The 144,179-nt window shown below is 36.9% G+C and overlaps 2 protein-coding genes across 4 annotated transcripts; one reads left to right on the top strand and one right to left on the bottom strand.

Annotated features, from left to right (window-relative positions):
• Positions 1-34,832: 34,832 nt before the first annotated feature.
• On the top strand, positions 34,833-84,598 carry LOC129253123 (phosphate-regulating neutral endopeptidase PHEX). Its single transcript, XM_054891383.1, has 9 exons — positions 34,833-34,911; positions 64,214-64,343; positions 65,494-65,588; positions 65,659-66,229; positions 66,292-66,568; positions 70,499-71,327; positions 71,413-71,461; positions 83,987-84,185; positions 84,251-84,598. The coding sequence occupies exons 1-9, from the start codon at positions 34,833-34,835 to the stop codon at positions 84,593-84,595; spliced, it is 2,574 nt and encodes an 857-aa protein (XP_054747358.1). The 3' UTR covers positions 84,596-84,598.
• A 17,180-nt stretch (positions 84,599-101,778) lies between these two features.
• Positions 101,779-118,439, bottom strand: LOC129235392 (RYamide receptor-like). Of its 3 annotated transcripts, none has more exons than XM_054869207.1 (4): positions 118,375-118,439; positions 117,988-118,222; positions 112,798-112,889; positions 102,216-102,349 (listed from the first exon to the last, which is right to left on the bottom strand). In XM_054869207.1, the coding sequence occupies exons 1-4, from the start codon at positions 118,432-118,434 to the stop codon at positions 102,311-102,313; spliced, it is 426 nt and encodes a 141-aa protein (XP_054725182.1). In that variant the 5' UTR covers positions 118,435-118,439; the 3' UTR covers positions 102,216-102,310. The 3 variants fall into 3 exon arrangements, with proteins under 3 accessions (XP_054725180.1, XP_054725182.1, XP_054725181.1); XM_054869206.1 differs by having other exon boundaries at positions 117,918-118,222; XM_054869205.1 differs by lacking the exon at positions 112,798-112,889 and having other exon boundaries at positions 101,779-102,349; positions 117,918-118,222.
• Between the last annotated feature and the right edge of the window lie 25,740 nt (positions 118,440-144,179).

Genomic DNA, 144,179 nt, shown 5'->3' on the forward strand with positions numbered 1-144,179 from the left:
TCTCAGTGGGGCAAAAAAACTTTTTTTATATACTTTTTCTCAGATGTTTACGTGTAGTAGAAAAAACTGCTAACTCAGAATTTTGACTCTGACTCGCCGGGTAATCAATTTTTCATAGGTTGAAGGAATGCACCTACAAGTAACGTTATATTTTTGATTTGCTGGAAAAGTTTTAAATGCCATTAAAATGAGGCCTCTTACAGTGGTATATAAAATATTAATTTACCCCTAAAATTATTACACAGGACCACATATTGAAAAGCTGTAAGAATTTATTTATTAATTTTTAATTTTAATTATCTTTTTATAAAAATTGGTTCATTCTACTTATATAACCAAGTTTGAAATTTTGTAGAAGATTTATGAATTAGTGTCGCCTGTTGTCAAAAATTCGACCAATAACAATTCTCACTGCAAGTAGTGGGTTTTATCTAAGGATGATAGATTTACCAGGTTTGAGCAATAACTATAGTGTAAACAAAAAATGTGAGAGGAACTTCGGCTGCCACGTCACAGGGGATTCGCTACTTAAATTCTGCACGATCCTCTCACACGTTCGACCACTCAACCGTTGTGCAGACGGCAACGAAGTGTGATATATTTTTCATATATCACCAACACAATCTTAGTGTTTTACAAACGTAAACAAACCATTCGCAGCCCCGGTTATGAGAGTGCCTCAGCTGTTTCTGTCGAATTCGCTGAGAAACGGATAACGGCCAACAATGATAGAAACAAGATTGCGCCCATCAGAGAGTGCGTGATGTCACGTGTGCCGAGCTGTGCAGTGTTGCCAACCATTTGCTCTTCGCAATAAATTTAGTGCTTTTTTATACCCAAAATGAGAAAATTTAAGTTTGGTGATTGTTTCTTTTTTTTAATTTAAAGCTACCGAAACTGTAAGTTAAAAAAAACTGTATTATTAAACAAAAGAAGGTTAAAAAAGGTCACTCTGAGAAGATTTTAGTGTTAATGAAAATTTGTTGATTCTTATAAAGTGTGAATTTAATTTTCTGCTCCTTTTAAGTAAATGCAAGAGTATTAAATATTCTTCTCTCAACTCTTCTTAAGATTGAAAACCTTTATACACATTTTAAAAGGCGTTAGAATTTACTGAATGTGGATTAATCGTTTGTTCGTTTCTTCCGGCCATCAATTCTTAGTGGGACATAGGGCATCAAGAGGTGTATTCATTGTAAAATAAGCCACAAAATAACAGAAAATACTAAAGAAACCATAATGACATTTTTACAAAAAGAGTACTTTATGTAGTTATATAACCTCAAATATAATAAATAAGTCGCTCCCTTAACAAAATAGCTTCGCTTAACAAAAAACAACTCAAAATTAAATTATACATATTAGGCCAGGTCGATTTGTGGGGAATGAAAAAAATCGCCCATTGCTCTGTGAAAATCATATTCTAGGGATCAAGATAAGAAACTTTGCCGAAGGAACCATATCTCTAACGCGAATTCTGATGCCCCCCAATTTGGGTCGAACTTTTAGTGTCTTTTGTGGGCAGGCAAAAAATCGGCCATTGCTCTGTGAAAATCATATTCTAGGGATCAAAATAAGAAACTTTGCCGAAGGAACCATACCTTTAAAACGAATTCTGATGTCCCCCAATTTGGGTCGAACTTTTTAGTTTCTTTTCTAGAACTCTCTTAAATTAATTTTTTCATTTACATATGTTCTGACTAAATAAATTTCTTAAGAGAAAAAATAGATATTATTATAAATAAATAAAAAATATTATTATAAATAAATAAAAATAAAGAAAAAACATAGCCATTTAGCTGATTTTTTCATGTAAAGGCCAAAAATGGTGATATTTTTAAATTGGGGGCATCAGAACTCGTTTTAGAGGTATGGTTCCTTTGGCAAAGTTTCTTATTTTGATCCCTAGAATACGATTTTCACAGAGCAATGAGCGATTTTTAAATCGACCCGCCCTAATACATATCCATAACACATTTATTAAAAAAAAACGCACATTCTAAAAACAATTTGTTACGTATCAAAGTTCTTTAAGTAATTCAATAAAAAATTGGAGTTTATTTTCTTCAAATGGTCATTTTAGCGCGTTTTTATATCCAAAGCTAGGCAACACTGCAGTAGCGAGAGAGAGATTTGACTGCTGAAAGCAGAAGAACACCAACAACAACTGCAATCGTGGACAATGCGACCAGATGTTAAAAAAAAGTATTATTTAGCTTTACTTAACTGAGTGAATTATTGAACTAATTTTTAAAAAATGTATATTTTACAATATTATAAACATTACTTTTAATTAGAACAGGCTAGAAAAATGTGATGAAAGAAGAACTAAAACTTCGAGACTAAATAACAAAAGAAAATGCTAAATCAAGTTACGAAAATGGTAATCTTGCCATACTGGTGCTAAAACGACGTAACTCATTTTTAAATTCGCTGAGCGCAAAGTAACGGTACCACCATAGGGGCCATCTCATTATTTTTTCGATCATGGATAACGACCTATTATTGGCCACACCTTTTCAATTATTTTCATCATAAGTTTTATCCAATTCCAATTCCAATTGCACGTTGCATAATTTTAAGCGCATTTTACTTATTTACAAATGATGTTGTGTTTGTTGCTTGTACTGTGAACTTGTTTTTCTTAAAACGTTTATACAAACAGTGCATGTTGAAATATTTTCTCTAAAATACAGTGAAAAATATAAATAAAATTATTGTGCGCTTGTAATTATGCAACAGGGTGTATATAATATCTTCTGCTCAAATATGAACGAGTCGTTATCAATAAAACGGTCCGCGGATGACATATGACAAAAATAAATTTTTTGTTTTTTGGTAGGACTGTTATAAGCTTACATGGCAAATTTCAGCGTGATATGTCACATAGTTTGTTTTCTGTGCTCCTGTAAACAAGTCAAGCTCGGGTGTGTTCTTCGAATTTAACGATGGAAATTCAAGTTGAACAAAGAATTTGTTTGAAATTTTGTTTAATCCAACAAAATTTCGGCTTCAGACGCCTTAAAAATGTTGCAGACAACCTATGGGGACTCTGCTCTATCGCGTGCACGTGTTTTCCAGTGGTACAAATCGTTCAAAGAGGGCCGTACATCAACCCGAAAAACCACGCCAAAGTCGCTCAAAAATTAAGGTTATGCTGACTGCTTTTTTTCGATTACGAAGGTGTGGTGCACTCGGAGTTCCTTCCGCAAGGCCGATCGGTTAGCGCTGAATATTATTTAGACGTTTAAAGCGTTTGCGCGAGAACATTCGTCTTAAAAGGAAAGAATTGTGGGACAACAAGTCATGGTTCTTGCATCACGATAATGCACCAGCTCACTCATCACGTCTTGTTCGCGATTATTTGAACAAAAATAATGTTAATATCGTTCCGCAAACACCGTATTCGCCTGATATGGCTCCATGTGACTTTTTCCTGTTTCCCAAGCTCAAGTTGCCGCTCCGTGGAAAACATTTTGAGACAATTGAAGTCATAAAAGAGAATTCGAAGAACACACTCGAGCTTGACTTGTTTACAGTAGCACAGAAAACAAACTATGTGACATATCACGCTGAAAATTGCCATGCAAGCTTATAACAGTCCTACCAAAAAACAAAAAATTTATTTTTGCCATATGTCATCCGCGGACCGTTTTATTGATAACGTCTCGTTCATATTTGAGTATAAGGTATGTAATATTTAAATCAACGAACAATAAAATTGAGGGGTTAGGGTAGTCAGAGGTCCGAAAAAATGATAATTTTCAATAATTTTTATTTTGGTTTGCTAGTCAATTTCTTTACTTTACAAAAATAAAAGCATGGCATAAATATATCATGTTTAGACTTGTCTTTAGTAAAATTTCAAAAAAAAAATTAATAATTATAAAAGTTATCGCTGCTTGTGTCTCTTGCCGTGATCATTACAAGCCCTTGGAAATTCATCTAAAATCAATCGGACAAGAGAAATTAGTTCTATTAATAGACAATCTTGTGCTTGATCGAAGCTTTTTTTCAAAATTAACAACATGGCGGCCTAAGAATATTTTTTCAGATTTTCGAGACAATTAATTGTTAAAAAAAAATCGAAATTTTTGAAAAAAATCCTCCGATCAGGCACGAGTGTTTTATGTTCTTCAAAAGCAGTATAAATTTTATTGAAATCTACTGAGCGGTTTTTCCATTGCCTGTCGAGGGGCGAGCGCTAGCAAACTTTTTCCTAATTTTGGTCTTTCACCGAGATTCGAACCTACGTTCTCTTTGAATTCCGAATGGTATTGTAGTTACGCACCAACCCATTCGGCTACGGCGGCCGAATGCAATACATTAATATTTATTTATATCATCACTTGTGCGAACATAACACCGGCACACAAAAAAAAAAAAATGTGTCTGTACACCGCCGCCACCTATCTAAGGGCATGTTTTTCAATCCGCTGAATACGAATTTCAAGTCAGTTTGGGCCATCCAGCCTTCAATTTCGAGTAAATTGCAAAAAATCACAAAAAATAGCGAAAATTCGATGTTTTGGCAAAAAAAAAAAAAAAAAATTGAGATCTAAGGAAAGCATAATTTTTATGTATTTTGATCCGTTACATACTAATTTCGATCGTACTTTAATCATAAACTTTTATAATTCTAAAAAAATTGTAAAATATCGTTAAAAATTGCAAAAATCGAAGAAAATTGGGTTTATTTTGGTATACAAAATTTTGTGGATCCGGATTGACGAAGATGTTCCTGTAATTTAATCTGCTCGATCTGATTCTGCAATGAATTTGGCCCATAGTCCCCTCAAACATTCATAAAACTGCAAAAAACCGCCCAGGGTTAACGTCGTGTGTTGTGTGCCGTCATGGCAGGTACAAGTGATGAGTAGTTGACGATGCAGGGATTCGGAAACTAAGTATCGGCGTCTGGTCAGGGTGAGAAAGCAGGCCCACAGGCGTCGTCATCCAGCGACTGCAGCTCTTCAGTAGTGGAAAACTTGGCTACTGGAGAGTATACTATTACAAGAAGCAATTCCCATCTATGCAATAAGAGTCCTGATCTATTTTGTTACGTTTGTGGGGAGTTTAAGCCGGTAAAAAACCACAGAACGTTTTCAGATAGATTGAAACGAAATTATGAAGGATGCTTTTGCATTCAAATTACAAATTTGGATTCAGCGTGGGTCCCACACTTTGTTTGTGGTCGATGTAATATTATGTTGACACGATGGGGGAAAACCAAAAACCGAGAAAACTTGAAATTTACAATTCCCATGAGCTGGACCTCACCAACTAGTTCACATAACTGTTACCTCTGTATGACTGAAATTGCCGGTTTTACTTCATCGAATAGAAGTAAAATACAGTACGCAAATGTTTCATCAGCTGTTAAGCCACAGCAAACAGTTATTGTTGATGAATCCGAAGCTCTTGAAGAGATAGAAGTAGAAAAAGAAGAAGTGCCAATGGACGAAGAAGAGGAAGAAGACATTTCTGAAGATGAAAATCGCAAAGACGAAGATTTCATGCCAGATGGGAAAATGAAAGACCCTGAAACATTTACTCGAGAAGAACTAAATGATCTCATACGAGATTTAAATTTGCCTAAGGATGGAGCTGAATTACTGGCATCAAGACCAAAAAATAAAAATATGTTAGCTAAAAAGGTAATGGCATTTGAAAATAAAAGAGTTCGATACCACCGGACAACAGCTTGAAAGTTAGGAAAATCATTCTTCTAATTCTTTTTATACGTAATTTTCATAGATTTTACCATTTTATTGCATTTTCAGATTTTAATTTTGTATTTTGTTAATAAACAATACAATAAATTTATTTAATTGTGTTTAAAAGATTTTTTCCATTTTTTCAGAAGCAATTTTCTGCTATTTTGTCCATTTTTTGGTATGTTTGCTATTTTATTCAAATTTTCACTATATTTTTTTCACTCGAAATTGAAGGCTGGACGGCCCAAGCTGACTTAAAATTCGTATTCAGCGGGTCGAAAAATATGTCCGTAGATACAGACAACTTTTGTATTTTTTTGTGTGCCAGTGTAATTAAGTCACTTCAGGGGGGAGCCTGGTTTATGAGGTCTAAAAATTGCATCTCTTTGCGATTTTTTTTTAAGGAAAAAATTAATTTAACACTGCAAAGTTTTTTCTATCTTTTAATGAACATTTAAAAAGTATAAAAAAATATTTTTGTGCTGGTTAAAATAAGTTGAAAAAAAATGATTAACATAGAAATTAGTAGAGCGCTGCAACGCTGGAGTTTCCAACTGGCGTACAAGATACAGCTCGTAATTATTAATATATATAAAGCAAAAAATTCAAATGGATTTCTAATTATCATGATTTTTTATTCTAGATGAACTAAGAAAACTGAGAGAAATTCCAAAATTTCAACTTTTTGGAGGTTTTAAAGAAAAAAATGCCTTTCTATAAAAGAAAAATTCACTTCAACTTGGTATAAAATTCTTGAAAATTTTTTTTTTATTTATGTTGTTAGTTCAAATAGAAGAGAATTTAATACTGAATGGAACAAGCTATGATTCATTTCAAAAGGTTCATTAGTTTTTTTTTCATTCATGTACGCCAATTCAAAGAAATCATAAAAATGAAAAGTCGAGAAAAGAAGATGAAGTTTGTACTATAGCTGTCCGGTCACAGCGTAACTAAGGCGTTTTTCAATAGGTGCGCTTCAACTTCCGATGGGGAGGGCGAACGACGCAATATTTTTTATTTTTCGCTTGTCATTTTTAAACTTCATTAGTATACATTTCATCATGGAACGCTACACACTTGAGCAACGATTGCAAATCGTGCAAATTTTTTATGAAAATAATCGTTCTGTTGCTGCTACTTTAAGAGCATTTTTTCCAAAAAATCATCTTCAGTGATGAAGCTCACTTTTGGCTCAATGGCTTTGTCAACAAACAAAATATGCGTTACTGGGCAGAAAGCAATCCACACGTGATTCATGTGGCACCGTTGCATCCCGAAAAAATCACTGTTTGGTGCGGTTTACATGCCGGCGGCGTAATTGGCACATATTTTTTCGTTGACGAGAACGATCGCCACGTTACTGTGAATGGAAATCGATACCGCGACATGATAAACGATTATTTTTGACCGCAATTGAATGGTATGGAATTAGACGACATGTGGTTTTAACAGGACGGGGCCACAAGCCACACAGCACACGCTACAATTGATTTGTTGAAGAGTAAGTTCGATGAGCGCATTATTTCGAGAAATGGACCGGTCGAATGGCCGCCGCGCTCGTGTGATTTGACGCCTCTAGACTATTTTCTTTGTGGTTATGTGAAGTCATTGGTCTACAGTAACAAGCTGGAGACGATTTGTGAGCTCAGAGCCAATATTGAACGCGAAATTGCTGGAATTTCGGCCGATTTATGCAAAAGAGTGGTCGAAAATTGGGTTCAACGATTGGACTTCGTAAAACGTGCACGCGGTGGTCATGCAAAAGAAATCGAATTTCATACTTAAATGTATATGTTCAAACTCGATAATAAAAAAAAAATTAGTTAAAAAAGTCAAACTGTTTGTGTTTTATAAAAAAAAAGTTGAAGCGCTCTTGCTAAAAAACGCTTTACCTAACGCTCGCCTACCTTTGGCTTTGTATCTACGGAAATATTGAGAATTAGGCTCTGTAACTTTGTGTGAATATTCTGAAATATATTAGGAAGCGCTTAAAACGAAAAACAAAAAAATTATTTTTTTGACCTTATAAACCAGGCTCCTCCCTTCATCTTTTCACAAAATTCGCAATATTTTTCATACCAAATTTTTTTTGTTAACTTTTCAGAAAGTTAGGGACTATAAATTAAATACATTTTATATTTCAGCAACCGCGAGCTTAGCTTGAAGGTTAACTCCGGCTCCTTAATATCTACTGAAATCCCGCAATTGGAAGAACTCAATGATAAAAACATAAGAACAGACTAATTATATAACTCAAATAATTTTATAAATTTTGTTTATGAAAACAACTGATAATTTTATCTTTCCAGGCAAATGCATCACGCGCATTCGCTGACCCCAACAACACAGAGGCGTCCAACTTTTCTGAAAGTAAAGACATTCTGAACAATTTCTATATATATAAATATTCTAATATAAAAATGTATTTTCTTTCTACAATCAGCTGACATCATCTGTCCGGGTAAAACATTTTGCACAGAGGTTCCAAACTATTTAGAGCGCACGCAGTTACACAAAGTTAGCGGGGAAAAATTTGCACAATTCCAAATGTACTTCAGAGATGATTACACAGAGTTATCCGCAGTGAGTTTAGCTCATTACACGCAGCTTGAGGAAGAAGACTACTGCGATTCTCAAACACAGTTGGAATATCCCAAAAGCGCGCAAACGAAGGACTCGAAGTGGGTACTGGTGGTGCAATATGGCGACAAGAAGCAGGGAATTTCGATGGAGCAGTGCGTGTAAGGAAAACAGAAGCGTGGAAAACACGCAGAGTAGTTTAAAATAATTATTTATTAGGGTGTGTGTTTGTATAGGCAAAGTGGCGCAAAATTAAGCACCCATCGGAAGATTTATAATTTTTACAAATGGTGTCGTACGTTAAACGTATTTGAGGCTTATGAATAAGATAGCTGAAGTATGCAAAAAGACAAGCGATGGAGCGCGTAAAGCTGAAAATAAATATTTCTATCAGTTGAAGTCATTTTTTATTTATTTAGTAAAAAATTTGTTCAAAAATAAAATTGATGATTAATCTGCGCCACCTTGTCTATATATGCACGAACGTATGTAGTTATTATATATGTTAATATATGTTATATATGTTAATAGTGTGGCGGAGTTTCTCCTTCATGTTGTTATAATTGGTGGTGTGCGTTCTGATGCTGCCCTACACACGGCGGGGCTTACTTTTTTAAGACGCCTCGAAAGAGTTCTTAAGAAAAGTTTTTTCATATCAGAAATGTATTCTATTAGGTTAGGTTGACCTGGCTGGCTGAAAGCCATCACATAGGCCAGTGGTTCTTAGTGGTATCAGATGAAGCTTCACCCTTACGTTTCCTTGTAGTAGGCTTTTTGTAATAAGCCTGCGTATTTTGCGAATTTAAGTGAGCTCTGGAGCTCTAACCCCGAGAGACATGCTAACCTCTCATATTGTAGAGCTCCTAAGCAATTCATTGGGGTTTTATGGTAGCTAATGCAGGGCAAGAACAAGGAAGGTTTTCAAGAGTTTCCCTCTCTTCTAGTTCATTGCAAAATCTGCAGCTATAATTTCTTGTAAGTCCCAACTTGTATGCGTGCGCCGCTAACAAATTGTGGCCTCTTAGTATACCTACGATAGTTCTGCTTTCCTTTCTAGACCAGGCTACTACGAATCGGGCGTATTCATCTGCATTCTGAGTACACATAATTTTCGTGGTTTTGCAAGTGGCTAGATTATTCTACCTCCCGTCTATTTGTGTTTTCATGTCCGCAGCGATGTCATTGTATACCGTATTTAAAGGTTCCAGTAAGTCGATTTGTTGCTCGAATTGTATGTAAACATCTCTTTTGGTAATCTCATCTACAATTTCGTTTCCTGCCAACAGATGTGGAACCGTCTGTCTGCGGCTAGTCTCTCAATGGCTTCTCTGGTCCTAAGAACGTTTTTAGAGGAAATTGCATATGAGTTTGCGGTGGGTGCCAATTGGGGATCTTGCAACTTCTAGTAAAACGCCGTTTCATCGGCGTTAAATGTACTCTATTGCTAAGCATTACTTCCTGATTGGAGACTGTTTCCATCAATTTTGTCGAACCTGATACCAAAAGGACCCCAATAAGCTACGACGACCGCTCTAACTGCAACATTTTGTGTAAAATTCATTATGAAATATTCAAAACTCCACTACAATATCGCATTTTGTTTATGCAAAAAACCAAAAAAAAAAAAACAAAAGTCGCTGGGCATAGTCATCTTATTGTTCTGACGCTATAAGGCAAATGGTTAGTGTATTATAGACTGCTTCCATAGGCTAGACTTCCAATGGGCTCACTTGGATGAAAAATTAAATCCTTGACTGTGATTTCATTGTTAGGATAAAGAAGAAGGAAGTAAAGAGGAAAAGGTGGGAGCTGAAACATCGAATATTGTCTACTTATAGTTTTATAAACTGCTTCGGGGTACTGTTGAAATTCAGCAGGCAGTTAATATTTAAACCCGCCATTTCCACAGGCGTAACAGTCAAAGCCAAAATTCTTAAATCTTAGTCTTGTAAAAGCAGAGAAAAAAAGTGCAAATAAAGTTTCCATAGTCTTCATCGTCCAGACAGCTTCTGCAACAAGAGCTCGAAGAAATTTCATGTATTTTCGCATGGTTGCGTAATGAACAATACCCATATAGAACGGCCGCAGGGGCTTCGTTAGTCTAGTATTTTCTCAGCATTCGCTAAGTTAACACGATGCTCTCATTTCCAGAATCACGACACAGGCTGTCAAGGTAACAGCAAATTGCTCTTGTGCAGGAAGACCAGCTCATGGATCCCCTGTTTAGTAGCTCATCAGATCAACAGTTTCTGGTAATGTTTCTGTGGTCTGGTGCTCATATGAGCTTAATTTCTAAGCATTTGGATGTGATTGAAAGGATAGTTAGGTATTTCCTGTTTAGTTAGTCTCATATGCGCAGTATTCTCTTAAGTTTGAAGCTTCTGACTTGGGTGCTATTTGCCAATCAGTCTCAGACTCAAGAAACAGAAACAGATTATAATAATATACCCACGTTTAATACTATATAGTTTGGTACGGAGAATATTCCAGGCAACTAAAAGTAATTTCACTTTTATATTGTAATATTTTCAAAAGGATGGGCTACAAATGTGAGCTCAGAGATTAGCCGATAATTAGAGATATGGTTTTAGAAAATCCGTGTTATAGAAGCATTTTTTCACCCATCAAAAAATTCACCAAGTGAAAGCGACTTACGAAAAAGTGGTTTTATAAGGCGACTACATTTCGTAAGCTTCATTCACAATCCTAAGTGCGAGCGATAGCGTTGAAATAGGAAAGCAGGGCTTGATGGCGCTTAAGCAGCTTGAATGTAGGTTAGGTGTAGAGAAAAGTAAAAAAAAATAAAACACCCAGCAAATAATTTTGAGTTTACAGTGAAGATACAAGCGATAATCTCAGCTGAATGGTTTGTTGAGTGACTACCATTCGGTAGGGCCCAGCTTCAAAACCTACAACGGGCTCGAAACACCAAACTGATAGAAAATGTTAATGTTTTTTTTTCAAGCGGTCGCCACTCAGCAGGCAATGGAAAACTTCTAAGAGTATTTTTTTTTTCATAAAAACGCTCCTTATAAAAAAATCATTCTCCACGTCTTTGGAGTCAGCTTAAAACTGTAGATTCCTCCATTTGTGAAACAACATCAAGACGCACGCTACAAACAGGAGGAGGACCTCTTCTAAGGTTAGGTTAGGTAGGGCTTCCTGATTTGTAAAAATATCCGCCTTAGACCTCTAGGATCCAGTGCTATGTGTCTGGAGTCGAAGAGGTTTAGGAAGAGATTTTATATAACTCATAATGCACACCTTCGCGAGATTTAATAAGCCATTATTAGGCTTTTTGCCAGCAATATCCTTCAAGGATGTTGATCCTAGGCACCTTTTTCGAGTCCTACAAAAGGTAGTGGCAAAGTAGGAGTTTCAAAGTACCCTAGCACTCGCCTCGCTGCATGTGTTACACGCATGGCTCTGGACTAATCCCGTTTTGGGTGCGTGATTTAGGGCGAGACAGTATTCCAACCAATATTTTGCAGTCTTTCCTAGACAGTAATAAAATAAACTTTACAGTTTTGGTATTCGAAGTCTTTAGCATTATTTTGGCAGTTTTGTACGAGGTTCAGTGCTCCCATATTGACTGCGTTTCCAGATTTAGTTCCTCATTCAGTCCCCTTTTTGGGAAAGGAGTGAACGAGCTCATCAGCTCTCTCATTTTCTTAAATTCCTTTGTGTCTTGGCATCTAGTGAATAGTTACCTGCTCATTGCCGTAGAGTTCGTCCATTTGGAATCTGACATGTTGAACACATTCCGAGTTAGTGCAAAGAGCCGAAGCAGCTTGACTGTCGTTGATGATGTTTGTCCGAGTATTAAGAGAAGTTAATTCCAGACCCAATTCAGCTGTTTTTGTTACGGCATAGATTTCAGCTTGAAATATACTACATATAGTAATTAGGGAGTATGAACGACTTTTGGAGATCAAATTCCGAACAAAAGGCTATCGCTTCTTCTGCTTCCGCTATTTTGGAAGCATCTGTAAAGAAATTGCATGAATGGTATTTGGATTCTAGAGCTTCCTGCCATCCATTTTGCTCTCTAATAACGCTAGGCTTTTTGCCAAATTTAACTTGTGGAATCACGCACTCTGACCTTCCGTTTGAACCCAGAATTTTGCTGTGACTAGAAGGCCACTGTGAGAGTTGTCTCGAAATCTTCAGTCTAAGACCGGATCTTTTGGCTTACTTCTCATTTGATTGGATGCCAGTTCAGAATTCATTCTATTGCCGCTATTGGAGTTGCGATGGAGCTCGGCCAAATAAATGTATTTTTAAGGCGTCTGTTCTTTGAGAATTTTCGATGTTGGGATACGCGATTATGATTTTAGGTGTGCTAAAATATGTGAAATGCCAGATTAATGAAATATTTAATTATTATAATCTATGTAGTACAAATTTTGAGTTTGTTTTAATAAGAAAAAGGTAATTTAAAATTCCTACGACCAAATATATTATTTTTGGTGCATTGTATATTTACTATGCCGCACAAATCGAACCACTTTAGTTTATATACTATACACAGCTTTTTTCCAACTTCCAATTTATTCTTCCTTTTTTCTTGCAGTGGAGCTAATCGCAGCTGTAGATTCGAAGATGGCTTACCTCTACGTTTAACATCGAGATGCAAGCAAAGCTACACTTTTCGTACGATGGTCGTAGTTATGAATGGTGAATTGAGGGAGGAATTAGTGAAAGTACCCACTTATTGCAAATGTGTGATAAAACACAACGACAAAATATGATTGAAGCAAGAATTGAACTACTTCAATTTCTATAATCGAACTTGGACGAACAATTTTTCTAAATACTCTAAAATTTTATCATATATTTTTTGAAGGCTACTAATACTAAAGAATATACAATTTTCTATGGGACATATCTTAGAGGCGATAGTTATAAAGTTTTTGAAAAAATAAATAAAAAAAATTTTGTTATGGGAAAGCTAATGTTAGCAACCTTTCTTTTTATTATGAATGAACTCCAACCACTTGAAGTAAGTTTCTAATTAGTGCTCAGTGGAATTCAGATGATTTTTGTGTAAATTGTTGATAGCACATGGGCTAAAAAGTCCCGTGTCTAACAATGAGATGGCACTACTTTTATTGCATTCACCTCTGCTGCAGCTTTTACTACCCCTAAAGGAACAGATGTTCAAATTTCATGACAACTTATCCATTACTTCGTGAGCTCTTGTGCTAAGAGTGACGCTACTTTTGTTATTTTTGTTTTAACTTTAAACTGCGTCCTGATGGAAAAAGTACCGTTCAAGCAATGCAATGACTTGAAAAGTGTTATGAGTACTCCGCTACATCAAAAACAACTATAAAACGAGGGTTTGCTGACTTCAAACCTGGTCGTAGAGACACCAATGATGAACAACGCAGTGAACTTCCAAATGAGGCGATAACTTCAGAAAACATAAAAAAAAAAATCCACAAAATCGTTTTGAATGATCGCAAAGTGAAGTTGTGTGAGTTAGCTGACATCGTAGAGATATTAAAAGGACGCGAAGCCTTTATATTGCTTGAGCATTTAACTATAAGAAAACTCTATTCGAAATGGGTGCCGCCTTTGTTCACTGTTTTGTTCCTTCAAGAAAAGTCACCGTGCCACAAGTCAATCAAAATCATGGCAAAACTTCATGAGTTCAACTTCGACTATCGACCATATTCGCCAGATTTGGCTACTGGTGAATACTGAATGTTCGCAGAATTAAAAGCAAATGATCGTCGGTAAGAATTTCCCTCGAATGAAGAGGTTATCGCTGAAACTGAGGCCTATTGTGAGGCAAAACATCAATCATTCATAAATCAAAAGTGGTATTGAAATTTGAGAGCTGCACTGGAATGATTGCGTTGTTCTTGATGCAAATTACGTTGATGATTAAAGCTAATTTTAAATAAAAAAACGTGTTTTCTTTATAAGCCCAGGCCTTTTCAGTCCATGTGTTAACTACTGATAGAAAGGGTGATCAGACCGGAGGTACTTTTTCCAATAAGGTTTTTTGACAGATCGCGCAAACGCACTGTCAAACTAAATACTTCATTTTCTTCAGTATTCATAGACATTTCATCATGGAAAGACATATTCCTCAACAATGTTTACAAATCGTCTAATTTTATTACGAAAATCGACGCTCTGTGAAAAATGTTCGTCGCGCGCTCAGGGCAACTTATGGGAACCGCATTTTGTTCAGCTACGAGGCCCATTTGTGACTTAGTGGCTACGTCAATAAGCAAAATTGACATATTTATGCTGAAAAACAACCCGAAGTCATTCAAAACCCCGAATTTACATCCATTCAAAACAACCGTTTGTTCTGCCTATGGGCTGAGGGGAATCATTGGCCCATATTTCTTCAAGGACGAGGCTGGCACCAATATAACAGTGAATGGCGAATGCTATCGCGCCTTGATAAAGGACTTTTTGATGTCGGAAATTTAAGCCCATGATTTCTACGATTTTTGGTTCCAACAAGACGCTGCGTCGTCGTTTCGGCGAGCAATCTATATCTCGTCTCGGACCAGCGGATTGGCCACCAAGCTCGTGTAATATCACATCCTTGGACTTTTATTTATGGGGTATGTAAAGCCTAAATACTTTGTGGATAAAACAGCTTCGATTGAGAGATTGGAAGCCCACATTATTAAAGTTATGCACAAAGCTAGTGTTTGCGGGTGACCGAATTACGGCGTATTAAAAAATAAGTCCCACGAATGGTTCAATACAAAAATAATAAAGATTTTTTAATCAATTTGCATTTTCTTCGTTTTATTTCAGTTTAAAATACGATTCCTCTAAATTGATCACGCTTTTTCCTACTAAGACTAAGGCTAAACGTCTTAACTTCCCAAAAAGGCATTTAACTGACGTCGAACTTTCTTGAGCAATGTTGTGTTCAGTCACGAAAGCAAATTCCAGACATTTGGCACAAAATCGTAGTAAGATCTGGAGAACACCAAATAGCTAGTGGCTGCTACACAATCTTGTTTCCTTGTTAAGCAGGGTGGAGGCTCTGTAATGTTTTGGGTATGCACGCCTGCTGCTGGCACAGGAATCTAGCCGACCCTAAATAGTAGAGATTATTTTCAAATATTGGAGGTCCACTTAAAATAAAGTACACAAAATTTGATTCTAACGGCGCCTAAGGGCTTTCAGTAAGATAACGAGAGGAGATATAGAGCTGCAGATTTCAAACAATGGCTGTTATATGCCATAACACTCCAAAACAGTTGAATTCACCTCATCAATACCCGGATCTAAATCCTATTGAAAATTTTTGGAATATTCTAGATAGAAATACAATAGACTCGGAAGAAACCCCGGAGTGAGAGAACTACTCGATCGAGGGGAGCACAAAAGTTATTTTATTGAGTACTCTGTAGAGGGGACCTTCAATCCGATAAGTACTGAGTAGAGGGAATTTCGTAATTTGCGAGTTTGCTGAGAGGAAAACTCAGCTATACGAGGTGTGTTCAAAAAGTATCACGAGTTTTGAATTTTCGCAGGATGCGTATATTCGAATTTCGATTTTTTGTGGCGATATATTGGTAGTCATGTCTCTCACTCATGCCGACGAGTTCGGACATTTTGAATGTTCAGTTAATTGTTGACAGCTGCTTTACTTGCACGTGTTTCGGCTCGCCTTCGATTTTTATCTGTTCAAAAAGATGGATCAAAGAACCTGTATCGAATTTTGTGTGAAAAACGAAATTAAGAGCGCGAATGCATTCCAAATGTTGACTGTGTCATACGGAGAAGCTACGAGTACTTTGGACCAAAGCAACGTTTATCGGTGGTACAAAATGTTCTCAGAAGGCCGAGAAGATGTGAACGACGAAAAGCGTGCCGGACGCCCGAGCACTTCAACAGACGAGAAAATTGATGAAGTGAAGAAAATGGTATTGGCCAATCGTCGAATAACCGTTGGAGAAGTTACTGAGGACCTAGAATATCAATTCGCTCCGTGCCATTCGATTTTTTTCAATGATTTGGGCATGAGACGGGTCGCCGCAAATTCGTACCAAAATTGCTCAATTTCTACCAAAAGCGGCATCACATGAACATTGCTAATGAGATGTTGGACTCTGTCCGCGACGACCCACATCTGCTACAGAGGGTCATAACTGGTGACGAATCGTGGATTTATGGTTATGACGTGGAAACCAAAGCTCAATCATCTCAATGGAAGCTGGCGCACGAAACAAGACCAAAAAAGCGCGCCAAGTTTGGTCGGTAAGCAACGTTTTCTGCGATTGCAGGGGCGTTGTGCATCATGAGTTCTTGGGTAAAACGGTCAATAAGGAATATTACCTGCAAGTTATGCGAAATTTGCGCGAAGCAATCCGCCTGAAAAGCCCGGATTTGTGGAAGAACAAAAATTGGCTCTTGCATCACCATAACACCCCTGCTCATACATCGTTGCTTGTGCGCGACTTTTTGGCCAAAAACAACACACTAATGACGCTACAGCCACCGTACTCCCCAGATCTGACCCCCTGTGTCTTTTTCTTGTTCCCGAAACTGAAGAGGCCCTTGATAAGGCTACGCTACGATTGGTGAGATAAAGATGGCATCGAAGGAGGGACTCACAAGTTAAAAAAAAATGATTTTTTGGAGTGCTTCGAAGATTGGAAAAAACGTTGGCACAAAAGGATAATATCTCATGGGGATTACTTTGAAGGGGAAAAAATAGATATTAATGAATAAATAAATAATTTTTGAAAAAACACAAAATTCAGGATACTTTTTGAACACACCTCGTATAAATAATTCATCACTCAATGAAGCCAATGCAATATCTGGTAATCTTATGAAAGAAAAAGCTAAACAACTGGATGAAAAATTTATGGAATTGGAAGTGGGTTTCATACAAGTTCTGGTTGGTTGAAAAACTTTCTTCTCATCAAGAAGCACTGCCAGCATTCAATGCAAAGATTCGATGACTAAAAAACAATTTACAGCTCGCTGAAAATCAAATTTGCAATGCCCACGAAACTGGCTTATTTTGGAAATGACTGTCAGTTAAAACTTAGATGACCTCAAAAGAAAAAAGTGCTAGCGGAAGAAAACGTTAAAAGTCACGTGTCACAGTTTCATCATGCACTAATGCTCATGGCGGCCGCCGTAGCGGAATGGGTTGGTGCGTGACTACCATTCGCAATCCAGAGAGAACGTAGGTTTGAATCTCGGTGAAAGACCAAAACGAAGAAAAAGTTTTTTTCTAATAGTGGTTGCCCCTCGGCAGGCAATGGCAGACCTCCGGGTGTATTTCTGCCATGAAAAAGCTCCTCATAAAAAATATCTGACGGTCGGAGACGGCGTGAAAGTGTAGGACCCTCCAACAACATCAAGACGCACACCACAAATAGGAGGAGAAGTTCGGCCAAACACCCAGAAAGGGTATACACGCCAATAAAAAAAAAATGCTCAAAAATAACATGGATGGCTGGCAATATTTTTCGAGAATGGTTCCACAAATCATTTCTACCACAGGCGATTTAATTTTATAAAATTATATATAAATTTATTAAATAAGAATCTAATAAATTCAACTAAATTTAATTTTATTGGTGCTCCTTAGGTTTAAATATTCCTACAACAGCGGGGTCTACCAGTGAAAGCTGTTCTGATCTCATCTAATACGCCTTGTCGTCCAAAATATTTAGTTATTAAAAAAAGAATGCGGTCAAATTTTCGTTTTAAATTTGCCACCAAATGTAGCACCGCTTCTGCAGCCGATGTACCATAATGTAATAAATTAACCAAGTTGCGAATATAATAAATTTATTAAAAACAGCTATAGCTATAGTTTTTGAAAGAACTTACTTTTAAAGATGCGATATGTCTTCTGGCGCAAGCATGTCAAAAAGTCGACACCATCGTTATACAAAAATGCTGGTATCCTTACTAAATTATGCACAGCCTGAAGAGAATAATAGGAGTTTCGATGATGATGTTATTTTCAGTAGCTTGAGACAACAAATGGTTTCACAACAACATTCTGAATTAGAAGAATTGTACAAGTAAATATGCCTACTCCCACATATAGCCTCTTTAATTAAATGTTATTATTTTTCTTTTTAAAGGGTCCAGAATTTAAAAAAAAAATTTTTTGTACAGATTATTATTCTTTATAATTTTAGTCGTTTGCCTGTGGGAATCGATTGTAAAAATTACCCATAGATACAAAGTTATGGTAGAAAATGTAACTGCCCGACGAGAGTTTAATGCGCACAGGTAGGTGTCCTTCGTTTGCGGCAGCTGGTAGTTACTTTCGGAGCCTTTCAGCCTGTCGGTTCTTTTGTTATTCTGAAGTATGTATAGGAACATCTACTATATAAAACATTATTAGAGTAATATACTATCATAAAAACATAGCTTTAATACACCTTAGGGTCGATATGCTAAGGTTTATGAAACTAAAGGTTAATTGTTTCTGATTATTTGAAGCGAAGTGTGTCTTATTTGTGATTTTCGAAAATGTTAAAACGTTGCTGTATATATCGTAAAGGCAGTAAAAGGGAGCGACATCTCTTCGACTGAAAAAAAAATAAACAACAAAAATTGCTTACTGATCAGGAAGGCGTACCATATGAGACTGGAATGGGAGATTAGACTTAACTTAACAAAATAAGTTAAAAAATTCTTAAGTTTAAACTCGATTTTCTGGAAACTACTTTTTCCGGCACGATCTGCTTGATAACTCATACAATTTTTTAAATTTTTTGAAGCTTTTTTTTGAAATGTTTAAGAGTGCTTTCGCTATAGATATTATTTTTGATTTTTTTTAATTTATTAACATAAGTAAAGTGTGACATTTATGACGTAAAACGCATACTTTTTTTCAAATGCCGTAAATTACAAAATTTTTCGAAATTCAAAAGTCCGGCTCGGTAGACTATATACTATATATAACTGCAACTTTATTTTACAAGAATTTACTTTTTACAGATCAATCAACATTTCAAGGAGACATGATGCAGACTGTGGAGCAACTTGCATTGCATTGCACTTTGGGTGACGTGATTTTTTATATACAAATTTTGGTAAAGAAAAATTAAAAACATTTTTTTTAAGTTTAAGTACTAATAAGCAATTTACAAAATTTTTATATATTAATTTTTATTGTTATGCCTTCTAAAATAAGTTTTTCTTTTAGCGCATTTTTGGCGCTGCTGGTCGTATGTTACCCCTTACGACAAGCCTTAGTGTCGATGAGCTAAAAATATGGACAGAAATAGATGAAATTTGTGCTAATGATACTGAGGAAGCTACTTTTGACGTTGTTCAGGTTATTGTAGATTCTGATAACGAATATGATGAAAAATGCACAATTAAGGTAGCTGAAACTACTATAATTTTTGATAAAGTAATCAATTGGACCTAAAGCAATACCAACTCGCTCGAATGATGTCATTGTTTTCAAAAATATTATGGCTATAGCAGTGCAAAAATCACTGAAAGCTAAAAAAGGTAATATTTTGAACTTCTAGAAACATGTACTTCTTATTTAAGGGGTTAGAGGTAATAAGGGGCCCGAAAAATGATGATTTTCACAAATTTCTTTTTTGCTGGTCAATTGCTTTATTTTACAAAAATAAAAACATAGCTTTAATATATCATGCTTTGACTTGACCTTAAAAATTTTAAATTCCGAAAAAAAGTATTAATTGTAAAAGGTATCGTTGTTTGTGTGGAGCCCGTTTCTCCAGAAGTCCCTTGCGGTGATCATCATAAGTTCTTGGAGATTCATCTAAAATCATCAGACGAGAGAAATTTGTTTTATTCAGAGATAATTTTGTACCAGGTAGAAGACTTTTTTTTTTCAAAATGAAAAATGAAAATTTTGAAAAAAGAGGTTGTCTGTAAAGTCGGTTTACTGACGATAGTTTAACGTGACAACGTCATAAGAAAATACTGAAGGAATGGTTGCATTTTTCAAAAGAAAATTTAATTTTATTTGTTTGTTAGATATTTTGTGTGGATATAGAGAAGGAGGTAAATGGAATCGCAATGGAATTGATCAAATACATTTACACAAACGTGTACTTTACTTTTACTTTACCTATCATCGTCCTATTCTCTTCTATGTATATATTTTTATTGTATATTCTACAGGGTGGGCCATATAGCTTTTGCTTTTTGAACCACCTATTTTTTTGAGAATGGTAACACAAATGACATGTCAAATGTGTTCATAATTTACTTAAAGGTTTGACATTTACGAAATGGGACGCTATACGCTTGAACAAAATTGGGAAATATTGAAAACCAATTTCCAAAGTGGTGAGTCTTCTTCTTCTTCTGCTCAACGAGTTGTTTCCAAAAATTGAAGAGGTTGGTTTTTTTTTGTTTTTTTAAGTTGATTATTTATTTGGTATTAATAATGTTATGTACTAAAATAAACAATAGTTTTAAGTATATGATATGATTATACAATGACTCTAGACGAGTTCTCAAGTACATGACGAGCTTCTTATAGATATATATAGTAACATTTTATTAATTGATGGTATTTCGGATTCACTTCAAATTTTCATACAATATTTTTAAGATATTATGCTTTAAGTAAAGGCAAAAAAGGAAAACATTTAATTTTTTGAAAATACTGACTACCCCTTAAATTAAATACGCTAATGGTATAAATTACTTTTACGTTACATACTGCGGTACTAGTAAAACTTTTTTTATTGTTAATAGAAATAAATAAATACAATGAAAGCGAAATATTTGTATCATTATTTTATATTTTAAAGGGCAGTATTAGAGAGTATCTAGTGATTGAAAAAAATGAAATGAAATGGTAACTTTTATTGTATTAGCTTTTTACTTTATTTCAGTAAAACATAAACTTCCGATATCCGAATCGAATCATTGAATAATATTTATGCGAATACTTTTTGTCTCTTTCCTCTAACATTTCTACAACGACTTCGAGGTTCATTGACTCTCATTAGTTAATGAAAATATATCTTTGATATTAGCAATTCCCAGTGCTAATGTCTTTTTTAAATATATCAATGTACAATACATGGACGTCGAAGAGTCCTTCCAAATTGGTGGTCTCAGACTCAAGTTTTTTGGCTAATAATCTTACAAATAGAATAAACAAACATAGAAAAAAACATGGGCTAGTATGCACACGTGTATGTGTATGTACGCACTTTTATATCATAGAAATGGCAGCACGTACTGGTAAGTATAGGTCACTTTGAATATACAATATGTATGTCCACTCCTTGCCTTTCCATTGTAAATAAGTATTACTCGAAGATAGTAACCCCTGATCACATGTTGTGAAGGTGCTTTTGAATTACTTACAACACTTCAAGTTCATAGGCATATGTCTCATATACATACAGTGCGTTTCATAGCTATAGTACAGTGGTTTATTGAGAAGTGTTGATAATTCGTATTGCTTCCTATTTAACTTTAATAATTTTTATATGAAAATATTGTTGTTGTTCCACTACAAAAGCTCTATGAATCGAAATTTCATCTTTTAAAAAATTAAAACCGAAATTTCCTTTGAAATTGTAAGCTTTTTAATCTGTGTGTTTTAGAAAAATTTTGATATATGTAGCTTAATATTTACGTTGATTTTTGAAACGTTTTTTGAGGCGATTTTTCTCGATTGTTTTCATATGGAAGGAATCACTCAGCAACGCCAAACAAATTTTTGAAAATCAGAGCAATTTTTGAGCCACTAACATTTTATTACACCAAAATATAATGGGCTTTACTTATTTATACAAAATATAATTAAAAATAATTATATTACTGTAGCAACTAGCAGCTGGGGCTATAGGCCTCTTGGACTTTAAAACAGCTTACTCCATATTTTCCTATTTTCTGGTTCTAATTAAAAAGTTTGAAGTTTTGATGAAAATTTTAAAGCTTTTTTTTAATTTGCACTAGGATTCAAACTTGGGTTTAGAATCACGCAGGAACCTGTACGTACCAAAAATCAAAATCAAGGTTTGGCAAACTGTTTACATTTAAACTGTTTTTTTTTTTTAACAAGCGAAAATTGTTCCGCTGGTTTCGCGTAGCATTGGTTCTTAAGGGTAGTATTTACTTCATAGCTGTGAAATTTCGCCAGCAACATTGATTATCAACTGAGTAATTGACAAAATTGACAGAACTAATTGACAAATTGGCTACCAGTAGGCAGCACCCGCCACAAGTAATGATTTGGGCCGCTGTAACCACAAATGGGCGCTCTCCAATCGTTTTCATCGAGTCTGGTGTCAAGGTAAATGCGAAATATTATCGGAAAAGTATCCTCGGGGTTGCTTTGAAGCCGTGGGCAGACAAACATTTCAGTGGCAGACCACGGACGTTTCAACAGCACCGTCTCACAAAGCTTGAGTGAACCACGAATGGCTAAAAAACAATGTTCCGAACTTCATAACGTCCACACAATGGCTCTCAAATTCAGCAAATGCGCAATCCGATGGATTATTCTCTTGGGACCATTTTGGAGAGCAAAGTCCGAGTTAAAAGATTCACCAGTCTCGAGGCGCTGAAAAAAACCATTGTCCGCGAGTGGGCCACAATACCTGCAAGTCACTTTCGGTTAGCTTGCGATTCGTTTCTGGATCGTTCCAAGGCCATACTAAAGGCAAAAGGTGGTCATATCGAGAAAGAGGAAATTGATTCTTAATTTTGTATTATTTTCACAAATTTTTTACTTTTAATTGAATAAAAGTAATTTTCCAAACTAAATGTATGGCTTTTTTAATTGGTCACACTTCGGGTGCCGGGCCCTGTATAAAATATAATTCAGTCAACATTGAAAAAGACAGAAAAAAATACCAAAAACGGTTACATTTTATTGTAAGACTAAATGTGCGGTAGATATGACAGATAAAATGGCCACAAAATACACACAGGCCTCAGGATCTCGAAGATGGCCTCTTCAAGTATTTTTTAACATTTTCAACTTAGCTTGAATACATGCATTTGTATAACGAAACAACCGACACAAATTTTTCTTTCAATCAGCAGTAGAACTCTCCACAGAGTATTAAGGGCCATCTGAACAAGAAAACTTGAAACTGTTGGTAGTTCTAGTGTTAAAAATGCCATATTTTCGGAGTATTTGAACTCTGGCACTTTACTTGCAAACGAACTGTCAGTTTTAGCTCAATTTTAAACGCAATGCGCATTTTAAATGTTAGTGGAAAAATGTTGCTAGCATCATATTGCGGGCATGTTGCTGACTTGTTGCGAGGTGTTTTTACGAACAGAACTGAGTACTAACTTGCCGAGGGATAAATAAGAAATTCCAAGCAGATTTCACGGCTATGCAATTTGTATGGACTTTAACAGCTATTTCGCGTACGAGCGCTACTATGCGTATGACGCCGATGGCGAAGCGGAATTCTTATTTGAAATTTTGCTTGTTATTCAAAAAAATTTATAGGAGACTGCTTCACCAACTTCGATTGATAAGGTTTGCGTTTATCTAAAATGCATTATTAGTGAAAATGAGTCCAAAAACGATAGAAAGTGGAGAAATTCTTTAAATTTCATAGCTAAAACTGTTGGTCGAGCTAAGACAACAGTGTAAACAATATTAAAAAAAAAATTTTTTTTTCAGACAAAGTCATTAGCGAGCAAACGTGCGAAAGGTATTATCCGCCTAAAATTTCTCAAAGAGCTAAACCATACATTAAAAGTGTTGTGGACAAAAATCCGAAAACAAAAGCCGTAGTAACTTCAAATACATTGGAAATTGACCACAATATTTCTGATCACGCCGAAGCGGTACGAAGGGTTTTGAGAAAAAACGGATACAATAGCCAAATGCCGAGAGAAAAACTATGCGCGAATTGCGCGTTACATTATGCCGACAAATCGACTGATTGATGACTGATGAGCGAATGTTTTGTTTAGTATTAAACTAAATTTATTCGGTGTATGGCAAACAGAAATTATGGCGCAAAGCGAATGAAGAGCTGTAACTGAAAATCCTTATCCCAACTGTGAAAGCATGGCGGAGGTTCGGTGATGGCATGGGGCTGTATGTCAGCGAATGGAGTCAATAAATCGCAGTTTAAGGAAACAACTATGGCTCGGTTTGTTTATATAGACATTCTAAAAAGAAAGAATCTGCAAGCAAATTGGCCGACTACCAATTACCCGAATTACATATCGTCTGTAATGAAGGAATAGCTGCTTTATAACGTGCCAAAACAACTCTATTCCCCACTACAATCGTCGGACATCAACTCTATTAAACAATTATAGGACCAATTAGAATGTCAGATACGAAGAATGACTTATAGCAACTTATAGCAACAAACAGCGCCTGATGGGTGGTCTGGAGCGCACCGAAATAACTTCCAGAACAACAACAAAAAAAGTTTTTCCATAAAAATTCGGTTATTGATAGTAGCAGATACAAAGGAGGGCACAACTGGTTCCTACACGGTCCGGCACTCGAAGTGTAACCAATTAAAAAATGTGTAAAAATAATACAAAGCTTAGAATCAATTCATTTTTGCTCGATATGACCAACTTTTGTTTTGACAATGGCCTTGAGACGGTCCAGAAATTATTCGCAAACTGCTCGAATGTGACCTGCCTCGAAACTGGTGAATCTTTTAGTTCGGACTTTGCTCTCCATTTTTGATTCATTCGAGCCTTGTGAGATGCTGCCGAGTCCTCTTGAAACGTCCATGGTCTGCCACCGAAATGTTTGTCTGCTCACGGCTTTAAAGCAACATTCTGAATACTTTACCGATAATATTTCCCATTTATCTAGACGCCATGCTGGATGAAAACGATTAGAGAGCGCTCATCTGCGGTTACAGCGGCCCAAACCATTATCTGTGGCGGGCGCTGCTTCCTGGTGACCAATCCATGACTCAAATTCTTGTGTGAACGGTCGGTCAAATAAACCCTAACATTTTGGGAGATTATGAATTGCTCAATTTGAAAAAGTTTTTCGTCAGAAACACAATGTTCGGAAATTCACCGCTTGCGGCCAAGCCAAGCAACTCCTTCGCTCTCTCAAGTCTGACTTCTTGCTGCTTTGGTGTGAGATCATGCGCCTTTTTGATCTTGTAAAGCTTGATCTTGACATCATTTTTGAGTATGCGGCGGATGCTACGTTCAGATATTTTCAGTTCTTTCGCCATTTTATTGGCACTTCGTCGGGGATTCCGACCATTCCTTTTTAACCATTTCACGTGACATTGCAGTATTTTGATGACCACCTCCATGACGCTGCGCGATGCTACCAGTATCATTGTAACGCTGCTTGTGATTTTCGAGCCAAATATAATGCAATCCCACTGTTAGGTTTGAAATCCATTACTGATTTTCTTTCTTCACGTTTACTCTCGGCCAAATGCATTCGCGCGCTTGTAAACAATACTCTGGACTGTCATTTAGCCAACTAACAGGTAGCTGCTGCCCGTGCATTTATATTAGTTAAGTTGGTTAAACTTCGAGGGCCGCACCCTGTAAAGAGTACGTACACTTTTCTGTGCTGTGAGTTAATTTTTTATATAATTCCAATATTTTGAATTTTATTATCAGAATAGATATTTGTGCTCTTTAGTATTTGATATCGGTGTATTTCGTTTTCTTTTCTTCAGAACGTATTATTTGTGAAGGGTATGTAAAGTTCTCTGGATGACTGTACAACTGTAGTTGAATGAACTATATTTTCATAAGAAAATGATTTAAATAATTAAGAAACAAACAAGTTGTAAAGACTTGTCAAAAAGACCCTGCGCTATATCTATGAAATGCACTGTATGTATATAAAATAAAGAATGTACGTCCTAAAATAAAATCATATATGCTTTACCACCTTCATGGGATTTGAGGGGTTGCAGGGAAATCAATAAAGAAAATACATTTGTTATATTTATTTCGATGGAGAAGTAAGTACACGTGCACATACAAACACACACACACATTCTTATACTCTGAAACAAATTCATTTTTTTTATTCTTTCCTCAGTGAGTAAGTGGTAAACAAACTGACGTATACCTACATATAGAGAAAATTTCCGTAAGTACAAATGTATGCACACACAAGTGAGTGGTGCACTTAAATTAAGTAAAAAAGAAATATAAATACTTATGAGACAACTTAAAGAAAATGTCCATAATGAAGCGATATGCGAAAAAATGTATTTCTTACGCTATGTAAATTATAGTTTTCATGTTCTTTGATAATTGGCTTCGTATAATGGTCATTTATTTATGAAGTTAATCCTTATTTATTATTTATTAACAATTTTTGTTTTGCTTTCCTATGGAGTTTCAAACCCATTCTAAGCAGTTTTTTACCTGCGCGTGTTCGATGTGCTTGTTGATGTTGCAATGTGCCTGATGGGATTTCAAACTCACTCGGGTTTGACTTTGCATTCAAAGTAGTCCTCTACTACTCCATTTAATTTCGAACACTGACTAGTTCAAGCTGTTTTGTTATTTATGAACATTAGGCCGGGTCGATTTGTGGGGAGGCAAAAACGTCGCCCATTGCTCTGTGAAAATCATATTCTAGGGACCAAAATAAGAAACTTTGCCGAAGGAACCATACCTCTAAAACGAATTCTGATGTCCCCCAATTTGGGTCGAACATTTTAGTTTCTTTTCTATAACTTACTTAAATTAATTTTTTCATTTACATACATATGTTCTGACTAAATAAATTTCTTAAGAGAAAAAATAGATACAATATTATTATAAATAAATAATAAATAGTATTATAAATAAATAAAAATAAAGAAAAAACATAGCCATTTAGCTGATTTTTTCATGTAAAGGCCAAAAATGGTGATATTTTGAAATTGGGGGACATCAGAGTTCGTTTTAGAGGTATGGTTCCTTCGGCAAAGTTTCTTATTTTGATCCCTAGAATACGATTTTTACAGAGCAATGAGCGATTTTTAAATCGACCCGCCCTAATATAAATATGTATGTATATAGGAAACAGGTTGATTTTACTAGGCAATAGCCTCCGCAGCGTCAATTACACAGGTCTAAAAAATTCACTATTTTGTTTTTTTTTTTTTGCTTTTCTATTTCGATATGCGATTAGTTTCAAATGTATTTTTGTGTGCTAAACGCGATTATGGAGTGCAAAAGTGCCCATCACGTCACGGTTTTGAGAAAAATTTACAAACTGTTGCGTATTTTTACTCTCCAAATTAAAGCTTGAATCTTACACTAAAACACCCATAAATGTTTTATGTGTCTTACAATCCTTTTCTCTTCTTCGAGTTGTCGTCGTCTAGATGTTCCTTCTGTTTCTGACAATTTTTTTATCTACTCCACCTAAGCGTCCCGGGCGACCTGGTTCTCTCTGTTTCACTGAAAATAGTTTACCTTCCTCTATTTTCATTCTCTCAAGAGTATAAACCTGTGCAATATTAAATTAATTATGAAGATCAATTTTGAAATAGTTCTCACGGCTCTTGAACATAACATAAATTTGCTTAAAACTTTTTTGTAACTCTCTTCGAACACGATATAAATCAATAAACCACTTCCCAACCTAACCACAGTTAGGAAATGCTGGTTTTGGAATTCTTACTCTTTCCCAATATATAATGCATTTCTTAATCACATGATTTGTATTCTCACTAACAGTCAGTTTAACCTGACGAATATTGTAAAATAGGACTGATAGAGCTTGTCGATTAGATGATGATTTTGCGCTATTTATTTGATAGCTAGGCAATCCGATAAAAAAAATATTTTGCTTGTCATTGAAACCCAAACAGATACAACTGCAACGAAACGAGGAATGAACAATGTTGAGATGGCAATTTTCCGATCTATCACAGGACATACTCGTAGGGATCTTACGTGAAATGACAAGACTAGAGTGATACGCGAGACACAAGACAAGTTTAGGTGGAGTCGAAGACGAGACGGGAATGGAAAAATCATGTGCTACACATATCGGACAATGGGATGGCTAAGGTGTAATGACCGAAAGCCGATGCCTACGAGGTCATCCGGACGCCCTCCGAATCGCTGGAAAGAGTGCTGAGCATCCAGCTCTATCAATAACTAAAATTTTTTCACATACATACATACATATAATCCAAACAAGCTGTATCTCTTGTACAAAAATTGTCGAAGATAGGATTTAATCCTATAATAAAGAAGAAGAAGTAGAAGGATTTTGGGGTCTCTGGTTATATGCAAAATGGCAGTGAAGCCAGCTTACGAAAAAACAAGAACCACAACATCCAACTGCTATAGAAAATCGTTCGTTAGGTCCTAAAATATTTTTTTTGACATGTAGTTTTCGATATATCGCGAATAATAATAATAATAGTAATTAAGGAAGATAGTGATTAAAGAAGAAAAGGTATCCTATACAAATTTCTAATATCTACAGAATCCGTTTGCCGCTGAAAACAAGTGATTTATCAAATTCAAGGTAATGCAATTTGCTATCTTTATCAAACAACAAATTTATATGATAGAACGAAGCCAATAGTACCGTAACTCAAAATAGATAAATGCTTCATGCGATCTAAAATCGCCCTCAGCTTTGGAAATTGAAGCATCTAGTTGACGACGTTTTATAACAAAATGATTGCTTATCTCGAAGGAAAATTATTAAAAAATAATTTTTTGAGATCATTGATAAGTCAGAAATAACGGATCAGATAAAATTACAACCATTAATGCAAGGTAGCCCCCAATTTTTCAGATCACAGGCGAAATTCCTGATACCACCCAAGATGAAATAGCCAATATGTTTCCCTTGCAATCCAATATCGCGCTGCAAGACTTCGAATAACACAATTTTTTTTTTTTTGTTTTCAATTTATTAAATCTGTCAACTTTTGACACTTAGTAATTTTTATAACAATTATGGAAATATAAGCGTAACATTAACTCATTATTTAGGGTACATATCTTTTTACAACATTCTCCAATGGCGTCTTCCATAAATTTAATTTTGAGATTCCTGTGTATATCGTCATTGGTTATATACCAAGCTGCGTTTGTGATAGTCCTTAGGATTTTTGATTGTAGTCGTTGCATTATTTTAATGTTTGATTTGCTTGCTGTTCCCCATAGTTCGATGCCATATTTCCAGATCGGAGTTATAAGAGTTTTGTAGATTAACAATTTATTACCAAGGGAAACTCGCGAGCCGTTTCGTAGTAGCCAGTAGAGTTGTCTGAATCTGTTTCTAAATTCGTTTCTCTTTTGAAGTATATGCTCCTTCCAGGTCAGTTTTGCATCAATTATTATACCTAAATATTTGGCTTTTGTATCATTTTTAATGACTTTATTATTTATAGTCAATATTTGTGGATCATACTTTCTGTTTGTGGATAGTTTTATCTGTGTTAATTTCGATTCCCCATGTATTGAACCAGGCCAGCGTTGTGTTAAGTAGCTGTTGTAGTTTTTACTTGTGGTAACATTTATGTATTTGTAAGATGTCATTAAAACGGTATCATCAGTAAAAGTTGCAATCATGCTATCGTCACTTGGGCAGGGTATATCATGTGTATAGATAATGTATAAGAGTGGCTTCAAAATGCTTCCTTGTGGAACACCTGCTTCCATACGTAGTACATTAGAGCATTCGTCCTGATATTTAACATAAAATAACGAAATGTGAATAACAAAATATGAGTTTAAGTTTTATGAAATGTAAAGAAAATAAAGTGAAAAAAATTATTGTTCGATTCTCATTTATATGTGGTGGGCATTTACATCAAGCATGGTTAGTCAACTGTGAACATAAATTACACTTCAATAATTTCTTACTAACTTCATTGTTCACTAAAAATAATCATTAGAGTACGTATTTGTTTAATTTCTAGAAAAAATTCATAAGTTCGAGTAAAATGCAAAATTTCACTTATCAAACCTTCACATTGGCGTTGCCTATATTTTCATCTTCTCTCATATAATCTGTCACTATTCTTGTAGAGTAGATGATTTATCTAGTAATAAATTACTTGGGGAAAAGAAAAATGTTGATGAAAAATACTTAATTTTTGTGTATACCTGTGCAATAGTCGCATGATGCCAAATCAAGCGAGTACAGTGAATAGTACGACTAAATATTTGTTTTTTTGTTGGACATTTTTACACAACTATTTCATTCTTGGTTATATATCAGCTTATGTGGGATAAAGCTTGAAGCGAATTTCGAAGACTTTAGGGTTTGAGAAGCGAAATAGTTCCAAACTCACTGACCCTTACACTCTTAAATTATTATATATGCCGTTTGTTCGATTGAATTTGGAATAGGCCTCCTACTTTCATTTGGAGGCCAAGGCATAAAATTTACATAAATAGAATTGAACGGTTCCAACAAATTTTTCTTAAATACGCTCTACGTTCATAGATCTGTTGAGCCAATTCCTGCATATCAGTCTCATTTGCTTTTGCTTGACCTAAAGCCTTTGGAAGTAAGAATATCCGGCCTCTCAGTTTAATATCTTTATAATATCATCAATGACAGTATTGACTGCTCATTTCTTTGGTAAATAATCAATTTGAATATGAAGGGTCTTCCAATAACAGGTGTTAGGTGTTAGTCAGGAGAGCTGATTAACGATTTTTTATGACCGGAATTGAATGGTATTGATTTGGACAACGCTTATTTTCAACAAGTAGGCGCTACGTGTCACACAAACAACGAAACCATTGATCTTTTATGGGAAAAGTTTCCGGACCGTCTTATCTCTCGAAGGGGTGATCTCAATTGTGATTTAACACCTTGTGAAAAAAAGGTTTACGCCAACAGCCCAGGGTCAATTCAAAACCTCAAAGATGGGATTCGTGAGGCTATCGAGGACATAGAGTAGCCACTTTTCATTTCGGTTATGGAAAATTTCATGAAAGTGATATTGTCCTGTAAGCGTGATCGTGGTGGTAATTTGCCTGATGTTATTTTCCACTATTCCTCTTTATAATGAAATAAACATCCTATCATTTATATTAAAAAATAGCATTTTTCTTTGAATGTCAAAATAACACCTCTTATTGGAAAACCCTTACTACATTGCATTAAAGCGGAGTATTCGCGTAAGGCGTTCGAGCCTTAAGTGAATTTTATTTAATCTCGAGTTCTCTCAAACTAGATTTTTCATATTCGAAAACTGCATTTTCAATTACTTTATATTCTACTTTTCTGGTATTTAATCCTAGTCGAGAGTTACTCTACTTTCCGTGGAAAATAATCTGTAAGAAACTTGTGTTCATTGACAGAATAAATAAATAAATCAATAAACATAGTCCAAATTTGATACACAAATGGCTATTAATGATTTTCATAGATTTGCTTTATTTTTAATGAAATCATTCACCGCTTTTTCGACCTTTTCGCTGCGAATAGTCCATTCTGTGATGATCTGTTCTTTTGACGTCTTTACGTTTTTTCGAACCGATTGAATTCGTTTGGTCCACTAGAACTTTGCATATCGACAAAAGTCAATCGTGGCTCTCTGTTTGTGAACCATTTTCCAATGTTACGCTTGTTTCACAAAAAAAGCTTTTTTTTGTTTATGAAAAGCAGGCTTACTTTTTTGACAAACAAAAATTATACCCAGCTCGCGCTGTTGTTGCTGTCGTAGTGTTGGAATATACTTCTAGAAGCTCTAAGGCGCGAAATTTACATTTATATATGTATTTTTATGATTTACAGAAAAATTTCTTGAGTTTATTTGGTCAGCAAAGGTTCGTTAACTATTTGCCAGCAGCGCTCAGGCTGGTTCAAATCCAGGACGAAAAGTGATAATTATTTTTTAAATTTTAATCGAAAAAATCAATATGTGCAAGCGTCGTAAAACATTTTTAATATCTATAATTATTTTTATTTTCCGTATTTTAGCTGAAAGAATAATAATTATATTTCAATTATTAATTTTATGTTTTTGTCAAAAAAACACTTATTACTACTTGATTTCATGTATCTGTTCATTTATAATGATTTCTTTCTGATTGTAATGTGTTGTTGATCAAGAATTGTGGCTATGATTCGGTTTTTAATTTTTTAACTTATTTATCAAAGTCTTTAAACCTTTTGAATACTAAAATTAAATTTTAAAAATTTTCGTTTAAATAACTGACTCGAGGGCTGCTATCAGCATCATTATAGCGAACACCAGCTCGGGGCGAGCCAGTGTTTCCTTCACAATGACGCTCCATACAACTTCTATATATTCATCGCGTCGCTTTTCCTAGAATTTGTAGAGCGTAAGTCTGCATCAATATCGTCTGCTTATCTTCTTGGAGCGCTATTACACTACCAGAGATGGTTTTTTTTTCAATTTCCAACGTTTATTAACAAAAAATGGTTACAAATTTAATCTTCAAAATAATAGCCATCGTTAGCGACACATTTTTCCCATCTCCCAGACAATTTGTGGATGCCGCGCCAAAAAAATTGGCCGTCTTTGGCCGCAAACCAATCATCGAGCCATTTTTTGGCTTCTTCGTGAGAATTGAAGCGCTGCTCGGAAAGTGCGTGGCCCATCGATGCAAACAAATGATAATCGGAAGGCGCCAAGTCTGGTGAGTAACCCGCAGGCACCAGCGGTTCCCAATCGTACGTCTCCATCAATTCCCGGGTCGCTCTTGTTCGATGTGGCGGTGCATTGTCATCAAGAAAAATTACTTTGTGACAATTGTCGTTGGTGGCGTGCACCGTCAACTGTTTCACCTGGTCTTAATAGCTCGTACCAAATCATACCACCCTGATCCCAGAAAATACACAGCATTGCCTTGCGGCCGAAGCGATTTGGTTTGGCCGTTGTTTTTGGCTTGTGGCCGGGCGGACCATACGATCGTTTACACTTGGGGTTGGAGAAATACACCCATTTTTCATCACCCGTAATGATTCGATGCAAAAAAGACTTCCATTTGAACCGGCAGAACAGCATTTCACAAGTGGGTTTTCGATGTCCGCAAATCGTAGCTTGAAGGCACGAAATTCGACATTTTTAAGAGCGACAAAAATGCATTGTTGTATGAAACGTAACAAACAATGAACTGAATATTGTTGACAGATGACAGACGAAAAAAAGAACACATTTGGGAAGTTTTAAAAATACTCCTAGCGATATCTATGGACTTATAGCTAAAAGTCTCATTTCATAGGAATATACCTGGTATACCAGGTTAGACCACTTTTCCTTTGTTTATTTAGTTTTCATATTTTTTTTATTTTATTCTAAAGCAATTCTGAGATAAATCCAAGTTTCAAACTTGATTCGAGTTTTATAAAAATTCGATAAATTCTCTTCAAAATTCCAAATTTTTAATAAGAATTTTCCAAACGTTTCTGCGTATACAGTTTTATAGCCCATTAAAATCTCGTATAATAGAGTGTAAGTTTGAAGTGGTTCAAAATTCTCATTAATTTTGATAATTTTTTCCCTGGCAGTGGCAAAAAAATTGTCGTGCAATCGTTACCTTTACATTCTACAAAGTATAGGTGAATGTTTGAATTTGGTAAGTGCAGTAGTATGCGGTTGACTGTATGTGTTTATGTTTGCTTGTAATTATCATTATTACCGGTCACATTTGCATGCCAACGCTCAGATAGGAAATAATGAATGAATGAACTGATTTGTTGCCTTACCCTTCCCCTTCCCCCTTCTAGAATAAATATTATCTAGTGTGGTGGGTGGAACCAAATACAAATGGGCATATAGACAGGTCTACAACCCCGCTCCCACATACACGCACACACCATTAGTGGCAGGTGTTGAACGCGTGGCACGGCCACCATGCCTTACCTTTACCAGCGGTACCACCCCTCGCTGCCGTGACGTTTGATGTTCATAAATACGGCATGCCGACAGGCACTCCGATTAAACTCGCGCCGGCACTCGTAGGGCTCGGCGCGTCGCCAGGACTCTCGGTGAATCTGTTCAATTGCAGACTGTCTAGCCAAGCGTATTTGAGTATTTTAGTACGTTGCTGTTTGTCAGCAAGGTTGTCTATAAGTTCTAGTGTTTTAGTGCTGCATTTACAAGCGACTAAGTTGGTAGAAGTAAACAAAGTGAATTTGCCCCACAATAAATGGCAAAATCAATAAATATATTATTTTATTGCTGTTTTGCCACTTTTGACTAGGTCAACCGTAATAGCAGCAATAAAAATGATTTTATGAAAAACGAAAATTTTATGAATACTCAAATGTAATATAGAATAAAAAAATTAGTGGATTTTTCGACTGCTTCTTAATGTTGTTGTTTGGTCGCGTCTACGCCGGCTGTAAGTCAGCACTTTTCCTTAAGGCGACTATCAAGTGCTTAGGCGTTTTAGCCTTGTGATTTTTAGTGGCTTGAAAATTTAGCTCGTTTTCCAGCTAATGTATTAGTGCATGTTGAATTACCTGTCGTGGTGCGTGCTATTGGTGCATAACCGTTATCTGGCGCTTGAGTAAAAAAAGTCTGCTACAAGCGAAGGAGCCTGAGCGATGGAATTTGTTGAGTGTTTGTTAATGTGAGTTTCTTCGCACCTGCGGCATTTTGATTTGGATATGCTTTCTTCATCTTCGCTATGGACGAAACCTATGAGAATCAACGTATTTGGACAACAAATAATGGATTCGTGCGAAATCATGCACGACCAGCAACAGGTAATGTCGAAAAGTTTGCACGAAATTAAAACCAAAGAAATCAAATAAGGAATAATACCTAAGACGCGCAGGCGATCATTCACTTAAAATTTTAAGAATTATATTTAGTTATGGATGTTTGAAGTATAGTATATCTCGAAAAAAAATATATATAAATATATATTTAAGTAAGTAAATTAGTAAATTATTTACGAAATTTTAATGCCTTTGTTCTCATTTGCACGAGTAATGAATCTCGAACGAAAACGATATCAGGCTTGGTTTTGGGTGTTCATTGCTCTTCTATAAAGGACCTTAGACTTAGGACAATACATATACCCTGTCAGAAATCATAACAGATTAACGAAACCAATGCAAGTCTGAGTCTTGTCGATGCCCTATGACTCCGAGAGGAGTGAACAAGGAACACAAAAAGAAAGGGACCTTTCAAAAGTGACGTCTAGATGTCAGTAGTGAATAGTTCCTAGGCGACACCTTTCCTTGTCTCATCTTTGACATTGGTCAAGTAGACAGATATACAATTTTCATGATAGAAAAACTCGACAACAATTTTTTAGGGGGAATAACCCGACAACTCAAAGGTTGGTGAAAAAATTTTAAGAAACTGGTTCTGTCAAGGATAGAAAAGGACTGACAGCCCAAAAAATCGAGTTGTTCTGCTGTAGCACAAAATGTTGCTGAAAAACCTTCAACACCGATATCTTGACGTCCTCAACAATTAGGCATTCATTAGAAGTGCTCAGGTTGAACATTTCAATGATGTAATTTTTCACACATAATTGTTGAGTGCCATATTTTGAATAAAAATAGTGAAAACTGAAAGAATATAAATCTTTAAATGTTTTATTTTGCAACAAAATCTCTTGAAAGACCATTTACTTAATTTAATTTCATTCATTAGGTGTGTGAATACAAAGCCCTACAGCCCAGTGGCACAAACTGATTAAAAAATACTTAAAAATAAAAGTTAAAAGCAATTTGTTTCCAATTTTGATAAAAATAGAGATGTGGAAGGGTGAAATCAAGATCGAGAGATTGGATTAGAAATTTCGTTAATTTCTTTAAGAGACCTAGTGATGGGTGAAATACGCAATACGCAATACGGGAGCATTGATGCTTATCTTCACGAAATGAAGAAACAGTTTTTTCTTATCGCGGTCGCCTCTCGGCAGGCAATGGAAAACCTCCGAGTATATTTCTGCCATGGAAAAGCTCCTCATAAAAAATATCTGCCGTTCGAATTCGGCTTGAAACTGTATGTCACTCCATTTGTGGAACAAAATCAAGACGCACGCCACAAATAGGAGGAGGAGCTCGGCCAAACACCTAACAATTATATAAATATATAAATATTATATAAGGAGGAAGAGGTTCGTTAAAATGAAAAAATTGAAGAGCAAACTGAACGAAAAGCTACTTTGAAAACTATTTTGATTAATTAAATTTTTAAAATTATATTAATTTGATGTTATATAAATTTTTTGGGAATAAACTATATTTACTGATGGATACTCAAAATTTGACCCAATTCTCTAGTAATGAGAATTAGAAATCCTTTTCCTAGTATAAGAACGTCAAATTCTCGCGCAATGCACTGTGCGCCTTCCTCGAAGGCCAAGTTGAAATCTACATTAGGGATAGTGCCATGTTCTGACTGACGTAAACTACCTATTGTTGACACTTAAAGCTTGTTACCAAAAATCAATAGACTATAAAATTGTATTTTCTAAAATATCCAATTAAAAAGTTGAAAATTCAAATGAAAATTGGTTATTGTACATTTTCGTAAAAGTTGAGTTTTGGTTTTGGTTAATATTACAAATAGATAATATTAAAAAAAAATTATCTCAAAAGGCATTGTGAATATTAAAAACAAAAAACATCATGCATTCAGTTGTGCTCGCAATCAATTTTATGGTTTGAAATACATTGTATTATTGAGTTTAGGCTCCCTTGTTCCAATGAGATTCCAAGTTATGAACTCCATCCCTGAACTGAGAATCGGTAAGGGTTGCAAAATACGCTTCCATAGCTGTTATGACCGCATCATTTGATGAAAAGCGCTTTCCTAGCATGCATTTTCTTAAGTCTGCAAAGACATGGACGACGCCAGGGGCCAAATCTGGTGAACCGTTGGAACTTGGTGAAAAATAATTATTTTCTTTTCCAAACTGTGACTTTTTCCACAAATTTTTTCCTTCAGCTGGTCTCAAAGTTACAATAATATTCAGAATTTAGTGTTTAACCAATTTTCAAATAGTCCAAAATCAAAATTCCTTTCGCTTGCCAAAAAACTGATGCTTATAGTTTCTTGGCCGATTTCTGGACATGAACTCGTTTCGGAGCCTTTTTAGCCTCTTGTTTTGAGTTAAGATCATGGTGATAGACCCAAATCTCATCTATATGTAGTGATGAATCGATGCTTAAAAACCACTTTATCCTTTCGAAGACGCTCTAAATGTTGCTGAGGGAGTCGAATTCGAATGTGTTTTTGTTCCATTGTTAGCGAATGCGGCATCCAGCTTTCTGAAAGCCAATATTTCAGTCAAAATATTGCTTACACTACCCAAAGAGATGCCTAAAGCTTCTACTGAAACTCTTTCAGTCTCTCGACGATTTCCCAATACAATAACCTGTATTTTTTCTATTATTTCTGGTGTTGTTGCTGTTTTTGAACTCCTTGACGTAGATCATCTTCAAGGCTTGTACGACCATGTTTAAATTCTGCGACCCATCTTTCTACAGTACTAATTGACGACGAAAAGTCCTTATACACTTTCAACATTCGTTCGTAAATTTCCTTTGCTTTTAAACCTTTCAAAAATGAAAATTCAATCACTGTACGATAATTGATTTTTCCATTGTAGAAAATACTATGACACTTCGATATTAAATGGTTTGTAAACAAAGCATAAATTCAGGGATTCGAATGAAACTTCCCATACTTAACTTTCATATGAAGAGTCTACGTACATAACAAACAAAATTTGGCTAGTAGAAACGCCCGCTCTTATCGAACCGCAAAACTTATTGAATAACCTAGTACATTGTTATTTTATGGACACTTTTTCAGTCAGTTTAATTTTTAATGTGCAATTAAGTGTTGGTGCCATTAATTATGAAATTCGTATCTAAAGGGTGATTAAGTTTTAAAAGCCGGTGTTGATTTTGAATAAAGTACAATTTGTTTAGGAAATTATTGTCATTCCTCTTTATTATGATAATATTGGTATGGCTCAATTATGTGTAAAACAAAATATCGGCCAAATGGCCGCCGCGGTCTCGGCGGCACACCTCCATCCGATGGTCCAAATTTTCGATGACGCTGAGGTATAATAGAGGTTTTATGCCGTTAATGTGCTGAATTATCTCATCCTTTAGCTCTTGATTTGTTGCTGGCTTATCGACGTACACCTTTTCTTTCAAATAATCCCAAAGCGAGAAGTCCAACGGTGTCAAATCACATGATCTTGGCGGCCAATTGACATCACCGCGACGTGAGATTATTCGGCCATCAAATTTTCGCGCAAAAGAGCCATTGTTTCGTTAGCTGTGTGACAAGTGGCACCGTCCTGTTGAAACCACATATCGACCACATCCATATCTTGCAATTCAGGCTATAAAAAGTTCGTTATCATTTCACGATAGCGAACACTATTCACAGTAACTGCCTGACCGGCTTCATTTTGGAAAAAATACGGCCCAATGATGCCGCCGGCCTATAAACCGCACCAAACAGTCACTCTTTGTGGGTGCATTGGTTTTTCGGCAATCACTCTTGGATTATCATTCGCCCAAATGCGCCAATTCTGCTTATTGACGAATCCACTGAGGTGAAAATGTGCCTCATCACTGAAGATGATTTTCTTCGATGTGCATTTTGATTTGAACGTCCGTTTTCATAATGAGCCTGAATAACTTTAACGCGTTGCTTGATTGTGTATCTTTCCATGGTTCTAATTGAGTTAGTCTGAGATTGAAAAATGTCAAATAAAATCAAAAAAAAACTTGACGTTTAAGTGTGGTTAACATTCAGCATCGGGCCTTGAAAATTAACCACCTTTTACATAAGTGCACGGTGTTAAATAGCTATGGCACTAGGACTTATTGACAATTTTTGACAAATCATTTGTTTAGAGTGTCTACAAGACGGTTTTCGTTTTTGGCATTTTTTTTAAATGGCGCTATTTTACATTTTCTCTACTTACCGACTGCTCGACCTTTTTTATGGAGGAGAACATCCAGGACCGCAAAAACAAAAATTACTTAAAACCTGCACTTTGTTATGCTAAAATTCAAAGGGCTATAAAATTATATGCTTGAATATTTTCTGAAACTCTAATTAAAAAGTTGGAAGTTGTAATGAGTTTTTGAATTTTTTTATATTTGTTTGGAAACTTAGATTGGCATAGGTTTTCCCAGAGAATGAACTACATTAAATAAGAAGCAACTAGCATTAAAAAGCACTGGGACGCTATAGTTATTCAACGGTGTGCAGTTTAATTCGTTAAGAATAATAAATTTCTATATAAATTTAAAATTTATAAAACGGTAATAACTAACTGGTGATAAAATGCTGGAAAACAGAGAAAAATTTCATTTCGATTTTCTTTTCTTTGTCTTCGAAAATATTTAGTAATGTATTCTGAGTGCTTCAAAATCGAAGTTATTCATGAAGCAATAATCAAAGGTGACGTAAGAAACCTACTTTTCACGCTGTGTTGGCCATATTAAGCTGCTTGATCTGAATCTGTAATATACTCATGGAAAAGCTACTTTTTTATTTCAGAGCAAATTCTAAAGAAAAAGCTCTCAACTTGGAATTGAAGTTTGGCCACAAACGTTAGCTGGCAATACGCTTTTTTTTGTGCTACAAAATGTGTAAAAAAGAGGGCTTTAGTTAGTTTGAGCCCCGGAAGGCAAAATAAAAAGGAAAGAATTGTTAAAATCTTGCGGTACTTTATGGAAACAAGACGAAAAAGTGTATGTGCATCACTGTTTGACAAGGGATTTCATGATTCGCCCAGATCGGAAGAAGGCGAAGTTATTTAGTGATACTCTTTCGATGCTTACCGAAATTTTACATTGCTGGAATAAACCTGAGACGGCGTACACTTTGGTTGACGCTTCCACACAGTGATAAATCCTTTCTTATTTTAAAGGTGTAGTTTTATTTGAAACAAATTTTGGGTTGTGCGTTTCTCTTGGTAAAAGAATTGCCCCCTTTTAAGGAAAGACTTGCAAAAGTGGATAAATTCAAAGATAAATTCAGTCAAATACTTTCTGAGGGGTAGTTTAAAAAGTTTGAAGACCCAACTAAAAGAATTCATTTGGCTTCGGATGACATGACACAGGCCGTATTGAAACATGCGTACATGGATTAACTGTAGAAGATATAGGTTGGCAAAAATTTTGTAGAACGTACCTAAAATTGCGGAATTGCTAAAATCCAACAATCAAGCTGAAAATACTAAGTTAACCTGAATAAAATTCTAGCGTATTCGGGAAATACAAGGTTAAGTCCAAAATAAACAAGACTGGCATCTTAAAAATGTTTTTTATGGCGCCATCCTTTTAATGAGTTAGTGCATTAGAAGTTACATCCCTGGCTGATTTCCAGTGAAAGCTTGGTGTCATTCAGTTCAGTGGAAGTGAAGTTATTGCGTCTAAAAAAGGCAGTATGTTTGTGTCATCGGTAAAAAATGAGTTTCGAACAAAGAGATAATATCAAATTTGGTTTCAAAATCGGAAAAACGTTTACCGAAACATTTGAATTGATGAAAAAAGGATATGGCGATGATTGTCTATCTCGTGCCAAAGCTCATGAGTGGCTTACACGGTTCAGAGATGGTTGCGAGGACAAAAATGACAATGAACATTTCGGCGGCCCGCAAAATAATTGAAAACTCCACCGAAATCGTTCGTAAATTTTTCAAAAATGAACCCAAATCATCATTGAAATTTATGGAACCGGAGTTGAATATCTCCAAAACATCGATTTATCGCATTTTAACTGATTATTTGGGCTTACGAGAGGTTTGTGCACGTTTCATTCCGTTAACTGCGGACCAAAAATTGCTCAGAATTAAACACTCGAAAGACCTCATTAAAAAGGCGAGAAAGGACGACAACTTCCTTTACAACATTGTAACAGGTGACGAAACGTGGTGTTTTCAACATGAACATGAAACTAGCGTCAAAGTGCCGAATGGAAGGCCCCAGACGAGCCACCACACAAAAAATCGCGTTTGGAGAAGTCAAAAATCAAGTGGGTGCTCATTTGTTTTTGCGATTCTAAGGGAATTTTCCACATGGAGCTCGTGCCAACGGACCAAACCGTCAATGCAATTTTCTATCTGGGGCGTTTTCAAGGGTTTGTTGCATCGCATTCGTCAAATTCGCTTTGAATACCGCGAAGCAGGAAGCTGGCGATTATTGCACGAGAATGCACCATTTCACCTATCTACTCTTGTGACTGATTTTTTGACTAGAAAAATTGCATTTTAAAGATCAATCCCTCGTCGCGTTCGCCTGATGTGGCTCCCTGTGACTTCTACCTATTCAGAAACTTTCATTTGGCTATGAAAGGCAAACGTTTTGCGTCCGTAGAGGCTTGTACCGACATCTTGAAGGACATTCTGGATTCCGGTCAATGACCTGAAACACTCTTTGGAAAACCTTTTAGATCGCGCAAAACAGTGTACCGAGGCCAGAGGGGGCTATTTGGAATGAATAAACTCAAAGTTATCAGAACAAAGATACCGTCATTTCTATTTTAGCTCAGTCTGGTTTATTTTGGAGGTCACCTTGTATTACTAAATAAAAGCTTTGCAAACAAAAATACTTTTGAAATATATAAGCAGATATAAAGAACTCAATCACTATAAGTGACAAATCCACGGGAATGGTTAAGTTAAAAATTAATAATAATTAAAGTGATTAATTAAATTAATTATTGTATGGTTTACATCGACCTTTTTTTAAGTTTTTTACTACCTTTTCAGAAAGGCGATAGATTTATACCCCTTTTTCTCTTACCATTCTCCGAAATCATTTGTCAAACTCACTCAAACCTACTTAGTAGTCTGTGCTCAATACTTTCATAGAACTCCTTCGGAAATATTTTGAGCTGCCATAGGAAACTAAACACATTTGCACAATTAAATATAAGCAACAATATTGACACGAGGTTGTCAATAATTTCCGGTGAAGTAATTACACCAACATGTTTGCATATGTGTATGTAATTAATTCTATTTAAGGTTTTATATGTATTTGGATATTTCACTGATAGTTACTGTTAATGAGATTCATAAATAGAAAGATTTCAAATTGAAACCGTTGTCATTAGTTCATAGATAAAAAGTTGTTAGATAAAAATAAAATCGGATGTGGACTTAATATTATCTGTGGGCGAACAAGAAATGACAATCAAAATTATAGTGCTAAGGCATTTATGAATGCTAAACACGCCAATCGTTAGCCAAGAGCAATGAACTTAAAAAATATAATATACAAAAATTGTAACGCACATTAGCGAGCAATAAAAATGCAACCGCGCAATAATGGATGTGGTAGATAAAGATTATTGAAGTTTTTGATTGTAGTTTCCTTTTAAATAGAGTTAACCGTTTTTTTATTTTTATTAATTACACTTTTTTAAATAAAGTAGGCGACTAACTCATAAAAGCAATGGAAATGGTGAATGCTCACATAGACGCAATAGATTATATGAAGGAGTCGTGCACAAGAGAATAAAAGGAATTTTTTATTGAAAAGGGATAGGTATCTTGCAACACCTAAAACGCCTACAAGAAAAAATATTTTTAAGCAACTATTTTTTTTCAATTATTCATCGCTGAAGATGATCCTTAAAAGAGTTAGCCTAGCTGGCACGTGGGGCTTAACTTCTTCACCTCTCTGGAAAAAAATAAAATTAATATATTTATCTACTATATAAAAGTAGGTATTGCCGGAACCAAAACAAAAAAAATTATCATGGTTATGTTTACTGGATCCCTTATAAACAAAATTTCAGACTAACAGTAAGTTTTTGAATCTTAATCTAGCTTATCTGCTTTTAAGGTCCATTGGGTGGGCTTGTTTTGGGGTACGTACCTCTACCTCTAACGTGACACGCCGACTGTATGTGAGACTAGTAGTCACTAATTGTTTGTTCGTTACCCAGCAGCGGTGTTTTAAGGCCTCTGTGTATGTTCGCGTCTTTGACGTACCATGGTGCAGCTGATATTTTTCTTTATACCTTGAATTTATACCCTTTATGAATGCTAGTAGTAGAAGTTGTGACCCAAATCTGTGCACCATACATCCATATTGGTGGCACGAAAAATTAATCACCCTATCGGAAGATGTTATAATTTTTGCAAATGGCGTCGTACGTCAAGCATATTTGCATCTGTGAACTACTCTGCTGCAGTATACCAACAGATGGAGAAACAATGGAGCCCTATACACCATATGAGCGAGGAATAATTATGTTAATTGACCAATAATCGGTGTGTGGTGTGGGCGCAGCGTAGATATCAATGTCGATTTCCTAATCCTGGCGCACCAACTGGGCAAACATTCCGGCGCTCAGTTGCTCAACGCGAACAGGCTCGAACCACACGAGATCTTGCAGAGCCACCACCGGACTGGTCGAGATTATCGAGGCTGTGACAGCCATTTAGAAGGAAGAAACATCTACCAAACGACGGGCTACACAATTGGGCTCCAACTGATGTACCCTACAGCTAATTTTAGTGAAACACTTACACCTGTGCCGGTACCAACCACAAAACATCAGTTAATGCCTATTGCCACGTTTGAGTCACGACTGAGTTACTGTCAAGTCATTCTAAGCCTCATCAACAAAGAAGGTGATTTTGTATCGAAAATCATTATGAACAATGAGGCTCATTACCACTTAAACGATTACGTCAATAAGCAAAATTTGTGAGCATTCAAAATCTGGGTGTGTTGCAGGAAGAGCCATTACATCCTCTCAAAGCCACTGTATGGAACGGCCTTCACGCGGAAGAAGGCAATGGACGGCGACGTCAGCAGCAATGCGGCCGCTCTTAATTCTTACTGCCGGAATTGGCTAAGCGGGGCTGGGAGAATATGTGGTTTCAACATAGGCATAGGCTGTTTGAAGAAAGCGTTTGCTGGTCGCGTTATCTCTCGTTTTGGCGATTTGACATGTCCAGCAAGATCGTCCGATTTAATCATCCCAGATTTCTTTCTTTGGCGCTACTTGAAGTTATGGGTTTATGCTAATAAGCCACAGACAATCAAATCCCTTAAGGAGTATATTGCCAGATATCATATTTTTTACTTAACAATAAAAAGTGGGTCTAAATAAAGATTTCCATTGGTTGGCTGGTTAGAGTGGTGATTCATCCAGAATCCAACTAGCATGACTATATCCAGTCTGTGCGGTTCAGGAACCTTATCCGGTTGTTGACATCTAAGCCAGTTAGTTGTTCAACATTCAATAACAGCGGTTTGCTCAGGGTTAACATTCTGTCCTTCCTTCCATATTTCGAAGTTTTAAAATCTAGCTTTTTAGGCAAGAATGTGACTGCTTCAAGTAAGATGTCTATGCAAGTGAATATCAAGAAATAAAATGTTGTCATCGTGGGAAAGACTACTTGTCTCAAGCCCGTCAAGCGATATCGGAAATTCTTCTCTGATAAAATCGTTTACTCTTATCATGAATAGCTTTTCAGAGAGGCACGATTTGAAGATGATATGGAAGTTTGAAAGTGGTAAATTGCTATTTTTATGTAAAAGGCCTTTGTGCCAAATGTGCTTGGGCAATGAGGAGAAAAATTATAGATAATTACTCTTTTTACTCAATTATTTTTCTGCTTTCATTAGTAATGCGATTAACCTGTTCAATAGTTCCTTCTATCTCGCGAAATCCAAATTGAGCTGCTGGTTAAGGAAAGGCTAGACTGAAGATAATAGAATTTAGATAAAAGAATTTAAAAGTAAAGTAAATTCTGAACTTGAGCTAAACTTTTTGAAAATATAATAATTTAAATGTGATAAAAGAAAACAAAAAAATAGAAAATAGGTATTTAAAACAAAATCAAAAAATAGTTGGTGGTGTTGGTCATATCCACTGAGGAGCCACCAAAAATATTAAAAGTTTAGTTGACTTAGATAAATTGATTAATTTCCTTCACTCTGGGTAAGACAAAAACAAAAGTATTATTTATTTATTTATTTACAAGCGTGAAATAATAATACAATTATACTTACACGTAAAAAAAGGAGCTCTGGCTGCCAGGACCTTTGGCTTGCTAATGTAAAAATAACAGATAGGTCACTTAAAGGTCTTACATGTGAAAGTGATACTAGAAAACTTAATTAATTAGGACTGTGGTAAAAATGTAGGAACTATGTAAGAGAAAAACATATTAAATCAATGTTTTTAATCCTGACGGAATGAGAATTTCGGACTTTTTTCATATATTTTCTGCGAAAGTTTTTCTTAACAGCGAAGAAATTATTAGTTTGTGGAGGACACTTTTTCTGATTTGTGCTAAATGTTGGTAGTCGTTAAGTGGGTGGCAGACCGTTAAAAGCGATGAGTGACAGTGTTGGCAGCATGGAGTACTGGAACCGTTGAAAATGTATGAATGGGTGACGACTGTGTGCTCTAGTCGTAGGCGGACAAATGCTTTGAACATTTCTGTAGTCAGTCTTCATTTAGTTTAAAAACAAAAGTAATTTCGAGATAAATGAGCTTAATGTTTTAATTATGTACATTTCTGCATCCCTTTCTACATGTACAAAAGACTGTAAAACCAAAAATTTCGACATATCATTAAGGAAAAAAAAATTACTGCTTTATTCTCAAAATATCATGTTTTCGGAATATTAAAAAAAACTCTTGCTTAGTAGATACTAGAGTGCTTTCTCGCACTGCATTCCATCCAGGGCCAGTTAAAGTCGAGGGAAGATGGCTTCTTTAATCTCGCCCTTTATTTTTATTTCTTTAATCTTGTCTGGATAGAAAATATGTCTGGAAGCTTTTTTTGAAGTTAAGACTGGCTAAAGTACAGTCAGTACTTGTTTTTTTAAAGGAACATATGCTATTGATGATAGACTCATGACCAAAAGCACGCGCTTTCAACAGTCATGACATTCTAAGTGCTGAAAACACTGCAATTTTTCTAGTATAAGTCAAGGGGAGTGCGGTTGAGGATAACGTTTAGTGCCTCAGATGAGCATGATATTAAAAAAAACCGAAATTTTTGAAAAAAAATCCTTCGATCGGGCACGAGTTTTTTATGTTTATCAGAAGCAGTTTAAATTTTATTGAAATCTACCAAGCGGTTTTTAAGTTACAGTGATCACCAGTTCAAGTTTTGCTATCGATTTATGTACAGTTATACGAATTACTTAATTACTTACACTGTGTCATCTATTCCTGGACCATATAATAGGTCTTCAGCCGTCATAGCAGCTTTCAAAATATCGATTTGCTGTTGCCTACGTAGCATTCTACCTTCTCGAGTGTTATCGTTAGTGCGCTTATCTGCCACTTTCATGCGTACAGCATCCATTTTTTTAGCTTACGAACGCTCCGGAAGCGCCCGAGCGCCCTCTGTTAATTGTTGAATAACTCAAAAATTATTTATCGGATTCACTTCAAATTTTCACACAATATTTTTAAGATATTATACTTTAAGAAAATGCAAAACAAAAGACATTCCAATTTTTTGAAAATTCTGACTACCCCTAACCCCTTAATGTACCTGTTATACCCGACTCTGCTGGTATTTGTATAATACAGGGTGGGCCATGTAAAATTTGCTTTTTGAATCGGCTATAAAAAAACAATAATCAATATTTTTTCAAACTTTTTTTTATTTTGAAGATTGAACATTGTCATTTATGAATGAAAAATAATATCGTTCAAATGACTGCCACGACTGGCTTTAAAGTAGGCTATTCGATCAACTCAATTTTTAAGCACACTTTCGATTGTTTGGGCTCCAATTTCATAAATGGCAACTTCGATTTCGTGTTTTAAAGCATAAATCGTCTCTGGATGGTTCGCATAGCATTTGTCCTTAACGGCTCCCCACAAAAAAAAGTCCAACGGTCTTAAATCACAGCTCCGAGGCGGCCAATTGAAATCGGTTTTCAAAAACGGTAGCCAAAAGTTCGAGTGTAACTTTGGCAGTGTGACAAGTTGCACCGTCCTGTTGAAACCAAATGTCGTCCATGTCATCCTCTTCAATTTTTGGAAACAACTTGAGCATGTCACGGTAACGCTCACCGTTTACTGTAAACGCGGCTCCTCGCTCATTTTCGAAAAAAAAATGGCCTGATGATGCCTCCAGACAAAAACCGCACCAAACAGTGACTCGTTGTGGATGCATTTGCTTCTCTACAGTAACGTGTGGATTTTCTGAGCCCCAAATCCGACAATTCTGCATATTGACTTAGCCACCGATGTGAAAATCAGAAAAGAAGAAGAAGACTCACCACTTTGGAAATAGGTTTTCAATATTTCCCAATTTTGTTCAAGCGCATAACTTCTCATTTCGTAAATGTTAGACCTTTAAGTAAATTATGAACACATTTGACATGTCATTTGTGTTACCATTCTCAAAAAAAATGGGTGGTTCAAAAAGCAAACTCTATATGGCCCACCCTGTACTTCGTTTGTTGATATTATACTGGTTCGTTAAAGCGGACGAACTCTAGTGTAGAACTCCTTAGGCTCCAGTGAGCTTATAGTGCCGGCATAAAGCCACATCACAAGTTTGGGCTTCAGTGCGCAGTGACTACAGAATATCATCTTGCAGGTATCGGGAATTTTTTAAGAGATTGAGAACTTAAAATGATAATAAAAATAAGTAATTTTGTTGGAATGATTTTTTTTTTTTTCATTATACTCGGTAGTTAATTTCATGGCATCTATTTTTTTGGATATGATATCCGGCATATGGCCGCCGCGGTTATATGGTTCATTCGATCAGTGCAACTATTGACTACTTTTTCCAATAAATATGGCGTTATACTCGTAGCAACAATGATGACTGGAATATACAAGCAATAAATCGACTGCTAAGCCGACTGCCGTATGGCGAGTTGCGCCGCCTTGTTGGAAGCAGACTTCGTCGATGTTTAGCTGGTAAATTTTTGGCAACGCCATTCGCCGTAACAGCAGCTTCTTCCTCATTTCTAAAGAAATAAGGACCGATGATGCCGGCAGTGCTCTATGAACTTCGCGAACATATTCTTTTTTTAAGTAAATATCCACAATTTGGAAGTGTTAGGCTTTTTTTTTAGCAAAAATTTACAACAAAAAAAAAAGACAAAAGGTGCGTTGTGTGTAAAATTTCAAAAAATTTAGTGCATATATTTTAGGAGCTTCACCTCTCAAAACTGCTTTTTTAGTGCTCGCTACTGTTGCAGTCAAAGCAGCAGGACAATGCCCATACGTATAACAATCATGCATATTTATGTGTTGTACGTATGTATGTATGTGCATGCATACGTACATTAATCATGTGCCATATCTATACACATTTGAAAGGATGTGGCGTAATTGAAGGCTATTCGCTATTAAAATCGCTATTCGGTACTTTAACGAGTTACATGCGACCAGAATTAAAAAAAAAATCGTTTTTTTTTACAAATTATTGATCTCATTAGTTTTAGATGTATTTTTGTGGAAGTCGATTGTAGAAATTCCCCATAGATACAAAGTTATGGTAGAAAATGTGACCGGCCGACGAGAGTTTGATGCGCATAGGTGGCTGTCCTTCGTTTGCACTTGAAAGTTTAAACTCGTTTTTCTCGAAACTACTTTTTCCGGCATGATCTGCATGATAACTCATATGGTTTTTGATATTTTTTGATGCGTTTTTGTTTTAAATATTCGAAAGTGTTTTCTCTATAGTTGTCGGGCAGTATATTTTTGTTAAAAAATGTTATAAACATAATTAAAGTGTGACATTTATGACTTAAAACGCATACTTTTTTTTTTTTAAATGTCGTAAGTTGCAAAATTTTTCGAAATTCAAAAATTCGGTTCGACAGACTATAACTGCAACTTTATTTTACAAGAATTTTTTTACTTTTTACAGATCTACCAACCTTTCAAGGAGAAATGATACAGACTGCGGAGCAACTTTTTTTTTATTGTCACGTGATTTTTTATATACTAATTTGTATAAAGAAAAATTAAAATAAATTTTTTTATGAAGTTTAAAAACCCATAAATAATGTATACAATTTGTTTATATTTATTTCTACTCCTTCTAAAGGGTCCGCCATATAACTTTATGGAATTAAAAATGCTATAAAAAGGAAAGTACTCAATATTTTTCCAAACTGTTTTTTTTATTTTGAAGTACAATCCTTCCGGTTAATGATGGAATACAACTTCATTCATATGGCTGCCTCGGCTAGCCATGCACCATCCCATACGATCGGTCCAATTTTTCAACACATTTTCGATTGTATGCGGCTGTATTTCAGCTATGACATCGCGTATGTTGGTCTTCAGCTCATCAATTGTTTCTGGTTTGTTGGCATAACACTGGTCTTTGACGGCACCCCAAAGATAATAATCCAACGGCGTCAAATCGAAGCTCCGAGGCGGCCAAACGATATCAGAATTTCGGCTGATAATGCGATCTTCGCAGACAGTGCGCAAACGATTGATCGTAGCATTCGCTGTGTGGCAAGTAGCGCCATCTTGTTGGAACCAAATGCCACCAATATCCTCCTCTTCAATTTCTCGGAACAAAAATTCGTTCAACATGGCCCGGTAACGCTCTCCATTGACGGTTACGACTACTCCATGCTCATTTTCGAAGAAAAATGGACCAATGATGCCTCTCGACCAAAATCCACACCAAACAGTGACTCTTTGTGAATGCATCGGCTTTTCTTCGAGTGCGTGCGGGCTTTCTGAGCCCTAAATGTGGCAATTTTGCTTGTTAACAGACCCGCCGAGATAGAAATGAGCTTCCTCCAAAAAGATGATTTTTCGGTCAAAGTTTTCATATTATTCAAGTGGATCCCAAGCCCATGAAGCGAAGCGAAAACGCATTGGGTGGTGGGTCCTTTGAGCGTATACACAACCATTTTCGTTCAGCGGAAGAATAAAACTAATTTTCTGTCAAATCAGGTGACAGCTAAGTGTTACCATTCTTCAAATAATACCTAGATCAAATCCGTAACGGAAGATGGCGGGCCTTGTACATACAGTTTTTCTTTTAGCGCATTTTTGGCGTATGTAACCACTTCAGTTTTGACCGGAACTGAAACTTATTATTTCGGGTACTTACTCACTGCGTGTGCCATCCCACTTTGCTATTAAATATGGAATAGAATTCTATTCAAATGATTTCCACAGCTGCGTTCAGAGCCATTCTTTCAACTCGGTCGTTTTTGCTTTCACTTAACTAACAAATGGAAACTTTGATTGCAGATTTGAACTCTTAAATTGTCTCCAGATCATTGGCATAACTAGTTTTAACTTTCCTTTTCATATCAAGACGATCAGTACGAATTATGCAAGAAATGACCAATCTGAAGGTGTCTAATCTCAGCTTCTATGCAGCAAATTGACATTACTCATTCGGCTGATTATCCGATTCTCGATTTTTGGAATTTAATTTTAGTTTTTAAATGAAAAGTGGTCAATTTTTATAAACAAAATTTCTGACTGGTAATTTGATGTTATTTTAGCTGTCGAATTGGAAGATAGGCCAGGAAATATATGAAATACATAAAATATTTCGTTCAACGTAAATATAAATAATTCCTCAACAAAATAGTTCAAAGAATTCGAAAAAAATTTAAGTTGAAGTTGTTGCGTGATGATCACCTACAATTAGAGAAGATCACCTACAAATAATTTCATGTCCTCTTGGTTGATTATTATACGAAGCTCTTTCACGACACTCGGATTTTTGTTATAGCCTGCCTAAGGGCGACCGCTATTAGAATCAATTCATGTCGAAACCGAATTATATAACCGAAGTTATTAGCGACAGACACTACTCGCAAAATCAACTAATTGCATTTTTAGCGTTGACAGTGTCCCAGTGCAATAAACGCAATATGGAACACTTACCTGCCAAACCCAAGCATAATCGTCCCTGCATTACTATTCATATAAATACATACATACATATATGTATAGAGTTGTATGTACAGCGGTATATGCGAAAGCATTAAAACAGCCATTGACGTAGTGACAATCGCGCGAATCATGTAGACAGCGCAATTATTTAATGACAGAAAATGTTGTGCTTCGATTTTATCAAGATGCGAACAGTCATTTCCGGACTATGCATTGTATTTGTAAACATTTCTATGTGTGTATATACTATATAGATACACAAAGCCGCGAAAGAATGTTTGCTCAAAAATTTGTGTTTGTTTGTAAGCCTTAGCTTGGCCAGGACTACGCTTTTAGGAGACAATTTACATTCGTATGACGTGTCCTGCGCAAGTGGCAGCCATTCCTTGTGGACAGTGCACACATGTGCATACGTACATATGCACGTTGGGTATTTCGAATGTTGTGTAGACTCAGACGGATGTACATATATACTTATTGGTTTACGTGGTGTGATTTAGATATACGAGGTGTGCTCAAAAAGTTGGGTTGGCATTTTGTTTTCTCGAAAAATATTTATTTATTCATAAATTTTTCCTTTCACCCTCAAAGCAAATGAGGATGTTTCTATGTTACAAACGGAAATTAACGCGCTCGTTCTCTGGTGCAGTAACTCTGGCATCTCTCTAAATATTGAGAAATGTTTTCATGTCACTTTCGCCAAAACTGAAAATATTTTCCAGTCATCTTACAGCATTGATAATACCTTACTTCAATTTATTCTAGGGGTGATCTTTGACTCACATTTTTCATTCCACAGTCACATTAACTTTATTGTGTCCACTTCTTACTCAATCTTAGGCTTTATACGGCGTAATAGCCCGATGTTCTCGGACCCTTACACTCACAAACTACTTTTCACTTCTTTCGTTCGCTCTAGATTAGAATATGCAACTTTTATCTGGAGGCATTGCCACCAATTTGCTATTGAGAGAATTGAACGTGTACAGAAGGTGTTCCTTAAATATGCTTTCAAGTCGTTAAAATTCCCAAATCCTATCCCTTCCTATCATTATCGTTTGGTTTTAATTAACTTACTCTCTAGAGAGTAGAAGGTCTATACTCTCACTGTCTTTTGTTTTTAGTGTAATCACGGAATCCCTATTACGTTGCATTCACTTTCATATTCCTAGTAGATCTCTACGCAATACTGACCCATTTCATCTTAAATTTCTTAAGGGGTTACATCGGTTTCGTCGGGTAAAAAAAGGCCTTTTTTCAATTTTTTTTTTTTCTATGTCAAAAATTTTTTATTTAATTCAAACTTTTTTCTGTCTTATATATTAATTTCTGATATTTTCAATAAAAAAAAAAATTAAAACTCCTCCATTGTGACGTCATTGCAGTTGACCCTTCGAAAAAAAGGTGCGTCCGCGTTGTCAGCATAACTCCTGACAGGATTATCAGAAATGAAAAAACAAAAATAAGTGTTTTAGTTAAGACCATAAACTCGTGCTTGAACGAAGGAAGGAAAAAAAGTAAAAATGGGAATTTTGGCAGACATTTTTGCAAAAAAATTAAAATTTCGGTCAAATTTGCTTGACATTTTGTTTTTTTTAAATAGTTGTAATTGAAAAAAAAAAAAAAAACAAAATCCTTCGTTCAAGCAGGAGCAAATTGCATTTCGAACACCTGTGTAAAATTTCATTAATATCGGTTAAGTAGTTTTCGGGAACATTTGACAACCGACTTTGAAAACAGGGTTCCGAGAAAAACGCGTTTAAAGTTTTGAGTAACAATAAAAGTGGCTTGGAGCGCACACTTTCCTAAGGATGTATCTCCGAATTTATTATTCGTATTGACTTGAAGATTTAGGATAATATTTCTGAGATGTTGTAGAAATTAATAAGCAAAAAAATAAAATAAATCGATTTTTTGAACCAACGAATCCCATGTAACCCCTTAACACGAATCATGCGCGTAATACTCCTATTGCCCGCGCTTTAAGAGAATTCAACGAGATCTCGAGTTCTATTCCGCTTGACTTCTCGGTTTCAAAGAAAGAATTTTATAAATTTCTTAACTATTTTTTTTAAATTTATTCAATAATTATCAGTAGTAATTTAAGCTCATATTAGATCTAAGTGGTCTGTAAAAATAAAAATTACGTTTTAGACTTGAAATAAATGAAAAATAGTCCTCTCAGATGTAACACATTCAGATGTGCCAAAGTTTTCCCAAGCCTCGAATCATCCCTGATCGAAAAGTGCTTTGCTCAGGTCATAGAGCTCTGTATTTTATTTCTGGACTCTGATTTAATATCTTCAATTGTGGTAAATCTCCGTTCTTTCATGAGGATTTTTTGCTTTGGGTACAAGAAAAAAGTAGCAAGGCGCCAAATCCGTAGAGCCAGTGGTTGAGGTAAGGGAACAGTGTTATTTATTGCGAACAAATTTAGATTTTTTTATTATTTATTTAATTGTTTTTTTTTTTTTTTTTTTTTTTTTTTTTTTTTTTTTTTTTTTTTTTTTTTTTTTTTTTTATAACAGACCACCGCATAATTTCTTGATGTTTCCGGTGCAAATAATCGTCCGAATGAGTTGACAACTCAGAAGTTGGTAAGTTGCGATACAAGTTTCCTAGTCGATTTATTTCGCGTAATGGTGACATTAACTGGCCATCTAAATCATGCGATCTAACCACTAGACAGCTTTTTGTGGGGTTTTTTGAAAAGCAAAGTCTATGCGAATAAGCCAACAACGCTTCCAAAGCTAAAAAACAACATACGGATCAAGATTGTTGAACTCAACGCGAAAATATTTGAGCGAGTCCTTGTAAACTTCAATTCTCGTATGACAGCCTGTAGACCTGTGGATAGTGATAGTGGACAATTAACTGATTTCATGTTTCATATATAATTTTTAAGCGTCGTATTTTCCGCATGTTGAATAAAAATATTCAAACCTGAAGTAATTAATAAGCAAATTTTTACACGTTTTATTTTAAAACAACATCCAGGCGCGTTTTTGAAAGACCCTTTTCGGGCATCGATGGCTCGGTAGCATCATGCTCTATGGTAAAAAAAACTGCTTCTTCTTCTTTATTTGCTATTCGTAATCGAATGTAAGCGATTATACAATTGAAAAGTAATAAAGTTTTCTTTTTTTTACTAATTATTATTTTTTATTTATTTAAATTTTGAAATATTTGTAAATAATTCGCAGTCTCTAGCTGCTTCCATGAGCGGACCCACACATTGTATACCGCTCCACTGCCTTATGCTCCTCAACCAAGAAAACTGCTTCCGTACGATACCTCTTCTCCCTCAATCTTGCCCAGCAATATGAGTTGCCACAGTAGTTCATATTTATGAATAAGACAACAACGATTCCAGGGCTTAAACACAACATTCTCGTGTAGACGTGCGCTTGGTTCACATTTAAATGATGCTATTTTTCATATAATTGTTGAGAGTCGTATTTTGAATAAAAATAGTGAAACTTGGAAGAATTAAAATTTTTCGGTGTTTTATTTTAAATCAACATCTCTATAATAAGAAAAATTTAAAGTGAACAAATTTCGTAAAAAATTTAAAAATTTTGATCGTTTAATAATATAATATATAATAGTATAGAATTTGTTGAAGTGAAATATTTTCTTTCCATTGTATAATATAAATTTTATTTTTAGAGTTATAAGAAAAAGATATTCGTCGAAAAGAAATATTTCGTAGAAAAATCACAATTTTTTTGTGGGACTTGGGTAATTTTTTAAGAGCTATAGGAAAGTTTTTCAAAAAAACACACGTAAAATTCAGAAAAATGCATGAAATTTTTATTTAAATCGATAGTACAATCGATATAATTTAATGTTTGAAGATTATTTCATGCAAATGTTAACCGCGACTGCGCTTCAAATGGTCCATCCGCTTAGTCCAATTGTGGCATACTCTTTCCAATGTTTCGGCCGGTATCTCACATATGCTATAAAAGCTTTAATGTTGTCTTCCAATGCGTTAATTGAAGCAGGCGTGTCTGAATAGACATGAGCTTTAACATAGCCCCACAAAAAATAATCTAAAGGCGTTATATCGTTATGGGTGGCCAATTGACAGGTCCCGAACGTGAAATAAAATGTTCACTGAACTCGCCTCTCAACAAGTCCATTGTTACGCGCGATGTGTGGCATGTGTCACCGTCTTGCTGAAACCACATGTCATGCAAGTCCAGCTCTTGCATTTTGGGCAAAAAAATACCAGTCTAACGGTTAGACGCGATAGAAGTGAAACCTTCCGTAAAACAAACTGAGAGAGAGCATACGCACAAACATTCGTAGGACGCTTGGTCTAAGCAAGTATTAGGTAGTGTAGTATAGGTATACATAATGCCTTCTCGCTCACCGTGGCCCCGTAATACGCAGGCGCGCACATATACGTGCTAGCATACATACAAGCATACATACGTATGACGCTTGAACTAAACACCAAAGCAAGTAATAGGCAGTGTAGTATACATACTACAATACTCACTATACTAGCGTGGCTCAGCAGTACGCAGCCACACATATATACGTATATCAACATATTATATTATATAACGCTTCGTAGCCAAGAGTGGGGAGGCTACGAAGCACCTCATAAAGAGGAGACGGAGAATAGGGAACGCTGTATGACTGTGTTCTATCTCATTCATGTATGTCTCTTTTTAGTGTCGCTTTTTCGTTTCATCGAGTCTCAAATCACTCCTAACGATTCTAAAGAAGTTTTCACTTCATAAACTTGGATATCATTTCACGGTAGCGCTCACCATTCACAGTTACGTTACAATTCCCAGCATCTTTGAAGAAGTACGGTCCAATGATACCCCCAGCCCATAAACCGCACCAAACTGTGACCTTTTCTGGATACATTGGTAGCTCTTGCAATTCTTCTGGCTGATCTTCACTCCAAAATCGACAATTCTGCTTATTTACGTACCCATTGATCCAAAAATGAGCTTCGTCGTTGAACACAATTTTTCCTTAAAAAGTGGATCTTAAACTTTCTTAACAGAACACGCATTTTTATAATAAAATTCAATGATTTGCAAGCGTTGTTCGTTTGTAAGACCATTCATGGTTAAATTATAGACCAAACTGAAGATGTTTGACAGTGAAACAAAACACGAAACGTGCGTCAGCTGTTTAAAGTAACTGTTTAAAAAGATAACATAATAGCTAAAAAATCACCCGTTATTTTTTATATTTTGTAAAAACTTCCCATTTCAGATTTTGTATTACATTTTCTGAATAATTACTTAGTCTATGCTCAGTAGGCATTGCCATAATTCCCATAATTTTTCAAGTATCTACAAATAACACTGTGCGACAGTGAAATTATACTTATATGGAGACCTAGTACAACTTGTAGGTATAGTAAAACTAAGAAACATGGTATAGGAGAAATTTCCAATACACCCCCAAAATCTCATTTTATGGCCATAAAACCGTTTTTCAGTAGGTTGATGTGAACAATCACTCCTAACTTCGCCAATTTCCATCCGATTTCGAATTTGTTTTTTTAGTTCGAAAGAGGAAAAACAAGCCTTTTTGACAGTGTGTTGACAATTTTTCTGAAATGACAACTGACGAGACTGTAGACGGAAGTATTCGGAATTTTTTTATTTTTTCTCTATTTTTTCAACTTTGACATCATTTTTGCGATATTATCCGATATTGAGGATGTTTTTTAGTAGACTACTGTTATAGTGAATTTAATTCTGCGTCGAATGAGCTATATTTGACTGTAATTGAATTAAAATTCATAGAGTTGTGCGAGTTGTGCGAGTTTTAAGATTTTATTTTTTTTACTAATTTTATAGCAAGTGTCAGTATAAACACATCATCAGTACGAAACAGTACAGGTTTAAAATTTTAAAAGATGTCGGGAAAAACTAATCTTCATTTCAAAAATGTTTGCTAGACCTGCTCCGTTAATAAGAGTCATCACTTGTTTTACGTTTCAAGGACCAGCAGTAATCAGCAAGCATGTTGATGGAGTTCTTCCCTTGAAAACGTTTTTCGATGACTCCTATCTCCTGGTGAAATCTTTCACCCTGTTCATCGCTCATCTGGCCCAGGTTTTCTGGGAAAAAATTCAAATGTGAGTGCAGAAAGTGTATCTTGATGGACATATTGCATTCCATTTTTTCGTACGCACTCAAAAACTCTTTGACGACTTCAACATAATCAGAGCTCTTTTTATTTCCAAGGAACTTCTCACACAATGATTTAAAACTTTCCCATGCCCGTCTTTCCACTGCACTGAGCTTACTCGTAAATTTCTCATCTCGCATGAGTTTTCGAATCTGAGGCCCGACAAGGATCCCTAAAATTGTGATGACTCTTATAAACGGAGCAGGTCTAGCAAACATTTTTGAAATGAAGATTAGTTTTTCCCGACATCTTTTAAAATTTTAAACCTGTACTGTTTCGTACTGATGATGTGTTTATACTGACACTTGCTATAAAATTAGTAAAAAAAATAAAATCTTAAAACTCGCACAACTCGCACAACTCTATGAATTTTAATCCAATTACAGTCAAATATAGCTCATTCGACGCAGAATTAAATTCAGTATAACAGTAGTCTACTAAAAAACATCCTCAACATCGGATAATATCGCAAAAATGATGTCAAAGTTGAAAAAATAGAGAAAAAATTAAAAAATTCCGAATACTTCCGTCTACAGTCTAGTCAGTTGTCATTTCAGAAAAATTGTCAACACACTGTCAAAAAGGCTTGTTTTTCCTCTTTCGAACTAAAAAAAACAAATTCGAAATCGGATGGAAATTGGCGAAGTTAGGAGTGATTGTTCACATCAACCTACTGAAAAACGGTTTTATGGCCATAAAATGAGATTTTGGGGGTGTATTGGAAATTTCTCCTATACCATTTTTTTTAGTTTTTCTATAGCCACAAATCGTGCTAGGTCTCCATAAAAGTATATTTAATTTTTTTTTTTTTGTCACACCGTGTAATCAGTGGAAATACCACTTCTGCGACAGGCTATCATACGCAATCGTATATTACGTTTGCTTGCGAATCTGAAAACTTTTATAGGAATGGGGACAAGCCCACAATACTTGGATCTTTTAACTTGCATTCACTCATAGTCGAAATTGTAAACACGAGGACAGAGCATCTGTACGAATCCAACAAAATAAAGGAACCGAAAATCGAATGTAAATTATCCGCGAAATTCGAAAAGTCATCCTACTTTTTAGGCACCCTCGAATGTGTGCATGTATGTAATGTAAAGTGTGTACAAATATACGTTGGACGCAGACTGGGCGCTAACACGTTTCAAATCATGTCAACGTCAATCAGTGACTAGCATGTCAATGGGTTTATTTATATACGTATTTGTGTATATAGTACTTAGATACGAGTATATATGTACATATCCAAAGCACAAATGAAATAACAAGTTATGCAACCGATTTCTACAAAAAAAAAAGTTCATAAGTAAGAAGTATTTAAATAACATTTGTTAGTCTTTTCGTTGGGGGGGATTTTTAAGTGGCGGGTCCCAAACCCAGCGCACAACCAGCTATCCTGGAATGCTTCGCCTTCTCATGTAAGCTCACTCCCGAACGGGAGTACGGAAGCTACCCAGAGGATATGTAGGCTAATCCCCGCCGTTGTAAGCTGCTTCAACTATATGCAGAAGAATCGTACTGGTCACTCTCAAGTGAATAGCGGTCAGTAACTTTCGCCACTTGCGTGGACTTCTACACATGGAACCATCCTCCTTCCTGCAAGAGTAAACACGGCGAACTGGTGACCGATATCCAGAGCAATCTTAAATTATGGAGGAAACACTTCTCGAACGTATTAAATAGTGACAGCTGCGCATGTCACAGAGAATGTGAAGATCCCGATACCACAATCGTCGACGCCGGCATTGACGTTCCGCTACCGGACCATGAGAATAGCGATAATGCGACTAATGAACAACAAAGCCGCGGCCGCCGACGGACTGCCGGGTGAGCTATTCAAACATGGCGGCGAGGAGCTGGTAAGGTGCATGCATCAGCTTCTATGCAAAATATGGTCGGATGAAAGCATGCCTGCCGTGCACAAGCGCAAGAACATCTTCTTCCTTTCATATGTACATATACATGTACGCATGCCCAAATAACCTTGACTTATTTATTCACATGTCACAGCACATCACATTCCTACAAGAAATCAGATACACATACGCACTAGTGAACGAGTCTCTTGCTAACAAGTGCAAAAACAATTCTGCTCTAAAGTCTATGCAGGTGTGTATGTATATATACCCACTTTAAGTCCTACCATACATACATACATATACTTAACCTCATCATGCTTTCTTTCTACTCACGTTTTTAGATCGGGTATTAGTCTCGCTGTCCATCTACCGTACCGTTCAGACTTCCATTTTGCCTGCGAAAGTGTGCGCGTTTGAACTCTAATATCGGAGAAGCGTGGTACTGGGAGTCGTGAGATTTTTGCCTCCCATTTCCGTTTGCGCTCTTGTGCTAGAGTACCTATAGGGATGGTTCCGTGATAACTAAAACTGTTACTTCAGATACTGTTCTGTATGAAGAAGCGAGAGAGCGCAGGTGGGTTCCACAGATTGCAGAGTTTTCCGCCGGCTTTGCACACCTAGCGAATGTGCCCATATTTCGCATTCATATACAAGAATCGAGTTCGTCGGGTCCATTAAAAGATTCCCCCGCTCTGCGTTGGGCCTCCAAGGTTTGCTATGAGCTTACTTAACATGCCGCTTACTTTGGCAGCTCTTGTGGCAGCATAGTTTATGTGCGCCCAGTAAGTTAGCCTTGTGTCTAATTGCACTTCTAGGTATTTAGCCACTCTTTTTGTCGATAATATGGCATCGAGTACTTGTATATCTACTTCTAATGGGAGACGTCCATTGGTTAGAAGGATTAGCTCTGTTTTCTCTGTGGCCAGCTTTAATCCATGGTCCTCTAGCCATGCCTGAACTCAGATCATCACCTTCCGTTTGGCTTCGTCAGTGTTTAGAGCGATTACTACAGCTGCAATGTCATCTGCGTATCCCACTAAATGCATATGCTTGTGCATCTCTATTCGAAGGATTTCATCGTAGCTTATATTCCAAAGTTCAGGCCCGAGTATTGCACCTTGAGCCTCACCTGCTGTTATTTGTTTAGCCTTGCATCCTTCTCGCGTTTCATACAAGAGCACGCGATTGCTTAGATAGCTACGAATAATCTTCAGTAGATAATTCGGGATCTTAAATATTACCTTTAAGGCTTCAATTACGTCGTCCCAACTTAAACGGTTGAAAGCATTTCTAATATCCAGTATGGCTAGCTTTGAGTTTAAATAATAATACTTTGTGCGTACTGAAGTTTAGTATTTTTTTTGCAAGTGAACCTGAATCCTTCGAATTAAAAATGTACTATCATATTTTTATCGTAAATTATTTCGACTAACAACATATCAATGTTACAGTTGTACGTTGTATGTATAGTTCTACGAATACACACTTCCTATTTCCATTTTAACAGGGTTGTTGAATTTGAAGAGGTCGAGCCAAGGAGCACCAGGAGATTTGGTGGCTCCTAAAACACTCAGGCTAAAAAGCCCATTGTATTTAAAGCTCTGTAAAGGGGGTAGATAGTTAAAGAGGGAGGGAGAAAAGTATCAGAGAAAGAGATAGGAAAGAATAGAGACAGAGATAGAGATAGTTAGTCCTGTGAGAATTTTTCAGATTCTTTGGCGAATCTGTAAATATCCTTCAGTTTTAGAGAACGAATATTACTCATTCCCATGACATCGGAACCCAATACCCGTAGTCGCGCTCTAGCAAAGGCAGGACACTCACAGAGAAAGTGCTCAGTGCTATCCACCTCCTCCAAGCAGGACAGGCATACCGGGTCCTCGATGATTCCAATGGTGGTCATATGCTGACCCCATGGGTTGTGTCCTGTAATGATGCCGACCATCAACCGAATGTCTTTCCTTCTAAGTTTTAGTAGAAAGTTTGACAGTTTTCTGTTCGGACTTGTCACAAAACACTTTGCAGTTCTGCAGCGTTCTAGACCGGACCATCGCTCTTTATGTAGATTGCCTACATAATCATTGATCCAATTCTTGATTCCTGCGGGACTGATTCCGATTATCGGCTCTGGCCCCTGTGGGGGCACCGCTGATCCACGGTTGGCCAATTCGTCGGCAATTTCGTTTCCTTGAACACCGTAGTGTCCCGGAACCCATATAAGAACAAGCCTGTTTTGTCTTGCGACAGAAGTAAGCTTCTTCTTACATTCTTGAACAATCTTCGAGGTTTGCTTCGCGTTCTCCAGGGCCTTCAATGCAGCCTGACTGTCACTCCAATCTGTTTCCCGCTCCATCTCCTCTCGATTATCCATTCGGCTACTTTTAGGATGGCAAAAACTTCAGTTGCCATTCCCCCCATAGCATAGTGATACTTATTACTATCGTTTAAGTACCATCCGGCTCCAGACCCTATTTCAGTCTTGGACCCATCGGTAAAGAAAATATCCGTCAAACCTCCCTGCATGCATTCTGGATTGCTCCATTGCTCACGCAATGGAAATCTGACATCAAATTTCCTTCCGAACGAAACTGTGGGTATCAGGTCATCTTTAGGTGCCAAAAACAGTGGATACTGCTCCGACAGCAACTTAAAGATTTCTCTGTGTCCCGAAGTTCCATCTTCGTGCCAGAAACCATATTTATGGAGTCTACACATTGCTTTTATTGCTTCCTGTTGTATCTTAAGATCCAGGGGGAGCAAATTAAGCATAGCATTTAGGGCATCACCAGAGGTTGTACTCATGGCACCCGTTATGCATAAACATACACTTCTTTGTATCCTGTATAGTTCCCGGATTGTGGACTTAACCATGCTCCGTCGCCACCAGACCACAGCAGCGTAAGTGATGATTGGTCTGATAAGTGCCGTGTATATCCATAGGACCACAGCAGGTTTCAGACCCCAAGTTTTGCCAAAGGCTCTGCGGCATTGCTGAAAAATCTTCAATGCACGATTCACCTTCAGTGAAACGTGTGTCTCCCAGGTCAGCTTCTTATCCAAGATTACTCCTAGATATTTAACTTCGTTGGAAAGACCAAGTGTCACACCTTTCAGTGTTGGAAGACTGAGTCCATCCAATTTCCGTTTTTTCGTAAACAAGACTATGGTTGTTTTGTTCGGATTAACGGAAAGACCTTGTCTCATGCACCAATCATCGATTCTGTCAAGGATCCTCTGCTCTTCCGTGCAAAGCCTCCTTAAGGGTTTATCCGATGTTAGCGCACAGACGTCGTCCGCATATGCTTGGACGTGAAAGCCGAGTTCCTGCATCTCCGCTAATAGGGAGTCTACGACGAAGCACCACAGCAGCGGAGAAAGAACACCCCCTTGGGGACATCCTTGCTTGGCCCTGACTGTGATTTGCTCGTCGTCGCTCCCACCAGCGGTTAACAGCCTCTCAGAGAGCATGGAGTATATCCATTTTATAATGGCTTGATTAACTCCGTGTCGTTCGGCAGAAGAACATATCGAGCCGAAAGTGGCATTATCAAAAGCCCCCTCAATGTCCACGAACACGCCCATTGTGTATTCGTCAGCTTCCAGCCCAGCTTCAATCTTGCTAACAAGATCGTGTAAGGCTGATTCACATGATTTTCCACTCTGGTAAGCGTGTTGATTTCTACTAAGTGGACTTCTCGGCAATACCCCCACTCGAATATGTTTCTCCACCACTCGTTCCAGACTTTTCAACATGAACGATATCAAACTGATTGGTCTGAAACTTTTTGCTAGGGAATAGTCATCTTTTCCTGGTTTTGGAATAAATACTACTCTTACGCGTCGCCATTGGGATGGTATGTAACCAAATGCAAGACAGGCTGTGAAGATCCTTTTCAGGGCCTCAATCAGCCTGTCTCCTCCTTTTTTAAGCATTACTGGATATATTCCGTCAGGTCCAGGGGACTTAAAGTTGTCAAAGGAAGATAAGGAAAACCTTATCGATTCCCTTGTCACTATCCGACTAGCAATATATCAGCTGTACCTAGAGGTTCCACCGTTGCCACCGTCATTGTTCATGCCACTCTCAGCCTCAGAGAGAGTTCTACTACCCGGAAAATGGGTTTCGAGTAGAGCATTAAACGTTTCCGATTTGGAAATGGTGTATGAACCATCAGGTTTTCGAATGGAATCCAGCCTTACTGAGCGGTCTAAATGAAGGACCTTACAAAGTCTCGCTGTTTCCCTCATTTCTTCGACGTTACTGCAGAAATTTCTATAGGATTCCAGTTTGGCTTGCCGTACTTTTTTCTTATATTCTCTCTGTGTAAGTCGATGATTGGCCCAGTCCTCTTCTGTTTTGGTCTTCAAGGCCTTATTAAGAAGTTTCCTGGACCGTACACGAAGCTTCGACAGTTCAGGGTTCCACCAAGGAACCGCTTTCCCCTGTCTACTTTGCCTGAGTGGACACAGTTCCTCAAAGCAATTGACTAAAGTACCTTCTAATTTCTTAGTAGCATCTTCAATCATTTCTGCTGATTTGAGTTTTTTCAGGTTTGGTAATCGCTCTGTTTCAAGCTCACCATACCTGTCCCAGTCCACATTTCGAGGATTCCTACCGGAAGGTATTGATATTGTGTCAATTCCCAGTCTGAATTTTAACAGGGTACTGACTAATACGCAGATATGGCTAGAGGATGAGCGTGAGGGCATATGACTTCAGCAGAAGCTGTCTAAATGCAAAGAGGAAGAGTATATTTCCCATTTTGTGTACCAGAGTTTTACTCTCCCTTCATCATTATAGATAGGCAATTTTTTAATGTTTAATCAGTTCGAAGATCTCAGAAATCAGGAACCTTCAAAATTTTTTAAAAAGTTCACACTTATTTTAGGAGTGATAGAGCCAAGTTCCCAGCGCCTCATCACAATGTGATATAAACCTGACTGTGTCCTTTATAAATGATTACATTGGCTGTGATATTTGTTATAGACTAATACCGAACTGAATATAATTCTAACAAATATTAAATACTATTTAGTTCTAGAAGAGCGTACAATATTATTTTACACGTATATGTATGCGAATGTATTTTTATATGTATGTATGTACACTCGTATAAATATGCCTCAAAAACATTTACAGGTAACCTCAGCATACACAGCACTGGCTCGGGGCCGGACGACACTTCATATTTGCCCAGAGCTAATGGGTCTAGTGACGCGCTAGGCAAGCGTCCGCCTCACAAATCCACCTTCGTCGGCGTTCAATCGAAGTGAGTTAATTTTCGCAAAACATTCACAGAAACTACTGAGCAAATTTGATTGTATTTTAATCGCTTTGACGACTTAATTACTATATACTAGAGCTTCACATTTTTCTTTTCAATCTAAATTAATTATTCCAAAATATACAGGGTGGTTCATTTAATGTATTTCCTTTTTTTTTTTTAATATATTATTATTTTTGTTGTTCATTAGAATAACATTTTGCCTATCATTTGGTGTTTCATGCACGGAGATCTGCTCACTTCCGAAGTGAACGGGGTTCGGTCCTCGAAGTGTAACCAATTAAAAAGGCCATAAATTCAGTTTAGAAAATAACTTTTATTCATTTCAAATTAAAAAAACGTGTGAAAATAATACAGAATTAAGAATCAGTTTACTTTTGCTCGATATGACGGTCCAGAAACGAATCGCAAGCTATCCGAATGTGACTTCCAAGTATTTTGGCCCCCTCGCGGACAATCGCTTTTTTCAGCGCCTCGAGACTTGTGAATCTTATAGTTCGGATCTTGCTATCCAAAATTGCCCAAAGAGAATAATCCATCGAATTCGAGTCTGGTGAATTTGAGAGGCATTGTGTTTACGTTATGAAGGTCAAACCGTTGTTTTTTAGCCATTCTTGGTTCACTCGAGCTTTGTGAAATGGTGCGGTGTTGAAAAGTTCATGGTTTGCCACCGAAATATTTGTCTGCCCACGGCATCAAAACAACCCTCAGAGTACTTTTCCGATAATATTTCGCATTTACCTTAACGCCAGGCTTGATGAAAACGATTGGAGAGCGCGGTTAGAATACTCTGGACTATTATTTAGCGAACTAACTGACAGCTGATACGCGTACATCAGCTGAGTGAGCGGTCTGAAGTTGGTTACACTTCGAGTGCCAGACCTTGTAGTTACATATCAACCCATTCGGCTAAGTCGGGCCCTGTATCTCGGAAATTAATAACAGAAAAAAAATATTTTTTGGTTTTCGGATTAAGCGACAAATTTTTTATAGGCATTGAATGGTCTGGTTCTGGTTTGATAATAAAGCGAAAAATTGAGATTTTAACTAAAAAAAAAACAAAAATACTAAATGGAGCACCCTGTACAGTTTATAAATGCATGTATACATACCTACTTTTATTTACTGTTTTTAGATTTCGTCGGAAATATTACCACAAGACCTTAATTGGTCTGCTCATACTGTTGATAATCATTTTACTCATAACTATAATCGTTGTATGTTTAAGTCGTAAGTAGAAATTTGCGTTTAACAAAGAATTTCAGCTTTATACTACTCTCCCTCTCTCGCCTACGCAAAGGTCGCACGCACACCGAGGTGTGTCGCAGCAAAGAGTGCCTCCGCACAGCGGCCGGCCTCACCTACTCAATGGACGAAGAGACTGATCCCTGTGAGGACTTTTATAAATTCACCTGTGGCCGTTGGGCGGACGATCACCCCAAACCTGATGCGTCCACTTCAAATGACTGGTTTCGCGAGCGGCAAGCGAAAATTATGCGCACGCTTCGCTCATTCCTGCAAGCGAACATCAGCAACGAGGAACCGGAAGCTGTGGGGAAGGCTAAAATTATGTATCGTGCTTGCATGAACACCGATTTGTTGGATAAGCGTGAACTGGAGCCACTAATCGGTTATCTCAGGAAATTCGAGTTGCCATTAGTGCCGAGCGGTTTCAATGTCTCACTCTCCGCGGATGCGATGCGCAAATATGGCGAGGATACAGAATTCAATTGGTTGCGTTCATTGGTGCTTATCAAGCAAAGCTTAGGTATGGATTTGGTGGTGGGGTTTGATATATTCGCCGATCCAGTAAATCGGACGGTTAGTCGCATAGCATTGGGCACACCGGAAAGCGATTCCGCATTGCCATTGTAAGTGCCTCGAATGAGACGTATGTGTGAGCTCATTTACCATTTTTTTAAATCTTTTATAGCAACAAAGATGATATGCACAAACTGCTGAATAAAATCAAACGGAAAGCAATAGCTAATCACGAAGAGGATAGCGAGGATAGTGAAGAATTAGAGGATGAGATAGAGGAATCAAAAAAACGAACTTCTGCGGGATTGCTCGCTTATTTGGCGTACATCAAGAAACTGGTCGAGTTATACGTATTGTATCTCAATCCCAACGCAGACGTAGACTCAACGGAAGAAGCTATAGACGATATGTCTTTACAGGCTGTGAAGTTCGCTAAGCGATTATATGCGGTGAGTTAGGGTACTAACAAAAACAAAAACAAAAAAATTTTTAAATAAAAATAAACAAATACAATACAAATTAAGAAGAGAACCAGCTCAGTTCGATATCAAAAGTTTTTCCTAATAGCGGTCAGTAAATCCATTGTTTCACAGGCTGTATGACAAGTAGCGCCGTCTTGTTCAAACCAAATGTTGTGGAGATTACGGGCTTTCATTTCCGGCATCAAAAAGTCATTTATCATGGCGTGATAGCTTTCGCCATTCGCTGTTACATTGGCGCCAGCCTCGTCTTTGAAGAAATATGGGCCGATGATTCCTCCAGCCCATAGGCCGCACCAAACGGTTGTTTTCAATGGCTGTAATGGGTGTTCTTGAATGGGCCTGGGTAGCAATTAAGCCAAAATGGGCCTTCTCGCTGGACGAAATTTGCGTCGTGGATGCCAGGGTCAATATTTTTGTCTGCGAGAAATGCTCCTGTTTAACAGCTGTGCTGGATAAGTTCGACCCATCTGTTCGACCAGAGTCCTGGCCATTCTTTTCAGTTCTTCAAATCCATTATTTTGTTCCTTAGATGGAGTGCTTTTATTAATATCAGGTCAGTCCATAAGTTCGAACGTTTTTTAAAGGTGGTTTTAAAATTAATAAAAAAGATATTTAAAGTATTTATTAATCAATAATATATTTTCCTTCATTATTTACAATGTCTTCCCAACGTTTAGCCAAATTTTTACTTCCTGCTCAAAAAATTGTTTGTCCTTGGAGCCAAAATACGCTTCGATATCCCTTTTTATAGCTTCTTTTGAGGAATAGTTCTTGTTGCTCATATGGGATTGGAGTCCACGGAAAAGGTGATAATCACAAGGTTGGTTGCGCTTGCTGCTGGGAAGGCAAATTGTTTTTAAGGCTCCGGCATAAGACATTTTAATACTAGCTAAAATCTTTGGTCCCTTTCGCGTAGGCGAGAATGAGTGTCGTATCCAATGGAACAGCGAGCTGTATGGCCTATACCGAGATGCGGATATAGTGAAACGTATTAAAATATAGCGGATGCGCTGGCTTGGCCATGTCTCGAGAATGATCGAAAGTGATCCGGCACAATCTACGTTGGGGAGATCAAGTGACGCATAACCTGGCAGCACTCGGTGTCTCCAACTGGCGCCAGCAAGCAGCGAACCGAGCTAGATGGCGCATCGTTTTAGATTCGGCCTAAACCGACATACGCTTGTTGTGTCATCTAAGTAAGTAAGTCAAGTAGGTTGGGCACGCGGGTATTGGGAGCTGAATTTCCAAGCTCTTTTATTCTCTATGTAGGGAATTTTTTCGTTGCAGTTTTTTGTGAGCTGTGTAACCCTTATAATTTGCAGGATGGGTGCCATCACATAGTACGCATTTCACATACTTTGATGTACCTTTTCGTGGAGAATACGTGTTTAAGTGCCTACCAATATATTTAACGTGTCGTGAACTGCGATTACAAAGGAACTGTGTATATCCGTATCGTTGGCATCTAGTGCAGTGCGGAGTATCGCGTTATTGCTTCACGCGAATTTCCTAAAGCAATTTAGCCGCTCAGGTGGCATTTTTGTCATTTAATTTATTTCTTTTGGGCTACTTTAAAGAGAGAGCTTCTTCTTCTTCTTCTTAAGAGGCGCCAAGTGAAGCCAAGTCCTTCTCCACCTGATCTTTCCAACGCAGGGGAGGCCTTCCCCTTCCTCTGCTACCACCAGCTGGTACCGCATCGAATACTTTCAGAACCGGAGCGTTTGTATCCATTCGTACGACATGATCCAGCCGCTTTATTCGCTGCGCTATGTCTATGTCGTCGTAAAGCTCATACAGCGCATCGTTCCATCGCCTGCGATATTCGCCGTTGCCAACGTGCAAAGGCCAAAAAATCTTTCGCAGAATCTTTCTCTCAAACACTCCAAGCGTCGCTTCATCGGATGTTGTCATCTTCCACGCTACTGTGTCATACGTTGGGATGGGCATGATGAGAGCCTTGTGGCGTGGTAGTTTTGTTCGTCGAGAGAGTACTTTACTACTCAGTTGCCTACTTAGTCCAAAGTAGCACTTGTTGACAAGAGAGATTCTATGTTGGATTTCAAGGCTGACATTGTTATCGGTGTTAATGCTGGTTCCTAAATATACGAAGTCCTTTACAACCTCGAAATCATAACTGTTAACAGTGACGTGGGTGCCGATACGTGAGTGCGCCAACTGTTTGTTTGAAGACAGGAGGTACTTCGTTTTATCCTCGTTCACCACCAGACCCATTCGCTTTGCCTCTTTATCCAGTTTGGAATTATCATCGGAATACGCTAGCAATTTTACGTTCTTATGAAATATTGTGCCTGAGCGATTAAGTTCTGCGGCTCGCACGATCCAACATCAGGTTAAAGAAGTCAACCAACAGCGAGTCTCTCTGTCTGAAACCTCGTTTGGTATCAAACGACTTGGAGAGGTCCTTCAAAATGCTGATGGCGCTGCTCGTATTAAGCAACGTTGTCTTGCGTTGCCGTATTAGTTTTGTTGGGGTACCTTTTCGTACAGTCGAATGCAGCTTTAAAATCGACGAAAAGATGGTGTGTGTCGATGCTCCTTGCATGGGTATTTTTCAAGATTTGTGAATATTTAGTCGATGGTAGGCTTTCCAGGTCGAATGCCACACTGTCCTATCAGTTCAAGGAGAGCTTAGAAGGATAATATTCCATGCGAAATTTTCGAGTTAGAGCCAAAAATATGGTATGTCTCCAAGGATGATAGAATACATGGTTATGTCTTCCGAATTCGCTGTGTCGTTAGAACCCATGAATAAACGAACAAAAGGAAGAGAACTTATTTGTTTGTGAGGAGGAAGTAGGCAAAAACAATAGAGACTATCACACATTTTCTTGCTATGACATCTTACGCATAAAAACGCAAAAACAAAACTGCATTTGAAGGCTTTATGTTAGTTTGTGCTTTCACAATTTGAAATGCGGCACTTCGTTTTCATTAATTTGTTTAATTGAAATCTCACAAATCACAATATTAGCAAGCCATTAACTGAATTTTCACAAGCCTGAAATCTCTCATCCTTTTGTTGAGAAGGCGCCACCATCAGTACTTAATTCGCTTTAAAATTTACGAAGGTTGGGAAACTATGGGGAAAGCCAAAAATTACGCGACACGCAACAGGGTACTCAGTAGCCTGCCCATTTCACAAGTATTCACACACTCGTCCAATCAGTCCTTGTACAGATGGCAACGAACTTACATGAGTGGAGGTTGTATTCATTCTTTTTTTTCGTATATAACCACTACAATCTCAGTTTTTTCTAAACACATCCGAAGTAACGTCAGCTCAGCAGCTGATTCTGTCGAATTCGCCGATTAACGGTCTGATATTGGCCACACATTTGGTGAAAAGATTTTTAGAGGTGTGCTCTTTAATATACCGCTATTCGGCTCTGAGTGAATTTGACAGAATCAGCTGATTGGCTGACATTGCTTGGGATGTGTTTACAAAAAACTGATATTGTAGTGGTGATATACCAAAACAATTTAGGCAATGTCACTTCGTAGCCCTCTGAACAACGATTGATTGGACGAGTGTGTAACAAGTGTGACTATGTGTGAAATGATCGTGTAGTATTCGGCTGCCTAAGCCTAAAGAGACGGGGCTACAGAAGTTCCCCTCATAATTTTCTTTTTCACCATTCCCCAGTTGAAGAGTAAACCTTGTAAATCCATCATCCTTGGGCCACACCTGCAAAAATCTTTTCACCATGAATTCGAGAATTTGACCAAAAATCGATATCCGTAAACATTCACATATCATAGTGGTGTTGGTAAATCAGCTGAGTTGTTTTTTTTTTCTTTCGCCGTGTCCATGTGGCTGTCAGCTCAGAATGAAACAAGGCGAATTCATTATTATATTATACACTCTTCTCCTTCCAGTTGAAAGATGACGCAGAAAATATGACCAAAACCATGACAAATCCTCTTGAGGATATCGTTTACATATCCGTCGCTGATCTACAGAATCTAACAGACAAACTAATCGCACCGAAAACAATGCTCAACTGGGAGAAATATTTACAACTGATGATGAAGGATGCAAATCACTTGCAAAAGTTCAACGTATCCGAGCTGACAATCATAACCAGCCATGCGGACATTGTGTACCTTCAAACCGTATCAGAGTATTTGCTCGACGTACCGCCAACACACATCGAATTCTACATTTGGCTCAGTGTGGTCGAGGAGTTGATACTGCACACCACCAGCGAGATGCGCCTGCTGCATTACGAGTACATGAGTCAGATTATTGGCACCGAAGGCGGTTCGCCACGTTCGCTCTATTGTGCACATGGCATTAACAGCCTGATGGGTATGGCGGTGAGCTACGTGCTGGCCGATGATGATTTCACACGTCACAAATTGCCCAAGGTGCAGCGCATGTTAAGCGACATAAGACATGCATTCGATACGCTGGTGCGCCACACCTCCTGGATGGATAAGGAAACCAAACGCGGAACGCTACAAAAGTCAGCATCTATGAAAAGTTTTATTGGCTTTCCGGATTGGCTACGCAATGCAACAGCACTGAATGCGCACTATGCGGGTGTGCGGGTGAATGTGAGCACACATTTGGAGAATATGGTTGGAGTGCTGCAATGGCAAATGCGAGATAAATTGGATAATCTCTATCGACCGGAACCGCTTGGTTGGGCCACATCACCATCGAATGTCAATGCTTTTCACACTTTCCAACACAATACGATTAGTGAGTATGCAAAAGAGAATTGCTTGGATAGAAATGACTTGCTTCAATTATGATTTTTTTCTCTCTCTCTTTGAATGTTTTGCAGCTATACCCATTGCCATATTGCAGTATCCTTTCTACGATCTCGGCATGGAGTGAGTAAATGTCTTAATTAGTTGCGTCTGACACTTCAAATGTCCTTTTCATTTTGGTCAATTTACTTGTGTTAGACGCTTTCGATTTTTAAATTATTTGTGGCGTATTTCTGTGATTGCACTGCACCGCTGAATTTTGTTCGGACTTAAAATTTATTTATGGCAGATATCAGCAGAGGATAGCAAAATATATTAATATGATTACATTTGTATGTAAGTGCATGATAATTAGTTTTTTTATGTTTGAAATGTTGCTCGAGTCTGATTTTTTTTAATTGTATATTCTTAAGCTAAAACCACATAAATCAAACTTTTACAAAATTTTCTGATCTAAATTTTTAGAATAAATTCAAGTACGCAATTTTATAGGTAGATAGGCTAGATGGCAAGAGTACCACAGCTACACTATAAGTAGCACTGGAGTGTCGTTTTGATGCCATGATGTAGACCACTACCTTCAAAAAACTACAAAATTAAAGGAAGAAAACCAATCCAGGGCTGTATGTGTAGTGCAGGAGAGATCTAGGCTGGAGAACTGCCTCAGCCTTTCTAAAGATCCTTATGCTCTTAGCAATCGGACTCGGCATACCACAGTTTCTCCGCATGAACTCCGATCACCTAGTGACTGGTGACCACCGCTACGAATTTGGTAATTGAGTAGCAAGGAATCTCCAGTACATTAAGCATCCTGCTTCTGTCGTACTAAGGCCAAAGTATTTTTCAGATAGCACATAGAACTCCATCTGCCTTGCGCTTTGCTAAGAAAGAAATTGTGCAGTATCCCCTGAATAACAGTCAGTGAGACATCGATGGCCGGGTAGGAAGTCTCTGAGACTCTCTCAAACTCTTCGGCAATATTATTTCCTTCTATACTCCTATGCCCTGGAACACAGATAAGAGAAATGTTTCCTGCATACATTTCATCTCCTCCTTACGGGAGTTGACTAGAAGAGATCTTCAACATGGCGACGACAGGGGTTTGAGGGCAGCTTGGCTATCGGAAATGATATTCCCTTCGCGGGATCTCGAAAGCCTGTGCTTGCCGGCCGTTTGAAGGAGACTGAAATATTGGCTGATTTCAAGAAAACTCCCGCTCCAACTCCAGTTTCCATCTTGGATCCGTCGGTGAAAACAGAGGTACCAAAGTCCGTGCAGACTCTATCCTTCTTCCAATCCAGCCTGCTTGGAAATATAAATGCATTTTATAGTCAATTAATTTCGGTTAAAATATATGTTGTAAGCCACGTAAAGCACGGTCCTCCCACTTTTCCAAATTAACCTACTTTCCCTGTTTCTAAAAAATAAAACAAAGAGAGATTCTTCCAATTCCTTTCCTCAACCCCAAAAACTTATCCTGCCCATCTTTATTCCCGCACAATAGTCAGCGCATTATTTGCATTGTGGCTGCTAAAACCAGTAAAGAAAAACACACAGTTATCCATTGCATCACTAGCGCCAGCAAGATGAAGCGGGCGACCGCGGTAATAGCGCAGACTCACGAAATTTAGCGAAGTCCTCAACTATCTGTGCGATCCTTCTGCCAGAAAAACGTTAGACACAGATGGCACTCCAAGCAGTTAGAAGGCGTTGTTCCTAAGCAACGACAGGTGGGCATTTCCACCACTTAGGACTGATAGCGGCAGGCTAATCATCTAACCTGTCAGAAAACAAAGCAGATTAACGAAACCAACGCAAGACTGAGTCTTGTCGAGGCCGTATGCTCCCGAGAGGAGTAAACAAGGTAAAAAAAAGTTTTAAGCAGGTCAAGAGTCGCGTTGATTTAAAGCAAATTTTTATTTTAGTGACAGCTCTTGGTCCTGTTCATATAAGAAGTGCCACTTATAAATCTGGTGGTTTTAATTTCTTTTCGGAATCGGTATTGTGAACTTTCTTCCACAATATATTAATTTGTATAAAGAGTAAAGACCGAAAAGCCCTCAAACAAAAAAAAAGGGTTTTTGAGCCGTTTACAACTTGCATTTATTTTAAAAAAATTTCATGGGCCACGTTACTGCGTACCTGAAAATTTTTCAAAATTCAATTTTTCAAAGTTCAAAATTTAAACGAAAACTTTTTGAATTCTTCTAAATTTTGTATATAGTTTGACTTGTATATTTTTGGTTGAAGAATGAAAGAACGATAGATGACCAGGTTTGCTATTTAGCTATGGTGAAAAATAATTTTGAATTGTGAGGGGAACTTTGGCTGCCAGGTCATTTGGGTATTCGGCAGACCAATTCTGCACGAACATTTCACACATAACATATTCAAACGCTCATCCAATCAGTCGTTGTTCAGACGGCAACGAAGTGTTATTGGTGTTTTTATTTTCATATATCACCAATACAATCTCAGTTTTTTTGGAAACACACCTCAAGTGACGTCAGCTCTTCAGCTGATTTTGTTAAATTTGCTCAGAGCCGAATAAAGGTCTGTTAAAGAGCTTAATTTTAAAATAATTTCACCATGGGACTATGCAGAGTTAAAAAAATAAATAAATAAAGAAAATAGTTAACTCGAAAACATTACAAATATTCAAAAAAAAATATTATGCACCACATACCTACTCTCTTCATTAGCAGAAAAGTCAAAAATACTTCTGCAGCTGCTGACAGCAGCGATAAAAGCAGCGAGTGTGCGAATATGTGTGAAATTATCGTGCCGATTTTGGCTGGAGATAAGATTGTGTTTAAACTAGTCGCATATGCAGATGATAAGCTATAGTAGTTACGGAAAAGTACCTGGACACCATCAGTAATGTGATGAATAACCCACTTAAAACCACCAATGGACATCTCGCGCAGGGCTAGGGATAAACGCGGAAAAAACGGACATGGTACTTTTTACCAGGAAGTACAAGATCCCTTCCTGGAATTTTCCGAAGCTAGGCAACAACGAACTACTTCTCAAAGATCATGCGAGGTACCTCGGAGTAATACTAGACAGTAAATTGCTGTGGAAGCACAATGTTGAGGAAAGGATGAAAAAGGCCAGTAATGCGTTGTACGCATGTAAAAGAATGCTGGGCGTTAGTTGGAGTTTATCACCCACTCTGATGCATTGGTGCTACACGGCAGTAGTTAGACCGATATTGTTGTATGGGGCCCTAGTATGGTGGACTGTGACAAGAAAACTGACATACTTAATGCCACTGGAAAGGATTCAGCGACTCGCTGCTCTGTGCATAACAGGAGCCATGAAAACCACTCCAACGGTGGCGCTGGAAATGATTCTCAGCATGCCACCTATTGATCTTATTACGCAAAACCTGGCAGCGAAATCCGCGAGGAGGCTGGTGACCTGTTCTGCAGCTGTTCGGCCACAGCTCAATAGGAAAGTGGAGCTGAGGTTGCACAGACTACAGACTAAAAAATTTACTTTTTTTCTAAAAAAATTCTAAACAAACAACGTAATAAATTTAGAATTTTGTGTTCACGAAAAAACAGTATTGTTTTTATTGTATTAACTGAAAACCAAAATGTTGCAAAAAATCAAAACAAAACTAAATTATTTATTTGGTCCATATGTTCCATAAAAAGTTGATATGGTAAATAATATGCAGGGTCTGATACACGCAAATTTCCATTGACCATTATAGTGACAAAATTATCGATCACCAATTCCAACAGGATTTCAAAATCAGAGTTGGAATGAGTTGTTGTGTGGTGTACTTCTGAAAAAATGAGAAATAAACAAAATAAATCTAAAAGTTCGAATTCTAACTTTATCTTGTGTATGTTCTTATTACCTTTGAATTTTTCCAATGAATTTTAAATTTTTTAAATTTTCCAAGAATTTTTTTTATCATTTCGCGTTTCTTTCCTTTTTCATTCGATTCCAACATTTGTTCATAGCCGAAAACGTCGTTTGCAAACGCATTCATTTCCATATAGAATTGGTCAAAGAAAGCATTGCTCAATTGAATTGAAACATTATTTTCATAAATACTTAGGACCTTAACTAATGCACCTTGGTACATACCTAACGCAGATATTCATCGCGACCTTGACATCGATACTATTGATGAAACAATACAAAGCGCTAGCAGAAGACACATAAATAGACTATTAACGCATACAAATTCTATGATGAGAAGACTACCAAATAAAGAAAAATCTACCCAAAGTCGGCTTAACCGTCATACACCAACAGATCTTGCAAAATCCTTGTAATCAATTGTCAACTAATCGTATATGTCATTGTTTGTTAACCACTTGTTTTTAAATAATATGTAGTTATATATTTCTTCTAAATGAGCTTGGGGGCATTGGCCCTTCAATATCACTCTCATTCCATCTTTTTGTAAATCAAATTACTTATTGTCTAACGACAGGTGTAATATTTTATGGAAGAAATAAAAAAAAAAAAAAATTTCATTCGAATCATTTGAAATTTCTGTATATAATAACGAAAAATCCAAAAAGGTTGTACACGTAAAATGAATGTCGATTCGAAACTTACTTTAATCTAAGAATCGAGCAAGTTTTGTTTTGTACAATATTTTGATTTTGTCTTTTTTTTATATGAATAAAATATTTAAAAGAAATTTTTTTTTGCTAAAAACCTTCCCCTAGTGGATCCCTATAATATGAAAAAAGAACGAATAAAATTGGCCTCGTATCGGCCCAAAAAAATGCGTACAAACGAACATCATTTCATTTTTATATATATAGATGTGATACGCAACGAACTTCAAAAACTGTTTTTGATGTTTAGTATTCCTTCTGAGTATTCCCTTTACAATTTTTTGTTGTTGCTTATTTAACAGTTTTATTGTATGTATTCCACCCTTTCTTAGGCCAGTTCATGTTTTTCTTTCCCAAATTTTAACTAAAGAAAGAAATTGGCCATAGATCTTTTACTGGTTCTGCTGCACTGATATCAAATCTGTCAAACAATAACAAGAATTATATACATGAGAAGTAAGCCAGTTACTGTTTTCGGCTTTATAATAAACACCATAAAACTACTAGGGAACTAAAATTTTATTCAAATTATTTCACAAACTTTCGATCTATGGTTTTATTATTATTATTTATTTGTTATCTATAATTAAAATTACAAAATAACTTTTTAGCACAAGCTACCAAGGCTATCGGCTTAGTCATATGGTTATAATACTTATTACTAAAGGTTTAAATTAAGTGAAACATTTCAATATCTTTAAGGAAGTTAACAATTTGTCTTATATTAGATTCTGAGGGGGTTATAATACTTATTACTAAAGGTTTAAATTAAGTGAAACATTTCAATATCTTTAAGAAAGTTAACAATTAGTCTTATATTAGATTCTGAGGGGTATCGTAGGATTAACGGGAGTGTGTTCTGTGTTTGAAATGCTTGAGAGCGTTGAGCGTGAAGATTTGGGCAATCTGATAAAATATGCTGAATTGTTAGGTTGTTATTGTTGCAGAAGTGGCACTTGGGTTGAGATTTCGATTGCAAAATATATTCATGCGTTATAAGTGTGTGCCCCAATCTGAGGCGTGTGAAGCATCTGTTGGCCCATGTTGAAGTGTTGGTTGGAAGTTTGATTTGTGCACCGAGAGGGTTTATATCTTTGTATGGATGTGTGTAAGTTGACCATTCCTCATTAAGATGTTTACGTAGAGCGTTAGAGTAATAGGTTTTTAGTGACTTCACATCAAATGGCATGAAGACGTGAAGACAGTCTTTTAACGAGGATTTTGCAGCTAGGTCTGCTTGTTCATTGCCCAAGATGCCTGAGTGAGATGGGATCCACATCAGTTTTATTTTTGGTGATGCGTTCATAAGTAGTTGTTGCACCGATTGTAATGGGCTGTCTCTTATGTGAAATTTTTGGGAAGCTAGGAATACCGATTTACTGTCTGTACATATCACGTAGCATTTGTTGGTTTCTTTGGCCATTTGTAGTGCCGAGATTAATCCCTGTAGTTCTGCGTCAAATATGTTTGCATATTGTGGTAGTAATCCGTGGGACTGTGTTAGACCATTCTCGTCTGTAACAGCAAATGATACACCGTCTTTTTGTTTTGACCCGTCGGTAAACAGAAAGCTCCATCCTTTCTGCTTTAGTGGAGTAACGATGCTAGTGTATAGCTTTTGGAATTTAGATTGACATGTCTTGTCTTTGTGGTGAAGTGTTAACTCATTTATAAATATCTTTCTGTCAAGTTCCCATGGTGGGATTTTTGCTGGCGTAAGTTTTGGTGGGGAAAAATTTAATTTGAGAAATTCTGCAAGTTCCTTTATCTCACACAAGGCGGATTTTCTTTTTATGGCCGTTTTACGTTTGTTAAGTAGCTGGATTTCACGACTTAGTACGTTTGGTGAGTAGGAGTAGAGTTTGTAAATTATACGGCTTCTGAGATATTTTATTCTGGATTCGATTGTCTGAAAGCCCCCTTCGGTTAGCAAGTTCTTTATTGGTGTAGTTCTAAATGCTCTTAGGCTTCTTCTCACAGCAGAATGGTAAGGGCCTTTGATCATTTTGAGGTGATTTTTAGAGGTGGAGCCATAGATTTGTAATCCATAGTCAATTTTGCTTAGAATTGTTAGTTTGGTGATATCGATTAAGGTGTTAGTATGTACATAGCTTTTTTTTGAGGATAGATATTTTATAATGTTCAGCCTGGTAGCTAGTGCGTTCCTTATATTAGAACAATGATACTTAAAGTTATATTTGGAATCAAATGTTACACCTAATATTTTCATATTATTATTGTTAGGTATAGTATAGTTATTATTTTTGAGATTTATTTCGCTACAATTTCGTTTTTTGCAAATATGCAAATGTTTGCATTTATTTAAGGAGATTAGGGCGCCCGATGGTAGTGACCAGTTGTGTATGGCATTTAAGGCGTTATTGAAAGACTCTTCAATGTTTGAGGTTTTTGTTTGGGTGGAAATGAGGTAAAGGTCGTCGGCATATAAGCAGTGCTTGATGTTACGGTGTTTACTCATAAGTCTGCTTATGTCGTCGAATGCCACCAAGAAAAGTGTGACCGATAATGGCGAGCCTTGGGGAATTCCATTGTGGAGGGGGAATGTTTTGGAAAAGGTGTCATTTGTTTTACAACGAAATTTTCTCTTTGTCAGAAATGATTTCACATATTCAAAAATTTTTGGGCCGATTTGCCATTCCTGTAGTTTTTGCAAGACCACGTGACAACCGATGTTGTCAAATGCCTTGGCAAAATCTACGGAAAGGATAGAAATGTGATTCTTTTTTGAGAGATTTTTACATATGTGGTGATCTAGAAAGAGAAGTGCATCTAAGGTGCTTTTCCCAGACTGAAATCCTACTTGGAATGGAGATAGAAGCTTTTTGGTATTTAAATACCACATCAACCTTGTAGCGATTATTTTTTCCATGATTTTGCTCATGCACGGAATTAGTGAAATGGGCCTATAGTTTCTTAAGTCGTTTGGTTCTTTATTTGGTTTGAGTATTGGGATTACTGTGGCAGTCTTAAAACTTTGTGGAATCACTCCGGAGTCGAAAATGGAATTGTAGAGCTGGAGTAGTCTTAGCATTGTGGGTTTCGGTATTTTTTTTAGCATTTCGTAATTAATTTTGTCAAATCCCGGAGTGGTACCTTTCACCGATTTTAGAGCATACTCCAGTTCACTGAAATTGATATCGGTCTCGAGATGTTTTGCTAGATAGTCGGTATTATCGTTTGTGCGCATGGTGGTAACGTTTCTGGCAGAAGCAATGAATTGCGGTGGGAAGTTGGAATTTTCAGAAGATTTTGAAAAATGTTGGGCGAATTCGGAAGATATGTCGCTTCTATTTGTTATGTTTGAACTATTTATATTTATAGATGAAATGCTAGTGGGGTTATATGTACCTGTGAGAGTTTTTATTCTTTTCCAAATAGTTGCTGTTGCGGAGTTTGGGCTAATTTCTTTCGTAAAATTTTCAAAGCTTCTACGTTTGGCCGATTTCTTTTCCCTATTGAATAGGGCGTTCTTTTTTTTAAAATTAATCAAAGAATCGAGAGTTCTTATTTGTTGATATTCCCTCCAGGCTTTAACTTTTACTTTATGAAGATCGCTTAAAGCGGGACTCCACCATGGGACTTGCCTTGATCTATATGGGTGGAAGGTTGTTGGTATAGCTACATTTGCTGCATTTCTAATTGCTTTTGAGATAATCGCTACTTCTTTATTAGGGTTCCTTTGCGTAAATTCCGGTAGATGGTTGGAGCTAAGAGCGACTTGGTATTTATCCCAGTTAGCCTTAGCTGTATTGAATCTAGCTGGCTTAGGGTTTTTGTAAGAATTGTTTGAAGGGAATGAAATCGAGCAGATTATTGGGTAATGGTCGCTGTTGTGTAAATCTTTTAGCGTGTACCAAGTTGTAAGTGGGAGTAATTGGGGTGACGACAAAGTTATGTCTACGTGTGTGAAAGTATTGTGTGTAGAGAAGTGTGTTGGGCTATTGTTGTTAAGTACACATAGGTTTGAACTCAGTATAAAGTCTTCTATTACTATACCTCTGGGGTTGGCTTTAGGTGAGCCCCATAGGGGGCTCCAGCTATTGTAATCTCCGGCTAGAACTACAGGTGTGTTAATTGATGAGGTGATTGCCTCCAAGTCGGAGACCGAAAACTTTTGGAGTGGTGGAATGTATATAGATACAATGGTTACCGGATATTGAAGATTAACTTCTACGGCGACTGCTGAGATGTTAGAGGTGATATTTAAGATTTTATGTGGGATACTATTGTGCACTAGTATGCCACAGCCTTGCTTAGCGTTAGTTATATGAGGGAAATTATGAAAATGCGCTGAGTATTGTTTTGGTGGATGTGGAAGGTAATTGTGTTTAAGGTGAGTTTCCTGGATACATATAACGTGGGGTCTGCGATCTTTTATTAAGAGTTCTAAATCTTGGTAGTTGTTGTGATATCCTTTAATATTCCATTGTAGAATATTAAGTATCATAATTTATAATATTAATTATAATTCACTATAAAAGCTGTTAAATGAAAACAGCTCATAGTGTAGGCTCGTCGTGATCTATTTCTATATCATCAACTTGAACCTGAGAGACTGATGTAGAGTGGAGTTGATAATGTACATAATTCATGTAGTCATCGGGCAGTTGGTAATTAGAGAGAGTTTCTGAGGAATTGATAGTATTTGTAATCGTGTGAGCAATTGGATTTTCGATTGAGTTATTAAAAGAGTTTGCACTGAGGTGAGGCGTATGCTCTGTGAGTGCCCGGGCACTCATATCTGAGTTGTTTATTGTAAACGAGCTCAAGTTATGTGATGGTATGCTGTGAGATGTTGGAGTAAGTGAGCTAGTTGTGTTCGGCTGTGTTACGAGAGATGATGATTCTTGTACTGTAGTGCTTTTGTTATTTTTAAGAAAGTTGGGGGAGAGAGATGCGAAGTGGGTTGTGGTATTATCTTCTGAGTTGAGTGAGTGCTTGGGTAAAGGGAGTGCGGGTGGCTTATTCGTGTTTATGTCATTTGCTGTGTTTTGAGAAGCGTCAGAAGTTGTTGTTTTTGAGATAGGATGAGATGGTGAATTTTCGGCGGTTGTACTGGGTAGTAGGACAGGGGAAGGTTCGGAGGTTATTGCGGATGCATACGTTTGTTTTCCATTGAGAGAAAACGGGTTTTGTAGCTTGAATAGCCGCTTGGCTTCGTTGAAGTTACACTTATTTTGTGTTTTTATTTTTAATATTTGTTTTTGCTCAAGGTATTTAGGACAGTCTCTAGCTGAAGCGGGGTGTGGACCAAAGCAGTTGGCGCATATTTTGCGTTGGCATAGTTCAGGGGTATGAGGGGGGAGATTGCAGAACTCACAGGTGGTGTTGTTGTTGCATTTTTTAGTGGTATGACCGAGAAGCTGACAATTACGACAACGCATTGGTGTTGGGAAATGTTCTTCTACTTTTAGGGAATACCATGCAACGTCGATATCTTGGGGGACTTTATAAAGGTCAAATGTAAGAACCATTCGTCCTGTTGGCATTGGATTTCCATTCACTTTTTTGGTAAACTTGTAGACATCTACGACTCCTTGCGATTTAAGGCCTTCAATAATTTCTTTTTCATCGGTTTCGGCTAGGTTTTTGTCATAAATGGTACCTTTGCACGTGTTAAGAGATTCGTGGAAGGACACAGATATTGGGCATAAGCCACCAAAATTTTTACATTTTAAGAATTTTTCAGCCACCTTTTTAGATTTAGTAAGTACTAATAAGCTGCCGTCCTTGAGAATACTTACGGAGCTGTACTCTGTACTTATTCCGTCAAGGGCTTTCTTTTTAGCGAACACACTATACTTAGAAATTTTGTTGTTTTCGTCAGAGGATTTTATAATGATGAATTTTGGATCATTTTGGTTAACAGTTTTGGTGACTGGCGATGGTAGGGATGGGTAAAGCTCTTTATTTGCACTGGTTGTTTTTTTTCGTTTCGATTTGGGAGGAATTGACATACTATCAGATAGTATGTCAAATCGGTTCCCCGAGGGGAACGGAATATTATTTTCCATTAGAAATCAACACTTCAGGCTTTTATTTGTATTTTTGCACTTCACAACAAGAAAATTATAGAAAAGTCAATTGCACTAAGCACGTGGAGAGTAAGAACACTCTGAGAGAGAAGTAACGCAGCGATAATTAACACAACTATTCGGTACGAAGTGTAGTCGACGACGTCTATGGTTTTAATGGGGCGACGTACGGTGTGCTTGAACTAGTGCGAACAATTAAGAGTTACGGTGGAAACCATAAGATGCCATTAAGAATCAATGGCGATAGGAACAATAAATTGTATGGGAGCGGAAGGGGGAAATGCTTCATTTCGGTTTTTTTAATTTTAGGTACCTTTTCCCCAACACCCTTTAATTTCATTGGTGTAGATTTTATGAAGATTATATTTATCTCGAATGATAACTAATAGTTTAGGTTTTCCAACAAAACCTTCGCCAACTTCTGACTTCCCTTATGCCGGGATGTATTGGTCGTGAAATCGAAAAAATTGTAAGCAATTTCTCAATTTTTTTTAATTTTTACGATTTTTCGTCATGATTCCCGATAACTGTTACATTTTCTTGCAAATTTTGATAACCTTTCAGTTTATTTTCAACAACTTTTTACCTTTCCTGAAATAGTCTCCAAATAACAATAGTAGGCCTCTTCTTTTCGCCAAGCGTTAACAAGTGGCGAATAGATAAGATACTCTAGACGAAAGACGTGACAAAAGAAAAACTGAAAAATGCAATCCTGTAAAATTTTAGCTGAAACAAAGGAATCTAATTTTATTTGATTCGAAATTAAAATTAACGTTTATTAGCACACACGGTAGGTTAGGTGTTAAAGAAATCAGGGGAGAAAAATTGACTTGAGGTATAAAAGTAATGCTGTGATAGCTTCGAACTTGGACCCCTGGAGATATTAGAAGAAGTAGCTGATCGATTGACCATGAATTCGTTGTTCTAGTCAAGGATATCCAGATTGTCCACAAATATCGGATAGTCAGCAATGCACCCATTTTGACATAAGCCGAAGTTCGTCTTATCGAATTTTAGTGAAAATCTGCATGCAAATCATTCTCCAATTATTGTCTGAAGACTGTCGAGAGATGTTAACTTACAGAGTATGCAGCTGTTAAACTTTGAGCACAACTTACCTTTTGCCTTCCGCATTTAAAAAAGAGACTGTAACTTTGTTTTTTGCTTTTTTTTGTCGAGACCGACTAGCAAGTACAGCGCTCAGACACAATTAAGTACTGTTCTTAGGCTCCATTTTTAATTTTCTTTAAATTTACTCGACCTCCGAAGAAATCTGAGTAGATGTTGGGGTGCCAAGGAGTTAAATTGGTTGCTTCTTAACACATCAGTGCCAAAGACCTCAAGCCTAGTTCGAGGGAAGACCGGGCAGATGCACAGAAAGCGGTTCGCCATTTCATCCTCTTCCCCACCTGCTGGGCACAGTGCACTGTCTGAGATGCCCTTCATTTCCATTTGCTTTGTCCATAGAAAGTAGCTCCTCATCAGTCCAACCAGCTGCCTACAGTCGCTTCTGTTCAATGACAAGACGATCTGCGACAGTCGATCGGACATGACAGGTAACTCGCTTGTGCGTTGGAGTAACCCGTCTGCTAACCGTGACTTTGATGGCTGCGGAAGCGAGTGGCAGAACGGGCTCCGAGCCAAGGCAGTTGGCCTCAGATCCCATTCTAGACTGTAACTTTCTCTAACATAAAATAATAGAATTGTTACATAGTTTTCATAAAAGTTTTCTACCCAAACTCTCTTTTCATTTGTCAGAAGGCACAAACTCGAACAAATTATTAATATTAATTATTTTTTGTAATTTAATATGTTATAATAAATTAATTTTTTTCCAAATTACGTAAGCTCGACTCCATTTTTCTCTACAAATAGCTTAACTTGCTTACCACAATCTGCCACTCAATGACTCTCTCAAGCACGATTTTATGGCACAAAAATCCAAAAAATTTATTTCCTAGAATCTTATTTATGCAATGCAAATCTTCATGAAAATACAACAGAGCGCTAAATTATGGCTCCGTCGGTACCATTTTGGGACACGAACTAACACATGGATTTGATGACAGCGGGCGGATGTTCGACAAGGATGGCAACATGGTGCAGTGGTGGTCGAATGAAACAATCAAGGAATATATCAATCGCACAGAGTGTTTTGTGGACCAATACAATCATTACTTTCTGCCTGACATTGAGGAATATGTGAGTAAAATATGTGAATTGCTTGAATTACCTGATTAAAAAAAATTATTTTTCATTTCTCATAGATCGATGGTGAGCTGACATTGGGCGAAAATATTGCTGATAATGGTGGCATGCGTGAGGCCTTCCACGCCTATCGCATGTATGTGAAGGAAATGGGCGCTGAACGCGTTAAATTACCCGGACTAGAGAAATATTCGAATGAACAGCTATTTTTCATTTCATTTGGAAATTTGTGGTGCGAAACATACACGCCGGCAGCATCCCGTTACGCGCTTGAAGATTCACATTGCCCTGGCAAAATACGCTTGAAGGGTGTGCTTTCGAATTCTGAAGAGTTTGCGCAGACTTTCAAGTGTAAACGTGGAAGTGGCATGAATCCGGACCAAAAGAAGTGCCGTATTTGGTGAATTGAAGTGGCGATGGTGAGGCTGAATGGATTTGTGGAGGACAAATAAAGTCGAGGAAAAAAGCGGAAGAAGAAAAAAGAAGAATAGATATGAAAAAAATAACAAAAAATGTGTGCAAAAGCACAAAGTGGTAGGAAAAAGACAGCTGAATTGTAGAGCTAGAAAAATGTGGTGATTTTCAAAACGACGTGATGTTTATAGCATAAATTTAAATGTGAATTTTTCGAATAATCTCGTATATAAATTATCTATCTATCTCATAAATTATCTAGTCTTATCTAATTAGCCTAAATTCTATTCGTATTTGTGAACTCGTACTGAATTACTCGGCTATGAAAATGGAAAGCTGTTGTGAACTTTGCCAGCCTTATAACTTAATAAGCATAATAAATATATTTTGTATGCAAAACTGTAAATAAATCTAAGAAATTTTTCAATCTTTGCAAATAAGCATTTTTTATTGCTTCATCTGTGACATACAAAATTGTTGGCATTTTCTATTTCGGCAACAATTTTTTGATTTTTTTATATTTATAATTTTTGTGTTTTGTTCACAGAGATGCTGCCAGCACTGGATTAACTAAAAATTGTAAGATTATATTTAGAAATTAAATTGAACTTTTAAATATTATAACAAAGGGTCTTTCAAAAGTGGACCCGAGATGTCAGTAGGGAGTGGTTAATAGATGTTGGTAACTTTTTTATGTCATGTGTTAACACGTTCCCTGTCCCAATACAAAAATGCAAAATTGACCAACAAGTCCAACAGGGTTTTTTGAATAATTTGTTTTTTTGTAGTCATAGGATAGCTTTAGTAATAATAATAATTAAAAAAAAGAACGGATGTAGGGTATTTCTACCTGAAACACACATGGTCCATGAGAGTAGAGGGACATTTTTGCTTCTGCACGTTCATGAAACACATGTGGTTCATATAGCCCCTGACGCACATATGGCTCAGGAACGTATCAGTGCTTATCAGGCGCACGTTTACTGAACCATATGTGGCTCAGCGGACAGGGAACGTGTTAAAATTGTTGAAATTTATTATGAAAATGGGGAATATGTATGTATTTAATATAATAAAATTCGTGATGTGTTTGATAGAAATAATCGTCCGAATGAGTTCACAATTCAAAGGTCGATGAGAAAATCTCAAGAAACTCGTTCTTTCGAGGATAGAAAAAGAACTGGTGGACCAAAAACTGTAAGTTTTGTTAAGGATATTGCTGCTGTAGCACAGAGTGTTGCTGAATTATTTTGAACATCGATATCTCGATGTTCTCTGCAATTAGGCATTCATGAATCGGCGACTGTTTGCGGTGGAGTTTATCTGTAGACGCGCTTATGGCGGCCATTTATTAATTTATTAACAAAAAATGGTTACAAATTTAATCTTCAAAATAATAGCCATCGCTAGCGACACACTTTTCCCATCTCTCAGGCAATTTGTGGATGCCGCGCCAAAAAAAATTGGCCGTCTTTGGCCGCAATCCAATAATCGAGCCATTTTTTGGCTTCTTCGTGAGAATTGAAGCGCTGCTCGGAAAGTGCGTGGCCCATTGATGCAAACAGATGATAATCGGAAGGCGCCAAGTCTGGTGAGTAAGCCGCATTCATCAGCGGTTCCCAATCGTACGTCTCCACCAATTCCCGGGACGCTCTTGTTCGATGTGGCTGTGCATTGTCAATTCATGCGGCACCCATCTTCCGAACTTTAAAATCGTGCCCATGTCTTTCAAACGTTTGGAAATGGCTTTTTGGGTCACTCCCAACTGCTCTGCCATCATTTCTTGCGTTTGACCATTATCTTCATACAACAATGCTTGCATGTCGGCGTCCTCAAACTTTTTCTGAGCGGATGGAATATATTACTGCTGGCCCTATATACAAACCCTTACCCTGCAATAATGATCACCTATATAAAAACACACTCAATACGGCAAATAGAAAATAATTTCCAGAGGGGCTTTTGGCGCTATTTGAAATTGTTATCTTGGCCACAAAAATGAATATCCATTTTAAACGTACTCGTCAAGTTTGTAGTAACTGTTAATTACTTTGCAAATTATCTACAAATAAATTTTTCTTGACTACAAATGACAGTTAAATCTAAAATAGTTCCAATTCATATTTCCGATGGCTCAAACACTAAATTCTCAACCTCTTTCACGGTTCTATCCCAGGGTCTATTTGTTCTACAAAAAGGTTTGCTGCACAATCACTGCTCAGTATTTACTAGTGAAATCTTTGCTATATAGCAAGCCGCTCCAATAGCCTCCCAAAATAAATTCTACCCTTGTACTGACAGTCAGTCTGTCATCAATGGCAGTGTTGTAGTAGGTTAGGTTAGGTTAAATGGCTGCCCTAGCTAAAGGGCTCACTTGGACAAATGTTAAGAAATTCGTCCGTTGTGGTGCCATACATGGGAGAGGAGAGAGGAGAGGGGAAGGAAGAAGGAGCCTTGGGATTTGATACGATGATGACCATACATTTTACGACGGCCCCGACGGGGGCTGATATACGTTCGTAGTTAGCCGTATCAAGCTACTAGTGAACTTCACCAAATGTATGATACTTACGCCGGCTATGTCCGCAGGCGTAGCGAAAAAGTGGGAGCCCAGATTTCTAAGTCTTTGCCAGACGAGAGCAGGGCAGCTGAGAAGAAGGTGTTGAGATGATTCCACCTCGTCCTCCAGACAGTTTCTGCAGAACGGACTTGAGGTAATCCCCAGTCTTACAGCGTGAACACCTAACGGACAATGTCCGGTAAGGATGCCCACCAAATTTGAGAGCTGGGGCTTTGTAAGCCTTAGGAGTTCCCTTGAGCGTCCCCGATCTACCCGTGGCCAGAAGGACCTCGCGACCTTGCACGTTTGCGCACTAGCCCAGCGCTCGCTGAGTTGTCTCGAGGCCCATCTTTCCAGGAGCAGACCACAGGTTCTCAGGGGAACCCCAATTCTCTCATTACGCGACGAAACCGTCTCCAAAGTTCCCTGTCTAGCCAGCTCATCGGCCCAGCAGTTTCCCTCTATGCCGCTGTGACCGGGAACCCAAATGAGCCTGATGATGAAGTATTCGGATGCAGTAGAGAGAGAAGCCAGACATTCCCCGACTAATCTCGAACGCACAAACAGCGAGCCCAAGGCCCTAATTGTAGTAGTGTTGTAGTAACTTGCGATTGAATTAAAAAAAAAAAAATTATTAATTTGAAAATTAATAAATCTGAATACCAGGTTACTGTGGAATTAAAGTCAATTCGTTTGCTGCTGAGTTTAAAGTAGCTTAAAACGTAATACTTACATAACAAGGCCCTATTTAAACGACAAGTAGAGGCTATCTATGCCACGGAGTCTAAGCAAGCAGACATTTTAGTATTCTCTCGATCTCGTCTAGCCACACGCATATCACTCACGGTTACCTGGATGGACCTAGCTCTGGTATCTATATGGAATCCAGCTGTACAAAACTCCACTTTACTTTTGGAATGCATGCATCTGTGCTTTAAGCGGAGGTGCATGCTGCTCAAGTAGCAATAATCTTTGTTGTGGCAAACAGGTGGGGAGGTAAGCAGCCTATGTCTGCAGCGACAGCAAAGCTGCGCTTATGGCCTAAGACAGCCCTCCAACCACTTCAAATCCTGTAAATCCAGGCTGAACTATGTCGGTAGACAGAATATCCTGTTGCGAACATGGGTCCCGAAACATGTGGGTATCGCGGATAACGAGACCTCTGACTCTTTAGTTAGTTTGGGCTCTGAGGCAAACTTCTTTGGTCCGGAGCCCGTTCTGCTACTTCCTTCTGCAGCCATCAAAGCCACGGTTAGTAGACGGGTTACTTCAACCCACAAGCGAGTTACCTGTCATGTCCAATCGACTGTCGCAGATCGTCCTGTCATTAAGCAGAAGGGACTGTAGGCAGCTGGTTGGACTGACTTTCTATGGACAAAGCACATGGAAAAGGTGGGCATCCAGACAGTGCACTGTGCCCAGCATGTGGGGAAGAGGATGAAATGGTGGACCGCTTTCTGTGCATCTGCCCGGTCTTCCCTCGAACTAGGCTTGAGGTCTTTGGCACTGATGTGTTAAGAAGCAACACCTTTAACTCCTTGGCACCCCAACATCTACTCAGATTTCTTGGTAGGTCGAGTAGATTTAAAGAAAATTAAAACGGGAACCTGAGTGCAGTACAATGGACTTAATGTTGTCTGAGTGCTATAATTGCTAGTTACTCTAGACAAAAAAAAAAGACTTGCGAATGCCGACTCCGTGGCGACATCGACCGCAAAAGTTTATACAACAATAATCTGGAAGTCTGCCAGCGAAATAAAAAGCGCTTTTCAGGCCAACAGATTGGCCATAGAAGTTCGCACAACGAAAACTTAGTGAAATTTTTTGGCTCCTTCCGACTTTATATGAATGAGTTAGCAAGTGCAGACTCGAAATTACAGCAATAATCTGGAAGACTTCCCACCAACAAAACACACAGTGCTTTTGAAGTCATTGGAGCACAGCATTTTCCGGAGTTCCTAAGCACGTACACTACCGGTCAAAAGTTTGGGTTCACTTACATTATTTTGGAATTTTCCACAATCAAGTCGGCTTATTAATGGGTTTTTTTTTTTTTTTTTTTTAAACGTGCGTTCTGCTATTAGTTTAAGTCTAGGAGATTGTTATTGAACGTGTTATGACTTGATGCATTCTGCAAAACGCGCTTCAAGAGTTATATTTCTAATTGTTGGTGTCATCTTTGTTATTAAAAAGGTAATTAAACAATTTTTTATATTACAAAAACTTACATACAAGTCGACGTTATACAAAAATTATCTTCTAATTATTAAAATTTAAATAAAACTACATATTTCTTGTTTTATTTGTAGAAAATCGGGTCGGAAAGCAGAGCTTAGTATAGAAACACGAGCAGCACTACATGGAGAAGGCTATTCAACGCGAAAAATTGCTTCGAAATGTAATGTCTCTCAAAATGCGTCATGAGAACGTTACAAAGAAAGAGTGATTCTGGGTGCAATCAGAGTCGTCATCGTTCTGGGAGGCCTAAAACTACGTCAGAAGGAGAGGATAAGTTCATATGTGTTGTAAGCAAAAAAAATCGTTTTCTAAGAGCCCCTGAAATTTGCGAATAATTCAATTCCTTGCGCGAGGCTCCAGTATCTGTTTCGACGGTACAGCGACGACTAAAAAACTACGGCCTAAAAGAGTGCGTCGCCGCCAAAAAACCTTTACTTCGAAAGCAAAATAAAGTAAAGAGACTTAAGTGGGCTAAAAAACATAAAGAGTTGACAACTGAACAATGGTCTAAAGTGTTGTTCACGGACGAGTCCAAATTTGAAATTTTCAACAAACGACGCCGCCAATATGCTCGTCGTTTCGTCGGTGAACGCATGATGAACCAATGTGTTGTTTCCACAGTTAAGCATAGTGGAGGGTCAGTGTTAGTCTGGGATGCTGGAGACAAAGTTGGAGACATTATGCAAATTGAGGGTATCATGGACAAAAAAGTCTACCACAACATACTTCAACGGCACGCGTTTCCGTGTGGGAAAAGACTTGTGCGCAACGGATTCGTTTTCCAGCAGGATAACGATCCTAAGCACTCTTCAAAATTTTGCCAGGATTACATTGTAGCCAAAGAAAATCAAAAACAACTCAAATATATGGAATGGCCTCCTCGGATTGTAACCCGATCGAGTTGCTGTGGGACGAGTTGGACAGAGAAGTAAGAAAATTGCAACTTTAGACATTTACGTAATACGAGCAACAGGCGGATATTTCGAGGAATCGAAAATATGAACAAATACTTGCGGGCTTCTTTAAAAGTTAACATATTTTGTATTAAACACAATTACTTTCTGTAAAATAACAATATTAATAAATATTTGACGAAGAAAATCACGATTATTTGAAAATTTTTTACAATTTTCAAGTGAATCCAAACTTTTAACCGGTAGTGTATAAACCCAATCATTGAAAGTACTTCAGAAATAATCTGGTCTCCGTTTACGGCTTTACAAAAGTTAGTTCGAATCGAAAGTTAGACACAAGACTTTAATTTCCTAATTTCTTTTTGATGTCTTACCATCTAGTTGGATTTCATTTGTTAGATTTCATTGAATATAACGCAACACATAATTTTGATGCATTTAGGGTGGCCTCTTATCAGTGGCTTCAAAAAAAGGTGTTTTTTTCTCAGTTTTTTTTTTTCGAGGTGAAAAAAGCGACACACAGGAATAATCTTTTGCATTTATTTGAAGGCATGATTGAAGAGTAATAAACAATTTTTTAATATAAATAAAAAAACAAAATGGCGGACATATGAGGGATCTCGCACAGCTTTTCGTTGCGCGCTAGTACAACGGCGTGTAAGATTGCGGTCGTAGTGTTCACCTGAAACACTAAAGAAATATATAAGAAAATATTGTCTTATTCAGAAGGCTAATAGACTACTCTTGTATAAAAATATTAAAAAATGAACACACAATTAATTATTGAAAAAAGTGTTTTTTTCGCTATTTTTTTTCCAAAAAGGTGTTAAATAACATTAAAAAATGAATTTTTTTTTTGTATTTTGTTAGTTAATTAGTTGTGCATTTTAATTATCTTTATACAGATTATCGGTTTGAAACGATAACTTGCGTCGTTTTTTTTTTTTATCTTACACGCCATTTTCAAAAACATGGTTTTGAGAAAACGTGTTTCAAAGTTTTCAGATTGTCGACGAGCTCGCCTGACGAGGGACGGTACAAAGGCCTATAACTCCGAAATCATTTTGAATTCCGCTAATATTCCGCAAAGTGCTCTTAGTATGGTTTTATTTAATTTATTTTATTCATTGCCTCAACTTTTAGCAGAGACTTTCACCCAGGTACCACATTTTTCATTTTAAGGTGGAGTATAAGAAATAAATGGTACAAAACTTTGTTAAACTATTTTTTCCCACTTCTGCATATAAATGGAAATACTAAAACGCACTTTCACATATCTTTTTTCGCTGCCGTCAATTAACGGTTTTTAAAACAACAACAAAATATCCGGATTATTTGCATTGTATGTACTTAATGTAGAGCCGACTGTGCTATGGTGACTTAGCTAGTGTGTTTTAATCCCTCATCAGCGCCTGAATAAATGACAGAAAAACCACCCAAGCATACTAATATTCATGCATGCACTACAAGAGTCCCCTATTCCTTTCACCGGGTACTGCGCGCATATTTTAATAAATTCAAAAGGACCAAACACAAGATTTCAAATACTTCAGAGGATTTTAACAAGAGCACGAAAAATTGTTTACAGCTAATGAATTTTGACCCTCGTCAACAGTATGACAAATGAATATCGGATTCCATTAACATTTTTCCTTCATTTAATGCAAATACGCTCAAGAGATAAGAGGGATTTTTGGTTAATACTTTGGAAAGAGTTAAAAATATGAACACTATTTACAGTTAGGGAGGTCCCGATTGGTAAGGAAATGAAATTCGAGCTACATATATTTACGAGGTGTGTTTCATAAATAAGGTGAATTTTCGAATATCGCAAGCAACGTACATTCGATTTTAGATTTTTGATTTTTAATTTTTTTGTTTTGTTGTGTTGGTGCACATGCCTTGTACTTGTGTTCCCATCTTCAACTAAGTATCATATATGGCGCATTTATTTTATATTTGGCAAATAAAAAAGTTATGCATGCTTTGGAGTGTTCGGTGATTCTCTGCCGTTGGAAAAAATAATAAAAAAAATAAAACATCTGGTATTTTTTACGTTGAAAGCAACACCGAAATCCAGCCTCTGTAACCATACCTATTACCTTGAGCCACTGCGACCTTCTCTTGTTCTCAAGACTGAAAATGACCCATGAAGGGTGAATCACAGATTTGCCAGAATTGAGGGGATAGAAGGCCAAGCCAAGAGGGGTCGTGGGCTCTATAATTGCAAAAACGCTGGCACAAGTTTATTATGTCCCCCTTTGAAGGGGACCATTTCGTGGGGTATTGATGAACAAATAAATATGTATTTGTCAAGAAGAATAAAAAGTCATGATTATTTCTGAACACACCTCGTACGTACTTATATTCAGCTATAAGAACATATATTGTTAGGAATAAGTAAGTAACTCGTAAATAAAGTTCGCGAAAAAACTATAGCAACACAACATTTTGACCAGGCCTGATTGCTTCCCTTCTGTTTCTTCAATAATCACTAATTTATTAGGTTGGGGAATAGGTTCGACGCATTTTTACCGGAGACGTTTATTTAAAGAAAAAAATATAATTATAACAATAAATTCATCACCTATATATTCGCTGTTGCTGTTTACAACCTCTTCCCACCTATCGACCAATTTGTTGATGCCGTTCCGCCAAAAATCGCCTGGTCTGGTGTCAAAGAAGTTGTTGATCCAGTTTTTAAGAACCTCCTTGTTAATGAAGGTAACGCCCTTGATATAGTCTAACAGGGAGCGGAAAAGATAGTAATCGGTCGGTGCAAGGTCCGGAGAATACGGCAGATGCTGAAGAATCTCCCATTCGGACTCTTGGAGTGATTTTTTGGCGACTTGTGCTACATAATGCCTGGCATTGTCGTGAAGGAGTAGGGTTTAATCATATCGATCAGGTCTTTTCAGTCGAATAGCCTCATTCAAGCGGTGTAACTAGGCCATGTAGAGCTCCTTATTGACAGTGACATTCTTTTCGAGCGTTTCTCAGTGCACCACGCTCTCCCAGTTCCACCAAACACACATCATGCTCTTCTTTGGATGATAATCCGTCTTTACTCTCGGCTTTGCCGTTTCTCCTGGAGCTACCCACTCTTTCTTTCCTTCATGTATATATCCTTTTTCATCTCCCGTGACGATTCGGTACAAAAAGCGCTGTTTATGTCCGCGTATTACTCGATGGTGAGAAGCAATTTGAAGACGACTTTTTTGTTTTTCGTAGTTGAGACCGTGAGACACCCGTGCTCACAATTTTTCGGTGTATCCCACTGAATGAAGGAATTGAGAATCGTTTTATGATCGCAGTTCATTTTTTACCGCCAATTCTCGACTGATTTGGCGGCCGGTTTCCTTCTAAAGTGAGTTCTTCATCGAATTCAGAAGGTTTTCCACTGTGACGTGTCGAAAATTTTGATTTTTACCTCCAGGCTATCCCATTTCTAAGCCTCAAAACTAATAAAAAATTAAATAACTTAAAAATACAATTAACATTGTTTTGTAGAGCAGAGAGAGAGAGTTCTAAATAATGAATACTAACTCTTTGCAAAACAGCAAACAAATCGTTGTAAAATAAAATAAAACACGCTATGAACTTATTCCCCAACCCAATATATAAAAAATACTATTCATTCTATGAAAAATACTATATAACTCAAAGTTTCACATTTTGTTCAAGATTTATGAAAACTCGACAAATTTTCATCAAAATTTGAGACATCTGAAGTGACTTTTCCACATATAATATTTCTCGCATTCGTTGTATGCAGAAAATGTACAATACTAATATACATCGTCAAGGAAAAAATTATCACTAATCATCGAGAATTTTGAGCTACTTCAAGGCTGCACTTTGCACCAAAATTTAATGAGCCATAAGACTGCATATCCGATTTTTTCTTGATTGAAATATTTTTGCATGCACCGATTAAAATGCCATCGTCCAGCGGACGACACTCCGTCAAAAAATGGTGCTCCATTATGATCACATTTTTGTTTCAAACTCAACGCCACAGAAACTATTTTTAGGCGTTGTATCATACATAGAATATAATACTAAAATATGACTTCTAAATCAAACTTTGGGTAACCAATTGGAACTATTAAATTTACCTGCAGTGTACGGAAAACACGAAGAAAATGTAGATTAAAGTATATTTTATTTGCCAATCATTAATGCGCAACTAAAAGGAAAAACCTTTTAAGCTACCTCTCATGTAAACACTCATTCCGATAACCCCCAAATGACAGTAAGGCGATGTTTTCAACGAAGTGTAGACGTGTGATGACAGTGCAACAAGCGTTTGTTTAAAAGGGAAAGCAAAAAGTTGGCATGTAAAATGTATTATTTGCTGGTGTTAGAAAGCATCAAAAAGCGTAAGGCAATCGCACTAAAATCTAAACGAACAAATAAGTATGCAAATGTTCACATTCCAGATGTACTTGGCGTATGAGTAACTTTCAAACAGCCGTGGGGGCATGCACTTGTACTTCTACAAGTATGTGTAATAGAGTGGGCCGAAAAAACATTTTTTTTAGGTGCGGAAAAGTTGCACTGTTAGACTAATAAAGTGTGTGTCAAATTTCAGCCCAATCGAACGATATCTTCTGTCACCAGCAGAGATCTCAAATTTTGAAATTTCAGTTTAAATTCTGAACAATTTTAACTTTTTTGAAAACACTATTTGTTATCATACCGATATATGTTAAATACAAATTTTATATGAGGAGGCCTACCGAAACAATTTAATTCACTACACTCCACTCTGTCTGTTTGATCAAGCAATACGTTTATGGAGCTCCCAGTAGCTCGTCCTTGTACTGTGAGTGGAATTGAAGTTACAGCAATTACTTTGTCTGTTTTTTCTTCGAAAGATTATTCGAGAGATAATGCTTCATATAAAAGCATTTATGTAATTATAATATTTTGTTAAAAATTTATATGACGACAATGGCATTAACCAAATTTTCCCTAAGAAAAACGTTTAATTGCCCATTGTTTAGAAGTCCTAAAGATTTGCCAGATCATCAACTACCAAGTTATGAAGATGCAATGAGATGTTGTTTTTTTCAAAGACGGGAACTTGGAGTCAGGAGGAAACAGGGAGCGGGTCTTTGCGATCATAGCCGGACAAGTTGCCAAGAAAATCATTTGTATTTATAATAAGGCTTCTATTCCCACAGTTTCACATTGACGCGTAATATAAAGGGTGGCTAAGTTTCAAGGGCCGGCGTTGATTTTTAATAAAATGCAACTTTTTTTAAGAAATTATTGTCATTTCTCTTTATTATGATAATATTGGTATGGCACAATTACGTATAGGATAAAATATCGGCCAAATAGCTGCCGTGGCCTCGGTGGCACACCTCCATCCGATAGTCCAAGTTTTCGTTGACGCTGAGTGAATAATTGAGGTTCTATGCCATTAAAGTGCCGAATTATCGCATCCTTTAGCTCTTGAATTGTTGCTGGCTTATCGACCTACACCTTTTTTTTTAAATAACCCCAAAGAAAGAAGTCCACCGTTGTCAAATCACAACGCGGCCAACTGACATCGCCGCGACGTGAGATTATTCGGCCATCAAATTTTTCGCGCAAAAGAGCCATTGTTTCGTTAGTTGTGTGACAAGTGGCACCGTCCTGTTCAAACCACATATCGTCCACATCCATATCTTCCAATTTGGGCCATAAAAAGTTCGTCATCATCTCACGATAGCGAACACTACTCACAATAACTGCCTGACCGGCTTCATTTTGGAAAAAATACGGCCCAATGATGCCGCCGGCCCATAAACCCCACCAAACAGTCACTCTTTGTGGTTGCATTGGTTTTTCGGCAATCACTCTTGGATTATCATTCGCCCAAATGCGGCAATTCTGCTTATTGGCGAATCCACTGAGGTGAAAATGTGCCTCATCACTGAAGATGAATTTCTTAACGAAGTGCGCGATATGCATTTTGATTTGAACTCCCGTTTTCATAATAAGCCTGAATAATTTTAACGCGTTGTTCGATTATATATCTTTCCATGGTTCAAATTGAATTAATCTGAAATTGAAAAATGTTAAATGAAAGGCAAAGAAAATCTTGACATTTAGGTGTGGTTTACATTCAACATCGGCCCTTGAAATTTAACCACCCTTTACATGATAAATGAGTATCATAAAATGTACAGAGAAATTAAGAAGGGTTTGTATTCTGTACTTAGAAGTCCTGCTTTGAAAGAACGTGCTGATGACTTTAAGGCGAATGCTTCCCGACTTTTTCATATTTCAGCTTGTAAGTGTCAAGATTTTACAACTTGCTCATGTCCAAGAGAAAATAAAGTTCCTCAAAAAGAGCAAGCTTTTCTGTCAGACCAAAGAGGTGCTCGTATAGGCCGTATCGGAATAGTGGAAATACCTGAAACAAAGAAACTTATAGAAAGACAACGGCGCCGCGATGAGATGACCAAGCAAATTACTAATAAAAAATTATGTGATCCAGAAAACTATCCCTCTTGCTCTACGTTCGGCTGCAATATATCGAAAATGAATCATGGTTTAGAAAGTGACACCTCTAATTCTGATACTAGTACTTGCGGGGAAGGGAATGCTGACACTCGTTACTGAAGCATCGCTTCAAGTATGCAGAAGTGACGCTCGGGATGGATTCATTCGATGTACTTTAGCATCCCGTTAAACTATGCCTCAGTTTGACAACAAAGCACAATACTCCCTCTGATTTGATAAATATGAAATTAACTATAACTTTAAGTTTCAAAACCGCAGTGTTTTCTTGAAATACCTTTTATTTTATTATTTTTTTACAATATTACAAAACATGAAAAAAAATTAGTTGAAAAAAATAAATAAATAAAATAAAAAATAATAAAAATTAAAAAATAGGTAAATAAATAAAAATTAAAAAAATTAAATAAAATAAAAAAAAACAAAACAAAAGAAAAAAAAAACAAAAAATAGGAACCCAGAGTGCAGCAACATTCTCGTGAAGGGTTCTGGGCTACAAAAATATTTATGTATTCGGTATTTTCACAATAAAAAGTAGGCAAAAAGCTGCATAATCAATAACGTTTTATTATTATTTTATAGTGTACAGTGTATAATCTTGGATAAATTTATGTTTAATTAGTTTACAGTCCTTATTTTTGATATGAAATGCGCTCTGGAATGTAAAATAACATTTTTCAGAATATCAACTAAAATTTCAATATTTGAGGCCTCTGCTGGCGACAGAAGATATCGTTCGATTGGGTTGAAATTTGGCACACACTTTATTATTCTAACAGTGCAACTTTTCCGCACTTTTAGAATTCGATACTAAAAAAAAAATGTTTTTCGGCCCACTCTAATGTGTAATGGTGCCGTCTTCCCTGCAGACAACCAAAGTACCATATTAGGCAACTAAGAAACTAAGGCAATACAAATTTCACACATTCTTTGATAGCAGGCATGACACATTCAAAATGGGCACAACGGCAATTCTTCTTTTACCTAATTCCTCGTTATATTTCACGTGCATTTTGACTGTCATTATGACTATAATAACAACTATGCTAATGACTATGACTAATGTGATGATTATGGCTGCTACTAAAGTTCGACTATGACTATGATTATTGCTACGAGTGAGACTTTAACTAACTATACCTAAGATTATCACTAAGACAGTGACTATGGCAAAATTATGCTTATGGCTGTGACTTTGATTATGACCATGACCATGACTAAGACTTTAACTATATCATTATGGCTATGTTTATAACTCTAGTTAATATTATGACTAAGATTAGGACTACGGCAGTATCTAAGATGACGACTTGGACTGTGGCTGTGATTGTGACTACTATTGATTATGATTGAATATGATTATTTTGCAATTTAGAAAGCTGCCATGACTTGGATCTGAATCTTGAAATTCGTTTTGCGAAGTGTTATGTGTGGTCTGTGTTCTTATATGACGTGGAATGTTGGACACTCAACAGACGACATGAACAGACTCGAGGCCTTCGAAATGTGGATTTTTAAGCGAATTTTGAAAATTCCGTGGACCGATCTGGTTTCTAACTTAGGGACTCTGCGACAAGTTAATCGAGAGTGTGAACTTCTACAAACAATAAAACGTCGCAAGACAGCTTATCGTGGACACATCATGAGACACAAAAAATATCACATGTTACAATTAATACCGGAAATACGGAAACATACGATTAATGATAGAGTAAAAAAAGCAGCCACAGCACTCTATACATGCATAAGAATTGTGGGGGCAAAATGGGGCCTAACTCCAAAAGTAGAATACTGACTATATATAGCAGTGGTAAGGCCCATCATGACATACGGTGTCTTAGTCTGGTGGCCAACACTCGAGAAAAGAACAACAGTAAAATGCCTAGGAAGTATTCAAAGGGGTGCCAGTCTCTGGTTAAGCGGGGCACTAAAGACTACACCCACGTCAGCGATGAATGTCATGCTACCTGTCACCTATTACCGATTGAGGCCTACTGCAGAAAGCTGGCGGCGAAATCGGCACGTAGGGTAAGAGAATCTTCTAACTTAGGCACCAACAGAAGAGGTCACGCAAGAATACTAGACGAATACCCCTTCCTACATCTCAGTCCCTGACCTGTGCAACTAGTATAATGACGTGGCCGGAATGGAACATGGGCCACACAAACCGACTATTGAAACTAAATAGGAAAAACATGAGAAATCTTTCCGGGGTAGTAACAGGGCATTGTCTGATTGGCAGTCATGCCAGCAGTCTGGGAGCGCCCTATAACGACTATTGCACAAGCTGTAACGACATCGAAGAAGAAGAGACTATAGAACAATTGCTATGCGGATGCTTGGCTCTGGATAGAAGAAAGTTCAATATTTAGGAAAAAAGTTCCCTGAATAACTAGACAGAAGTAGCCTATATAAAAAGAACAAGTCTTGCTAGATATATTAAAGCCACAGGTTGGTTCAATGAGGACAATGTAGAGTGAGGAGAGGGTACAGCCCCGGTGGTATCACAATGGGCCCACAGCAGGCCTAGGTGTGTCAACTGACAACCACTGTACCTACCTACCTACCATTCGGAATTCAGAGAGAACGTAAGTTCGAATAATGGTGAAACTCCAAAATGAAGAAAAAGTTTTTTCTAATAGTGGTCGCCCCTCGACAGGCAACGGCAAACCTCCGAGTGTATTTCTGCCATGAAAAAAACTCTTCATAAAAATATTTTCGGAATCGGCTTGAAACTGTAGGTCACTCCATTTGTGAAGCAACATCAGGACGCACGCGACAAATAGAAGGAGGAGCCCGGCCAACGGCCTGGTGCAACGAGGCCTATAAAGACAAAACGCAACATGTAATATACACGAAGAGAAAATCTCCAAGCCATCCAATCCAAATTGACGGATAAGACATAAAAATACATTCAAGTGCATTCAAAACAATCAAACCTAAGCTGGTTTATTAGGCAAATAATATAAACCATAAAATTAACAATAAGAATTTTCAAAAATATTGAATACTTAGTAAAGCTTAGTAGCAACGCTAGCAACCGTAGTGATCTCAAAATTGGTCCATTTACAACAGAACTCCCATTAACCAATTCTAATTGGATGAAGGAGCACTTCACACTTAATTCCTCTTTGCTGTTAACTGCTCCGGTCGCTCTCACAGCAGTCGACTCACACTGGCATAGCAACTGCAAGCGATGCGTATGATGTTCGGTGTTAACTGCATGGGATGTTGTAGAGTCCTATGTGTATGATGTTCGCTAGTTAGACAGCAGATAACATGTTCGCTGAGGTAGGTAACCGGTTATTTCTGCTTAACTTATAAGAATCAATAATAAGACCGGCATGGCCATATGGACTAGGAATATGGGAGACTGGCAGTAAATCAAATCTAAAAATTATACAGAGAAGTCAATTTTAGATGCAAAAAATAATTACAAACGCAGATTGGTAAATAAGTAGGTAGGTTAGATAGCAAGAGTACCACAGGTACACTTCAAGTAGCACTTACGTCCCGTTTTGTTACCATAATGTGGACCAGTACCTGCGAAAAAATTTAGGGAAGATGTTGATGAAGTGGAGGAGAGAAAAGGGATCCAGGCTGGAGAGCTGCCTCAGGCTATTCCCGAAAGGCACACCAAGGAACCTCAAGAGCCTAGCCGCCAGACCCAGACATTTGCAGAGAAAGTGCTCAACAGTCTCTTTCTCTGCAGGATTCCCACAGCTTCTGCAATAGGGGTTGTACGGAAGTCCAAGCTTCTCCTCATGAGTTCCGATCACCCAGTGACCAGTGTACACAGTTTTAAGTTTGGAATTTGAATGGCGGGGAATACCCATCACCTTAAACGTTCTGTTTCTATAGTATTGAGGCCATAGTGCTTTTGAAATAGCACACAATGGGACATCTGTCTTGCCCTTTTTTTTGAGAAAGAAATTGGTAAAAAAGAAATGACGATATTCACAACAACCACGGCATTGAGACAGTCACTGAAACAGTAAAGAGAAGCAGCAGTAAGCATTTCTTGCTACGACTAGATCACAAAAATCTGAACTGAAATAAAAACTTCAAACAAGAAAATTAAAGCGCATAGCACCCACAAATCTGGCCCGTATTTCAATATTAATCTAATTATAGAAGTCCAGAAATAATAATATAAAAAAAATTGGAAATTATTTCCTGTTGCAATTAAAATTTTCATAGAAAGGGGACTTTTTTTTTTAATTTTGTGGGAAAAATGGTATGCGGGGAAAAGGTATGGAAAGAGAATACAACAAATTCAACTTTTTTACTAAAGAATTTTTTTTTTTTTAGCAATAAAAATCTTTACATTGACCTTTACACACTCCGTTGATTGTCCGTATACTCCAGTTGTATTGTTCACAAGTGTCAAAATAATTGACGTACGACGACGCCATTAGCAAAAATTATAAATCTTCCGGTAGGAAGATTAATTTTGCACCACCCTTACATATATCTGTTGATTTATTTCTGCTGTATTCTGTTGTTCAGTGCGCTTGCATTAATGGTAGAATAGCGCATGTCGGGCATTTTGCTAGTACACACAAATAATAGAATTAAAAAACATCAGTTTTGTTTTCTTCACATTTATTACATGATATTCAAAATTGTTCAAATGATTATTTTTTATTTGTTACATAGTTTATTTTCTTCTTTGTCTACATTAAAAATTTCACTTATTGTATACAGATGCTCAATATTTTCAAAATGTGTTCGCAGAGGTGCATGCAATCCATATTCGTAAATGAAAGCACTTATGCGTATACCTTTGTATGTATGTATGTATGTGAGCTGTAAAATAATTATTTCGTATAATTTTCATACCAAATTTACAAGCAGGTTCGTATATATTTTTGGTTTTCACGTGACTAGCAAATAGTTAAAAATTTCAATTAAGTACCCAGCCATTAACTTCAGCCAAAATAAGTTGATGCCTTCAAGAAAGCGACATGGTGACTCTTAGAATGCATGTAAAATACTTAAGCACACATACACTTACATTTTAAATTAGTCGTACAGGCATCGAACATACATAGAATTTACACAAACACTCTTAGGATATTCTTTGGTAAAATTTGATTCTCAGCTTAACGGTAATAGAGTTGCTGGCAACTTAAAAGCTAAGCTCCTCTTTGGTTCATTTTCTTGAAAAATGTTATTTCTTTCTACTTATCTATTAGAAATATTTTTCCTAACAAATATATATATATATATATATATGAAGATGCACGTCCGTTGTGGGTGTGTCGAGTTCAATTTCACAGTTAAACATAAAATTTGTAAGGTCTGTAAGTCAGCTCTAACTTTTGCATTCGCTGATGATCTGCTCTCTCTTCTCATATAGTTACGGCGTATAGTATTTTCCATCACAAAAAGCGCGATGTTCTGATGGGTGGCTGAACATTTGTTCTTGTGGGCGGTGTGACGACATATGACTGGCTACATCTATGGGACTGGCACTACCGTAACACCATGGGCTCTGCACATGAAAATTGACTCTGCAATAAGAATGAGAGAATGAGAGGCTAAATTAGATGTTTACTTCAAATGAATAGATGTTATAAGAATAGTGAATTTTTAGGATATTAGTCTAGGCTATATGTATGTATTCAGGTCTAAATAAAGGGAAATAGATATGAAGGGATGATGAATGCATAAAATGAAAATATGTGTGCCTATATGGATGGATTGATGGTGTAGAAGAAGACGTAGGATTATTGGAATTTCGGGCATAAAACCGAGACAATTGGAGGCATATGCTACAGCAGGCGAAGAACCGACCAGGGTTGTCCAGCAAACAACGATGATGCCGATATGGAACATGATGGAAAGAATAATGAGATGGCGCCTATCGTGGTGCCGTTACTTTGCGCTCAGCAAATTTGACAATGAATTACGTGGTTTTAGCTCCAGTATGGCCAGATTACCATTTTCGTAACTTGAATTAGCATTTTTTTTTGTTATTTAATCTCGGAGTTTTAGTTCTTTCTTCGTGACATTTTTCTAGCCTGTTCTAATTAAAAGTAATGTTTACAATTTTGTGAAATATACATTTTTTAAAAATTAGTTCAATAATTCACTCAGTCTTATTTAGCTTTACTTTTTTTAACATCTGGTAGCATTGTCCACGATTGCAGTTGTTGTTGGTGTTCTTCTGCTTTCAGCAGTCAAATCTCTCTCTCGCAACTGCAGTGTTGCCTAGCTTTGGATATAAAAATGCACTAAAATGCCCATTTAAAGAAAATAAAACACCAATTTTTTATTAAATTACTTAAATAACTTTGTATGCGTGACAAATTGTCTTTAGAATGTGCGTTTTTGTGTTTTAATAAATGTGTTATGCTTATGCACAATTTAATTTATGAATTTTTTTTTGCTAAGCAAGATTTTTTTGTTAAGGGATCGACTTTTTTGCTATATTTGAGGTTAGAGCATTTTGGGTATAAAAGAGCACTAAATTTATTGTGAAGAGCAACACTGCACAACGCGGAAAAATGTGACGTCATGCACTCGTGATGGGCGCAATCTTCTTTCTATCATTCTTGGATATGGAGTATGTAGAACAGAGATCGGCAAAGCTTACTCTCTGCGAGCAGTAAACTCAATGCACGCATTCTTACGCTCTCAAAATCGGTCGTTGTTCTGTCACCAACGAAATAATATTAGCAGCGGTTTTATTGAATATGAATATGAATAAAAATTTTTTTAAAAAGATTTTGTTATTTCATGCGTGATTTTATTAATTTTCAGAGTATGTGGAAGGATAATTTGTTTACTGAAAAGAAACAGTTTTTCGTTTTCATTTTAAAATTCAAGAAATGATTCAATGATATCAAAAGCGGTACTGAGGCACAAACTTCATGAAAATAGGTGCATTTATTAAAACTTAAATTATCAGGTCAGTCCATAAGTTCGTGCGTATTTTACAAATAATTTCACTTTTGTACGATTTTTGCATACAAAAAATTATTGGCGGAATATAACGGAACTATTTATATTTTCTTTGATATATTGTGCATTCGACAAGTGATTTTAGTCGCGGATAGAAGCACGTGTTGTTAAAAAATAAAATGGAATCTTCGAACGCGTATAAGAGGCATATTTTGCATTTTTTTATAAAAGTGGAAAAATGCAACAACTGCTGCTGCAGGAATAAACACTGTTCACGGAGAGGACACCGTGGCGATAAGGACTGCGCAAAAGTGGTTTTCAAAATTCCGAAGTGGTAAATGCGACGTGAAGGATGCCCCGCGCGCTGGACGTCCTGAAGTCTTTAACTCCGACGCCTTGCTCGAACTCGTGGAAGCTGAGCCAAATTAGGCAGTCGATATCATAGCTCAGAGGTTAAATTCATCGCATGGAACAGTTCACAGGCACCTGATTCAGTTGGGAAAGGTTTCAAAGCTGGGAAAATGGGTTCCGCATAGGCTTTCCATTACCAACCTTCAGTAGAGAGTGAATGTGTGTTCTCAGCTGCTGCAATGGCTTGAAAATAAAAGTTTGTTGAACCGTATCGTTACTGGTGATGAAAAATGGGTCCGTTACAATAATCCTGTGCGGAAACGCCAATGGTTAGATAAAGATGAAAAACCAGAAGTGACCCCTAGAGATGGCCTTCACCCCAAGAAGATTCCCCTGCCTATTTGGTGGGATATGACCGGTATTGTTTATTATGAACTTATGGAACCAAACCAGACGATAACTGCTGATTATTATTCCCATCAGCTATCGAACCTGAATGAGACTCTTAACAAAAATCGACCTCTTTATTGGATAGACGCAAAGTTTTGTTTCACCACGACAACGCAAGACCTCATACCGCAAGGCAAACATTAGGCAAAATGAACGAGCTCGGATGGGAGCTAATGCCGCATCCACCATAAAAAAAATAAATAAATAATTGGCGCATACACTTCTGTTAGGTGTTTGGCCGAGCTCCTCCTCCTATTTGTGGTGTGCGTCTTGATGTTCTTCCACAAATGGACCTACAGTTTCAAGCCGACTCCGAACGGCAGATATTTTTATGAGGAGCTTTTTCATGGCAGAAATACACTCGGAGGTGTTTGCCATTGCCTGCCGAGGGGCGACCGCTATTAGAAAAATGTTTTTATTAATTTTGCTTTCACCGAGATTCGAACTAACGACCTCTCTGTGAATTCCGAATGGTAATCACGCACCAACCCATTCGGCTACGCCGGCCGCCAGCCATACTCTCCGGATATTCCACCTTGTGACTATCACCTTTTACGTGGACTTCAATCCCATATGAGTAACAAGAACTATTCCTCAAAAGAAGCTATAAAATGGGGTATCGCAGCGTATTTTGGCTCCAAGGACAAAAAATTTTTTGAGCAGGGAATTAAAATTTTGCCTGAACGTTGTGAAGACATTGTAAATAATGAAGGAAAATAAGTTATTGAGTAATAAATACTTTAAACATCTTTTTTTAATTTTAAAACCACCTTTAAAAACTTATGGGCTGACCTGATATTTTAATAAACTGAATTTTAAACTCGAAGGAAGGGAAGCACTTTAACCAGTTTATTTAAAGAAATTATTAATTTTCAAACCATTGTATTTTTTGCTTTTTGCTGAAGTTCGGTCAGTAGATTATTAGAATTTCCCTCGAGCCGCTGTTATATTGCAACGCTAGAGATACCTAAAATATGATCATCAAGCCAAACTATTGGCAACTCTTTTCCTTAATTTCGAGGATACATTTTACGACATTAAGGGAATTCAGAATTGCATTGATCTCTTTGAACACCCTTTTACTTGTGATGTCAGCAAGTACTGTGATTTTGAAACTCAAGTAGAAATGTTAGACCTACAAAGCAAGATACATTTTTATGATAGAGACGATATAATTGCAGAAATTTGGTTAACAGTAAGTTTTTAGAGTTGTGTCTTCAACTCAAGGAATTTCCTTTTACGATGCTATCACTTTTTCCTTCCACATACTTTTGTGAGCAAATTTTTTCTGATTTAAAATTTACCTATTCCAATCAAATAAATGAACTAACCATTTGAAAAATATACGTCCAACCAGAAACAGTTCCAAAAGTTTTAATAAAAATACTGAATAAACTACGATTTGAAGTATATGGTTTCTTTGCCGTCAATTTATTTTTCTAAATAAATTGGGATTAAGTGCAAAATAAATGGTATGAAGTATTTATGTTTCATTGTTGACACATCTGGAGCAGTGCGATTACTCTGTGCTCACCATCGCACTCGCAAAGTCAATTTTGCCGACCTCTGATGCAGAATATGGGCTTAAATTTTTCTCCATCTACATGTTTGCTATATTTTTTTATCGCGCCACTCACTGCTGCCATTCATTTCATTGCAGTGTTTCGTTCGGTCGATCAGCTGACATTGCATACTTTCAGGCTCAGCGGTGCAAATGAATGCAATTTAATGCCCAGTAGGAAATGAAATGTAGAGAAATAATATCTTTGTAGCATGAACTACCACCGCTACACAAGAGGAAGCTGCTATACAATCACTCTCTTTTCATATGAAGGAAAAATTTAAACCAGGAGATATTACTGGACACCTCTATCTCCTAAACAGGGTTGAACAATCAGCATGCATGACCTAGACGAATGACCACACGGAACTCGTACTCAAGTTTACTAAGAGATACAACATTCTCATCTAGCGAAGAATGGAACAGCCTCGTTAGATGATGACTGGCAAAAATGGTATACAGATGAATCCAAAACGCTCCAGCGGAGCAGCAGCAGGAATAGTGGGGTCTGGAGCAAACAAATTTTTAACACTGAGTTAAGATACCACAATTTTTCATGCGGAGCTTTTCGTAATACAATGCACTCGCGATAATATGAACTAATTAAAACCAGGCCTGTTCAGTTTTCCGAAATTGTTCATATTTACGAAAGGCAACTAAATTGAAAAATATTCTATGTATTTAGTTTTGAGAGATTTTTGTTTTATTTAAAACCGCAAAAGAAACGTTGTTTATTTATTTTTTCACATTTAACAAATAAAAGATTAGTTACACTCAAAAAGTTTTTCATACTTAAATTCATGCTTTGTTTAATTTTTAAATGAATTGAGTTCATGTCGAAAAAAAATCAGTAATCCGCTTTGTTGTTTCTTTTGTTCAAGCATCTTAAAAACTGCCTTTTCCCTTAGCTTCTTTAACACATTTAAATCCCATTTATCAACCATTTCAATCTCAGCCTATTCCAAAGTTTTATTAAGCATGTCAATACCTTCCTTTGATGTAATCGTCTTTACCGGCTTCACAGAATAGTCACCATCATCGTCGGAAATTTCCTGTATTTCATTGACATTGCATTCAACGATGGAGCTTTCCATTCCATAACGGTTCTAAAACACAAACCTCAGGTCTCAAGTGTGACAAAAGATTGGCTGCACCTTCCTCCAAATCCCTTACATTCATAATTAAGGTGCTTCGAAGAACACTCAAAGAAACGTCATCTTCAGGACTCTCTTGATTTTCTACCATACTTAAGACATTGCTCTTGCATTTGGATAGCACAACAGCATCTACGTTACTCCATGCAGATTCTAAGGTAACAATCGCTTCCTTAAGCGTAATTTGCTTTAGAGCCTCAAGCAAATCAAACCCGATGTATAATATTTGTAGTGAACGCAAGCATTTCTCAACGACGGTTTTGTTCATTTTAAATTTTATTAACTAGGGGATTCCCCGATTTATTAGGCTCATGAAATTCGATAGAAATTTGAAAATCAATAATGTTCATATTTTAGAGCTTTTTCCAAAAGTTCATATTTTAGAGTACTCAATGGAAGCGAAAAAGTATTCATATATATTTTGGGGTGTTCATATATTAGGGTGTTAATATTATCGCGAGTGCACTATAGGTATAATGGAAAAGTTCAAGAATTGTTTGCCCACGTTTCCGGCCGTTTGCGACATACAGCATCTCTCAAACGCTTTAAAACGGATAAATAATGTTCTTTATTGACTGTTTGGCCCGATGGAAGATACTCATGGTCCACTACGCCTTTGGCAATCGAAGAAAACAGTCAACATCACCTTCCCGGTACTTTTTGATCATAGGCTGCACTTCGACCCCATCGCCTTTATGCCCTCTACTTAGCACGATACCTCATCCAAACTCAGCATGACAAATAAACCTAAAGTGGAACTTGGTGGCGTTGCCGTTGCTTTTCTTCCGGCCGATAAATCTAATCCTTTTTCTCGCTATAGAAGCAGATTTGTTGAAATATCGCAGAGATGGAAAAAGTCAGTGGACCATATCCCAAGCGTGTGCAGATCACTGCGCAAACTGTAGTGATCTGTAAGAATGACCGTGAGCTGTCGCAGTTTGTTCTTAGTGAGGGATATGAGTTGCCTGAACCTCTTTTGATTATACACCCCAAGTAAGGACTTGGCTAAGCAGAGCCTCATAGTTTGGCTTACGTCTCGGAGCCTTAGCTCTTCGCTCCTAAGTTCCTCCCCCATCACACCCTCAAGTATTCTACTATGATCGTGAACGCCTCGGATGCTATTAATAATAAGGAGGCTGCAGACTTTCTAGCCAATGCATTCGCTGCTACACTCCTAGGTATCCACTTAAGTCCCGGTACCCATATGAGCCGGACGCGATTGTGCATTCCATGTTGTAAGTAAAAATTTATGACTAAAATTTGTATGGAGATTGAATGTTAATCGCATTTTTGATGTTTGTTGAGTATAATAAGAACTTTAGGTAGTATTAAGCTAGGTGAGATTAGTAGGGTTCTCCGTAGAAAAAGGAAACTATCTTACACTTCCTTTGTAAATGTCCTGCCCTTTGGAAGGCGAGGATGTTAACCCTTAGTAAACCGCTTTTTAAAAACTTCGAAGAGCTGGTTGGTTGGACGTAAACAACTTTATAAAATTTCTCAGTCGCATAGATTGGATATATTTAGTTATTACCTCAACCAACCAACCAGGTTTCTCCAATGCAAGTGGCTTACTGATATATAACTCTAATACATCCGCTTCCGTTCAAGAGCGATATTTGAATGAATACCAGGTACATGCGAACAGCTACGAAGTTGAGAAACACTTTATGCTGATGGTAAAATTACATAGTAGATTGCTTTCCAAATTTGATAGTTCTTCACTCTTCATCATCATCATCATCATCATCATTGTTTTGCGCTACAGCTTCTTCTGAGCTTTGGCCTGCTGAACAGTACACCTCTATGTTGCTCAATCCGCTGCCGCTTCATTTCAGTTTGTGAGGTTAAGCTGTTCAAGGTCTTCTTTCACTTCAGCTTCTTGGTCTTTCTCTTATTTGATTTGAATATCCATTCGCATCCAGAATTTTTCTTTGGGCTCTTGAACTGTCCATTCTCATAACGTGGCATAGTCATAGTATTTGTTCGGCTTTAATGTAAAGTACTACATTTTCGCCATCAATAAGTTCGTTCAGTTCATTATTCCATTGTATGCGCCATTCGTCTTGTGCAATTCTGACTGCGCCAAATCTTGTATTTTTATCAGAACTTTTCTTTTAAATGTTTGCAATTTTTGATGTGAAACATCTATTGGCTCACTTGTAAACCGAATCGTTGGCGTGGCGACGCTTGCCGTGGCGACGGGTCGCCACGCTATACTAAGGTATACATATATATAATTTATGTGTAGTAGTATGAGAAGTGCTAAGCCAATTTCAAAGGAACAACTCACAAATGATGTGGGTTAAAGTGTGTTGGTATGTGTTCCATGTTAGAGAGACAAATGTAGAGTTGCTAAAGAGCGGCAAGTTGGTTGCTCGTGAGTGCTTAGTAAATGTTGGTGCGTTATGTGTTTTTGAATGTGTTCGGTAATTTGCTATGTAGATAATAGGAATTCGATTACAGAGAATTCATGGGAAACTGGAAGGCTGGCTAGAGTGGGCACCTTTGAGGCGCGCTCTCTGGGCGAAGAAATGACGAAGGTCAGTGTTTGAGTTGATAAATATAAAAGGTCACAGAAAGCAGAGCCACAGCAGAAAGAAGTTTCATTACTCAATTATTTAAACCAAGTGGAACTATTTTGCAATGAAAAGTGCAAACTTATTTAAAAGCAAATTCGAGATATGCCCGCTCGTAATGAGCAAAAGTTGAAATTGAATAAAAAGTTTAAGCCTATGGAGGAAGGCATATTTTAAAGACACATTTTGATTATCATACAAAGTGACACAAAATTAATCATGCTATCGGATTATTTATATATTTTACAAATAGTGCAGTACGTCAATCATAATTGAAATTTGTCAAGTGTAGAGCTGCTGTATAAAAACAGACAAGCAATGGCGGGGGTAAAGGTCAAAAGTCATCACTCAATATAATTTCTTTATTTATTATTTTTTTAATTTTATTTAATAATTTCCAAATACAAATCTGGATGATTAATTTTGCGCCACCTGAAAATTCAAAAATTCCATCACTCAAACTCATTTTTTATTTAATATTTTTTTAATTTTATTTATTATAATAATTTTCAAATACAAAATTGGATAATTAATTTTGCGCCACCAGAAACGTCAAAAAATTTCATCACTCAAAGGCATTTTTTTATTTAATTTTTTTTTAAATTTTATTTTATAATTTTCAAATACAAAACTGGATAATTAATTTTGCGCCACCTGAAAATTCAAAAAATTTCAGCACCCAAAGCACACTTCAAAAAGAATTTCAATTGCAAATCAACAACAATCCAAGAGAATCTACTACCAAATATGGAACAACAATAGATACTGTATTTGTGAGATATCTTGATAATACCTATTTCATCCAATACCTTTGTAACGTACTTTAGTTATCATCGACCAATTTCCATTTTCTGTAAGAAATTCGTAATACTTCATTTTTGCATTAGGCTATGTTTAATTCCTGTAATAATATTTTATTATCTTTTATACATATTACTTGTACACACACGATGTTTCACATCTGCCAGGCGTCCCATGACGGCTCACATTTTTTTTCTTATCTTTTTCGAACTACGGTTTTATATGGTGTCAGCTTGCAGGGCCTGTTAAGGAGTTTTGATTTGAAAAGTTTTGGAGGTGATGCGTATACTCTATTACCTGCTTGAATTCGTTATTCTATAGTAAGACTCATCGAAGTATCTATCGTCAGTTTGCAGCCTAGTACTTCAAATTTGTATTTTCCAGTATCAACCTCTTTTGTTGGCTGTTTGTCTTTCACTTTCACTCACTGCACTCTTAGTTTTGCTGACTATCGCTATATCGTCGGTGTATGCATATAATTGAGTTGTTCTATTCTTTCTATTCAAAAGAACTGGACATCTTTCGGTATGGTTTACCTCATCTATTGCACAGCCCAGTATTAAGTTAAAAATTGTTGATGAAAGTGCGTCGCCCTGACTTACACCACTCTGCATGTTAAAGGCTTCATATTTATTATTCTGTACCATGATTTTATATTCAGTGTTTCATAGGCTCATCATTATTAGCCTGATTAGTTTTTCTGGGATTTTTTATTTTTTAAAGATTGACCGAATGACCGGTTGACGGTGTCAAATGCTTGTTTGAAGTCAATGAAAAGCAAATGGAGATCAAAGTTGCGCTCATAGCATTTTTCCATTTACTGCTTAAGCGTGAATATTTGGTCAGACGTTGATCGACTCAGGCGGATAAATGGTAATTAAATAAATTAAAAGAGAGTGCCAAAATACACCCCATTTACACACGGAGACATCTGGAATGGAGACACTGGAAATTCTCTTTTCATGTCTCATTCGCGAACACACGGGCAAAATTGTTTTCGGCGACATTTTGACATTTAATACTTTAGCATCGTCTGGTTCGGATGTATTCTAGCACGCGCTTACATGTAAAGCAGAGAGCGTTCGACAACAGTTTCTTAAATATATGAATGAAAAATGCAAACTGGTTAAATAATAAATAATTTGTTGTTTTTTTTATTGAAATATATTTATAAATTCTTATACTTGAATAAAAAAAATTAAATTAAAAATACTTCATATGTAAATAATTAACTTAAAATTAAACTAAGTATCTAGAAATGCAGGGAAAAATTAGAAATCAACATAAACATGTCCCATAACTATTTTAAATTATACTACTTTACTAGCAAAAATAATTGTGCATTTTCCAAGCAGCGTTCGTATGTTTGTCATCGTTGTTATCTTCCGTTTGCTTGAAACACTAACTTAGAACTTTCTTCCACGAAAGAAGAAAACGAAGCAACTGTCAAAAATTGCTTTAAGATTGGAAATACGAATAAGAAGCACAAAGCGTGTCGCCAGTACAGGAGACAAATTCCCTTCTCTCTTCCGCGGCCGTCCTTCACCCCCGAACAAAATGTTTCCCTTCCAGAGGAGACATCGTGTAAATGGGCACATGCCTGAATCTTAGCAGTCGAGGCTAGAATTATTCCATCCCTTCATTTTCCGGATAGTACCACAAACGGGACTTCAAGTTATGTTGAGACTCACTGAATAGATACCCAGCTCAGTACTCATATAACACCCTTACAAATCTATTTGAAATACTCACCACCACCGAGAGTTCCATCTTTGATAGCCTTAGAAGCCCTTTAGAGGAGCTTCTATTCACAAGTGACCTAAGTGATATTTCAAAACGTAAGTAGCAACCTATAGTAAGTAAAGGGTTACAGGAAAATATCTTTTTGTGATTACATTTTTTGTTATTTGAGCCAAAATTTCATTAATATTCCAAAAAATTCAATCGTCAGCATTCAAATGACTTGCTAACAGGAGACAAATTTACCACTGCCGCATTGGCACGTTGATAGTAACTTTAAAGAATAATTCACTTTTCAATACAGACTACGCAAAATAAAATGAATACCACTAAAATAAAAAAAAATAAAAAACTTTTCTCAAGTTACTCTTCAGGTAAACGCGAGAGAAATTACAATTTTTTTACAAAGCTCCCTTACTTACCATTTGCATAGAATTCGCTCGGAGTTTTCTTCGTGTGCTGATGTAAGTGGTTGAGGTGTTCACCCGTTGCAAGTGGAATGCATCGTCCGTGCCTTGGTTGGATGGAAGCAAACACATTTGAAAAAGAAGATATTTGTTTTTATGAAATATGAAACTGTTTGCAATGTATTTAAACTCGTATTTTTGATGCCGAAATAAATTAACATCTTTTAAGTTGCACACAACTACATACGCACTAACTTTGCATGTGCAACATAAAAATAAATATTCCACAGAATTTCTGAATATGCATACTATAAATATTTAGTGCAGCTCTTTGAGTGGTATTTAAAAGGAAATACAATTTTTTGTTTGGTTTTTGGTTTGATTTTCATTGGAAGAAGAATCAATTTCTATTTCTTCTAGCAAGAATTTTAATTTCAATTACTTTCTGATTCTATTTCCAATAAATCAAATTTGCAAGCAAATATAAAATTAATCGGAATTTGTTTATTCTATTAAATGATGCATAAATCAGAAGCCATCATGCATTTGGCCTTTAGCAAAATATAGGGCTTACATTTCCAACCAAATATGCATATATGTATGCATGTAAATACACCAATAAATTATATTCAAGCTTATAGAATTCCATAAAATTATTTGTTGGTGTGCACATACCAGTGCCGGAGACTTGGCTATGCTGTGCTAATGATAATGAGGATGAATGAAATGTATGATTAGAGTGAGCTCAGAACACTCCTGGCATATGCGAGAGCCGACTGAAAACTTCTAAGAATAGGGAACTTGTTTGAAAACACGAATAACTTGGACCTTACTCTGCTACGGTTAAACGGTAGACACGTTTGTGCCTATAGGGTGGAGAATTATTGATAGCGGACCCTGCAGCCAAGAAATTAGTAGTGGTGGATGATCACACAATAAAAATAGCGTAGACAGAAAAATAGTTGCACATTTAACTTTGAATGATTTCGTAAAATTTTGTCAACTCATTTGAGTTTCAATTAGAAAAGTAAGTGCCCGTTAGGCACCAAAAATTCGAAAACTGGTCGACAAGCAGCGGCGCGTTAAGGGGTGAAGTCCATGTAGAAGCCTCAAAATCGGTCATTTTTTAAACATATTTTTAAAGGTGATAAAATAATAATTTTATTTTGAAGCCTTAACACAACTTTATCTAACCTTTCGAGAGTACAAAAAATTTTTTTTTTCCAAAATGGCGGCTCAGGATAATTTCTTGTCGGCTGTCTACGGCGCGAGGCCCCAAACTGCTCTATTTATTACTCTTAATCTATCGATGTGAATCACTAAAATGAAGTTGGGTTTTTCTTATTCCACATTAACGGAAAAGACTCGGGAGTAAAAAGGCAACGCTCCCAAAAGGAGGATCTCTCCCAAGAAAAGAGACCCAAGATTGGTGCTGGACCGCCAAAATCGTTTAGCGAAGTCGCTAAACAGGTGGGCTCCATCATTCTCGGGGTGATGGACAGCGGCAGAGAAGACGGCGCCATCTCTAGGGAGGAGTGGAAGAGGGTAGCGTCTATATCCGCAGTTTTCATGAGGGTAGTGAGGGGAAACCCTGGACAATATTATATGAATATTCTTCAGATAAATCTTCAGCACTCTAAGGCGGCGTCCGCCAACCTACTTATCCACCTTGAGCAAGTCGACGAGTTGGCCAAACAAGGGACCTGTGAGGCGGTGTGCCCGAGAGGATCGGGATCCCCTTGACAACCTGCGCTCTACTCCTGGAAGGATGGCCTTTGCACCAACTCAGCGAGCGCTAGGTTAGTACATGAACGTGTATGGTCGCGAGGTCCTTCGGGCCACGTTTGAATAGGAGGCGTTCGAGGGATAATCTGAGGATGACAAAATCTCATCTCTCAAATTTCGTGAACATCCTCACGGGGTACTGCCCGCGGGGTACACATGCCGTGAGACTCCGAATTACTTCGAGTCCTTTTTGCGTCAGCTGTATGGAGGATGAGGTGGAATCATTTCAGCACCTGCTCCTTAGCTGCCCAGCTCTCGCGGGACTAAAATTTAAGCATCTTGGTTCCCACTTCTTTTCTGCGCTTGCTGATATAGTATGGCAGGTCTTGATAACAAGAATCTGATGAACGTCATCAGCAGCATAAAGAGTCCAACACAACCGCAGACTAGTCACCGTTCATAGTCCGTAAACACTCAACCCGTCCCACCCCTTTCCCTTTCGTCCTATCGTCCTTTACTTCACCTCTTTTCCTCTTGCAATAGTATCACAAAGGATGAACCAAACTTTTTTCATACAAGTGGGCCCACTTTCTGGGCAACCATCACTATCTTACCTAACTTAACGGAAAGGATGAACCTATAAAATTAAAAAACAAGTATAAAATTAATTATAAAATAAGCATTTGGAAAAAAGTCAGAATTTAGGGCTATTTAATTGACATTTTTAACCTCCAAAAAGTAATTTATCAACGCGAAATATCTGAAATTTTAGGTCTATCCTTCCGATAGGTCTATCCAACGAAATTACGATTGATGAAATGTCCAATGGCCTACAACTAAAGCTTCTGTTAAAGAAAGTGCTGCTGCTACCGTGGGTACAAAACGTAGTCCCAGAAATGGCAAATGGTTCGATGAGGATAGCAAAAAAGCTTGTCCAAAAGAAGAAAAGAGAGTCCCTTAAAAACAATTACAGCAAATAGAGATAAGTGGCGTCGGTAATACGAGAATATTCTACTCTAAAATTAAACACCAAAGATCAGAATACATACCTTGACTAAACACATGTAAGGATGCGCAGGGTAATCTTATTTTAGAAGAAGGAAATGTTCTCACAAGAGGGAAGAACCACTTTCAAGATCTTCTAAATAATAAAAACGATGCTACTAATAGCAACAGCACTCAATCTAATGCAATTCAATCGGCATCAAATTTGCTCGAATCACACACAATTGATGAAATTAGCCTTGCGATGAAAAAGCTAAAAAATGGCAAAGCCAGTGGGGATAACTGCCGAGCTCATCAAAAATGGATCAACGGAACTGCAGAACTCCTTGTTATGTCTTACAAAACATATATGGGAATCTGAGATTATACCCAAAGAATGGCAGATTAGCATAATTGTAAGTCTACCAAAAAGGTGACAGACGCGACTGCAACAATTATCGCGGAATTTCGTTGTTAAGTACAGCGTATAAAATTTTCCCGTATATCCTACTCCACAGATTGAATGATTACGCCGAACAAATATTAGGCGAGTACCAAAGTGGTTTTAGGAATGGAAGGCCGACGGCCGACTAAAGCTTTGTAGTTTGTCAAATATTTGAAAAGTTTAATTAATATAAAATCAACCTACATGCCCTCTTTATAGGTTTTCTGAAATCGTTCGATAGTATTGAAAGAAAAAATTAGCTAGTAAGTTTAACACTCGCTGAGACCTATTCGAAAGGGCTTATACAAGGTGAAGCATCTGATTTGTTCAGAGTTTAATTAGTAGTAAAGCAGTGAGATGCGCTGTTTACGCTTGTTTTCAATCTGATCCTAGACCATATATTTAAAGAGGTCGCAAATATGTGGCTTTGCTGATGACCTGGTCATCTTCGCGAGAAATATAAATGTTCGCAGAGAAGTATTTCAAGCACTCCGATCAAAAGCAAAAATTTTCGGTTTAAAGATCAACGAAAACAAAACGAAGTATCCGGCAAGGCTTAACACGTTGAGAAAAGCACCAGTTCTTAGAATTGGCGATCACGAATTTGAAAGCGTGGATGAAATTAAATACCTCGGACTGCTTCTCAGTAGAACATATGATACAGCGATTGCTATCCAAGACCGTGTACAGGCTGCAAATAGAACATATTTTGTCCACGTTAAACTATTAAAAAGCAAGGTTTTGAGTAGGAAAACGAAAATCAAAATATATTATAAAACACTGATTCGACCAGTCGCAACGTATGGATGCGGAACGTGGACACTGAAAGCGAATATAATTAAACAATCTGGAAAGAAGAATACTGAGGAGAATACTGGGTCCAGTACGAGAAGAACATGGGGTATATCGCATCAGATATAACAGCGAGATAGAAGAATTCCTGCAAGGGGAAAACGTTATGCGGTTTGCAAAATCGCAGCGCATCCGATGGCTAGGGCATGTTTGTGTAATGCAAGAGGAAAGAGAACCTCGGAAATTTCTATGATAGATGTATATACGAAAAGGACGGCCGCGGAAGCGGTGGTTAGACGACATTCAGGACGACCTCAGAAGCATATGTAGGAGTGACCAACTATCGTAGTATGGCTATGAAGCGAGATGCATGAAGAAGAATTGTGGAGGAAGCTAAGGCTCACAACGACTGTGATGCTATTAATGATGATGATGAAGGCAAGGCAAGATTGGATAAGACCACATAAGATAAATAAATAAAGTAAGATAAGACAAGGTACTATAAGATAATATAAGGCTCAAGTAAAACAAGATAAAATGAGACAGGATAAACTCAGATAAGGAACGGCAGGAAAAGGTACGATGGCAAACGATCAGATATGAGGACATAATATAAGATAATTAAGGTAATATAAAAAAGGAAAGACAAGAGAATATTAGATACGATAAGGCAAAAACAAATTTAGATAAGAAGATATAAGTTATGGTAAGAAAAGACGCTATCAGGTAGAAATAAAATAAGATAAAACGATAAGAGAAGATAAGATAAGTTAGCCTATGATATCACTGATAACATGGAATATATTTTTTAACTTGATACTAGGCTCTAGATCGCCATCTTTGAACGCCAGTTGGTTTTTATGAAAATGCATGTAGAGCTTTGCAATTATCTACCGAGCGGCGACCGCTGTTAGAAAACAACTTTGTCTATTATTTCATAACTCATATTCACAGTGTTTATCTACCGCGGAACTAACCGAATGGTAACCACGCCCAAAAACACATGCGCGTCCAGGGCGCTCCCTGTACACGAGTACAAGTAATATAATGTGGAACAAGTAATTTGAAATGAACGGCATGCAAACTACAGACTACATAGGGACATAAAGCTAAAAAATAATAATACAGCAAGAAACGATGGAAAGATAGAGAAGAAGAAGAAGAAAAAGAAACCAGAATCGGGTGGCACCTAATGCGTATTTTAGGTTTCCTCAACAGACCTCCACCTCTATCGGCATTGAATTTGAAGGTCATCTCACCGGTAGCATCATAATTTCGATCGCCACGATTATGCAAATAACGACGCAGGCAAAAGCACCGACGAAAAACGGGTACGCGATAAATAATCTGCAGGAAACCACCACGAAACCGGGCATTCATATAGCAATAAATGATTGGATTATAGCAGCTGTGCGACATTGCTAGCCAGTGGAATGCAAACCAGAAGTAGGGCAGCGGATCCCACATCTTGAAGTCATCGTCGTTGAGTAGGAGCTGCAAATACAAATACAAAAAACGAAAATTGTGCGAATATATCAGAAGAAGGATAACAAGGGATATGTTTTGTTTGTGCTAATTAATTGTTATACGAAAAACTACAGATGTCTAAATATGTGAATGCTTGTGCATGTGTACGTTTCACTTACCACGAGCACATTGAAAGGCAGCCAACACATGGTGAATACAATAACAACCGTCACCATCATCTTAATCATCTAAAAAGAATACAAAGCAATAATAAAGATGTTGTTATGTTTATGTGACTGTGGTTGGCAGCAAAACTAATTAATTATAAAAAAGTCATTGTACTATTAATCATTTGAGGCTCATATAAGCAGCGGCAACAGAGCGGGAAAAATTCTAAATAAATAACGCAAATGTGCGTGGAAGATTACAATGATACGTGATGAGGCTGAAATGTACGCCTGCAGCAGAAATACAGCAGAAATACAGCATTCACTAGTAATTGACGTCAGCAGAGTAGCTGGTATATTCACGCATTCACATTTCTACACCCACATTTAAGCGATGACCTGTGATTGTATTATTTGGCAGCAATTTAGGCGCTCAACTTGTGCGGCCTGAGAAGGAGGAGAATAAATGGAGCCGGAATTCTGCGAATTGGACCAGTTTTTAGCAAATATCTATCTGAGTCAGAAAGATGCACTTTCATGTGTTTACAGTGAAGCATGAATGTAATTGCCCACAATATTTTGTAGGAGTTTGACAAAGACTTTGTTAAATTTATTATTTAATATTTAAGGAGAAAACTAGAAAGAAGATTGGTAGATTTTATTTCTAAATAAGAAAAGATCTACTTATTTAGTTGTTTATTAAAATAAAATATACCTATAAATAAATACAATATATTGCATACTAAGCACAGCATATCAACAACGCCTTCGGCTAAGCAAGAAAACACCCACAAATATTCTGATATCATTTAATTTCATTTCATTCTTTCAAGTAATTACTCAAATGTATTAGGAATATTTTATTACAAACAAAAAAATGAAAAATTTTAAACAAAAAAGTTCTTTATCTTATTGTCAGGTACCGAAAAAAATAATGAAATAAAGGATCTTTCAAGCGGCGCGCTCAGATGTTGTTTTAAAGCCTTCGCTTCATATGAAATGGTTAGGTGTTTCTTTAAAAGCGTGTAAAACGGAAACAAAAAATGGTTTTATTTTTTTGTTTAAAATATTTTATTTCTTGATCTATTATTGAAAAATGAAAAAAATTGTTTTTGGCCATACAAGGTTCGTGCAAAAAGTTGTCAGCCTTCAAAAAATCGTCTTCACATGGACAATGTGCACAGATATGGCCGGTTCAACTGATTTTACCGATTTTAATGAAATAAAATATGAATCACGTAGAATTGATGTCGTTATTGTGTGAGGTGCGACTATTACGAAAAAAAAATGTTTAGTATTTTTTTCGGATCTTTAAAGTCAAAAAAAGCGTCAAAAAATAGTTTTTTTATCTTTGAACGTCCGCAATTTTGCCGATTTTTTTTTTAAGATCGTAGTTCACACGATAAAGACGTTCATACCGAACAAGAACCTATTTGTCTCTTCGATTTCAGACACCTGTGAGTGCCGGAATCCGTGTCGCGGGAAACGTACCTGTATTTGGAAAACCATTTGACATAACTTTTTGAACGAACCTGGTATGCCCAAAAACAATTTTTATTTTTTAATAATAGATCATAAAATAAAATATTCGAAATAAAAGTAAAAAATTTTTCTTCGTTTCCGTTTTACACGCTTTTAAAAACCCAAAAAAACACAATTTCAAATGAAGCGAGGGCCTTAGGTTAGGTTAAATGGCGGCTGCCCTAATTTAGGGCACACTTGGAAAAATATTGAAAATTCATCCGTTGTGATGCCATACCGGAGAGAGGAGAAAGGAGAAGGGAAGAAAGAAGGAGCCTTGGGATTAGAGACGATGATGACCATGCATTTTACGACGACACCGACGGTGGCTGATCTGCGCTCGTAGTTAGCCGCAACAAGCTACTGATGAACTTTGTGATATTTATACCCGCTATGTCCGCAGGCGTAGCGAAAAAATGAGAGCCAAGATGTCTAATTCTTTGCCAGACGAGAGCGGGGCAGCTGAGAAGAAGGTGTTGAGATGATACCACCTCGTCTATAGACAGTTTCTGCAGAATGGACTTGAGGCAATCCCAAGTCTCTTAGCTTGAACACCTAACGGACAATGTCCGGTAAGGGTACCCACCAAATTTGAGAGCTGGAGCCTTAGGAGTTCCCTCAAGCGTCCCCGATATACCCGTGTCCAGAAGGATCTCGCGATCTTGCACGTTTGCGCACTAGCCCAGCGCTCGCTAAGTTGACTCGAGGCCCATCTTTCCAGGAGCAGACCACAGGTTCTTAAGGCAACCCCAATCCTTTCATTTCGCAACGAACCCGTCTCTAAAGTTCTCTGTCTAGCCAGCTCATCAGCCCAGCAGTTACCCTCTATGCCGCTGTAACCGGGAACCCAAATGAGCCTGATGTCGACGTATTCGGATGCAATCGAGAGAGAAGCCAGACATTCCCCGACCAATCTCGAACGCACAAACAACGAGCCCAAGACCCTAATTGCCGCTTGGCTATCGGAGTAAATATTTACTTCCTTAACGGTAATTACCGAGGTAAGCAACCAATCCACTGCTTCCTTAATTGCGGATACCTCCGCTTGGAAAACACTTCAGTGGTCCGGAAGCCTGAATTTAAGTTTGATGGAAAGCTCCTTACAGAATACTCTCCCTTCAACCCCCCCGTCCAACTTCGAGTCATCCGTAAACATGTTTGCGAACATGCGAGGCCCTTAAAATAAAGCTATCTGAAAATATATATACTTTAAGGTTTCTCTATTTTTATTCAAAATACGGCTCTTAACATTACGCCTCGTATATTTGGAAAATTACATCATTTCCATCATATCCACTACGAGCACGTCTACTGGTAAAAACCGCTAAAAAGTCGATTCGATTATGCCTGAGAATTCAGTTGAGATCGTCAAAATACCCGATATTGATTTTGAAGGTTGTTCGGCACACTTTGCGCTACAGCAAAATTTTTCTTTACAGAACGTCTAGATTCTGGTCGCCAGTCCTTTTTCTGTCCTCAACAGAAACAGTTTCTTAAAATTTTTTCACCAACTTTTGAATTTTCGACTCTTTCGGACGAATATTTCCACCCAAAAAATCACGAATTTCGCGATTTGTTGTTCTCAAAGATCAATCTTTTTATAAAAAGTGCCAACAATTTTAAAGCGTAAAATTGCAGATCTGGCTAATTGACAAATGTCAAAAATAACATAAGATAACTGCACACTAGACAAAAAAAGTAAAAGGTGCTTACTAAATTATTATATAAAAATATTAAACGAGACCAAGAAATAATATCCGATATATATTTCGATTTTACAAGTTGAAAGTTATTGCAACTTATGGAGCCTTGAAGTAAATCGCTCAAGTCCACAAATAAGAGGGGGGGAAACTTAGTCAAGAGGAGAATTGATATTACAGTAAATACGGAAATCGTTCGTAAATTTATTAAAAATGAAACGAAATTATCATTGAAATTCATAGAATCGGAGTTGAATATCTCCAAAACATCGGTTTATCGCATTTTAACTGATCATTTGGGCTTACGAAAGATCTGTGCACGTTTCATTCCGCACAAGTTAACTGAAGACCAAAACTTGCTCAGAATTCAACATTCGAAAGACCTCATTAAAGAGGAGAGAAAAGACGAGAACTTCCTTTACAACATTGTAACTGGTAATGAAATGTAGTGTTTCCAATATGAACATGAAACTAGCGTCTAAGTGCCTAATGGAAGGCCCCTGAAGAGGCACCGCACAAAAAATCACGAGAAGCCAAAAATCAAGTGGGTGGTCATTTGTTTTCACGATTCCAAGGGAATTGTCCACAAGGAGTTCGACCCAACGGGCCAAACCATCAAAGCAATTTTCTATCTTGGTGGTTTGTAGCGTTTGTTGCATCGCATTCGTCGAATTCGCCCTGAATACTGGTGCTTATTGCTCGAGAATGCACCATCTCATCAATCCACTCTTGTGACTGATTTTTTTACTAGAAATCGCATTTTCATGATCAATCACTCGCCGCGTTCGCCTGATGTGGCTCACTGTGACTTCTACCTATTCGGAAAATTGCATTTGGACATCCTGAAGGACATTCCGGATTCCGCTTAATGACCTGAAATGCTCTTTCGAAAAGCTTTTAGATCGCGCAAAACAGTATATCGAGCCCAGAAGCGACCATTTTGAATGAATAAATTGGAAGTTATCAGAGCAGATCTCTTTTAGTTTCTATTTTAGCTCAGTCTTGTTTTGGATTTTGGACTTCACCTTGTAAATTCAAAGCCGGATTGTCAATTGCTTCACATCTTATCGATGATTTTTATTATACAGCATACCTTTTAACTAAAAACAGGGAAAAGCCAAGCCTTTTAGCTAAAATTAAAAACCAGTGGACGTAAGCAAAAAAAAACAAAAAATACATATTTTTTAATATACTTTAAAATTGAATATCCCGAAATGGTTATGTTTTATACATCTTCTCATATGAGTAGTTTATTCAGAAATAATTTTAATAATAATGCCCTCAAGTAGCTTGAACATCTTTTGTGGTAATCCTATATAAGTGGGTTATTTAAAAATATGACAATGAAATTATGAATTTTATAAGAATTAAACTAAAATTAATAAATTAGAATAAATAGAAATTATTCTGTATATATTTTCAATGACAGTTTATTGTAAGGGATTTCAAAAATTTCTTAATTTCTTTCTACATTTTATCATCTCTGAATACCACATGTTTTTGAAATGAAATTCCTAATATCAAAAACGTTGCACAAAATCTATGTCATTTTATTTTTTTAAACTCATCGGCTGTGGTGATGTCCATTATCAATTTGTTTTTTTTTTTTGGAATTTAAGGGGAAAAGAATTAACTTTAGTTTTTTATTTTTTATGCAAAATTTTGCGTTAAATTTTTTCATGTAACGTCCACTGTCTCATTTTTGCAGGCTTAACATATGAGTTCATTTTCGCTTGAACTACACGAAATGAAGCATCCACGTGGCATACAAATCCGCACACATCCATACATATTTCATCAATTTGCTGCTTTCATCGCTCAAACTCAGTGTAACCTTGCGTAATTCAATAAAAGGCAAGCAAAATCCGCAAGTGTGGTTGTTTGCTTACCGAAGCGGTGCGTGCGTATGTTTGAAGTGTATTAATGGAGGAAACTTTATGTTTGAATTGAAAAGGAAGCAAATGTCGTACACATTTTCAGATCAAAAGGTATAAGAAATTGTCACGCTTTTATAGAAATTGAACTCTTTGAGGGCGTTTCTTTTGTCAAATTAAACGCCTTTTCTGTTCGTATTCCTTTTAAGCCTTTTGAGTGCGGTTTTCAGCCAGTGTTTGTCAGAAAATGGTTTAATTGTTATTGTTAATGTGTGGTAGCGGATGTGGCTTCTTGAAGGGTTGTTGCCATATATGAATATAAGAAGTAAAGAACTTTGAAGGATTGCTTTATAAAGTTTGTCATGTCGTATGCGCAATATTAGGCTACTAGAACGAGCGCTGCTATTTTTATGTCTGCCCTTGGGCGCTTCTAGTGTTGTTAGACGCTGTCTGACACTCCCACTGAAAGCAAATTTGACATATTTTACCATAAACGCACTAAGAATATTTTGATGTGTGAGTCATATTAGTGCTGTTTGGCTGTGGCTTTAAACATTTAAAAAATGGGATTGAACCACGCACATATCTGTGAGACTATTTTGCACAATTTGGACGTGCATTAACAAGACAAGAATGTATCGATGAATTAATATCAATATATCAATATACTATCACTCTTTAGCATCGTAGAAAACTGATAATATGCAATTTCGTGATCGCTATTCACTCACCGACGAATTCCGTGATGGTCGTCCGAATTCAGCTGCGTTGACAGAAAATATTGATGCTGCGTGCGAAATTATTCACCAATGTTGTCATTCTACTATGAAATTGAGACATATCGAGGCATTAGTTTGTAATAAAAAACGATTTCTTCGCGCTGGATTCTACACAATTTAAAAAATGCCCTGGGAACGCGGCGAGGCAAAGGTAATTCCAAAATTGGTTCAAATAAATGCAAAAGTGTATTTAAAGGGGTATTTTAGAAATCAATAAAACCTTTTTCAACCACCAAAATTAGTTTTTCCATTGCTAAGTTAGAAATTGTTCTTCTTCTTCCTCAGCATAGCCGCTTAGTTGGGGTCGGTCCTCCTCGTACGCAATCTTCAGGTTAAACGGTTGTCCTTTCGTTGACTTCTTTCTGCTGCATATAATTTTTAACAATGCTTAGCCAGGATTTAAGGGTATGTAACGTCCAATTGATGGAAGCGGCTGAGTTACCAATTTCCTTCTTGCCTACTGATCTGGTCTTCTTCCTAATTAGTGGAGCCACTTTTGATGTGCTTGTTGCTTATTTTGCTCATGTTTGTTACGCCCGAAGCCCAACGCAGCTTTCTCACCTCCGCAACATGGATTCTTTGCTCTTACTTGACGGACAGCGGCCGGCATTCGAAAGCATACACTATTGCGGGTTGAGCCACATGAATTTAAACTTTTAGCTCCTGACATTGCACGCCAAATTTCCCACCTGGCTGGAATGCAGTTCGTCACTTCGCGGTCTAGTGTGCAATCATTGCTTCAATATATTTGAAGCACTCAGCTGGAACTATCTTTTCGGAACCTATATGAAATATTGGAATTTGGCCACTATCATTAGGTGCGACGGGACGTGCTCTGTTTTCCTTCTATATAAGCGTAAGCCATTTAATTCTAATGTTTCATTGTGAAAATTTATTTTCTAATTTTTATTTATTTATATTTATTTGTTATATTTTTTAATTTTCTTTCTGTGTACTTTTAATATTTCCACTTAGTAAAAACTTATTAGAGTCGGAAAAAATTATGTACAAAGTAATTTTAAATATAAAACATCGCTTTATTTTATCCATTAAGAGTGACCTAAGATACCGCGCTCTGATTGTGGATGGCAAGCGAACGATAACTTAGTTGTGTTTGAGTTAAACGCTTCATGCTGCTAATGAAGTTCAGAAGGCTAATATTAAGATCTGTATATCAGTGGGTATAGAAAAAAAATGAGAACGAAGATGACTAAATCTTAGCTCCGCAAAAGGGTGGCAGTTCAAGAGAAGCTGCTGAGTTAATTTCAAGAGGGTGTCAAAGAGAGAGGGACTTCCCGAGTATCTCAGTATGCATACCTCGCGCATCATCCCCACGAAATTAGATAGCTCTGACTTTATTAACCTTATTTGATTCCTCGAGCGCGTCCGATCCACACGTAGCCATAATGATTTCGCGACCTTACAAGTTTGTACAATTGCTCAGTGCCCGCTAAGTTTATGCGACACCCGTGTAAGAGCAGACTGTCAAGACGATTCTAGTACTTTCTTTTCAAGGGAAAGCTACCCTACAGATCCCATGTCAAGTCAGTTCATTCGACTCGCCCTTTCTTGCAATGCTTTCCTGGATCAGTCTCAAGTGCATTAGTATCAAGCTCAGAGTCCTAATTGCTGCTTGGCTATCGGAGTAGATATTTACTTTCCTGACAGTTATTGCAATATTATGAGCACCCAGTCAGCTTTTTCTTTGATTGCGACTACCTCTGCTTGCAATACATTGCAGTGATCTGGTAACCTGAACTTGAGTCTGATGAGGAGTTCCCCGCCAAATACTCCTCCACCAACTCTTCCGTCTGACTTCGAGCTATACGTAAACATGTTCATCAGGCCCTTGGATTAAGTGAGGGTGTACGTTGATCAGACTCTCGAGGGATCAACCTGAAGTTTCTGGGGATCCTTGATAGCCCATAAGTGAGGTGAAGCTTGTAACACGAGCTTCTTAGTCTGATTGCGGCAAATGTTGTGGCAGCTTTGGCTGCAGCCACCACTGAATTGTTGATCGCCACAAAATGAATTTACTAGGTTTGTGAAAAAAAATGTGATTACCTTCAAGAACAATTTCTTGACATACAAAATTTTGTGTTTTAGTGAAGTAAGCCCGTTTTCCTCTTTACGATTGTATAATCAGGGTGTCCCATGGTTTAATGGGGTTTTTTCTTTAAGTTTCCTTCTCACCACTGAGCGTGCGAGCGGGGAGAGGTCCACGTTTGCTTTGTTATTCGCGCGTGTTCTTTAGTCACGATGTCGCTGTGGATGGGTGAAAAATGTGCGTTCACAATCAAGGTCATTGATTCGTGTACCGCTGCTCGTCGTAGATTTTGTTCACGTAAAAATATTCGACGTTTACGCGATGCTCCAAGTAAAGCTTTGATTCGTTCATGGGCGCGAATGTTTCGGGCAGCAAGTTCGGTGGCGTACAGTCGGTTTAGTCGGATATCACGAATGAATGAAAATATTGAGCTCGTCACTACAAGTTTGCACGATAGTCCATGCCCGTCCAAGCACAAGAAAATTTCATTTAAATGGATGTGTAAATTAACGAAATTGACGTTATTGATCACTTAAAGGACTATTAAAGCATCAATAGCCGCTTCACAATCCCATGTGGAATAATTAACATTTGTTTTTGAAAATTGACGAGGACAAGCTATTTTCTTCCAATAATGTGCGAACATTCTTCCTTCAGTACACACAGTTGGTTGCCGCAAGACGGCGCTACGCTACACACAGCTCATGACGATATTTTATGATTTCTTCCCTAACGAACTGACAAGCCGTTTCGGTGACATAACCTGACCAAACCAGAGGGTAGGTAGGTAGGTAAAATGGCAAGAGTGCCACGGGCACACTTCAAGTAGCACTTGCGTGCCGCTTTGATACCATAATGTGGACCATTATTACCTGTGCCAAGAAAAATTTTTAGGAAGAGAAAACCTTCTACAGCCATCCAGTGCTGTTGATGTAGTGGAGGAGAGAAAAGGGATCTAGGCTGGAGAATGTCTTCAAGTCATCCCCAAAGGGCATGCTAAGGAATCTCAAGCGCCTAGCCGCCAGAGCCGGACATTTGCAGAGAAAGTGTTCAACAAACCCTTTCCCCGCAGGATTTATTTCCCTACCACCAAGCAGGGACAAGATTCAGAGGTAGATAGGTCTTTCTATCCAGAATCTATGACTCAAACTCAGCGACCATCTCAGCACTAATAGAAAACATCGTTATCGAGATTTATGACAACCCGACATCACTTCTCCAGCGAGTGGCATGGAGTACCGAGGCCAGATTTCAAGAGTGTATCTGACGTATCAGTCAAGATTTATGGTATTCATTAAAAAAAATAACTGTCTTGAGAAATGATTGAGTGAAATGTACACCAGACAATACACCCACAAATCGAATGCGAAATAAAAATAAAAAAATGAGTGAAGTGATAAGCTGCTGCTTCCTTATTGGAATCCAATTCCTTTGTTATTGTAGATATGAAGATATATATTACGTATCTTCACATACTCGTATACACAATTATTACAGGCATCAAACATCTACTAGCTTTGGTAAATTTAGGAACTACACTTTTATGATGACGCAAATGCTTGTGAAAAGCAACATAGCCTTTTATTGAAATTTTATAGTGCCCGTCAGTCACGAAATCGTCTGTGATGGGGTGCACTAAAATAGAACGAAAATGAAATAGCCGCTAAAAGCTTCATAAATGAACTAAAACACGCGCAAATTCGTTCGAACGTCGCACAATAAAAACGTCTACATATGTTTGTATGTGTGTGTGTGTATAAAACTTAAATCCATTGTACCACCATTGGCGGCTAGCCGTTATAAAATTTGACAACCAAATGATTATAGTTCGCACTGCAATATTGTAATTTTCGTGAAAATAATCACAATCGCGGCTTGTTGTATACAAAACAACAACAAAAACGCAGTCCACGATTGTAATAAAATTACTTTGTTTTTTGATGTAATCCACAACTTTGTTACCGTTCAAGTATTAGAAAATGTATGCTACCAATTTTGCTGTGTGCCACAAAGGCTTTGCTTTTTCGTGGTCTTCTTTCGACGCAGTGCAATTTTCTCATTTGGCCACAAAATTTTCCACATGCAACATGAAAATTTCGAAATTAGTCTATAAATAATTTTATTACTTCGTTAATTCTCGAAATCTCATTAAAGTTAGAATGCAAATAATTTGTGAAAATAAATAAGTTTTTGTGCACGTCGAGCAATAAATATTTGTACATAGATTAATCCATATATGTATGTATGTATGTATGTGTGTGTATGTTTGAGTTAACCCAGTTAACAATTTAATAAACATTTCGGTGGATATTTTTTGTCAAAATAACTTAAGTCGACATAGTATTTTCTGCCAGTTGATCCTGTGGATTGATGGTTTCTAATGTATTATTTAAGTTAATATCATTTTTTGTTGATATTGGAATTTTATTTGCATAATCTTTTACTGACTACTGAAAAAAATTCCTGTAAAAACTTTTTTACCGATTACTAGAAAAAGTTGCATTAAAAATAATTTTTTACTGATAAGTGAAAAAATTTGTTGTAAAATTAGTTTTTTACTGACTACTGAAAAATATTGCATTAAAAATATTTTTACTGATTAGTGAAAAAAATTGTTGTAAAATTATTTTTTTACTGATTACTGAAAAAAATGTTACTAAAATTATTTTTTTACTGATACTTAAAAAAATTGTAGTCAAATTACTTTTTTGCGAATTACTGAAAAACTTTATAGTAAAATTATTTTTTTATTGATTACTGAAAAAAATTTTACTAAAATTATTTTTTTACTGATTACTAGAAAAAGTTGCATTAAAAATATTTTTTTACTGATAACTGAAAAAAATTTTACTAAGGAGGTTGAATTAGTTTTAAAGGTGACACACAGATGGTGCTATTTATCACTTTATCGCGTTGGCAATACTGAATATATATTCATGACAAAGCCTCATCCCTAGGCTTTGTTTATCAGTATCTGTCATTTCGCTGAAGTATAAACAACGCAGTGTTTTCGTGCTCCGAGTATGTCAACTTTCGTGCCGTCGAAACGCAATTTGCGGGAAGCTTTGCTTTTCTGCTTCAATTTGAAAAAAAATACAGCCCAAGCCCGTGAATTGCTGCAGGAGGCCTACCCAGACCATACTCCGTCGATTTCAACATGTGAGTACTGGTTTCGACGATTCAAAAGTGGTGATTTTCACACTGAAGACAAGGAGCGTCTTGGCCAGCCCAAAAAGTTCGAGGACGCGGAATTGTGTCGTGGCTCGCGGACTCGTGCCAAACCCAAGAAGAGCTTGCTGAATCATTGGGCGTTGATAAATCAACCGTTTGCAAGCGTCTAAAAGCGATGGGAATGATCCAAAAGCAAGGACATTGGGTCCCGTACGAGTTGAAGCTGCGCGACGTCCAACGGCGATTTTTTACGTGCGAATTGCTGATCGAGCGACAAAATCGGAAGGGTTTTTTGCATCGGGTGGTGACTGGCGACGAGAAATGGATCCACTACGATAACCCAAAACGCAAAAAATCATGGGGTTTGCCCGGCCACGCATCAACGTCGACGGCCAAGCAGAATATTCACGGCAAGAAAACCATGTTCTGCATTTGGTGGGATCAGGTCGGCGTCGTATATTTTGAGCTGCTCCAACCGGGCGAAACAATCACGGGGGATCGTTACCGACTGCAATTGATGCGTTTAAGCCGGGCATTGAAAGAAAAACGGCCGGAAACGGTAAAAAGGCACGACAAGGTTATTTTGCAACATGACAACGCTCGGCCGCATGTTGCTCAACCTGTCAAAAAATACCTTGGAACGCTTGGCTGGGAAGTGTTACCCCACCCGCCGTATAGTCCAGACATAGCTCCCTCTGATTATCATTTGTTCCGGCATATGAGTCTCGATTTGGCGGACCAGCGGTTCTCCTCGTACGAGGCTACCAAAATATGGGTTGAGTCATGGATAGCCAAGCAGCGGCCAGAATTTTGGAGAAACGGCATCCGGAAATTGCCCGAAAGATGGGCGAAAGTTGTAGCTAGCGATGACCAATACTTCGAATAAAATATTTTGTACCGTTTTTTCACAATAAATCCCCAAATCTTCGAAAAAAACCTTTAAAACTAATTCAACCTCCATAAAATTATTTTTTTACTGATACTGAAAAAAAATTCTAATATAGTCAAACTACTTTTCTGCGAATTACTGAAAAAATTTATAGTAAAATTATTTTTTTATTGATTACTGAAAAAATTTTACTAATTTATTTTTTTACTGATTACTAGAAAAAGTTGCATTAAAAATATTTTTTTACTAACAACTTAAAAAAATTTTACTAAAATTATTTTTTTACTGATACTGAAAAAAAATTTTAGTCAAATTACTTTTTTGCTAATTACTGTAAAAATTTATAGTAAAATTATTTTTTTATTGATTACTGAAAAAAATTTTACTAAAATTATGTTTTTACTGATTGCTAGAAAAAGTTGCATTAAAAATATTTTTTTACTGATTAGTGAAAAAATTGCATTACAAATATTTTCGTACTGATAACTGAAAAAAATTTTACACAAATTATTTTTTTACTGATACTGAAAAAAAATTGTAGTCAAATTACTTTTTTGCGAATTACTGAAAAAAGTTATAGTAAAATTATTTCTTTATTGATTACTGAAAAAAATTTTACTAAAATAATTTTTTTACTGATTACTAATTAGAAAAAGTTGCATTAAAAATATTTTTTTACTGATTAGTGAAAAAATTGCATTACAAATATTTTCGTACTGATTACTGAAAAAAATTTTACTATATTAAAATTATTGTTTTACTGATTACTAAAATTATTTGTTTTCTTATTACTGAAAAAATTTGAAGAAAAAATATTTGTTTACTGATTGTTGAAAAAACAATTGCAGCCAAAATATTGATAATAAATATAATTGGATTTTCATTATCAGTAAAATATTTACTGTTCCTTTCTAGTCAAAATCCTCATCAAGGAAAATATATCATTTATGTCCTCCTTATATATTTTTAGTTTTGGCCCATCTCCTCTTCCTCAGAAAAGGAACATATGGCACACTAAATAGAAAAGAGTCAGAACTTAAAACCGAAAATATTCCGGAAAGGTTCAAATAAAAATGATGTGAAAATATTTTTAGTATTATGAAGGGATTTAGATCACCATTATAGAAAGTCCTTTGGTGTTAATGTAACAACCAGTTGAAAAAAATGGCTTATACCATCACTCACAATGGATATAACTTCGTTAAGGCATTCAAAGAATTTGGAGTTAAATTAAATCAGATATACGGATTTATTCCCAGTCAACATATTTAATTATGGATTTTCAATGATTTAGGATACATAATTGTGGCAGCGATGAGGAATCCTACAATAACTCCGACTGATAATCACGAAGCGACCCATTTGGCTTCGCAGAAAGAACCAACGCAGTGCCATTTATTGAAGAGAGTAGAACTCTGGGTGTTTTATATTTCATGGGTAATGGAATGATGAATTAGAAGAATATGAAGAGTAGAGGGTGTATTGTACTTAAAAAATAAAGAGCGAAGTTTTGAGAGAATTCAAAGAACTTATGCAAATAAATTTCTGAATTTCTTTGAATGCTGTTTTATAGCTTTTTGAAAATAGAGTTTTATAGGTAGTCTAGGTGTTTGGTGTATTAAATTAAGAAAATGAAACGTTCGCCAGGCTGTCGTCAATTGATCTTGTCAACACGGACTAAGAAAATATAGTATTTAGCCCAAAGGTCCAAAGACCGTTGTATACTGTATATTTTAAGAAACGAATGCCCTAAATAACCATTTGTAGCGCGCTTGAGTTAGTATATACATTTTATATATTTACCATATATCTATTTTTTGAATACAATATCAATGAAGTGGCCACCTTTATTAGCAATCACAAACATCTATTTTCTGCGAATGTCAGCACCTCGTCAAGCATTTCGGGTTTTATAGGGTCGATTTCGGTTGTTTCGGTGTAAAGCGATCCATGGTTGAAATTGTGCTGAATTGACGTATCGAAAAGATGTATGTTGAAGTCGATCGGTTGGTAAATGACAAAGTTATTCAGCATTTATATACCGACATAAAATATTATGAGATTACTTGTTGAAAATTTGAACAAAACAAGTAAAGAGGAAATGTGGGAAAGGACATTAATAAGTTCTTGTATATTTAAGGATGGCGATTGTTGCATTGATTAAAAATATTTAAGCGAACATTTAGAGGTACATAAAATAATGTAGATCTTTAAAACAAGATGTGATTTAATATACCTTAGTGCTCATACAAAACTAAGCTGCACTTTGTGTAATTTGAGTGATACAGAAAATATAAGGCACTTTCTTGGAATATACCCAAAATTCAAAAAATCGAATATATATTCTGGGTCCGGCACTCGAAGTGTAATCAACTTCAGACCGCTCGCGCAGCTCACGCACGGTTATCATCTGCCTGTTAGGTGGCTAAATGACAGTCCAGAGTATTGCTTACAAGCGCGCCGAAGTGTTTTGCCGAGAGTAAATGCGAAAAGAGAAAATCACTAATGGATTTCAAACGTAATAGTGTGATTGCATTATATTTGGCTGGAAAATCACAACCAGAGATTGTTGGTGAGCTCGAGCTCCATAAAGTAAATAAAGTTTTTGTTTATCGACCCACGACTCTTTACAATGAAACTGGTAGCGTCACGAAACGTCATGTAGGTGGTCATCAAAAGACTGCATTGTCACGTGAAATGGTTCAAAAAGTGAAGAAGCGAATTGAGCGAAATCTCTAATGAAGAGCTAATTAAATGGCGAAAGAATTGAAATGGCAGACTGCAGGTAGTCAAGAGGGTTCTAATCCTCTCATTTTGAGACAAAGCTACCTCATAAGCCACCTGTCTAGCCGGAAAATTATCTGACCATAGCATCCGCCGCATACTGAAAAATGATCTCAAAGTCAAGCCTTACAAGATCCAAAAGGCGCATGATCTCAAGGAGTTGCTCTGCTTGACCGAAAGCGATCAATTTCCGAACATTGTGTTTTCTGACAAGAAAATTTTTTGAATTGAGCAATTCGTAAACTCCCAAAACGATAGGGTTTACTTGACCGACCGTCCATACGAGAATTTGAGTCATCGATTGGCTACCAGAAGGTAGCACCCGCCACAGATAATGGTTTGAACCACTGTAACCGCACATGGGCGTTCTCCAATCGTTTTCATCCAGCCTGGCGTCAAGGTAAATGCGAAATGTTATCGGGAAAAAACATTTCGGTGCCAGACCATGGACGTTTCAACAGCTCACAAAGCTCGAGTGAACCAAGAATGGCTAAAAACAACGTTCCGAACTTCATAGCGTCCACACAATGGCTCTCAAATTCACCAGACTCGAATCCGATGGATTATTCTCTTCGGGCCATTTTAGAGAACAAAGCCTGAACAAAAGAAAAAAGATTCTCCAGTCTCGACGCGCTGAAAAAAGTCATTATCTGCGGTTGGGCCAAAATACCTGCAAATAACATTCGGGCAGCCTGCGATTCATTTCTGGACCATCTCGAGGCCATAGTCAAGGCAAAAGGTGATCATATTGAGCAAAAGTAAGTTGATTCTTAATTTTGCATTATTTTCACACGTTTTATACTTTAATTGAATAAAAATAATTTTCCAAACTATTGTTTAGCCTTTTTAATTTGTTACACTTCAAGTGCAGGACCCTGAACTTGAGTAATTACTTTTTAGAATGAAGAAATGTGATGGGACAGTCTAGTTAAGTTCAATTTTGGTTCTTTAGATGATAAAAAATTGACTATGAATGAATATGAGATATCAGTTAATATGCAAAATGTGATAAACACAGCCACCGAAACTGTTGTTTTGTAATTTAATTTAATTCACTCAATGCAATTTGTTAAATCTCTGGGTAAAAATAAATGTTATATTATAATAAAATTCAAATTGTATTTAGAGTCCATGTCATATGTTCTTTAATTAGAATATTTGTACAATAGTTTTTAAAACATATAAACATTTTTGCTTTAATAAAGAACACTATCAATCCATCAATAGACCTACAAATACTATCCAAGCATGCACAGAGAGCTCTATAGCTTGGTATAGGATCAGAAAATGAAGAGGTTGCAGAACGAGACGAATAAAATATCGGTGCACTGTTTGCACTTTCAGTTCTATCAAGAGAAAAATGAGAGGCATAAAGTGGAATCCTAATCAGAGTGACATAATCGAGCTTTCCCAGCGATATCAGCGCAATAAAGAGATTTCTCTCATATGAAAACTAAGAGAAATGCGTTTAGTTTCGATTGTTTGCGGTTTTTGTTCCTATTGTTTTCTTTTTTGTGTTTTGCTATGAGGCCATGATAAAGCATAAACGACAGCCACGCTGTTTTTGATTTCACATTAAATCGCTCATGAAAGGGGTTAAGAGGAACCGCAAATTTCAGTGCATAACTACAAATGGCGTAAAATAAATCATTCAATTTTGCTTTTGAATTACTTTTTTTACTAAATAAAAAATGCTACTAAATAGAAATACTACTGCAGTTGTCTAGTTCACAAGTGACAAATATGATTGACGTACGACGTCATTTACAAAAATAAATTTTCGGATTGATTTTGCGTCACCTTGTATAAACAAAAACAATTGCTTGTTGGGTTGCAGCCGCATTATTTCATTGTTTTTTTACGACTTGCATTACATTAGTGAACAAACCAATACACAAATTAAGTTTTGGTGTCATGCGTGCAGACATCCATACATACATACATACGCGCCTACGTGCAAAAGCCACTTCGTCCAAGATCTACAATTAAATCATGTACGCTAAGCTTTGTGTGAAAAAATGCTATTTCCGTTGTGACCTCCATTTGTAACATGAACTCATCGAAACCTATCATATCTTAGAGTTTCGAGCTAAATTTGTGCACAGTTTACCTATAGACTTCATAGCCACACAGCTTGCGTTCTTTTCAAGTCTCTTACTTGTAATCCAGCATAAAATTTAATGTATGTACATAGATTTCAGTTTTGTTCTGCATTTGCAATCGCACAAAAATAGAAGCCTCATCCGATTGCCCCGGTTTCGAAATCCAATGTAGACAAGAAACATCAAATGATAAAATAATGGGTTTTTCTATTAGCGGTTGTCGCTCAGCAGGCAATGGCAAAGCTTTGAATGTTTTTATGCCACAGCTTATGCTTCTCATAAAAATACCTTCTGCCGTTCGGCCGTAGGTGCCTCCAGGTGTAGGACGACATTAAGACGCACAGCACAAATTGGAGGTGACCAAATACTAAGCGATGGATGTGCGCGCTATTTGTGGTATATATGAGAGTATATGTATGCACAATAGGGTGAGCCAATTTGCGTGGGCCGATTTCTAAGAAAAAAAGAGGTTGTCTGTAAAGTCGGTTTACTGACGATAGTTTAACGTGATAACGTCATAAGAAAATATTGATGGAATGGTTGCAATTTTTAAAACAAAATTTTAATTTTATTTGTTTGATAGATATTTTGTATGGATATAGAGGAGGAGGTAAATGGAATTGCAATGGAATAGGTCAAGTTACATTTACACAAACTGACGAAACATTTATCAAATTCATGAAAGATATCTTCAATTTCGATTGTGCATCAGACGTTAATAAGTCAACAACACTAAGAGGCATCATCATCGATTTGACTTTCTCAAGACACATTACACTTGAAACACTCCCTTTCATTTCCTATTTTTCCTATCATCGTTTATTCTCAAAAGAGAAATGGTTTATTACCATGCACACAGGAAGAAGGCATATGCAAATACAAGTATGTGAATTTATATACAAATGCGCATATACATACATATACATACATATATATGCTCACTCAAGTAGGACAGAGCCAGATTTCGAACGTTGCCGAACGCGGGGACCGATTGTGCTCTTTGTCGTTCGTTCCGCGCTCTCGCTTGCAGTTCAAGCACATTAGCTTACATTTGCTTGCGTACGGAATAGATTCGTGTATTTGATATGTCCATATGATTTGTATGCATCTTTACATATAGATTTATACTTTTTGAAAATTGCGTGAAATTGTATATGTATATGCATGTTTATATACATATATTAGTATACAACATATCTTATAAGGTATGTGGTAAATATTATTATACCATACATTTTTTCCTTCATATATAATAAAAAAATTAATAATAATAACATTAAAACAACAGGTATTATTAACAAACTTGGTTTTATTTTAAATTCTTCAAGTAAATCAAATTAAAAATTAATAATAATCAATAAGAAGGCATATGCAAATACAAATACGTGAATTTATATATGTACATAAGCGCATATACATACATATATACGCTCACTTAAGTAGGAGAGAGCAAGATGTCGAACGTTGTCGTTCGTTTGCTTTGTTTGCTTTGTCGTTCGTTCCGCGCTTTCGTAACGACAAATGAGCAAGGTGACGACAAATGAGCAAGGTAACGATAAATGAACAAGGTAACGACAAATGAGCAAGGTAACGACACATTTTTTCGTGCGTGCAGCCTGTTAAATCGAATTATAAGACGTTATCACGTCAAAATCTAGGCAATTTAGATAGAAAGTAGAATATAATAAGTAGAATATGGCAATAAAGAGAATCTAAAACCAAAATAATTGTAAAAACGTTGTTAGAAAAAAAATTAAAAAAAGTGTTTAGAAAAAAGGTTAAACTACATTTTGAAAATCCGTAAACTCAACTCTCATTGGTTTTGGTTCTTTGCAAGTGTGACTTTGATTTACATATACAAAATTATTAAAAGATTTACAAACATTCAGATTTTTTAATACAATACCAGCAAACTCGGCGAGCTCCGTTTCGCCACCAGATGGCTTCGATTGCAAAAATCAAGTGTAATATAGTTCAACTTCTCTAAGTAAAAAATGAAAGTGAATCCAAAGTAAATACTGAATCGAAGCGTTATACGTGTCCGCAAATTATCCGTTTCTTTGAAGTGTTCTTTGGTAAACCACATTTATATTCTTTGGTCTGACGTTAACACAAACAAAGCGGATGGTTTCCCAACTCGGGAATACGCAACGTATAGCTGCCCATGTGAAAAACAATTATTTTCTAAATTTATCCCGCAAGCACTAAGCGATTGGCCTGGCGACTTGTTAATTGTCATTGCGAACGCAAGGCGAACCGGAAATTGCAATCGTTTGAAGTCAAACGGAAGATCAGTCGGAATCATTGGTATTCAAGGAATACATACATTTTCGCCTGCGTACTTTCCGCTAATCAAATTCGGCATAAGTCTTTTCACCGCTAGTCGAGTACCGTTGCAAAGTCGAGGTGAATTCAAATTACGCAATATCATAATAACTGAACCAACTTCGAGTTGCAAGTTATGTGGTGGAAATCCTGGTAACTCCAGAGAGTTCAAAAACTCCGTTGGATAATTTACTGCATCATCGGGATTTGTTATGGAATCAACGGATTTGTATGTCACTAAATCGCCATCGATTTTTGATTGAATGGTGCAATTCTGTGCGTGTATATCATTATTCTTTACGGCGAGCATTCCTCGTTGACTTAACCAAGCATAATTCTGATAATTCTCATTAATGTTTGGAAAAAAACGTTTAATAAGAGCTAATTGAGAGCCTACAAATCGGCAAAAGTCGTTGGTAATTCAGCTGTCGCATCAACTGGGACTTTTCCATTTTCAACAGCTAACAATTGTTTGGAAAATTGTGCAGCACTTTGATCATTTTGAAGCTGAACTCTCATATTAGTGGTTAGCGATAATGTTTTTACGTTATTCCACAAAAGTGATGCCTTCAGGCAAGCATTCAATTCATCTGCAGGGAAATTACTGGCAACGTCTGCCTGAAATCGCCTACCAACAATATCATCACGCCGCCAAAGATGTTGTTATTTCGCCGAAGATCCTTCATTGTGAAGTTAAGTGCTTCAAGTGATTTCTTATGTGCCATTGTGCACTCATCCCAAACAATGAGCTTGCATTGCATCAACAATTTTCCCATTGCACTGGATCGGGATATATTGCATGTTGGAGTATCAATTGTGTTTAAATTGAGTGGCAACTCAAACGCAGAATGTGCAGTACAAGCGCCATCTATTTAGAAGAGTCACCGCAATTCCAGATGATGCTAACGCCAAAGCTATGTCACATCGTGATCGAATAGTGGCCAAAATCAATGAAATGACAAATGTTTTCCCTGTTCCTCTAGGTGCGTCTAGGCAGAATAGACCACCAGTATTAAAGTCCACCGCTTGCATTAATGTTTCGTATACTTGTTTTTACTGCAACGGCACATTATTTCGAACGAATTCTTGCAATGCATCAACATTTAATTCTTGGTTGAATGCATCGTGCATCGATCGATTTGGTGGAATCATTCCTATTTCAATCAGTAGCTTGTTTGCAATAGTCAAGCATTGATCCTCAATAAGAATAAATCCTTCGTGTAGATGTCATCGGTTACCTTAAGGACAAATGCCTGCTGTTGAAGTTGAATAAAAATTTGCACAACACGCGTGATTGATTTCATGGTTTCCAATTGAACTGTTAGGAAACGAATAACTTTAACCTCAATTTCACAGTGAACACAATACCGGTTTTAAGTTAGCGTTTGAAAGAACGTGCGCATAATAAATGTCATATGAAATTAACTGAGCAGATTACATGCTATAAACCTCACGGAGCCCGAAACCCTTCCAACGAATACAAGGCAATGGAAATCGGTTAGTGCGTTCTAGAGTTATCGCGTCAGGAAGGAAAACCGAACTTATTTCTATATTATAGATTTATTTATTTTTTTTTTCATTTAAAATCTAAAAACGTAGAATTTATTACATACTATGATAAACAGATTAATGCTAAACAATTCAATCAAAAATAAATTCCACTCATAATCTATTTATTTCATTTTAAGAAGAAAAAGTAACATTTCTTACAGTTTACAGAGAAAGAATATTAGAGCCAAACAATTCATTTAGCAATATTTTGAACTATGATAGTACTTCGTGGCAGAAAAATCGAGGCCAATATGGTTTGAAAGCGAATTAAATTCTCTTGAAGTTCTGGATATTGGCGTAGTGGAAGCATAATTTGTTCTAGCCATTCGTAACCATGATTTCGTAGGCTTCGCTCAGGATTATTAAAATTAATACACTCTAGAAGAAATGAAATCGTATAGCCCTCAATTTATTCTTTAAATAAAAAAAAAAATTGTTTGCACCATAAAATCTCCTGGTACAAGTTGTCAATGGAAAAAAATTAGCATGCATAATACTTTGGCAAATATTATTTTTAATATTAACTTCTTACTAATGAAATATAGCTTCTGTTATATTAAAATTTGGAGGGCTCGACATTGGCTTTAAAGCTTTGCTGTAGTGGAATTTTTTCTCAGAATTTTATATACAATTCGAATCTGCTCATAGCAAATCATAGAACCTTGTCAAAAATATGTTCTTCTTATTCTTAGTTGGCGCGATAACCACATACGCCATTTGGGCCGAGTTCAACAAAGCGCGCCAGTCGTGTCTTTCTCGTGCTAACCAGCGCCAATAGAGCAATCCAAGTGAAGCCAAGTGCTTCTTCACCTGATCTTTCCAACGCTTCTGCGCCATACATTAGGACGGGCTTGATGGGAGCCTTGTAGAGTGTTAGTTTTGTTCGTCGAGAGAGGATTTTACTACTCAGTTGCCGCCTACTTAATCCAAAGTAGCACTTAGAAGATGTTACCCGTTCTAAAAAAATTGTATTTCCTTGATGCCTCTTAAATTTTGGTATGGTTAGTTATTTGATATCGCTGTTATTTAATTATCTGGTTATTTTAAAACGATTTTACAATATTCGTCTATAAATAAGCGCATACCGGGAGTTCTTTTAAAAGTTTGCGAACTTAATATGATAATACAAAACAGAAATATTCTTGGAATGTTTTTTTATAATCTAGTAGATAATTACATGGCATTTATTTTCGTAAGTGGAACTTAGCCGCTCCTTACGCAGATCAAACAACGACATCACTTGGAATGCAGTTAAGTGGAACCCGCAGGGCAGCTATGCGGCGGAAGACCGTCAAACACATGGAGACGGATGATAGAGACGGAGATGGAGATGGTGGAAACGAATAAAAGATGGAACAACATTTAATTACTGGCGCAAAATTAGGACCAGAGGAAATCATTTTTTGAGGGCCTACAAAGGTTCCACAAAGGAATAAAAGGATCAAATATATTTTTTATTTTTCAATATGGCTTATCCGGCATATGTTTGCCACGGCTATGAGTTATATGTATGGTCTACGTTCTCCAATAAATCAGGCCGTTTGGCGTTAAGCATGACTTGAAATATAATAAATCGACTGTTTAAATCCACGAAAAACACTGTATCGAAAGTTGCGCCATCTTGTTGCAACCAAATATCTTCGATGTTTAGCTGATTGATTTACGGAAACAAAAAGTCAATCTGACGGCTCATCGTAGCGGCAGCTCCAACCTCATTCCGAAAGAGTACCATGGGATGCAGCCAGTGTTCTATGAACTTCGCAAGCAGATTTTTTTATTTTTTGTTTTCAAAGTAAAATTCCACAATTTGGAAGTGTTGTTCTAGCGTTAATCGATAGCATTAATGATGACTTGCCAAACCTGAACTGAACAGAAATGTAAATACAGTTTGCCATTCTCAGCTGTCAAACCATAGTTATCGATATGGATACGTTCCCCCGACAGTCGGTTCTACGCTTGCTGTTACAACAACAACAACATATGGATAGTTCTCATGTAGATAAAAAGAACGCGCGATGCATTGGAATGGGCCAAAACTATTTTTTTATGCTTCGCCCTAAATTGACAATGGGCAAAAACAAAAAAAAAAAAAAAAACAATAGACGCCTATTTTTTAACTTATTATTATTATTAAAATTGTATAATAACAAGTTATACAAATATAAGGAGGCAGCAGCACTAGCAGCATGGGCCATCGGCTGTCTGATAATAAAAATGTAAATGTATTTTTAAGTAACGTTAAGTAATTATTTAAATGCTTATAGCTAAATAAAATAGACAGAGGTAAATGTAATCAAGTGCGTGAGAGGATCCAAAGAATTGTTGTCTGGATGTGTGTAGATTTCGACAAGATTGTAGAATGTGATCTAAGGTTGCGGTTGCGTCACAAAAGGGGCAATCGGCTGGCAGCGTACGTTGGAGGAGGTGTGCATGTGTGAGAATAGTGTGGCCCAGACGTAGGCGCGAGTACGGTTTGAGGACTTTTAATGGAAGGTCGGAAGGAAGTGATATCTTTGATCTAGATGGATTTAAGAAAGCGTAGGGGGGGGTAGTTTTTCCAGTTATCCAACAGATAAATCCGCTGTTTTGTAATCTCTAGAAGGATGTCACTTTTAGAGTAGCATTTAGGAAGCATTGACGGTAGATTAGAAACGCTTCTGCCGCGGCATCAGCGGTTTTATTGCCGGTTATCTCCGAATGTCCTGGAACCCACATTAGCTTAATTTTGTTTGGATAGCTTATGAGTACATTTCTTATTGTATTTATATGAGTTTGATCGGGTGTAGGACAACCGAAGGCAGTGATGCATGATTGACTGTTTGTGCATATAATTATTTTGCCTTTAATTTGTTTGGCATAAATGGAGACTTCCAACAATGCCACTATTTCTGCTGTAAAATATGCTCTGGGTGCAAACAACCATGTTTGATCGTGTCCCCGTTTTCCTTTGTAACAGCAAAAGATGTTGAGGTTTGGGTTTTTGATCCATCTGTAAATATCTCCCTGTTTGGAGTACTTTTCTTTTTCGCATGTTGATATCATATGGAATATTACGTATCGTCTATGGAGGTTGCGTTTCAGCTGTGCGGTGGCTAATGATACACGGCAGTTCAAGTCTTCTTTGCAAGTTCAGACATTTAGCTGCAACCGACATAATTTTAGAATGCCTTTTGTTGGAAGATGCTTTTCTGACATCTTTAATTAGATTGTACGTGAAAAGTAGTTTTGGTAAAAGTTTATGAGTACAGTCTTCGATCCGATCTGGAATCTTTGGCATACCTGTTTCCGCAAACAAGTTTCGAGGTGGTGTAGTTGGGAATGGTCTAATACTCCTGCGTATCGTAGAGTGATAAGGCGATGATATTTGGCTAATTGAGCGTTTAGACGCCTATATTTTAACTTTTTTTATTTAATATTTATCTGTGTCGCAAACATTTCAAAAATTACAATTGAATTCCGCTAGAAAAGATGCACCTTCAAGAACTATTTGTCAAATACTTACAGAAGAAAAGAGGAATGGTTCCGTTTTTTAAATTTTGGGATGTTTTCTGGGTCGCTATAAAAATATTTTTTTTTTTAAATATAATAATATTTGTGAATATTTTCATAATCATTTTGTGAATATTTTTAGGGGATAGTAGAAGAGGAGATTCAATAATATCGATCTGCAAGAGTTTTGTACTAAATTTACGGAAAAGTTAATTTTTCCCTATTCAAATTCAATGATAGGTTTGACATAAAAATTAACAAAAAAATAAAAAATAAATAAAAATAAAATATAAATAAAATAAAGTTAAAAATGAGAAATTAAAAACTAGACATAATTAAACATATCTAGAGCAGATTTAGATGGGTAGCAGCAAAAACAAAATTTTGGTCGCATACTGTTGACGAGATTCCAACTGGTATGAGTTTCTTTCTTCTGTGCCACAATCGGCATGAGCCTTTTGAAGAATAATTTTTCAAAAACTTCTCATAGCATAGGTAGTAGACTTATTGGGCGATAGGAAGAAACCATATCTGGAGGTTTACCTGGCGCTGACAAGAGGTTAATATGGGCTAATTCCATTGCAGAGGGCAATACTGGCTTCGTAAAATTGCATTGAAAACGTAGGTAATAAATTAGTAGCCGCATAAAAGTAGTTCTTTTAGAACTTCATTCGTTATGAGGTTATATCCTGGTGCATCATTTACCTTCATGTCTTTATTTATTAAATTTCTAACCCCTATCCTATTAAATGCTGCAACCGGGAGATCAATCAAAAATGGTACTGTGAGAAATTCATATATTTTGCTATCTTCCCTTACATTTTGGCTGGGAAAAAGTTTGCAAATTTTTGAAAAATGTACCAACCTAATGTATAGAGACAAAAATTTTGCAAACTCCTTTTCAAATAAACAGCTGAGGAGGAGGCGATATCGAATTATCATAGATTCACACAGTTCGAAAAATTTAAAGATTAACCAGTATTTTGGTATTAGGTGTGTTATTTTATGGCATTCGAATGACTGGGTACGTGGCAGCGAATAGTCAACCAAAGCAATTAATGTAGAAAACGTTTAATAGCAATAAAACTCGGCTGGATCATAAAACCTACACAATTTTGAATCAAGTGAAATAATTTGTTATGTGCGTACGAATTTTTATGCATACACCAGCGGTCAAATAAATGTTATCACCTCACATTTTGCAGATTTCTCTTTCAAATTATTTTAGTCTTTCTAATTTTCAGATCTTACTGATCTGTTTGTGCATGCGTGAAATAGTAGAAACTTAAATTTCATAAGGCAAATTAATTTTAATATTTATTTATTATAAGGAAATTAACGGACAGCTAATTATTATTGACGTTTTTATTATACTTTCTATACTTTCTATTTTTCCAATGACTCCCATTGGATTTTGATAAAACTCGTACCTAAGTCGGTATACATAACATCCTGATGCTAACATGGGTCCCGGTACACGTGGGTATCGTGGGTAACAAGACCTCTGACTCTTTAGCTAGAATTAGCTCTTAGTCCAACTTATTTACCTGTCATGTCCGAGTATCGCAAGTATACATAACCCAGG

Source organism: Anastrepha obliqua, chromosome 1 (genome assembly GCF_027943255.1).
Source record: "Anastrepha obliqua isolate idAnaObli1 chromosome 1, idAnaObli1_1.0, whole genome shotgun sequence".
Classification (NCBI taxonomy): domain Eukaryota; kingdom Metazoa; phylum Arthropoda; class Insecta; order Diptera; family Tephritidae; genus Anastrepha; species Anastrepha obliqua.

Bases quoted from the DNA above. Each gene is read 5' to 3' on its own strand.
- LOC129253123 (XM_054891383.1), top strand. From the start codon at position 34,833: ATGGACGAAACCTATGAGAATCAACGTATTTGGACAACAAATAATGGA. The intron at 34,912-64,213 runs GTAATGTCGAAA...AAACATTTACAG, and splicing joins TCATGCACGACCAGCAACAG to GTAACCTCAGCATACACAGC. The intron at 66,230-66,291 runs GTAAGTGCCTCG...AATCTTTTATAG, and splicing joins AGCGATTCCGCATTGCCATT to CAACAAAGATGATATGCACA.
- LOC129235392 (XM_054869205.1), bottom strand. From the start codon at position 118,434: ATGATGGTGACGGTTGTTATTGTATTCACCATGTGTTGGCTGCCTTTC. The intron at 118,223-118,374 runs GTAAGTGAAACG...TTGTATTTGCAG, and splicing joins TGCCTTTCAATGTGCTCGTG to CTCCTACTCAACGACGATGA. The intron at 102,350-117,917 runs GTGCCACCCGAT...TTCTTATTGCAG, and splicing joins AAACCTAAAATACGCATTAG to AGTCAATTTTCATGTGCAGA.